The sequence below is a fragment of the Peromyscus californicus genome, unplaced genomic scaffold, assembly GCF_007827085.1.
Source record: "Peromyscus californicus insignis strain IS unplaced genomic scaffold, ASM782708v3 Scaffold_17__1_contigs__length_78620276, whole genome shotgun sequence".
In the NCBI taxonomy this organism is placed as follows: Eukaryota; Metazoa; Chordata; class Mammalia; order Rodentia; family Cricetidae; genus Peromyscus; species Peromyscus californicus.
The window spans coordinates 35,937,931-36,059,826 of NW_026294469.1; the positions used below are offsets into that span (position 1 = coordinate 35,937,931).

Sequence of the window (121,896 nt, forward strand, 5' to 3'; positions counted from 1 at the left end):
AGAGGCCTTTAGGCCATGGGGTCATTCGTTAGAAGGGGCTAAAGAAAGACCTCCTTCTGTCTTCCACTTCCTGGAGAGTGGTTTTGCTTGGTTATGTGTGGCACTTACGATGTACCACTACCTGTGATATGCCAGAACCAGCCCAAGGCAATAGGACAAACCAGTCATGGGCTGAGACTATGAGCCCGGCTGGACCTTTCTTTGTTTATAAGTTTATCTTGGGTGTCACAGTAACAGACTCTGACTACACAGAAAGTCACATGGTTTCCCTGTCAGCATTCCCTTCTGTGATCTGAGGTCTTCATGATGTCTACTAGTGATAACTGTGATGCAGGTAGACCATGTGACACTGTGATGCAGGTAGACCATGTGACACTGTGATGCAGGTAGACCATGTGACACTGTGATGCAGGTAGACCATGTGACACTGTGATGCAGGTAGACCATGTGACACTTTGTAGCATGTTTCTTTGCTTTTGGATTTGGGGCTGAGGTAAAGGTGTGTTTGTTTGAGATGAGAGACTAGTTGATATGAATTTTTTTTTTTTTTTAAAAATCTGTGTTCCTCGATTTGTTTCATGAAAGATTTATGAGGTAGGTGTGGCTTGTGTTAAGAAGTGGGATGGGGACCGATTGTAGGAAAAGCGGGCTTAGTAACTGTACGTAAAGCGGGCTTAGTAACTGTACGTGAAGCGTCAGCTAAGACAGCCCTTATCCTTACTGTCATAGCGTGAACAGTCCAGTACATGAGGGCGGGCTTGAACACTGTTATCATATCAGAAGATCAAAGAGCCCTTCCCAATGATCTGGGGCAGGGATGATACCAGCCTGGCACGGGGCTGGGGAGTTAAAGGCACAGCAAAGAACTTTAGAAATAGATGTTGGAGGCCAGGCTGATAAAACTTGGCAATTAATCCAATATAAACAGTGAGAAGAGGGAGGGAACAGGGCTAACTCCTTTGCTTTTGGATTTGGGGCTGAGGTAAAGGTGTGTTTGTTTGAGATGAGAGACTAATTGATATGAATTTTTTAAAAAAAATTTAAATACGAGGTTTGAGCATTTGGGTGGAAACAGAGATGCTTTTTTCCAAGGTGGGGAACACTTGATACAGCAGCAGACACCCTAGGGCAAGAGGTCAGGAGAGAGAATCCTCGCAGCTCAGGGTAAAGGGCCTGGGAGACAGTCAGGATGCTGAGGTGTAGGGTGCATGTGTGCGTGCGTGCGTGTGTGTGTGCATGCGTGTGTGCGTGCGTGTGTGTGTGTGTGTGTGTGTGTGTGTGTGTGTGTGTGTGTGTGTGTGTTTGGCTAGCAGGCCAAGTACAGATACCTGCAAAGAAACACCAGAGAGGAACAAAGGAATTAAGGGGAACTGGGTCCAGAGGTCAAACAGAAAAGAGCGGTCTGCTGTCGAGGAGGCTGCAGGGACACCAAGCAGTGTGAGGACTTGACTCAGAAGCACTCTGTCTCCTCGTGGTTTTTTCAAGACGTGAGCTCTCAGCTGTTCCTCTAGTCCATGTCTGCCTGCCTGCTGCCACACTCCCCGCCATGGTGGTCACGGACTCCACCCCTCTGGAACTGTGAGTTCCAAATTGAACCTTTTATTTTTTAAATTCGTCTTGGTCCTGGTGTTTTGTCAAAGCAATTAAAAAGTAATTAAGTGTTGTAATATGTGGTTGATTTTTGGAGAAAGTTCCATAGACTGTTGAGAACAACGTGTATTCTGTAGTGTTTGAGGGGGATGTCCTGCGGGCATTTGTTAGGTCCATTAGATTCAGGATATCCTTTAACTCCAGAGTTTCTCTGTTTGGTTTTGGCCCGCCTGTTGGTAAAAATAGGGTGTTGAAATCACCCCTATCATTGTATTGTGGTTAATCTGTGGCTTTCACGCTAAGTGTACTCAGAGTTCTTTGATTGAGAGGCCAAACTCTGGCTGAGTGTTTGAAAACAATGGATGGCATGGTTAAGAGGGCAGCTACTAAATGAAGATCTAGGAAGCCATTTTTCGGAACTGCTAACATAAAACAAAATCCTCAAACGTATTCCATTCCTATAAAAGCAGCTAACCCCGTATTCCTGAGCATTGGGGCATAATGAATGAGTCATCGAAAACAAAATATCGTCCTGTTTCTTGTTCCCCTGCCCGCCCCCATCCATTAAATTATTATGAAAATATGTCTGTGCAATACTTGTGGCTTTTCTCTTCCTCCCTTAGGATGTATTACTTAATTTCTCTGGTCAGTTAATACAAGTCTCTGTCAGTTCTATCCACAAAGAATTTATTTTGAACACTTTGGAGGACTGCTTGCTTTATCCTAGTTTGCCAAAGTAAACAAAATCTCTAGTTCTTCTAGAATGATTTAATCTACAAAAAAAAGCAGTCATAACCTCATGTGACAACAAATTTGCAGACAAAACTATTCTCTATATTAGTGGTTATTTTTTTTTTCATTTGGAAGAGGGTGGTATTTTTTAAAGTAATTAAATTTGTCCTTTGACAATTCCATCATGCTAATATAATGCATTCTAATTATTTTCATCAACCACCCTTTCTTAGGTCCCTCCTACCCCTGCCAACCTCCCTCTTCTTCCCCACAAACTCCTTTCCCACATTCACATTTTTGTTTGCTTTATTTTCTTTTGGGACCCATAGGCTTGGAACTATCCATTAGAGCCTGGTGCCCCCACCAAGGGTACACAGCTAAAGACAATGACTCCCTCTAGTAGAGCCTGCCAGTAGCCAACAGTTCAGGAAGGAGGGAGAGGGGCATAGAAGCCCTATCCCGTCCATGATGGTCGTTGATAGAGCTGGTCCCGTGTAGGTCCAGTGCAGGTGACTCTTGCTGGTGTGAGTTCATGATAATAATGACCATGCCATGCCCAGAGGAGAGCATGTCACAGCAACTTCCCCTTTTTTCCCCTGCTCTTCCATTTTTTCCAGCCCCTTCTTTCTGTGATGTTCCACAAGTTAAAAGGGCACTATAGACTTGTTACTCAACAGTCACTTCTCTCCCCAGTTTAGGCAGCCATAAGTCTCTGTACCCACTGCCATTTCCTGCAGAGATGCTTCTCTGAATCAGACCGAGAGTAGCAAGTTCCTGTGGATATCAGCATAGCTGTTTAGAAGACATTTTGATGCCGGGTCTATTTAACTAAGTAACAGTAGTAAGTTCCTCTCAGGGCCTGTGGTTTCCCTAAACACGTATTTTTGGCTGGATTGGCAGTATTCCCTAAACATGTATTGAGACGTGGGTTCTCTCTGAGGAATAGCAGGCTTCAAATGTGGAGCATAGCTGGTTACCCCCACAATAGGCATGCCACTCATGCACAAGTTGGCTCATCATGCCTGGTGGGTTGCTGTAGAAGTTCATATAGTTCACAGCTGTTTAGGAACGGTGTAGCGTTTTCCCCTTCAGCAGCCTGTGCAGCACCTACTGGCCAGCTGAAGTTTTCAGCTTAGTTCCAGCTTGACTTCTCTAAATCTTAAAAACAAGGTATGTGGTTTTTCACTCAGTTTTTTGTTTCTACTTAGCATGAAAAAGGCCGTTTAAGTGCTCTGCTGTATGACAGAGTTTCTTAAAGGAGCTGAAACTTTTTCTTTTTAAGATCTCTTGGGACCTAGATGGAAATTTGGGCCCCATGCTGGGTGCCAAAATGTAGTTAGTTGTTTTTTTTTTAATTACTCTTTTGGGGGCCCTTCACCCAGCTGCCAAATAAATACACAGAAACTTATGAATGTCTGGCCTTAGATTAACTTCTTTCTAGCCAGCTTTTCTTAACTTGAATTATCATGTTTCTCTTTAACTATGTTTTGCCTCTGGGATATATATCTATATATCTATATCTATATACAGATATAGATATATATCTTCTTACTCCATGGCTGGCTGTGTGGCTGAGTGGCTGACCCCGGCATCCTCCTCTCCTTCTCCTTTTCTTGCTCCTCCTTTCTCTCTCTTCCCTAGATTTCTCCTCCTTTTTATCCTCTGCATTCCAGCCCTGCCTATTTCTCTCTCCTGCCTAGCTTCTGGCCATTCAGCTCTTTTAGACCAATCAGGTGTTTTAGGCAGGCAAAGTAACACAGCTTTACAGAGTTAAACAAATGCAACATAAAAGAATGCAACACATCTTTGCATCATTAAACAAATATTCTGCAGCAAAAATGGATGTAATACATCTTAAACTAATATTCCACAACAATGTACTCTCTCTCTTTCCTGTTAAGTCTTTTCTCAAATGTCTGCTGGCTGGCTCTTGGTCTGAGCTTCCACCTGGTATCTTTCACTGCTGGGGGACATACAGAGATAAATTGTTCTTTTTGAAAACTGGGTCTTTATGACTCCATTGCTGGAGGTTTGTTCCCTGGAGCCATTTGGTTTCTTGAGAAATTTCCTTTCCTCGTGTTTCTATATGAGACAAACATGTCTAAAAGAATAGTCTAAACTTGCAGTTGTGTCCCGCCTGTGGCTCATGGGCTGAACACATCCCAGAATAGTTATGAATGCAGTCCAACACAAAATAATAAGCTTACTTAAAACATTATGAGATATTCCCCCCCCCAAAAAAAATATTTTGGTAACTCAATTGCATGAACTTTGACAACGTGGTGTTGCAACACCAAAGGGTTGAATATACTTAATTTGCAGGCTGAGATTGTTTGGTGGGGATGGGGGGATAGAAGTGGGGGAAAGAGGGTAGGCAGAGGACTGAGTAAAGTGGATAGATGTGTGGGGGGGGGCACTTTCTCTTTGAATACCTATGTGTTGACCTAACTGCTAACCAGTCCCACCTCACTGAGCCTTAGCCTTCAGCTTTGCTCCTATGATTTTATTCCAGAAAGAAGCAGCTTGTTTAGTGTCCGTACACTAAACACCTAGCTTCCTGCACAGAGAGGACAGAGCCAGCATCTGTTATTTGCTGTGCACCATTGTTAAGGCTTCTCTAGTGTTATCTTAATGATCCTATTTTCAAAGACCTTCGGGTTATGTTTTCTTTATGTCTCCACTTTGTAGATGATGTCTCAGAGGCCCTGAGAGGTGGGGTTATCTGCACACTTAGCTAGAAAACTCTTCCCTGAGGGTTGGAATTCCAGTTGCCTGATTTCAGATCCTCCTTCATTACCTTGCAATACAGCCTCTTTGCTAGCCAACTAAAACCTTGGATTCTTAGGAACAAATGTGCAATGGGGTGGAATGCAGTTACAAAAGAATTTGATGGGTGTGAAAAAAAATCTTAAGCCTACCAATAAGGGTAAACACTACATAGTAAAACACTCGGAATAAAAAGGAGTGGTTTCTCCTCTTTCAATTAGAGAAATTTGCTACTTTTAAACAGTAATTCCCAGCACTGTTATGAATACAGATTGGTAGCCCAGTAAATTAGCATGATCAGTGAGACATCCTGCTGGTGTGTCCTTGTGCTGGCTGCTGTCCACAAGCATCAGCTCTCACTGCCTGGTCCATACTAGGTGTTGGACATTTTTTAATTCTATCCCTATTGGTAGGGTGCTTGCCTACTGTGCTCAAGGCCCTCAGTTTGATTCCCAGTACCACAGTACACTTAAAAAATACATATTTTCTTCATATTAGAATTGTTTCTATTGTTGGTTGGACTTTTTTTCAATGGATAGCTAGAATGATAATTCAAAGGGAATTCCCAGTGTTCACAATTATTTATTTTAATGTATAATCTAGGTTCTCTAGAGCAGTGATTCTCAACCTTCCTAAAGTTGTGACCCTTTAATACAGTTCCTCATGTTGTAGTGACCTTCAACTATAAAATTATTTTGTTGCAGCATCATAACTGTAATTTTGCTACTGTTAAACATTGTTTTTGTTTTTGTTTTTTTTTTTTTTTTTTGGTTTTTCGAGACAGGGTTTCTCTGTGTAGCTTTGCGCCTTTTCCTGGAACTCACTTGGTAGCCCAGGCTGGCCTCGAACTCACAGAGATCCGCCTGGCTCTGCCTCCCGAGTGCTGGGATTAAAGGCGTGCGCCACCACCGCCCGGCCTGTTAAACATTGTAATGTAAATATCTGATATGCAACCCTGTGAAAGGTTAGTTTGACCTGTAAGATAAATCTTAAAAGGTCTTATTAAATAAAAAAAACTCAGAGACAGATATTGGGGTTAAAACCTGAGAGGTCAGAGGCATAGGAAAAGCCACAAGCCAACCTCACCTTACTGACCCTCATCTTCCAAAGTGACCTACTTCCTGTATACCCACACCTATATGCCTTTCTGTTCTGCTATTTCATTTGCTTCTTCTGTCCAGCTACATTACTTCCTCTTCCTGCCCAGCTCTGTCACTTCCTGTCTGTCTGTGCTGACCTCCAGACCTTTATGGTTAACTAGTGCTGGAATTTAAGGCATGTGCCACCACACCTGGCTCTGTTCCCAGTGTGGCCTTGAATTCACAGAGATCCAGGTAGATCTCTGCCTTCTGGATGATAGGATTAAAGGTGTGTGCTACCACTGCCTGACTCCTATGTTTAATATAGTGGCTAGCTTTTTCTTCTGATCCTTAGATAAATTTTATTGTGTTGCACAAATAAAATATCATCACATTGACCCCCAAAGGGTTGCAACACACAGGTTGAGAACCGCTTCTCTAGAGTAACAGAGTTTATAGAATGAATTGCTGTCTGTATATAGAAATGGGACTTATTAAAATGACTTACAAGCTATGGTCCAGCTAATCCAACAAGGGTTGCCTATGAATGGAAGGTCCAAGATCTAATAGTTGTTCAGTCCACAAGGCTGGAAGTCTCAGTTGATCTTCAGTATATTCCATAATCCCAAAGAAGTAGGCTCTAATGCCAGTGAAGGAATGGACTTTGCTAGTAAGGTGAAAGCAAGCAGGCAAACAGCAAAAGCTTTTTTTTTTTTCATATCCTTATATAGGCTTCCAGCAGAAAGTGTGGCCCAGATTAAAAGTGTGTCTCACCACCTCAAAAGGTCTGGATTGAAGGTGTGTCTTCCTACCTCAAAGATACAGATTAGAATTGGTTCTTTCCACTTCAAATTAAGCAAAAATCCCTCACAGGAGTACCCCTCCATTTTGGGTGTTTTAGTTAATTCTAGATATAGTTAAGTTAATAACCAAGAATAACCATTGCAGTTAATATTATAAATGTATTTTTTTGTTTGGATATATTTTTAAAGATTTATTTATTTTAAAGAGATTTTAAACTTAATTAAGTATAATTACATTATTTCCTCTGCCCTCATGAACTCTTCCCATGCCTCTCCCCCTATCTAACTCCCTTTAAAATTCATGGTCTCGCCGGGCGATGGTGGCGCACGCCTTTAATCCCAGCACTCGGGAGGCAGAGGCAGGTGGATCTCTGTGAGTTCGAGGCCAGCCTGGGCTACCAAGTGAGTCCCAGGAAAGGCGCAAAGCTACACAGAGAAACCCTGTCTCGAAAAACCAAAAAAAAAAAAAAAAAAATTCATGGTCTCTTATTTTTTGTTTTTTTGTTATATATTCAAATAAATATATAAATGCAACTACTGAATCTGTTTAGTGTTGCTCACGTGTATATGTGTTTAGGGCTAATCACTTGGGATTTGAGTAATCATTTAGCAGACTCTTCCTGGTATTCTCTCTCTCTCTCTCAGCAGTATTTAATAGCCTATAGCTCTTCATCTAAGGGCAGGCACACACACACACACACACACACACACACACACACACACACACACACACACACATCTGTGTAATTTCCCCATCCACATTGGGATGTCAACTGGTGCTATCATTGTTCAGGTCCTCTTTAAGCAGACATATTGTTGAGATTTCATGGGTATAGGTTCTCTGTTATATCTAGAAGACACAATCTTGCAACAGATTTCTTGGCCCTCTGGCACTGACAATCAAAATGTATTTATTTTTATTTTATGTGTATGAGTACTTTCTCTGCATGTATATAAATGCACTGCATGTGTACCTGGTGCCAATGGAGGCCAGAAGAGGGCACTGCTCTCACAGAGGACCTGGGTTTGGTTTCCAGCACCCACATGGCAGCTCACATGGTCTATAACTCCAGTTCCAGGAGGTCCAACAGCCTCTTCTGGCCTCAGAGGGCACCATGTACTAATTTGGTGCACAGACATACATGACAGCAAACACATGTATAGTAAAAAATGGAAAGACACCATGGTAGAGATAGACAGTATACACAAGGACTGCTTCTTACCCAAAGGTCCATATGACAGTGTCAGAGATAGGCTGTTCTTCTATTTCTAGTCAGGTTGGAGCCTCTTCATCTATCTTCCTTTATTTCAAATTTTCATAAAAAGTGGCTGGAGGTAGGGTCATTTGAAGCAGAGTTTTAAAAACCAAGGATAAATTCTAGCAGAGTTATGTTCTGTAGGGATGGACGACAGTTTGAGAGCGGCATATAGAAGAAAGATTTATTGTGGAGGCAGGGGAGGAGTTCTGTCTTCAGACAGACCTTAACTGGGAGAGGAGAGGTTCAAGGCCAAACTGTGAACATCCTTTTTACACCATCTTGCCTTCCCTTCCTGCCCTACTGGAAAATCGAACTGTTTGAAATCAGGTGCGTCTGTGCTGCCTGTCCACACGGTGAGCTCCCATAAGTGCTTTTAGGGCTGAGGCCATTCAAAGAGAATTTTAGAAAAGGCTCAGCAGTACCCTAGCAGAGAGTCTCATTAATTTATGAGGATGTAAATGGGGCTGTTGGCCCTGTTTGATGCTTGTTACCTTGAAGAGCCTTCATCTAACTTAGCGGAGCCAGAATATCAGGGTGTTTAATGCTGAGGCGGAAAGGTCAGAAGTTTCAAAGAAAATCAAGCCATGGGCAAGTGGTTTAATCGATAAGAGTTTATCCTGTTTAATATCTGAAGGCTTCCTTCAATTCTCAGAAAAGTCTATCTGTGACGTAGTATTGAGCTGTTTCAATATCATTTGCAAATACTGCTGCACAGCATGAAGTAACTGCCATGGCTGAGGGCAATATTGCTTTTCCAATAGAAATATTCAAATTCCCAGCTTCTAAATGAAGTCAGCCCATTGACTTTAGCATTTGAACAAACTCTGAAAGCCTCTTCAATGAAACCCCTGCCACAATATCTGCCTTTGAACTTATTGTCTGAACTATGTCAGGATCTACAAATCTTGCTGTTGCTCCCAACAATCTGTAGTTAGGCATGAAGGTCTTCTAATTTAGGAACCGTGAAAAGATGTGAATTTGACCTTCAGGTCACAGGGATACAAATAGGAAAGAAAGAAGTGAAAGTAACCTTATTTGAAGATGATATGATTCTATGAATAAAAGACTCTAAAGAGTCCATCAGGAACCTCACACAGCTGATAAACACATTCAGCGAAGTAGCAGGATACAAAAAAATACATGAAAAGCAGTGGCCTTCTAATATGTAAACAATCAACACACTAAGAAAAAAATCAAGGAGATAATAGCCTCCAAAAAACTTGGAATAAATCAGACCAAGGAAGTAAAAGACTTGTAAAGTAAAAATTTAAAGGCATTTTAAAAAGAAATTAAATAATATACCAGAAAATGGAAAGATGTTGCTGTGGAACAATCCTTTTCTACACTATGAATATGTATTACTCTTATTGGTTAGTGAAAAGCTGACAAGCTGGTAGCTTGTCAAGAATTTAGGTGGGAAAGCCAAACTGAGGATGATGGGAAGAAGGAGGGTGGAGTCAGGAAAGATGTCAGCCAGCCGCTGAGCAAGCAAGATGTGAAAAAATGAGGTAACAAGCCATGGGACACGTGGCAACGCATAAATAGAAATATGTGTTAATTTAAGTGTAAGAGCTAGCTAGTAACAAGCCTGAGCTATGAGGAAAGCATTTATAATTCATATTCAGCCTTTGAGTTTTTTATTTGGGACTGAGCGGTTGGGACAGGAAACATCCAACTACAAAATATCCCATGCTCATGGATTATATGATTACTATTGTGGAAGTGGCTGTCATACCAACAGCAACCTACAGATTCAGTGCAATCCCCATCAAAATTCCAACGCAATTCTTCAAAGATATTGAAAAAGTCTTAGATTTCACAAGGAAAATTCAGAAAACCCAGGATAGCCAAAACATACTGAACAATAAAAACAAAACACAAGAAAACTGCCATAGGATCACCACCCCACATTTGAAGTTCTTCTACAGCGCTATTTTAGTAAAAATAGCATGGTGCTGGCATAGAAAACAAAACAAAACCAGGCATGGTGATCAATGGGGTAGACTTGAAGAACCTGTACAGGAGTCCACTCACTAGCATTCGTGGTGTTGGAAGGTACTTTGCACATAGCTGGAGGAGAAATACAGACACTGATGCCATCCAGATACAGTTCTATAAGCTACACCAGCTGTCTGACTCCAAGATACCCTGACACAATAGTGGCACAAATGTTATGGAATTAATCAACCACCTTTTAAAAATTGTATTTAAGGCCAACTCCATGCAATGGGACCATGTCTGACATGGCTAAAGTGGCCAAGAACCTGAGACTGGATAGGTCATAGGCCCTAGGGAAAACCTACTACTGTTATTCTCCTGAAGGAACATAAATATAAAAGGATTCCTATTGACATATTGCTCAACCCACAGATCAGTGGATCACTCAACGATCATCAGAGAAGCTTCTTCTTGCAGTAGACAGTAATTCACACAGGGATTTACAACAGGACAATGTGAAGAGAGTGAGAGATGTTGGGAAACTGAGCCTTCATTGGGATGTCCCTAGACCACACCCCTCCCCCATGACTCAGAGATCTGTGTGGAAGAGGAGGTGGAAAAATTAAAAGGGCCAGAAGTGATGGATGACTAAAATACAGAATCTTCCAGACACAACAGGATCGATACACATAACACATATAAATTCAAAGAAATGGTGAAACCTTGCCCAGAACCTGTACAAGTTCAAACCAGACAAAATCCTAACAGAGAAGAGGAAGTAGCCACTAAGTCCCATGTCTAGCCAAGAAGCTGTTTCAATTGATACCTACTGGGAAAGGTAAAATCAGTTTTCTCCAATGAGTGTCATTGGGTGTATCAATCACATTCCATGGCAGGCCCCATTCAACACAAAATAGAATCCATGGCTGTTGTTTTTGTTGGTGGTGGTATGTATGTGTGTGTGTGTTTTGTTTTAGTATTTTTTGTCTTACTGGTTTTTGCTTTTTTAATATTGTTTTGTTTTGATTTTGACTTTTTGTTTTTGTTTTGAGAGAGAAAAAGAGAGGAAGATCATGAAGTTTGGTAGGGAGGGAGATGGGGAGGATCTTTGAGGAGCTGGGGGAAAGAAAAATATGATCAAAATATATTGCATGAAAAAAGATTTTTAAGTCTACTGACCTATAGCCACCTGGTTTTTGTTTTTTTTTTTTACAAAGAAACCAATAATACAAAACAAAATAATAAAATAATACAAAAAAGCATCTTCAACAAATGGTGCTGGTCAAACTGGAAAGCAACATGCAGGATACTAAAACCATGTACCTTTCCCTCATCCTGGACAAAACTCAAAAGCAACTCAATATAAGACTTCACACCCTGAATCTAATGGAGGACAAAGTATGGCAGTCTTTCACAGGGAAAGGACTTTTGAACATGACCCCAGTGGCACAGGCATTAAGACCAAAATTGTCAAATGCGATCACAGGAAACTAAAAGACTTCTGTGTAGCAAAAGACGCCATCAAAAGAGACAGCTTACAGAATGGGGAAAATGCTTATCAGCTATACATACAACACAAAGTAAGTAAACTGTACAAAGACCAAGAACAACAAACCCCCCAGAAAAACTAGGCATCAAGAAAACAAACAAATGAACTTTAAAATGGGATAAGAAACGAAACAGAGTTCTCAAAAAGATGAATGTAAATGGATAAGAAATGTTTTTTTAATGTCCAGCATTCTTAGTCAAGAGGGACATGCCATCCAAAACTACTTTGAGTTTTCATTTTACCCCAGTCAAAACAGCTAAGATCAAAACAATAGCTGATAACAAATTCTGGTGTGGATGTGGGGAGAGGGGAATACTCCTTCACTGCTGGTGGGAGTACAAAGCTACTATTGAAATCAATGTGAATGTTTTTTTTTTTTTTTTTGGTTTGAAATCAATGTGAATGTTTTAAAACAATCTAGAAACAAATCTTTAACATGGTCCAGCTACACCACTCCTGGGCAAACAACCAAAAGATTCTGTGGTACCACAGAGATACTTGCTTACCCATGTTCATTACTACTCTACTCACAATCGCCAGGAAATGAAAAAAGCCTAGATGTTCCTCAACTAATGAATGGATAATGAAAATGTAGTAACTTATATTCTTGAGTATTATTTAGTTGTTAATAAAAATGAAATTCACAGGTAAGTTGATAGAAAAATGTAGTTGGACTTTCTTTGGGCTGCCAGCTCCCAAATAATGACATGGAGACTTCTTATTGAGTATGAAAGCTTGGTCTTAAGTTAGACATATTTCCAACTAGCTCTTATAACTTAAATTAACCTGTTTATATTACTCTGTGTTCTGTCACATGGCTTGTTACCTTTCCTCCATACTGTATGTCCAACTTCCTCCACATCTGGCTGCCAAATCCCCTGCTTCTCAAATTCCTCCCAGAGGTCCTATCTCTGCCCAGAATTCCCACCCATCCTATTCTGCCTAGACATTGGCCATTCAGCTCCTTATTAAATCAATCAGAAGGTTCCTTAGGCAGGTGAGGAAGGACCACATCTTCAGACAGTGTGATCAAATATTCTACAACAGAAAGAATCATCCTGCGTGAGATAACCCAGATCCAGAAAGACAAATGTTGCATGTTTTATCTCATTTGAAAATGCTATCTTTGATCTTCAGATACATATGTTTCATTTGGGACACACATTGAGATCAGGAAACTAGTAAGGGTCCATGGAGAGGGGGCTTCAGAGGAAGGAAGATAAAATGTAGTGATATAAAGGGGGAAAGGGAAGAAAGAAACAGAAAGGGAGTTAAGTAGGGGGAAGGAATGAGAGGGTGGAATAGAGGAGGGAGTATAGTGAGGGATAACTTATACTAAAGACCTTTTGAAAAAACTCATCTGGAAATGTACTACTGAAGAGGCTTCCTAAGATATATATATCAACATATATAAAGAGTTTAAATGGAGTTACCCAATAATGCTGGGGGTGGGGGGTGGGGGTGGGGAAGGGGACGGGGGGGGGGGGGGGACGGACTCCCGTAGTAGAAAGCACAGACTAGCAAATAAAAAGCCCAGTGCTAGTCAAATCACAAGCTTTGAGCCACCATTGCCCTAGCATATCTTGCTAGCAGAACTCTATTGTAGATCAAAGGGTTTGTGGCTAGGTTGATGTATACGTTTCTCCATTGGTAGCATGAAGAGTACTTTCCTCTTCCAAAGACACTAGCACATAGGGGTAAAGGCTCTGTATAGTCACCAGCTCGACTTCTCCATGTTCAATGAGTTGTGGAGGGGTTGTCTTTAGCAATGGGGCCTTACCATCAGTTTGTGGAGAGCAACCTATTAGTCTTAGCAACCGTCTGGGTTGTTTGGGGATTCCCAATATCTGATTTGATTTAAGGTCCACTCTATGAGATGGAACTCACACCCAACAATGCTTGGATGGCCAAGAACCTGAGACTAGAAAGCTTACGAACATAGATTAAAACCAAATACAAAACAAACAAACAAAAGAGATAGCAATAAAATGACTTCTAATGACATTCTGCTATGTTCATAGATCAATGCCTTTCTCACCAGTATCAGAGAAGCTTCCTCCTGCAGCAGATGGGAACAAATACAGAGACCCAGAGTCAGACATAATGTAGAATGAGACCTTGGGACACTCATCCCTAAATGGAATGTCTCCATCACATCCTTCTTCTCAGGGCTCAAAACCCTTTGGAAGAGGAGAAAGAAAGAGAGTAAGAGTTGGAGGGGGTGGAGGACATCAGGGCGACAAGGCCCTCTAAATCAACATGATCGATGCACACATGAACTCACAGAGACAGAGGCAGCATGCACCAGACAGGGTCCTAGAGGTAAAAGAGATGTGGACATGTACTCCCATTGCTAACCCAGAAGCTATCTCCAATTGATAACAACTTGCAAATGAAAATTTAGTTTCGTCAGGGAGTCTCACAGGGGAAACACACTACTCTTAATGGAGGGCTCATGCCCAGTGGTAGATGGCCAACAGAGAACACACTCAATGGCGTCTTTGGAGGTGCCTTGTCTCATAATGTCATCTCAGGGCTTTCCCTTTGTTTTTTGTTTGTTTTGTTTTTTGTTTTTTAATTTATATTTTACCTTATTTTTTAATTTAATTTTATTTATATTTTTTCTCTAGTTTTACCCTACAAGTCCTTTGTGTATGTATTGTGGCTTCCAGTACAGTGTTTTTATGGAGTTCCTGAATGTAAACGTATGGGTCTCTGCATCTGTTTCTTGTGCCTTTTCTTGGGTTCTATTTCTTCATTTTGTTTGTTTTGTCTGATTCTGCTGTGTTAGTTTTTGTTTCATCTTACTATATTTTATTTTATTATTATCCTTAGAAATCCGTTTGTTTTCTAATGAGAGACAGAAAGGGGCTGGATCCAAATGAGACAAGAGGTGGAGAGGAGCTGGGAGAAGTAGGGAGAGGAGAAACTCTAATCAGGATAAACTATGTGAGAAAAAAATATCTATTTGAAAAACAGGAAAAAAATCAAAAAGGAAATAATGAAAACCCCAAATGAACAGTTGTAGCTAGAATTTTCCTGCCTTGCCCACAGTCAGGACAAATCTCTGTCACTCGCCAGTCCCACAGCTGCTCAGACCCAACCAAGTAAACACAGAGACTTATATTGCTTAAACTGTTTGGCCTAATGGCTCAGGCTTCTAGCTATCCAGTTCTTACATCTTAAATTAATCCATTTCTATAAATCTATACCTTGCCACATGGCTCGTGGCTTACCGGCGTCTTCACATGCTATTTGTCATGGCGGCGGCTGGCAGTGTCTCCCTTTCCCTTCCTGTTCCCTTAATTCTCCTCTCTGTTAGTCCCACCTATACTTCCTGTCTGGCCACTGGCCAATTAGTGTTTTATTTATTGACCAATCAGAGTAACAGATTTGGCATACATTTGACCATCCCACAGCAAACAGTACTACTGACTGAGTCAAGGGATGTAATCTCCCATACCAAAAGCACAGCAGAAAGGAAGGAACGTTCCCTGTGGGCATAAATACTCTATTCCACAACACCTACTGCCTTGTCACACTCCACATTTGCCATTCTATCAAAAACTATGAGATGGGGGCGGGGAAGACCATATTAAGAGACACGATCACAGACCCAGTCACGGCTGTGACACAAGCATCGCAATTCTGTCTTCAACTGTGGTTAATATGTTGAGGGAGTCAGTCAAGTCAGAGAACAGGCACGAAGAATCTTGCCCTGTTAGCAGAAATGGCAAATGCAGAAGAGAGCCAAGTAATGTTACTAAAGATGCTAAGAAAGCTAACACCATCAGAGATACGAGCTTCTGCAGTGGAAGTAGTGTGCCGGTAAAACAGAGGGAAAGCCAGTGAATCCAAACATATGTCAGTAGAAACTACTGGAAAACTCCAAAAGGAGTTTACTTCCTTTTCTCGAGGCCAGATTTACAGCGAATTTTGATGGCTTTCCCATTTTTTTCCCCCAGCTCTGCACCTATTCCCCCCACCACAGTCATTTCCTTTAATAAAATTCTTCTGTGTTTAATCTCATCATGGTGTTACTCCTGGGAGAATTCACCTTTCCACAGGGCTGTGACTTCTCTCAGGCAGACAAGTAGCACCTTTGTGAATCAGTTTGGCACTTTGGGGTACATTTCTGGTAGGCCAAGTCTAAAATTCCCTTTAAGGTTTTTTCAGCCATGAAACTGAAGTCTTATTCTCCCATGGCTCTTCCTCTGTGTCCTGAGGTTTATGACGCTTCACTCTGGCTGGCTGGAATTCACCTCTACCTCTCAGCTGTCTCTGGGTTCTGTTGCCAGCTTCCTAGCTGGGCCTGGCTGGATTTGTGGCATTTTATGCTATGTGTGAGAAGCTAAGTATGCAGTAATTGAATCAGTGGACCTATGCATGTTTCTCTGCGTATTCTGCTCTTCTCTGATAACTGTAAATTCTAGACACAGTCATCTTTTCACATTCTAGTCCAGAAGCCAAAGTGATCATAAATATTACTTCATTTACATTTGTCACTGTTATTAAGCAGCGCTGTTTACCGTGCGAGAAAAGCCACAAGGCACAACTGAAAGACCCCCGTTTGGAGTCTTCCCTCTGGAGAGACCCTCGCCCAGAGATCACACCGAGACCACAAGTCAGATGCAAACAGCAAGAGGCTTTATTCAGGAACACGGGTACCCGGGGCGATACAGTCCCTCCAGAGGCTGAAGAGACTGGCGCGCCGACGGGCTGGAGTGGAGGGTTTTTATAGGGTTGGGCAGCGGAAGGGCGGGTACAGAAGCAGGAAGCATAGTTTACAGGGTTCTGATTGGACGATTCATATGAGGCCAGGTTCAAACTCAGGACAGCTCGTGGTTTTTCCCCCGAGCTCGACACGCCTGCTGACTTGGCTCTTATCCAGGGTACAAGTTGTTTTTCTGACCTTTAGTACCCTGTTCTGGGGCCAGGTGGCCGACCGCAGATACCCTGTTTGTTCCTGTGCCCATGAACTTTCCCCGTACTTTTCAGGCCTTGCTCAAAAATGGCGTTAGGCTAAGCAAGTATGCTGAGGCCCTTTCACAACAAAACCCACTCTAAGACTTTATTAAGGGAAGAGAATAGAAGGGGGTGTGCTTAGGCCTAAGGAAAGATCATGCAGGAAGAGAAGGCAGAGGGATGAGTGGGACTCGCTTTTATAGATTCCCCCGCACATGCGCATATGGGCTTACGTAGCTGCGCCACTCATGTGCATGGATTGCGTGATCACACTGCGTGCAAATTACGTGATTACGCAGCACATGGATTACGTAGGATGTAAGGCCCTGGGATGACTAAGCATCTTGCTTGGCTATTGGACAGCGAATGTGCAGTCATGTAGTTGGGGGAGTGACTAGGAATTCGAACAGTCACAGTCCTGTATCAACTATTGTTTAATATCTGAAAACAATTATTGCTTACATTTTTTTTCTATCCATGTGGTTGATAACCGCAGGAGGGGAAGTTTGGTTCCAGTTGCTTTATCATATCTAGAAGCAGAATTCCAGGGCCGGCCGGTGGAATTCTTATATGTGGGCCAGTTTGTATCTCAGTGGGATGTCCTTCAGAACATCTTTTTTAAAATTTTCAAGTCCCCTCTGTCTTTGATAGCTGATATCATTTGGAGAACTAGGTTCATTTTGTTGGGGTGCCCCAAGTCTGATTGAGGCCACATGCTCTCTCTCCCTAACCTTTGTGCTGCGTGTGGGCTCACTTGGATGTCAAAACAGCACTGCGGCAGGAGTGTGGCTTAGTTGCCTCCTGTGGTGGATATGGTGTTTCTTCTACACATTTATGTGAGGTTGCACTTCCTGGAAGATGCTAACATGCTGATTTAATGTAATACTCACATGAGACACCTTGTTCTCTGATCTCATTGTTCTACATCAACACAGCTACTTATGCAGGCATGGAGCCTGGGTATTAATGTTCACACTCATACTCCAATTGTTCTACAACGTCAAAGCCCCGAGTCAGAGTGGTGGGGCAGACCCTTTATGTGGAGGGTGCCCAGAGCTCTGCTCATCCCCTCCACAGGCTGTTTTCCTACAAAAGAGGGCTGTTTCAGGAGGAACAGAGCTGTGTCCACTGGTAAAGAATGCTCAGGAGAATATGATGGTTTAAAGTTCTCATCTTTGTCTGTGTGGAGCATCCCCTGTCCCAGTATCCCAATCCTTCTGAAGCACCCTTTGCCTCAGCATTGAAGGCCTGCTTAGTCTCACATTTACTTTGTACTGCAACTCTAGGCCTAATCCATACTGTTCTGCCTTGGAACTTCAGTAAGGTGACCACACCAATTTCCTGACTGTTCACTTGTACTCCAAGTTGAGAGTTGAAATCCTTGAGTTTGGCTTTTTCTTTCTAGACTCTCTCCATACTAATCAAAAGTCATGATACTTTACAATCTTATAATCACCATATGCACCATGATAGCCAAATTCTACAACCACCCAAACTTCCAGTGTTTCCTTTATATCTGTTGTTCATCCTCTGCAACCATTTGGTGAGAATTTGAGCAAGCACCCACGGCCTCACAGAGGAGGGTGTTTATAAACTCTTAAAATGGTTGAGATATCTGAGTGACAATAAAGACATGACCACTCCGAGGTATGGTTGAGCAGAAAGTTTTATTGTGGATATGAGGGTGAGAACAGCCAGAGGCATCTGGAAGAGTCCAGACAGCATGATCAGCAGACTGAACTGGGCCATGAGAGGAGAGAGATGGGGAGAGCAAGAGAGGAAGAGAAGAGAGAGGGAGAGAAAAGAATACCAAGAGGACAAAGAAAAACAAGAGAGAACCAAGAACCAAGAGAGCACGCAGCCAAAATGGCTGGGTTTCATAGAAAAGAGAAGCTGGGGAAGGAAGGGAAGCTCAGGGGCTAGAGACGGTTAGGGTAGGGGCAGGGCAGGGATGAGAAGAACCAGGACTCTAACAGGTATCCCCAGAAAGCCTGGCCATTTAAATGATATGTCAAATAGGCACCTAGGTCAGCCATTTGTTCCGGGTTTCTTGGAGACCTAACGCTATCCACACCTATAGTCATATCTGAGAGTCTATTTCCTGGAACCATATCTGATGAAACTACTGTGTCAGGTCCCAGCAAAAAGGTGAATGACAGAGTCGTGGCTTAATTGAGGAAAATTTAATAAACGGACTAATCCTGAAAGTATGACCAGAATTAAGGGAACAGGAAGAAAACATTACACAAGAAGGGACTAGCAGCATTGAGAAATCATTGTCACACTCAGACCTTAAGGAGCAAGAAGAAACAGGATTGCCAGAGCCTGGAGGAGGCTGGATTGCTGAAGGCCGCTGCTCAGTGGGAGCTGTAGCCACAGGAGGGTGCTGCATTTATAGACTCACAGTGGGGGACTTCGAGGAGCCAGGAAGAGGGCTTCATTTGGCTTCTCCTGGCCTTTTGTGGTCTCACAATGGCACCTCCTACCAGCCAAATCCAACTGGAGGCCAAGTTCTTACAGCCTAGCTAGTGCCTTCATATTTCTCAGGTTCAGCCTCCCAGCTGGAGAGTAGGAGTGGGGTTCGGGGAGGTTTGGTGGGGAACACAAAGAAGAGAATGGATTAAGTGGTTAGGGTGGGAGCTAGAATAATCAGCCCAACTCCCCCAAAAAGGTGCTTGGAGCAGGCAGTAAAACCTACCTGAAGCCACTGTTTTTTGTTGTTTTTTTTTTTTAGCTTGTATCTATTTATGGCAGCTGGTGGGATGCCAGTGATTATGAGAATTAAAATACAAAAACACTAGAACAACCCTTTTTCATTATTCTTGATCTTGTGTTGATTCTCTTAAGTCACAGGAAAGCTCATTAGTGAAGGAATAATAAAACCACATCCACTTCTTGACCAGCCTTTCCATTCTCTACTTGGATGTGAGAATCTTCCACTTTTATTTTTTGCATTGTTGTCTTGATTTACAGAAATATTGAAATGTCCCTTGATGTAGACTAAAGACATCTGGACTGTGGGCAGACTGGGTGAGATGCCACCCACAGCACCTCCTTAAACTATTGGGAGCTGGGTTGAGTTGTAACCTCAGAGCAGGAGCTGAAAGTGCACCCGGCAATATGGTACATATCCTGTGTGACAAATGATAATGGCCGAGTCTCTCTCTCTCTCTCTCTCTCTCTCTCTCTCTCTCTCTCTCTCTCTCTCTAATTCCAAGACAAGAATGATGGTATCACTATTCCTTCAAGGATGGCAAAGAGTATAATTTCTTCCGATGCCCACCTTTTCCTTTCTTCATTCACTGACATACCTTCCACCCAACACTGGAGATATGTGGTCATGCAGCTTTCCCCAGGGTTTCCTTAGAGCTACAGTTCCTTACCATTGGAATAGGAGCAAGAAGGACTTGTGCAATAATGTCACTTCCCTAATGGTTCCCTAATGGAGAATATGCACCCCACACTTTCTTTTTCTTCCTTTTCTGGGACCAAGTAGCAGGTGTGACACTGGTGTGTGCAAGTTGAGCATGATAGCTTGATGATGGCTATGGAAGAGACTGCCTACTCATCTTAGATATACTACCCACCTCTGGATTATTGTTTAAAAAATGTTCTGTCTAGTTTGAGCCATTGTTTACTAGGGTTCTTTATGACTAAACTTTAACCAAAAGTCAAGATTCATTTGGCAGCAAGAGCAGATCAAGCAGTTTTGTCTGAGGTGTTGTTCTCCTGCTGCACTAATCTTCCATCTAAATAATCAGGTGGTCACACGAGATATTAATTGAAAATAAAATTTTACTTGATCTTATATAGTAACATGGACAGCTAAAAGAAATGAGTGCATATTTAATATGTGACTCATTAGTTAGTATTGTTACCTAAGATGTTTACTTTTTCATGTGTTTTCTTTTTCTGGTTTTAGAGGGTTTTTCATATTTGTGGTTATCATACCAGATTGTGTGCAAGATGTTGCAGAGAAGAAAACAATCATGATTGTGTTCTCTTTTGGGAAATAGTTTTATTTTAATTGTATTTGAGTTTCCAAAGCCAGAATGTATATTTTCCAGTTTAGTAAACAGTATTGATTTACACAGAGTCCATCTTCACTTTAAGTATATTAATTGAGTAATACTAATTAAAATACCATATCCATGTTATGTTGTGGGAGAAGTAAGCTCCTCGATCACTTGAATTCCATTGTTCTTTCTGTGAATAGTTATTCGACTTGTTTTGCTGCTGTAGTGTTGTTCTGTATGGTGCTGTGTCAACACTCAGGCCATGGTTTCTGTGCCAAACGTTCTGTGAAACACCTTTAAATACGGAAGAGAAGATGAACTGTATGCATGTTCTGTGAAACACCTTTAAATACGGAAGAGAAGATGAACTGTATGCATGTTCTGTGAAGCACCTTTAAATACGGAAGAGAAGATGAACTGTATGCATGTTCCGTGAAACCCAAGACCTTCAAGTACAACTTCCTTCAGTTAGTCACTGAAATATCAAATCAGCTTAGGAAAAAATAAAAATAATACTACCAGGAGCCAGGGAAGATGGGTCTGTGAGTAAATTCATTTTCTATAAAAGCCTGATGCTACCACAGGCCAGATGTGGTAGCACACATCTATAATCCCAACACTTATGGTGAGATGGGAAGAGTAGACAAGAGAATCACTCAAAAGCTAATGGGCCAGTTAGAGTAGAGTTTGAAACAAAGAGATTAAATAAGGGAGATCCTACCTCAAAACAAATTAAAGTCAAGAACCAACTTTCCAAATCTGATCTCCACATTCACATACATCTGCTGGAGGCCCTACTGGTCAGAGGTTGCAGTCTACCATGCCCTGACAGCTCACTCAGAGCTAGAGGCAATATGGAGGACTCCATCCCCCACAGTGAAGGTTTCCTGCTCTCTACCTAACCTTATTTGGAGAATGTCTCTAAGCCCGGATGCCTTACTTACCTCGTAGGGTCCTTGATATAGTTCCCTGCAGAAGTTTGCCCCTGCTGCCCGTATGGTAATCATACATTGTGGTAGGAGCCTTAGGATAGGACCATGTTGTCACATATGATAACTAGACATTGTACTAGGAGCTTTATGATAGGAGCGTGCTGCCTAATGCAAGTTAGGTGATGCCCCAGCTACTGTTCCTGTCCCATATATCTCCCTCACTCTGGAATCAAGTTGAGCTGTAACACTGAAGCAATCTCCTGGAAGGCTATTCCCATCACTCTCACAGGCCAGACTAAGCCCTGCTTGCTGCTTCTGCCCCTTCTGTCCGTGTGGCCCAGTGGCCAACAGATCGCAGAGAAGGCAGAAAGAGATGATCAAAATTTATAACATCAGAGATGAAAAGTGAGAAATCACAGGAGACATTTAGGAAAAAACTCAACTCCAAATGGATCAAGGACCTCAACCTAAAATCAGACACCCTGAATCTGATAGGTTTGAACTCACTAGCACAGGAAAGGACTTTCTGAACAGGATCCCTATAGTGCAGGCATTAAGAACAACAATTAGTAACAATTAATAAAATAATAAAATGGGACCTCATGAACTAAAAATCTTCCCCTTCCTTCTCTCCTTCCAGTCACACCCCCCCCCCATTCCTCCTCTGTTTCTGTTCAGAAAAGGGCAGCCCTCCCATGATTATCAACTAAACATGACATATCAAGTTGCAGTAAGACTAAGCACCTCCCTATGTGTTAAGGCTGAACAAGGCAACCCAGTCTGAGGAATAGGGTCCCAAAAGCTGGTAAAAGAGTCAGAGACGCCCCCGCTCCCACTGTTACGAGTCCCACAAGAAGACCAAGCTACACAACTGTAACATATGTGCAGAGGGCTTATGTCAGTCCCATGCAGGCTCCCTGGTTGTTGGTTCAGTCTCTGTGATTCCCTGTTATCCCAGGATGGTCGATTCTGTGGGTTTTCTTGGAGTATTCTTGATTCCTCTGGTTCCTATAAGCCTCCCTCTCCTCTTCTGCCTAATGTTTGGCTGTGGGTCTCTGCATCTGTTTCCTTCAGTTGCTGGATGAAGCCTCTCTGATAACAAATGGGCTAGGTACCAAGCTATGAGTATAGCAGAATATTGTGAGGCATCATTACATTGACTTTTTTCCCCCAGTCATATTTGGTTCTATCCTAGGTCTCTGGGCCATCTAGCCTCTGGTTCCTGGTACTCCAGATAGTGTCTGAGTGAGCTCTGTTTTGTGGCATGCCTCTTAGGTTACGTTGGCCACTCCCAGAATTTCTGTGTTACCTTTACCCCAGCACATCTTGTAGGCTAGACAAATTGTAGGTGGAAGGTTATGTAGCTGGGTGAAAAACATTTAAAAATGTTTTCTTTTAAAGGTTTCTTCTAGTCTTTTATTCCAATGTATTTCTTTCAGAAAGTTCATTATTTTTCCTTAGTATTTCAAATGTTATTTTCCAAAGCCCCAGATACAGTTACCCATAGACATTCCTGAGACTAAACAATGTGAGTCTAATGTAACCTGAAGCCTATGTGTCTGTATATCCTTGGGCCTTAGTAAGTAATGGTTCCTGAGATTAAAGTCCTTTTGTGGGAAAGTGAGACTCGATTATTCAAATCATTGCTAGGTGAACAATTTGGTGCCATTAAATATATCCATGATGCTGTGGATCCAAAATCTGCCCCTAAAACTTCTCATCATCTCTACGAAAACTTCTGTATATGTTAACAGTAGAGGTCCCTTTCTGCTCCTTCAAGTCCCTGGTAATTTCTATTCTACACTTTGCCTGTGTGAGACTGCCTTCTCAAATTTATGTAATTATAACTAGTACTTGTGTCTGGCCTTTTTTTTTTTTTTTACATCTGATTATTTTATTGTGGTATATAGAACAGGTCTTTTTCTTTGATCCCTATTCCCACCTCTCCAACCGACTCCTTTTTAACTCTTTCTTTCTTTATGACTTAGGGAGTTTAGTCTGGATCCCTGGCATGAGCAGGGGTGGAATTGTGAGGGCATGTATAATGTGCCAGAGGCTACATCACTGAAGAAAGACGTGTCCTTCTTCCTCAGCAGCCACTAACTGCCCACAGCTCCACAGAGATAGTGGGGCCTCATGAGTCTTTGTCCTGAGGTTTTGTGCAGGTAATCACAGCTACTTTGAATTCAGGAGGGCAATGGCCGCACCATGTCAAAAGACAGCATCTACAGAACCCTTCCCATTCTGCAGTTCTCGTATTCTTCCTGTCCCCTCTTCTGCAATATTCTCTGAGTTGCACGTGTGCGTGCGTGCGTGCGTGCGTGCATGTGTGCATTCGTGTGTGTGTGTGTGTGTGTGTGTGTGTGTGTGTTTGTAAGAGAGAGGAGGGAGGTGAGGGAGGGAGGGAGGGAGGGAGGGAGGGAGGGAGGGAAAGAGAGAGAGAGATCCTGTTTGGGGCTGAGCGCTCAGCAGTCACTGTCATCATTTTGATGCATCTCTGTATTAATCATGGCCCCCACTGCAAAAAGAATTTTCTTCAGCGAAGATTGAGAGCAGTGTGTATCTGGGTATAAACACAAATATTTAGAAATTATCTTGACAACATGTCCATTTAACAACAATAGTAAATTCCTCCCTAGGGCTTATGAATTCCCCACTCATGGACGTTTTGACTAGGCTTGCAGTCCAGGTTCCCTCCTGTGGAGCAAGCCTCAAATCCAACCATAAAGACGTTGGTTACCCACATAACAGCCATTCGAGTACTGCACCAGCGGCCACACCTTGCCTGGTAGATCTGTATTGTAGCATGCAAGGTCCACCACTGTGTAAGACCGCTGGTGATGTTTCTCCCCCAGTGGCCTTCATGGCACCTCCAGGCTCTATGAAAGATACCTGAGTCCCAGCTCGATTTCTCTATGTCCTGTAAAGTGTATGATATTTTCTGCAGCGGGATCTTACCATCGAGTTCTGACGGGCAATCAATCCTAGAGCAAAGGTAATAGCCTGTATTGTTTTGGGGGGAGTTTCTGGAATTCCCTTGCCCAATAATTCACAAGGAGGAACAGCAGATTCTTAATTTAAAGTATCTAATATCCCCAATAGAGTCTTTAAGGAACTCTCAAACTTCCCTCTGGAAACTTCACAAGCCAACCTCCATCATCTGCACCTCTTTCAGCATTAATTTTCCAAATTTCCACAGTCATCCCCCAAACGTGGGTAGGCAATATCCCACAGCAATACCCCACAAATCTGGTGCCAGTATCTGTCTTAGGGTTTCTATCACTCTGATAAACACCATGACAAAAAGCGACTTGGAGAGGGAAGGGTTTATTTCATCTTATAACCCTCTGGTCACTCTTTATCACCGAGGGAAGCCATGGCTGGAACTCCAGCGGGAACCTGATGGCAGGAATTGAAGCAGAAGCCATGGAGGGGTGCTGCTTATTGGTTTGCTCCCCATGGCTTGCTCAGCATGCTTTTTTATAGTACCCAGGCCCAGCTGCCCAAGGGTGACTCTATCCACAGTGAGCTGGATTCTCCCATATCATCATCAATCCAGAAGGTGCCCACAGGTCGATCTGGTGGGGAAGTCTCTTCAGTTGAGGTTCCTTTCGCCCACATGACTCTGGCTGTGTCAGGTTGACAGAAACGAACCAAGACAGATGGGTAACTAGCCATTTCTCTCTCCCATTCTTTAGGTTGTTTCTTTACTCAACAACATCCCCTGCCATAATAGAAGAGTGGCAATTTCCTGAAGTCCCATTTGTTGATTATTGGTCTTGTTTGCTGAGCAACCTGAGTCCTGTTTAGAGAGTCCTTGTTTATACCTGTGTGTTGAAATGTACTCTTTACTTTTTCCTAAAGTGGTTTCAAATCTTCAGGTCCTCTACTGAAGTTCTTAATCTACTTTGAGTAGATTTCAGACCAGTGTGTGAGAGAAGGGTGGAGTTTCATTGTTGTGCACGAAGATATCCATTTCCCCCAGAACAATTTGTTGAGGTGGCTATTTTTTTTCAATGTATATTCTTGGCATCTGTGTCAAAACCTCAGATGACTTTAGTTGTGTGGTCGCATGTCTCAGTCCTCTCTTCAACTCTCTCCATTTACGTGTCTGTTTTTGTTCCAGTACAATGCTGTTTTTATTGCTATGGTTTTTAGTAGAACTTGAAGTTGGGTATGGTGACATTCTTTTTGCTCATGATTGCTTTATCTACCCAGATTTTTTGTGTTTCTGGATTGATTTTCAGATTTTTCTATTTCTTTGAAGAGTTTTCTTTACAATTACATTGAATCTGTATCTTGAGTCCACTTACATGATTTGTAACATTTATTGATCTATACGTATCTGACTTTCCCCGAACCTCTGGAATAGAGCGAACTTGATCATGGTCAATGTTCTTTTTATGTGTTCTTGAGTTCAGATTGTGAATATTTCGTTGAGAACTTTTGCATCTACATTGGTCAGGGAGGTTGGACTGCAATTAACTTTCTCTTGTTGCTGTCCTTTCATCTGGTTTTGGTGCTGGGGTAACTAACTTCACAAAAGGATTCTGGGAATGTTCTTCCTTTTCTTAAGTGATAGGGTAGTTTGAGATAGTCTGCTGTTAGTTCTTCTTTGAGATTCTGGTCAAATCCCCCAGTGAATCCATATGGAACAGAACGTTTTCAGTTAGGAGATTTTAAAAGATTGCTTCAATTTCACTGATTTTTTATGAAATTTTGAATTATTTTACACCCATAAAGGTGCACTCTATGACATTAATAGAAGGGGCGGGCAGATTTAACTAGGACCAGAATCTTTTTAGTTTCTGAATTTAAGTTAATATAAGTTGAAAACATTGATATCAGTTAGAAACATCAAATAAATGTCCGTAATCACCTCAAAGAAAATATCTGTAAAATACACATATACTCACGAGAACTGACCATTGTGTCTATGTCTGTAATCCCAGGATTCTCTCTCTCTCTCTCTCTCTCTCTCTCTCTCTCTCTCTCTCTCTCTCTCTCTCTCTCTCTGTGTGTGTGTCTCTGTGTGTCTCTCTCTCTTATGTATGTATGTATGTATGTATGTATCTATCTATCTATCTATCCATCCATCCATCCATCCATCTACCATATCTATCTATCTATCTATCTATCTATCTATCTATCTATCTATCATCTATCTATCTATCTATCTATCTATCTATCTATCTATCTATCTATCTATCTATCCATCCATCCATCTATCTACCATATCTATCTATCTATCTATCTATCTATCTATCTATCTATCTATCTATCTATCATCTACCTATCTATTTAAACAACTTCTCAAACTTTACCCAGGCACTTGGCATTTTTGCCTTAGCTACCACATTAAGCAGAAGTGCCTCAAGATCAGTCACAAGTGAGAGCTCAGGGCACACCCGTGTGTCACAGCTCCACACATTTGAGTGTCCCAGGAACACACATTTCCCAGTGGTTTTCTACACACACAATTGGAGGAGGCTCCCTCCGCTGTTTTTGACTCCTCCCCTTACTCACCTTTTTTTCTTTTACCTTTCCTTGGGGAGTCTGGACTCCCGACAAAATATTCTGGGGGTGTAGCTCAGTGGTGTAGTCCTCGTGTTCAACCCAGGAGTCGGGGTGGGAGGGAGAAATGGGGAGGGTAATGCCGGTGTAATTAATCAATTTCCGTCTGGTGACTTAAACCCAGAAAGCCTGCTGTGACCTCAGATCCCAATCCCAGCAGCATAACTGTGACGGTATAGGGGATCTTTCTCCTCATCGTCACCCAGGGTCTTCTGAGACTCAAGCACGTGGTGGCAATTATTTTTAAACACGACTTTTCCTTTTTCTGAAGAAGCAAACCCAACCAAGGACAGGGAGCCTGGTCCACAGATGACAGGTCATCCCTCTGAGCTCTCCGTCAAACTGGCTTCCACCTCCCTGATTTAGAGGTGTTGATGTGATTGATTTCCGTCGGAGGTTCACCCTCGTCCACCTCGTCTAAAGGGATTTCATGACTGGAAGAATTAAGGGCAAGACAGGAATGCTAATTCCCTTTTACAGCTACCAGGCAAAAGATGCCCCAACGTCTCTGGATGGGTAAAGAAGACCTTAAAAACTGGATGCTCTGAAATGAATCTTCAGCCTTCCACAGATCTTAATCGTGTTATTGTTGTTTTTTTGTTTGTTTGTTTTTTTTCCAAAAAAACAAACCAGCTTTGTGCTCGCGTGCCTGCAGACCCAGGACAGGACACCGCGGTGAGGCGGAGAACCCGCCGAGGCACTCAGGCTAAATAGCGAACAGATGCCTGGCGTGCCAAAGAACTCACTAGTCTGGGCACTGCCAGTAAACAGCTCAGCCCCTTGGTTTCTGGGTGGAGAGACCGCTTTATCTTCTTTGCTTGAAATGATCGGTTTTTTTTTTTTTTTTTTTTTTTTTGGTTTTTCGAGACAGGGTTTCTCTGTGTAGCTTTGCGCCTTTCCTGGAACTCACTTGGTAGCCCAGGCTGGCCTCAAACTCACAGAGATCCGCCTGGCTCTGCCTCCCGAGTGAGTGCTGGGATTAAAGGCGTGCGCCACCACCGCCCGGCGAAATGAAAGGATTTTTATGAGCAGGAGTTCCTTTTCCCTTGTGCGGAAGCGGAGAGCCAAACCCTCCTCCAAAGTCGCGGACCTAAGCAGACGCTATCGTCCACTACTCTTGCTCCTTTCCACACGCTAGCTATCGCTCCCTGCTCCCTAGTTTTGTTTGTTTGATTTGCTTTGATTTTGGTCCCCCGATCCAGCAAAAACTTCCAAGCTTACGCTTGCTGTCTGAGCCGGGTGCGTGCTGAAGCTAGTAGCGACTTGGGGACATCAGCTTTGGTTCAGATGTTACTATGGCGTGGTCGCTCTTTGCAGTTTAGAGAATGTCATCAAAACCCCCTACAACCCCCTCACTCAGAACCTGACTTTTTCCTTCACCTGCTAGTCACAGCTCACACACACTCCAGCCCGGTCCCTAATCCAAAAAAAAAAAAAAAAAAAAAAAAAAACAGCGATGACGTCCAACCCGCAAGGACCAAAGGGGCGCGCGCCCTGGGGTGAGGGGTCCGCCCTTCCTCCTCGTCTCTGGTAGGGCGGGGGTAGGTAGGCAGGGATCTGGATCTGGTTAGGGGAGGGGAAAGCCATAGTCCCAGATGTCTTTTCCCCAGGTTCCTGGAGGAGGAGAGACAGTACAAGAGAGGAGGGACTGGGCAGGGGTCCCACCTCTACGCATCCCGTCCTGGGTTTGACCCGCTTCCACGGTCTCTAGTCTCCCATCTCGCCCACTCCAGACTCCTACCATGAGCTCCCCTTCCAGCTCTGGCATCTATGTGAGCCGCGGGGTGGCCCTCCTGCTGGCCGGGCTGACGGTCGCGCTCCTGATGGTGCTGGTGGCTCTGGCTGCCCTGTATGGCAACTGCGCGCGCGTCCAGCCTTCAGAGCAGCATAGCCCCGGGGTGAAGGGCACCGCGTTATCCCTTCCTGGCGGGCAGGAGCAGGGGCCACCAACCCGGACACCAGAGACTGCACCTGAACCAGCGTTGGCCACCACCTCGCAAGACTGGCGCCCCCCGTCGGGGCCCTGGGACCATCTGCGCCTACCGCCCTGGCTTGTCCCGCTTCACTATGATCTGGAGCTGTGGCCCCGGCTACGGCCGGATGACCTGTCCACGCCGAGTTTGACCTTCACGGGTCGCGTGAACATCACTGTACGCTGCACAGTGGCCACTTCGAGATTACTGCTGCACAGCTTCTTTCTGAATTACAAGCAAGTGGAAGTGTGGGGTCCCCTGGCCCTGGACACTAGGAACGCCACTGTAGGCCGTGTGCCAGTGGACAATGTGTGGTTCCGGTTGGACATGCACTACATGGTGCTGGATCTGGGCCAGGTCTTGCATCCAGGTAGCAGATATGAGCTGAACCTCGGCTTCTCTGGCCAAGTGCTTCAGGACACCTCAGAGGGGCTCTTCCTGAACTTCTACACCGACCAGGGTGAGCACAGGTAAGGGCTTGTAGCCCAGTCCCGCATGCATCCCCCCCCAGCAGTGTTCATCTGTGTGATGCATCTTCTGCCCCAAAGAAAGACATTTTCTCCTCTCCTAGAGCCAAAGGCGAAGGCTTCCTTCTTTCCCCTCCTCTGAAACTCTGCTAGGAGGAAAGATGTTGAGATCCAGGTTCCTCCTCTTGTTACTTTTCAGCCCTACTTCTGCCCATCCAACTTGTCTGCTTTGAGGTTGTTTTCACCTCCCGAGTTTATCGTTTTTTTTTTCTTGTTTCGCTGGGCGGTGGTGGCGCACGCCTTTAATCCCAGCACTCGGGAGGCAGAGGCAGGTGGATCTTTGTGAGTTCGAGGCCAGCCTGGTCTACAGAGCGAGATCCAGGAAAAGGCGCAAAGCTACACAGGGAAACCCTGTCTCAAAAAACCAAAAAAAAAAAAAGAGCCTTTCTCTACTCAGAAAATTCCAGCTCACTAAACACATTCTTCTCTTCTTCAGGATTAGTACTTTGACCAACAACAACTGCTAATACTTAAGAACTCCCTAGAAACACAGCTGTTTGAACCCACGCCCCACCGAAGGGATAGAACCTGCCAGTGCTTCTGGCCTTAGAGCTGGAGAAGCTAGAAGCATCCTTCTTTGGTCTAAGATTCTCTGCACACAGAGAGCTGGGAGCTAAGCTCTGCTCTGCTTACTCCATCTAACCAGGATAGCTGTGGCTCCACAAACAGACAGCAGGGATGTTTGTTCCCAAAGACTATTCTGTTTGTTTGCTTGTTGTTGTTTTACTAAGGTTTCGTAAAAAAAAAAAAAAAAAAAAACAAGACAAAAAAAAAAACCCTTCAGAATAGCAATTCATTTATCTGCCCCACTGCTACCAGGGCCCTCCTCTCCTTTTTTGCTGGCAATCTGTGGCATCTGGCACATTCTGCCGAGCTTCGGAGCCTGGCACTTCTGGAATTCCTCTGCTGGGATTTGTGAGCCACATAACTGTCCATATGTTCTTCTTATGCTCGTTTGCGACAATGTCTCTGACAGGGGGCGTTGTCTCCACTCCTCAAGAATCTTCTCTCACGGTGCTCTGAGGTCACACTCCTGAAACCCTGCCAATGTTGTGAACACTGGATGATAACTTCCTCCATCAACCCATTGGAGGATCACTTGCAACACAACTTGGTGCACTTTGCCCATTACTAGAGAAAATGTTCTTAGATGGTGGGGGCGGGAACTATGCCGGAAGTACCACACTTTTCCCCACAAAGTTTCAGAGGTCTTAAATAAGTTTAATGAGTTGCCTCAGTGGATATGCGGTTTTAACTTTGAAAGGGAGATGTGTTTGGTTTTCCATTTTCAGTGCATTAATTCTTGAAAAACAACTTCAAATTGTCTCTTAAGAACGATGTGCGAAGCCGGGTGGGTGGTGGTGGTGCACGCCTTTAATCCCAGCACTTGGGAGGCAGAGCCAGGCGAATCTCTGTGAGTTCGAGGCCAGCCTGGGCTACCAAGTGAGTCCCAGGAAAGGCGTAAAGCTACACAGAGAAACCCTGTCTCGAAAAACCAAAAAAAAAAAAAAAAAAAAAAGGATGATGTGCGAACCAAGCTCTACTGGACTGAAAATGGCTTGACACAACTGTGCCTTAGTCCTGCAGAGGAAAGAGATGAAACTTGGGGCACACCTGGCAGAGGTTTCTACTGTCCACAAATCTTGGCTTGTGTCCAGGGACCTTCTCTGTCCTGTGGGGCTATGTCCGGACATGCTAACCTGGAAGACAAGAGTCCCTGCCCATTTTCCTATTATACCAGTCAAGGGGAGTCAGGTTTTCAGAACATCAAAGCCCAGAAAGAGTTCTAGAATTGGGGTTTCTGAAGAGCTATCACCAACAAGTTGTTCTTCTTCTGCTTCTAGACAAAAAAGATGCTTAAAGTCAGGGTCACAAAGAACCTGGACACAGCGATGGTTGGTGGCACACAGTGAACTGTGGGAGCTGACCAGGCCCTGGGAAATGAGCTGTGTTGACTGAGCGGGTCACTGCACCTCCCTGAGTCTGTTCCTCGATTCCTGGAATAGACACAATTAACAATCAGCTTTAGAACATTGTGACAATGAGAGGTGACAGGTGAGACCTGTCAATGACTGGCATATAACATGAGCTGTGGTACCTGCTAGAAGTGGGTCAGCTCAATCCTTTTTAGGGGTAGGTGCCTTGTGATCCAGACATGGAAACTGCCAAGTTCTGCGACATAGGAGTCTAAGATGGCTGCCGGGTAGGAGAGCACAAGCGCTGGAGAGCGGGGAATTTTCAGGGAGTAGGGGTGGAGTTTTAGTTTCACCAGAGGGTATAGATACTTATATAAGTTATTAAGTTGAGGACATTCTGTCCTGTTCCGATTTTTTTTTTTTTTTTTTTTTTTCGAGACAGGGTTTCTCTGTGTAGCTTTGCGCCTTTCCTGGAACTCACTTTGTAGACCAGGCTGGCCTCGAACTCACAGAGATCCGCCTGGCTCTGCCTCCCGAGTGCTGGGATTAAAGGCGTGCGCCACCACCGCCCGGCCTGTTCCGATTTTTGTGTGATAATTTTTTGTATGAATGGTTGTTGAATTTTTGAAATGCTTTTTCTACTTAATTTTTTGTGATCATATGATTTTTCTTCTTTAGCCTTTATCATATTATATTGGTTGATTTTGAATAGTGACCCAGCCGTAATGTCTTACCTTTTGTGTTAAGAGGTTACTGAACAGTGAAGTTGGTGAGTGCCTTTACTGTAGGGAGGAAGGCTTGGAGCCTTGATTATTGTGAAGGAATGGCCCACACATCACACCGGTCCAGAAAATCCAGTCACATCAATCTGGTCAGTATGAGAACTCTTCTCTTGTGGAAAATTCTCCTCTTTCTTTTCCTTTTTCACCATGACATCTGGGAGCAGAAAGATGCAGCTTAGATTTCTTATCCTAGGACTGGTAAGTCCTTGAAAAGAAGTTTGGGTTTGGGGTTGACTTTTCCCCGGAACAAGATTGATTTACACAGTAACAACGAAGATCCTCTAATTGATGAGCTTGCACTTTTTTCCCTGTGTCTCGAGTGAAAATATAGATTCAATTGGTTTCAGACAGTTTGTTTTACAACTCTGAGTTCTGAAAAGTAAATTTTGGTGACAGCCTACCAGCATCTCACCACCCAGCACAAACGACTGAGTTACAGCATTCTGTTTCATCATAGCTTCTAAACAGTTATTGAGAACTCCATAAAACAATCGTGCTCCCAACTCTGCCTTGTACACGTGCTGCTGACCTTCGGAACCCATCACAGAGGACCTCTATTATGTCCCCATATGCAAGGACATTGGTTCAGTTAGCGATGGTTGCTTCATCATAAAAAGTCTGTTTTTTGTTTGTTTGTTTTTGTTTGGTATGTACTACACGAGTCAACCAAACATTCTAACCTACAGAATAGGTACAACTTGACTCTGGCCATTTAAAGAAGTAAAACCCTTTATGACGTAAGTTTCTGCAGGTTAAGTTAGTTCCTCTTGTAGAACAACACTGGGAATCTGTTTCTGCTCCTTGAAGATGACATTGCTCCACCCTCTAAACCCTTATTTGTATCACTAACCCCTCCTGTAGATCAGCAGAAGCCCCTGAAGTAACTTCAGTAGGGGGATACTGTGACAATATTTGTTACGACAGTCTTTGTAGCTACGTCTGCACTGACCGTTTGCAAGACCCGTGTAAGGCAAGGATGGATGCCAAAAGGTCGTGTCTAACTGTGAAATATACATATATTTCTAGTTTTGTTTTGAGACAGGCTCTTGCTGTCCAATCCAGGCTGGCCTTCAAATCACTACCCTCCCGCATCACCTTTCCAAGCGCTGGGATTATAGGCACGCACCGAGGAAAATAGTGTTTAAAACAATACCAACTGCTTGTGGTCACCTCCTTCTGTTGTAGCATAAACAACAGAAATGTCCGCTTCGCTTTTAATCCCATCACTCAGGAGGCAAAGGCAGGTGTATCTCTGTAAGCTAGAGGCTAGCCTGGTCTACAAAGCAAGTTCCAGGATAGCCAGAGTTGTTACACAGAGAAACTGTGTTTTGAGAAACAAACACACAAACAAACATGTCAGCACCTTCTTGAACTGCCCACAGCAGTGTCTGAAAGCCTGTCCAGGGCAGGGTACATTCTACACCAGCCTTCTCTAGTTCTTCCTACCCCAGCTTTACAATGCCTGATGTTTCCACAATGTATCTTTTACTGTCCTTTTACTTTTAACCTACATATCGTAATATTAAAAACAAGTTTCCATTTGTTCTCAAACACACTTATAGTTGCATTATTTCCAGTGTGTGGCTGTTATAAAGAAATCTTCCAGAAATATCCACATACAAATCTTTATGTAAGTTCACTTCTTCTGAGTAAATACTATATTAAGTGTAGAATGGCTGGATTACATGGTAGGCGGATGTTTGAAGAATCTAAGAAGTTATTATCCAAGGCATTTGAACACTTGCCATTTTCATTAATAGTATCCAAGAATTCTAGTGTTCCATATCTTTGTCAACACTTGGCATTGGCAGGCCTTTCTCTCTTAACCGTTCAAATAGGGGTGCTGGCTTTTTACTGTATTTATCTCACTCAGATAGACCCTGGAGTTACCTTATGGTCCCTTTGGACTTTTTGAGCCTTGTTTTTAAGCTGGCTGAGGTCAACTCTAAAGCTTTTTTTACACTAGGGCCTCTTTAGTTCACTGCCCAGACACTATCTTCCTAAGTGTTCCATTTATTTAAGCCTTCTTCAATTATCTTTCAGAGCTAGGTGTGATGGTACATCCTTTAATTCCAGCACTCGGGAGGCAGAGGCAGGCAGATCTCTGTGGTTTTGAGGCCAGCCAGGGCTACATAATAAGACCCTGTCCCAAAAAAATTAATTGCCTTTAGAAATGTTTTATTCATAAACATTCTTTACTATACTTAGTCCCAATTATTTCATATTTTTAGAATATGGAAACAGAATTATCAATTCTGGTGTCACTTAACTTGTTTTAAGTTCCCAGAGAACGAGAGTCATATCTGCAAATTAAGATGTCTGGCTTTTGCTAGTTCTTTTGTACTTTAAAGCTGTTTAAAGTTCTAAAAAATTACATTTATCTACTCCATGCATGCGTTTGTGTGTATGATGCTCAGGAGACAACTTTTGGGAGTTGGCTTTCTCCTTCCACGTATGGGTCCTGGGGACCAAACGAACATCATTTGGCTTGGCAGCCGGTGTCTTAACCTACAGAGCCACCTCCCTGGCCCCCACTTTTTAATTTAATTAGAACAAACACACAACCAGACTCTTGAATTCTTAGGAATAGTATTGATTCAGATCGTGGTATTCACCTGATAAAAGGTAAGAAGTAGCTGGGAGGAAATTAGAGAGAGGAAATGAGAAAGCTCCAGGGAAGGAAGTACAGAGGAGTCACAGAAAATTCCGATCTTTATTGAGAACAAATAAAGGAGACAGTAGCATGGTCAGAATCAGGCAGCGGGAACAGGGTTTCGAAGACTTCCTTGAAACTGCTTTTTTACACTAAGAAATCTGACACAGTATGACACACCCTCAAAATAGAAAACCGAGCAATGCTGGGAAAGAATTTGCATGTCCCAAAACAAGGTCAGCGGCCTGTAATGCCAGGCACATGGTGTTAATGTGGAGGGAAGAGGTAATTTCATTGCTCGGGTGTTGAACTCATATTTTGTGTGACAAATGGTTTCTCTGGGAGGTGATTTTGCTAGCCCTCCCATATCTTTTGAAAAGAAATGTGACTAGTATATCATGAACACATACCTCTATGCAGTAAAAACAGCTTTGATTTCTCCACTGTTCTTTACAGTCTAACGTGTGGAGTTATGTTTCTAACTTTTCCCCTCATGAAGCTCATATAGTTCTGTGTTTATTCTTTTTTTAAATTATTTATTCTTTTCTCATATATTTCATCCTGACTGCAGTCCCCCCCCCCCCCAACCTCCTTTCTCCTCTATATCCACTCTCACTCCATTTCCCTTCAGAAAAGAGCAGTTGTCCCAGGGATATCAACCAAATATGGCATGACAAGTTACAATAAATCTAGGCACAAACCCTCATATCAAGGCTGGATAAGGCAACCTCGTAGGAGGAAGAGGGTCCCAAGGGTAAGCAGAGTCATAGACACCCCCACTTTCACTATTAGGAGTCCCACAAGAACACCAAGCTACACAACCATAATGTATATGCAGAGGACCTAGCTCAGACCCATACAGGTTCCGTGATTGTCACTTCAGTCTCTGTGAGCCCCTGTGAGCCTGAGTTAGTCGATTCTCTGGGCCCTGTCCTTGTGGTATCCTCCACCCCTCTGGCTCCAAGTGGCAGATGATTGACAATCACTAAGTCATAAATATAGTGAGAGGCAAAACCAAGAAAACCTTACTACAATAATAAACATATTTGCTCTTGATGCTCCCCTCTGACCCTGCATCCTTCCTCCCAGCTCCAGGACCTGATTCGTGGTTGATGCCTGCAGTAGGGCAGGTGCAATTATCATCTCTTGATTTTACGCTTCCATTCCTCCTTGCCCATCTCAATAGCTGCTGGTCCAACATCACAGGGCTCTGGTGAGACAGGCACCGGAAGAAGAGGTCACATAGTATGTGCTGTGGATATCTCTCTGTATGCTGTGAATGTGTTGCTCTGATTGGTTAATATATATAAAGTGCTGATTGGCCAATATCCAGGCAGGAAGTATAGGCGGGACAAGCAGAGAAGAGAATTCTGGGAAGAGTGAGGAGTCGTTAGGCAGACTTTAAGTGTAAGAGCTAGTCAGTGGTTGGCCTGAGCTAATGGCTGAGCAGTTTTAATTAATATAAGCCTCTGTGTGTTTACTTGGGTCCAAGCAGCTGCAGGGCTGCAGGAGCTGGGCAGGACCAGGAAAACTTCAGCTACAAGTATGTACATCTTACTGGAACTAGTCTACTTGTTATTCACTCACTCTAGCCTAACAGATGGCTCATTTTCCTAGCACATGTGTCTCCTTTGACACTTCCTAGCTTTCTTGTCATTTGTCTTTCTCCTATCCATCCCTTGGCTCAGCCTAGGCTACCTGATTGCTCTGCTTGAGAGATCACTTCACTGGTTCCTCGATCCAGGAATTGAGTAATGTGTCTTTAAGCTGTTTCATCCTTTTCCAGGTGGCTCTACTGGGCAGGATCCAAGGAAGTACCTTTTATGGTTCACAGTGTCTTGGGCTCCAAAGTTCTACTAAGGGTACTCATCCTTCCCTTGCCTAGGATTGCCATGGATCTGGAGGCAGCTACATTCTTCTGGCTCTGCCTCCAAAGCAGGCAGCTGTGCAGTCGCCTCTTAGGTCCCCAGTGGGTAGGAGCAGAGCCCAGGCTCTGGGTCAGTTTCAGTTACATTCGGGGTAAATGAGCATCAGCCTTTTGTCTTTCAGCTTTAAGGAATATTCATGCTGCTTTCTGAGACTCTCTTCTCCCCTAGCCCAAGGGTAGAGCTAGGTGCCTCCTTCCAGCTCCCTAACAGCAAGTGAGGCTTGGTTAATAAAAAAACAAAACACCTACTGCCTGCTAAGACTTCTATTCTCTGTCTTGTCTTCACTCCCTGGCTCTCCTGAGCCCTCTTACATCTGAGCTGCCCAGAGAAGAGCCTTCTGAATCCCAAGGCCATTTGCTTTGAAGAACTTCCTAACCTAATTTGGCATCTTTCTTTGGAATTTTGCAACTGTTATATTTTGTTGCCTGGTAAAAGCTATAGTTTTCAGATCCTCTTACAACAAGTAATAAACAAACATGATTCATGGGACAATCCTTGAACCACAGTCCAGTGGTTGAACATCTGGCTCTACTAAACGTTTTGATTTCTGGGTGTGTGTTGTATGAAAATATTTAAGGAGTGGAGTATCATAACTCTTGAAGAATTTTACTTAATCTCTGACCAGCTCTGTTATTTAGCACTTATTAAAGGAGATGTAGACATATATGGAGTTTATAAAATAATTTGGAATGAAATGATTTAGAGTGCGTGTAATTGATACCTTTTCAATGGAAATAGACTTACTCCCCATTGCATGATGTAGGTCTTGGCCATGAAGATCCCTTCTAGTTCCAGAGAGTGGTGAGGCCATGATTCTAGAACAAGACAAGAGGATGGTGGGAAAGACATTCTACAGTACTGAACCACTAGGAGGCAAATTCCCTTATAGCAATTCCTTCACCAGCTGACCGCTCTGAACAGAGACATAACGGACACCATAATAGCATGTTCCAGTGAAACTTGAAGGAAAGAGAGAATGGTAGATCATCCTGTCTTCAGAAGGCTAGTCAGCTTCTCTCTCTACAGGCAGAGTGAGAAGGCAAAGACACTCACTGTGAGATTCCCAGATGTGGCATAGCAATATCATGTGGCTGCTGCCTGCCTCTGGCCTTTGCAGCCAAGCTAAAGAGCCAAAAGGGCTGAGGGTTGTAGTGACTTTTCCCCCCGGTAGGGAAATAGTTACAGAAAACACAGGACAAGACCTTTTCTTTCACTTCTCAGGAGACTTGAATCATCGACTTGGAAGCGTTTACTGTGTTTGGTTTGCTAAAGTGGTGATGTTCTTCCTGTTGCCCATCTTGCAGCCAACTTGAGATTCATAAATTTTGTGAAGTTATGTCAGAGGGAGGAGGTGCTGTCAAACTTCTCTTTCTGTGGTTTGTGTTCAGCATTTGGCTCCCTGGGTAACTGAAGATGTTCTCTGTAGTGAGATGCGCCTTTTCACTTTATAGCATGCTCTTTGGTACTACTATGTCACCATATGTTCAGAGTGTTCTGCAGTTTCAGGGGGTATGGACTTCCTAAGCAGCATGGATGAATCCTTGAGGGGTTGCCTCCTACCAACTCCAGGTGACTTGATCAGGGCCCCCTCATAGGCTTTGTCTACATTTTACTAGGTGTGTTTAGCCCTCTTTTTTACCCCCTCACTCAGAATCATGGCTTTAGAGATCTCAGTGGCCATTCAGACCGTGCTCCATCCACACATGCTACAGAAAAAGGTGTCTAAAGACATTAAACACCTTTCTTAAAGTTACATGACTTTAATTTTTTTTAAAAAAATTCTGCTCATCTTAGTGGAGAACTCAGGTGACTGAAAACGAACGTGCAATGTTGGTTTATTGTGTCTCCTCTCAGACACAGCGACCCCAGTCATAAGACAGGCCATTTTGACTGTAATGCACACTGCATATATATATATATATATATATATATATATATATATATATATACATACATACATACATACATATATGTATATGTATATCACTAATATATTGTATATATTAGTAAAGCTGCCTATACTTTATAGCAGCCCCCATGCTGAACAAATGCTTATTCAACTGCTGCGAAGACGTGTTCTATTGTAAATGACCATAAATAAAATGAAAAAAAAAAAAAACTAGCTGCTGGTAGTTTGTAATTGGGGAAAGATGATTTTGTATTCATTTGTGGTCAGGTATAATTTTGGCAACTTTGGAACTGAATTTACCACTAATGATGATCAACCCACCTGTTAACTCACCTATTAACGTGTTGCCTGTTGATGATGATCAACCCACCTGTCAACTTAGGACTCCTGGGTCTCTTCTAAGCTTCGTTAGGATTGCACGTGGCTGGTCAGGTTGGAAGCGGTAGGGCTCACAGGTGATTTGTCATTTAGGTGTTCACTAATAACACATGAAAGACTGTGTGTGTGCTCAAGTAGCAACACAGAGAAGAGTGTCACGTTTTCCACACGGAGAACGGAAGCTCAGACTGTGACTTTCCCAGAATGGCTCGGTTGGTAGCCGAATAACCAGGTCTTGTAGCCAAATTGGCTACTGTGGGACCACAGGCTTCCTTCCAGCCTGCACAAGCGAGGCGATAATAGAATGAGGGAAATGAGCAAAGCAGGCTGGTGGCAAATTACAGCTTTGTCACAGCAAAGTTTGGACACCTCCGACGGGCCGTCTGAGAGACGGCTCCTTCTTATTTTTCGTGAGAGGTTTCTGAATGTCTCAACTACTTGAGTGTCCCTCCTAGAGACGAGCGATTTTTTTTTTTTAAATGTAGGCAAAGAGGCCCTTTCGCAGTGTAAGGGATTTGCAGAGGTGAAAAACGGATGTGACAGGTCCTCTCAAGATGTTTGTGTTGGTTTTGACTTTATTTATCCATGAATTGGGCCTGAAGCAAGAGTCAACAGATGACGGCAGGTAAGCCCAGGACCTCAGTGGAAAGGGAAGTTCACACTCGCTATTGTCCTCTGCAGCCAGGTTCCCAGGTCACCTCCTCTTGGCAAATGGAATAACAAGATTAAGGAGAAAGCTGTTGGCTGAGAGTCATGCTCTTCAGGACACTCAGGCAGGATGTGCTGGGGCTGGGCGTGGGGACCCGATGTCATGGGGTTTGTTCCTAAGCTTTCGCTATAAATCTCCAGCACATCGTGGCAGTGTGTTAGTCTGTGTATTTTTCCACGGAAGCAGGAGAAGCCACAGCAGGGATGTGGTGAATCTATCCGTAACTGAAGGACATCATGTTCAGTTGGCATGTACCCATCTGGTTTACCCCCTAGAGGGGTCCAAAATAGAACTGTAAGTTTTCAATTAGAAAGAAGAGGGAACATTTGAGAAAGAGGGGGAAAAAAGAAAAAAAAAAAACATAGACATTCTTCAGACTGGCGCGCCCTTTGGTGTCGGTGAAAGCAGCAGACGATTCTCAAAGAAGCCATCCTCGTTTCCCAAAGACTGGCGTTCTGACATTCCGTGTTTATGTTTGTTCCTGTTTGGCTTATAAACGGTTTAAAGGTTTATGATGCAATGAGACAAAAATTATTTTGTGGTTGAAAGTTAAAGAGACCTTTTTCATTTTAGGTCTTACATGAACCCTAAGATGCTGTAGGAATTGCAGTGTGTGTGTGTGTGTGTGTGTGTGTGTGTGTGTGTGTTTTAGAGAGGGCAGTGAGAAAGACAATACAGGGCAAGCTCTTTCACATACCAGGTTTAGTTATACCCCACCCCTCTTCTTTCTCTCTCTCTCTCTCTCTCTCTCTCTCTCTCTCTCTCTCTCTCTCTCTCTCTCTCTCTCTTCCTCTTTCTCTCTGTATTTGTTTCCATTGATCTAAGAAAAAAAATTACCCCAAATGTATTTCAGAGCCCTGATTGCATCCCAAATGGAACCAACATTTGCCAGGAACGTTTTCCCCTGTTTTGATGAGCCAGCTCTGAAGGCAACTTTTAATATTACAGTTATTCACCATCCTGGGTATGTGGCTCTTTCCAATATGCCACAGCTAGGTAAGTAATGCTTTTTGCCATTGTATAAACATGAAAATGTTAGCTCTTATGTCCGCTTCTTTAGGCAGTGTGTTAGTAGCCTTCGTCTGTTGTAACTGTGGAGAGCAGTCACATGAGACTAGTATCGGCCCTCACACTTAGAGAAGATAAATCCCTGTTCTTTCTGTATGGGGATCTGAGGACACAATACTGGCTCTACACACTGACAGTCTGCCTGCTTGTTAGTGCTTCAGCTATGGACGGGCCCTTACTGATAACAGTCGGATGCAGCTGGTCTCAGCTGATACAGAGATATATGTGTTTTATTCACCTTGGGGGACTTTCTTATCTTGACAAGATTGGTTTCTAACTTTTAAAGGTCTAGAGATATCAAATAAAAACGTAGATTTTTTTGTTCCCTTGGTAACTCTAACATTCAATTAACACTGGACCTACAGCATTTCTATGACTTTAATAAATGAAAGCTGAGAATGGGTAGCCTCTTTATGGTAACCTGAGCCACCGTAAACTGCCTCAGTCCCCCTGTTCCTGTATCCTACCCCATGTCAGATGTCCAGCCCTCAGCAACATTTGAGTTTGCAGTTTCAGCTTCAGGCTCCGGACTGCGGCTGCTGCTGAAGAGTCCTCTGAAACCCACTAAAGGTGGACTTGCCGTTTCTGATTCACTTTGGACTCAGGCAGCTCTAGAGCAAATGCTGTGCTAAACTAGGAAATGGAAGTAGGTGGAAAGAGAGGGTATTAGTTGGGGAGAAAACTTACACTGCCCATGGGTTTGACATTCAGTTAATCTCCCATCACTCAGGATGCTGATTCAGGCCTAAGATTCCATTATTGGGTCCTTCAGATGTACTTTTTATTCATTTAAAAATCATCATAACAATTGTATAGATTTGTGGGATAAAGTGTGATGATTTTATACATAGATGTAGAAGGTAACGATAATAGCAAAGTAGTTATCATTATAATAGAAAATACTATAAAATAGTTCTGGGGACTTGAAACAACTTGGTCAGTAAATGCTTGCCACACCAGCAGTGGGATCTAAGTTGGATCTCTGGTGCCCATGTGAAAAGCCAGGCATGGTGGAGTACAGCTGTAATCTCAGGATTGGGGAGACAGAGGCAGGGGGTTCCCTGGGGTCTTGCTGGCCAGCCAGTCTAGCTGAACTGGGGAGCTCCAGGTTTAGAGTCCCTATCTCAAAAGACAAGATGGAGAACAACGGAGCAAGATGTTCAGTGCTGACCTCTGTCAACACGTACACACACACACATACACACACACACACACACGCTCAACATGTACACACATGAATACGTTTGAACAGCATACTAATTTTGTGTATTTTTGAGTTATAGTGTGATATTTCAGGGTAATTAACTTTTTTTTTTTTTAATCTCCTTATTGCTAACTTTGTGTTTGGATCCTGGATGACAATGGTTTGTAGCAATCTGATCTAGTGTTGATGCCTTAGATAGAGGAACCCACTCTCCTAGACCTTAGGGAGTACGTAGGAAGGAGTGACTGGTGGGCAACCGTCTTGACAAATTGTTTCGAGGTTGCACGTTATCTAGGTTTATAGTGATTTGGACTAAAATATTCCTTCAGGTCAGTCTGAAAGAATCGATGTGAATGGGAGCAGATGGACGGTCACCACCTTCCATACCACACCCCGCATGCCAACGTACCTGGTCGCACTTGCTATATGTGATTTCGACCATGTCAGCAGAACTGAGAGAGGCAAGGAGGTGAGTAGGGAAGAGCCTGCAGATAGGGAGCAATGTGCTGGCTGCATGTTGTTCACCTACTGTACCTGTATAACCCACTGTCGCTTCCTCTTCCCCCTGCCAAGTCCCACGGAAATGTAGCTTTGCAGAATGTGATGTAACCATCTGGATGTGGTAGCATGCACTTGTAATCCCAGCACCTAAGAGGTCACGGATCATGGGTTTGAGGCCATCCTGGGCTACATAGTGAGATCCTGTTTCTGCACATTAAGCCCAGCCCTCAAGGCAGGTTCTAGGCACCCACTTCCTGTTTCTGCTTTCCGAGAGGGCAAGAGACTACAGACCATGGCTGAACTAGCCCTGGGAGATACGTTGCTTACTGGATCAGATTCAAAGTGTTTAGCAACCAGGATGGTCCCAGTCCTGAACAATAAAAGCAGACACTAGCCAGCAGCACCTGTAAATCACTGAAGAGGCATGTGCAGGCTGACATTCCCATTAAGGGGCTAGGCCCTGTTGGTGTCCCACAGCTCTGGGTGTACAAGACTCTTGCAGAGTCATATAAAGGGAGATGAGCAGGCTTTGTCCTGAAATTCTTAGCTTTCATTTAGTGTATTCTCATAACAGCATAAGATTTTCAGAAAGTATCATGGTTGTTGTACAGTGTTTTCCACACTTGCTTATTCCCTACTATGGAATACAGAGTTGACTAAGGCCAGTGTCGAATGCCCAGTTCCTTCTGATTTTCTTGGCTTCATGGGGTGAGAAAGGTCAAGCTGTGCAGCTAAGCTGAGCATCCCTGGAGCTGACCTGAGATCTTCCAGGCTCCTTCTATTGACATATGGAGACAGGAAGACTGGTGGTGAGCCAAACTCATCACTACTCCAGTCCTCCCAGCCTAATGAGTCACTCTCACAGTGTTGGATGCAAGCAGCAGCTTATCATCTTCCTGAGCGGCTGGCTCCCAGCCCTGTTCCTCTTGCTGAATAATTACCAGGAGGTCCTCGACATTCACGGATATAACACTGGCCTAGTCAGAAATCGTGGCATAGATCAGTGAATCTGCATAGGCATGGTTTAGAAGCATGGTTTGAGCCTGGCAAGAAGTAGCAGACCTCTCATATCTCATAGCTAATGAGAGACCCAGGGGTGGTCCCTCACACCCACACCCAACAGCTTGCGGTCAGTCCTCTTCTCAATCAGCAATTCTTGCCAAAGGATAAAATCAGTTTCTTCCCCAAAGATCGCTCTACTACAAAGAATGCCAGCTGCCGTAGAAACAAAAAGGAACAAGAGAAAGTTAACGCTCTTGGCCAGAGAGGGAGACTTGGGTTGAGCTTATCAGCGGGATGCTTGCTGTGCTTGGCCATGGCTGAGCACTACAAAGTGAGTCAATTTACTGTGTGTTCAATGAGGTAAACCAAATGCAAGCCTGGAATAGTGTTCAGCTTATCTCAGAATTCCGCATTCAGTAAGAGAGGGTGGTTATGTAAAGCATGAGGATAAACAGAGAACACGCTGTAGGGGTGGAAATGGCTAACCTGGTAGACTTGGGCAGCATGGGTATTTGTAAAACAATACTCTCTGATGTCTAGATCTGCCATGTCCAGTGAGGGCTGTCAGAACTCACAGGTGGGGCGGGTGTGATTTTGAAGGAACTCCACAGCTACATCTACAATGGCCCTTACCGGCCTGGGTTTCTTGCTTCCTCCTAAGGGCTACACACCCTCCCGGTCCAATATGAAATTCCCATCATTTGTCTTGCGTTGGGTGTGCAGAATGGTCATTTGTGGGAGGGATTCATAAACTGAAAATGAATGAGCAAGTATTCCTTGATGATGCTGTTACTTTACAAAAGACTTCAGCTAAAACACAGGCTTTATCTGCTATCTCCATCTGCAGAATGGTTTTTCCGAGGCTAGTGGGCTTCCCAACTTTGGTCTCAGAAGTCATAAATTTAGTGGAAAAGCAGCCCCAAGGCCTGAAGGCATCTTTCTAGACTAGATGAGGCTTCTGTAGCACAGAGGAGGAAGACATCTGTGAGGGAGTCCAGGCTGGAGTCTCAAAACAGGTGGTTGCATTTGGTGAACAAGGAACATTCCCAAACTCTCACATAATTACAAAAACTCACATAATTCAAGACAAACTTTCCAGAGAAATAAAAGCATAGAGAGATGAATCTGTTCCTGGAAAGCATGTGCCTGTGTTATGCTGTTTTTCATTTTTCTTAGCCTTTTTGGATAAGGTTCTGCAGAGAGAATTTTTTTTCTTTTTTAAAGTTAACAGAACTCACGTAAGGACACATTTTGTAGTTCCTATACCTCTAACTTTAGTCCTAAAAACTTTCATTTTCATATGTCGTCATTGGCATCAGCACTGACAATTCCCAATTCTGTTAAAAATTACTTACAGAGAAAAGCGTTGTAGAGCGTAAGGTGATTCTGCATGACTATAGCCCTGCAGGTTGAGACAAAAGCCACACGGATTCATTCTCAGGTACCAAACAACAGCGTGTTTATATGAACAGAGTATTAAATGGCAGAGGTGCCTTTTACCAGCAAACACGGAAACATGATTACAAAAGAGTGGAGCCTATAACTTGCTAGCTTCAACGGGTTTAAAATCAGAAGACTTCTCAAGAGCTTTTTAAAATACGGGGACTTAGTCTGATTTTCAATTTTGAAAATGCAATAGGACTAATAATTCTTTCATTATTAAACCATTCTAATTTTGCAAGATTCAAATTTGGTTTTACAATATGTCATCACTCTTAACAGCACAATTCTGTTTTGGATCATTGGAATGATTTGAGAAGGGAAGGAAGGATTTGAGGTATTCTTTTGCATGGAATCTACAAGGATTATTCTGCAATTACAGAATTAACACATTTTTTAAAGATTTATTTTTATTATCTTTTATTATTTAAGTTCTTTTCATACAATATATTTTGACTATATTTTTTCTCCTCTCCCAACTCTTTCTAAATCCTCCCCACCTCCCTATCTACCCAAACTTCATGTTCCTTCTCTCTCTCTCAAACCAACCAACCAACCATGGAAACAAAACAAAACAAAACCCAAAGAGGCAAAAAACCCTACCAAACCACAAGAAAAGAAAAGCACACATAAAAACGTGGAATCCCATTTGTATTGGTCACCTATTCTTGAGCATGAGACCTGCCCTAGAGTGTGATTGATATTCCTACTCTCACTGTTGTGAAAACTGTCTTTCCCTCTCCCTGCAGGTATCAGTTGAAATTAGCTTCTTGTTTAGGGGTGGGACTTTGTGCTGGGAGTTTGTCTGGCTTGAACCTGTGCAGGTTTGTGTGACTGTCACAGTTTTCTGTGAGTGCATGGATGCCCCCTGCCCCCATTTCCACATAGAGCCCTAAGCCTTCCATAGAGGAGTGTGATGTAGACATCCCACTCAAGGTTGATTACTCTAAGTCTCTCACTATCTGCATGTTATCCAGTTGTCTGTCTCTGTGATAATTACCATCTACTGTAGAAAGAAGCTTCTCTCATAAGAGTTCAGTGATACATTGATCTATGGGCATAGCAATATGTGTTAGCAGTTGTTTTAGTACTATGGTCCTTCAGCAGAATAATAGTAGGAGGTTTTCCCATAGGGTCCATGACTGATCTAGTCCCAGGTTCCATCAACAATGACAGGTATGGGCTCCTGACATGGAGCAGACCTTAAAGCCAACCAAAAGGTGGTTGGTTACTTCCATAACATTTGTACCACTGTTGCGTTATTGTAGCTTACTGGGTTCATAACTGGGTGAGATTGATGACTACTTTTCTCCTCTGATAGTCTAGTCTGTACAGTAACTTCCAGAACTGTGAACATTAGTCAATAGGGGTGAAACTTCTAGTTGGGCATTAGCTCGAGTTCTTTATGTTCAATGACATAAGCATGCATTGTCCTGAGCAGTAAAGGCTTACTGTCAGGTTGTGGAGGGTAACCAATACAATTGGCAACAGCATGTAATGTTTGAGGGTGATCTATGGGACCCCCTTGACTAACAACTCAAAGAGGTGTAGCTGATTCCTGGAGGTCTTTCAAAAGGCCTTTACTGAGTTGTCTCTCCACATATCTCTCTTTTGCCCTGTTCTCCCGGTACCCTTTCCATTTACTCCCCCTATTCTAGTTTCTTCTTTATCTGTTTGTAACACTGTATTCTATTTCCCCTTCTTTGGAGGATCCCCTCCACTCCCTGGTCACTTACTAGCTACCTAATCTCTGTGAATATTCTGAATAAAACACACATCTGAATTTTAAAAGCTAACACCCACATGTAAGAAAAACTGGGCAACGTTTGTCTTTTGGGGTCTGAGTTACCTTACTTAGGGTGGTTGACTCTAGCTCTACCCATTTACCTGCATATTTCATTTTTCTTAACAGTTGAATAATATTTCATTGTGTAAATGTATTACATTTTCATTATCTATTCATCAGTTGATAGACATATATGCTAATTCCAGCTTCTGGCTTTATGAACATGTCTGAGCAAGGATCTCTGAAGTAAGATATAGAGTCCTTTTAGTGTAGTGTCAAGAATGGTATAGCTGGATCTTGTAGATCTATTTTTATCTTTTTGAGTAAACAATCTGCTGATTTCCATAGCAATTTACAAGTTTGCACTCCCGCCAGCAATGAAGAAATCTCCTTCCCCCACATCCTCATCATCATGTGCTGTCATTTGTCTTATTGATCTTGTTCATTCTGACTGGGGTAAGATGAAATATCAAAGTAGTTTTTATTTGAATTTTCCTGGGACTGAAGATATTAAACATTAAAAAATATTTCCCAGATGAAATGTGTTTCATCTTTTGAGAACTTTCTTATTCTACACCCCATTCTAAAATTGGGTTTTTTGTTTTCTTGATGCTCAGTTTTCTCAGTGCTTTGCATATTGTAGATACTAACTCCATGTTAGATGTATAATTGGAAAATATTTTGCCTACTATGTATGCTGATGCTTTGTTCAAAGGGAATGATTATGTCCTTTTCTAATCAGAAGCTCTTGAGCTTCATGAGGTCCTGTTTATCAAGTATTGGTCTCAATGTCTACGCTGTCAGTGTTCTGTTCAGAAGTCTCTTCCTGTGCCAATAAGTTCAAGCCTATTCTTTACTTTCTTTTCGATCAGAGTCATGGTGGCTGGTCTCATGTTGATCTCTTTGATCCATTTGGAATTGAGTTTTGTGCAGGGTTATGGATAGGGGTCTTATTTTCATTCTTCTACATGCAGCTTCCAGTTTGACCAGCAATTATAGATTTTTAAAGTAAAAGTTAATGTGACATGCCTCTGGGGGGATCACTGTAAGTGCTTTGCCTTCTGGGATTTTCACAGCATGTATATGATCTTAAATATTATAAGCATTGTCTTTTACTTTTCTTTTACTTCTTAGTCACTTAGTCACTTCTTAGTCACTTCTGTGAAAAAACACCATAAACAATAGAACAGCTGGAGGTTCACATCTTGATCCATACGCAGGAGGCAGAGAGAATACTGGGCATGTTGCAAGTCGGTTGACACATTGAAGTCCATCCCTCAGTGTCACACCTCAACAAGGCACACATCCTAATCCTTCCTAAACAGTTCTACCAACTGGGGACCAAATATTCAAACATAGGAGACTGTGGAGACCATTTTCAAACCACCACAGGCATATCGCTTCTTCTGAAGTTATAATACTTCAGTTCCAAAGTAGCAGGGTGTTGAAATGGGCAAGGTAACAGTTTTCAAAGACTAATACCTCTCTACCTAATTATTGTTTAATTGTTCTAATTTAGATACGTGTCTGGGCCCGGAAAGATGACATTGCAGAAGGAAATGTAGACTTTGCTGTGAACATCACAGGTCCCATCTTTTCATTTCTGGAGGATTTGTTTAATATCAGTTATCCACTTCCAAAAACAGGTGAAACATTTAAAAAATTTCAGTGCGCAACGTTTCTGTTCTGCAGGCCCTGATTCAAGATCACATGATACGTCAACGAACCTTCAAGGGTGTATTGCAACCATTTAGCTTTTATCTTGGAGTTAGCCTCATGACCATTCACCGTGGCATTTGATACCTTCCAAAACACACAGAGATCTGACTGTGCTTTCTCTGTCTGATGCTATGTGTCTAGTGGGTCAAGATCATTTTTATTTCAGCTCCCTTGTGAGTGTCTGGTGGCTCCTTCTCTAGATGGGGCTTTTAAAACTCTCTTACACTTACATATAGCACTGTGCAGTGCTGGGATCTGGCTTCTTTCAGCTAGTAAGCTTGCAAGATTTTAGATATTCTTTAGCTATGACTCATTGGCTTAGTGCTTGCTGTTATCTATAGATGTCATCATAAAAATTAGAATCATGTGTGATTATAATATGATCCTCGAGGATTTGTGTAAATATTTTATCTTTCATAGATCTGTATAGTATGCCTGTAAAGTTTTGCGAGCCGCTCAGCTTGGAAAGTTGCTCAATATGTTTTTTTTCCCCTCTCTTTAAATCATGTGTGTTGTGTAAATTTATTTTGTTCCTCCATGTTTCTGAAGTCTTGGGAACATGATGTTCTGCCTACACAGGCAGATGGAAGGAGAGAGTGGGGAGAAAATATTTGGGATGTGAGGCTCTGCAGAGACTCTGCTGCTCAAGCATTTTAGTTTAGGGGGAATAGAGGGTGAAGGGGTGAGGAGCAGCTTGAGCCTGGTCAGAAACCCCAGTTTGCATGTCACATAAAGAACTGGTGATAGCAGGCGTCTGTGCTTGCAAACCAAGTTCTTCCATGCTAGAGGAGGTCAAGGTAGCTAGTCCTTGCCAGCAAAACAATACAACAAAACAATGCTCAGTAAGTAAGACTCCAGAGAAACCCTTATTCTTGCATGGCATCCTGTCTGTTCAATGAGACACTTTATTTTTTTTCTCCCATCCCCCAAGCTGCTTACTGCCTTCCTACTCCTACTTGCTGCTAGTATACATCACCATCATTTCTAGCAGACCAGTCTTTATGTGATGTCATCCTTCAACTCATCCTTGTATGTGAAGCCAGAATCTTTGCAGAGAAATTGTAGGCAGACTTTTCTCCCCCCCCCAACCAGTTCCCAAATAACCACATGGAGAATTTAATTATAAATTCTCAGCCAATAGCTCAGGCTTATTACTATCTAACTCTTACATTTTAAATTGAGCCATATTTCTTATCTGTGCTCTTCCATATGGCTTGGTACCTTTTCTCAGTAAGGCAAGTTCATCTCCTCTTTCCTCTGCATCTCCTTAGGACTCCCAAGATTTCTCCACTTCTCTTTGTCTGCCAGTCCCACCTAACCTCTACCTGTCCAGCTATTAGCCAGTCAGCTTCTTTCTTAAATCAACCACAGTGACATATATTCACACAGTGTAAAGGAATATTCCACAAGAAATAACTGATCATGTTAAAGTCCTCTTTAAAATCTATCTGCAGCTTCCCATTATCACAAGGATGGAGTTTGAACCCCAACCATGTCTTTACAATGGTGGACCAACCTATTCCAGGAGTTGGGCAATACCCAACTACGATTGGTACCTTTGCACAGTTTCTACACTCTCCTGGGTCCTCAAGTCTCTTCATACCACATATAATTTGTGCATTCTGGAATGTCTTTTACTTAACTGGATAATTCATCTTTCCTACTTGTTAACTCAGACAAAAAAGGTCTTTGTTAGGAGGAGTGAGGAATAGTGAGATATGCACACAATAGAAGACTAGACAGCAATGGAAATGAAGCACCTTTTCTAAAGTTTAAAACACAAAAGTGATTCTAAATAATGAAGTAAAATAGAATATACAATCTATTTAAAGCAAAGGAAGAGTAAATATAAAATGTGACAGAAAACAGTGTATAAAGTTGAAAATTTTATCATCTGGCTTTGTACAGAAAAAGTTGGCCAACCCCAGTTAGTTCTCAAGGGTGAAGTGTTAGACCCATGATTGCTTCTATTGTTATTTTGAAATAATTAGTTAAATGTTTGTATAAAATAATGCAGAATCATATGGGAATCAAAGGTGATAATTTATTTTTAAAAAACTCAATGATTTTGCTTAATTAAATTATATTCATTTGAAATTTTAAAATGTGTAAAAAAATAGTCATTAGAAGGGGCCTAGCAAGGTGGCTCAGTGAGTAAAGGCACTTGCTGCCAAGCTTGACAACCCAGGTTCAGCCTCAGGGATCGACAGTGTGAAGGAGAGACATGACTCCCATATGTGTGCCATGACACTGCACACACATGCACACACACGCACACACACACACACCACACGTATTCACGTATACACACATACATTCACACACACACACACATATGCATGCAGTTACACAGACACCCACCCAGACACGCACACAGACACACGTGCATGCATGTAAAAAGATTCAATTTCAGGGAAATTTTAAAAGTAGTCAACCAGTATCTATAAGAAATGATTTCTTTTAGCTGTCAGGGCCAGACTCCAAGAGCTGATCACATTTTCACCCTTTGAGTAGAGGGTTTCCTGGCATAGCAACCAGGATTAGTTAGCAGAGGAAATCTAGGGTCAACGAAAGGAACTGAGTGGGCAGGGCAGCATGGTCTTTTACAAGGGAAGTGTATGGGTTTGAGATGGAACGAGGGTTGTGGGGGGGAGGAGTTTAGAGGGATGGGCAATGTCACTAAGTCTGATGCATGTTCTGAGGCACATTGACCTATGGGCCTGGGAGAGGACCAGGATTTAGCCCATCTTGTCTTCTTATTGTTGAGTTTGGAGATCTTTCTAGATTTGGAGTATGAGTCTCTTAACATAAGTATTTGCTCTTTATATGATTTTCATATAGCTGTGATAACTTATTTTCTGTTTTCTATCTTCAGTGTTAGGTTTTTTTTTTAAAAAAAAAAAAACAACCTTCTCTTTACTAAGGTTACAATTTCCTCTGGTCTTTTTTTTCTGTAACCTTATGACTTTATTTGGACATAATTTATAGCTAAACAACATTTTATTAGAAAAGATGATTTAATTTTTTTCCTTACTTAAACCCACTTAGATATAATTGCCTTGCCTAATTTTGACAATCGTGCAATGGAAAATTGGGGACTGTTGATATTTGACGAAGAATCCTTGTTGCTGGAACCAGGTGATGAACTGACCGAGAAAAGGGCTATGATCTTGGCCGTCATCTCCCACGAGGTTGGGCACCAGGTACATGGTGAAATGTTTTCTTATTTCACAGGGAGGTATTTTCTAGCTGTTTTCCTCAAAGCAGCAAAACCAAGAAATACCAGCCACATACCCAATTTGGGGCAGCAGGGAGGACTTCTTGAAATGTATAACTGTGAAGAAAACAAAGAAGGGCCTGTGTGCTGTCAGTCAAGCTGAGTCCGACCCATTGGGGTACTGTGAACCTGTTTAATTTTATTCTGGGAAGAGGTTCAGTGGAGGCAGCCAGTGTTATCGAGGGGCATATGAGGGCTCACGCTGCATCCACAAAGGGTGTAACCAGGGTGGACATCAACAGCTCTGTGTGCTTCATATTGGGATCTTAAAAGTCTAGGCACTTGACCTGATGGAGAGTCTCACACCTTCATTCTAGTCTCTATTCCATTAACACAAATGGGTCAAGCAAGAAACAACCGTGCGTATGACAGTGGCATTTTCTTACTTGTGTGACTCCACAAATTTTAGGAAAGACCGAATAACACCCTGGTTATACAGTTCACATACACCCATGAATTTTGATCAGTTGACCCAAGTGTTATTTCTTATTGTCACCTGAGTGACATTTTCAAAAAGAAACATAAGCTGCTAACAAATGCTGTAAGAATTTGGTTAGATACCAGGGTTTGGGGAGTTTCATTTTTCTTTCCAAAGACATCTATACTTTTTTCCTGTTCGGTTCAGCTTGAATAGAAAATAACAGCAGCTGTAACACATTACAGAGTATACACGTGCTTGAGTGACTCATGTGAGGTGTGGATGAAATCGCAATCTGAAACACAAATCACAATCTAAATAGTATCTACTTGCAGCAAAGTCCTAGTTACACTATAAGGTGTGAGAATAGCAGGGGTAAGTGAGAGCCTAGGACTTCAACTTCATTGAACTAAACACAACTCGTGGGCAAAGCCAACTGTTTATATTCAGTCAGCCAGCCTAGTGTTTACATATCGTTTTAAAGCAAAGACTGCTTCCAGTGACCAGAACTGACGCAGTCATTTCTGAGAGATGCATGGCTGATATCTCCTCGTGTGAAAACATCAAGGCATGTTTGGGAGTCCTGTTCTCAGACTTTGTTACTGATGACAAATGACATGTATGTCTTTTTGGCATCATACCTCCTTAGTGTGTATTCATAGTAAGGAGAGCTTAAATTTCAGAAATACCTTCTTCTCTCTCACACCTGCAAAAGTGGTTCGGGAACCTGGTGACCATGAGTTGGTGGAGCAATATTTGGCTCAACGAGGGCTTTGCATCTTATTTCGAACTTGGAATAATTAGCTACTTCTATCCTAAGCTTCCGAAGGTAAGTAATTTAAACATTTACCCCCATTATAAAAATAATGAGTATCACTGTTGAAAAGTCTGTAAAACACAGACAAATCCAGTAACTATTAAGTTACTAAAACTCTTATCAAAGGTGAGTTATGCTGCCTTTTATGTTTTCTGTTTTCTTACAAGCTTTTTACTTATTAATTTGTTTAAGTGACACTCATACTGAGGTTTCTTTTGGCTTAAAATTTTTGATATTTAGCCGGGTGGTAGTGGTGCACGCCTTTAATCCCAGCACTTGGGAGGCAGAGGCAGGCAGATCTCTCTGTGAGTTCGAGGCCAGCTTGGTCTACAGAGCTAGTCCCAGGACAGCCAGGGCTAGACAAAGAAACCCTGTCTTATAAAACGGAAGAAAAATTTTAATATTTATTTACTTATTATTGTGTGCAGCAGGCTGCTTGTGCCACAGCATACATGAGGAGGTCAGAAGACAATTAGTGTAAGTCCATTCTCTCTGTCCAACATGTGGGCAAGAGGGGTCAAACTCTGGCTGCTAGGCTTGGGGGCAAGTGTCCTTCCCCGCTGAACCATCCCATCAGCCTTCAGAGAGTTCTAGTGCTGGTGTGGTAGGGTGGCTCAGTGGGTAAAGCCACTTGTTGTGTAAGTCTGACGATCTAGTTTTGATTCTCGGAACCTATGTAAACGTGGAAGAAAAGACCCAATTCTGTGCACTCCCATATACATCGTGCACAAGAGAATAATTTTTAAAAGTTTCTAATGTGTCTTCGCTCCATATACCATCATGAACGCTTCTATATATCATTAAATCCACTTGGAAATTTTTTTTCTGTGATGTGAACCCACAGTGTCTGGGAAGTGCTGAGATGGAGCACTCACTTAACACCCCAGTCCCACACCACCCCCTCTGTTATCTCCAGATCACCTAGATCATCCTCCCTTCTATCGCCTGTCACTCTGCAGTGTCTCCCCCTTCCTTCCCTGCACTGAGCACAGGGCCTGTTGTCCTGGAAGGGAGTCTGGTCATCATTCTACAGATCAGGAGAATGAAGTGTTAAAAGCTTTAGTGATTTATCTGAGATCATTTCCTGTCTGGGACAGAGTTGACTTTGAAACATAGTTGTCTAATGCTAGTCTGATGGCCAAGATGATGATGATGGAGACTGCTAGATTTGCCATTCACCACCTCTTCAAGACCCAGGGTCTCGAGGACTCCCTATCTCCCGTCCTGGTATTTGTTACCCAGTGACTTCTCTGTCTTTCTTCTCCCGCCTTGTTCAGAAAAGTAGCAGGCTAGTTGATGAACCAGACAGCAACCTTCTTGTGTGTAAGCATGGTTCTGACCCTAACCCTGGGCCTCAGGCCTGTCAGTCAAGGACTCCACCACCATCCAGCAGGACCCCTGCATCCTCCTTCTGCCTTTCTTACCACCGTAAGCTGAGATGCACAGTTGAACAACTGAGCTAAGAGGAGTTTCCTGTAGTCATTGAACAGGGCTGCTGAGCATCTGTCACATACCATGCAACAACTGTCAGTAAATATACACTCATGTGCAGAGTATCACAGACTTCATTTGTTCAGTCCTAGGAACCATAAATGATGATGATAAATAGTCTAAAGTGGTGAACTCCTACGGAGCAGGCTTTATTTTCAGAGCATTTTGCTGGAAACTATAAATTAATTTAGTCTTTAAACCGACTAAGTGAGGACAATGTTGTTTCCCCCGTTTTGAGACAGTAAAATGAATGTAAGAGATAGAAATGGTGGCTTATATGAGTAAAAGAACTGTTAAGAAAGTAAGAAAAAAAATGATTGATGATCCACTGTCTTGACAACTGCCTGTTCATTTATTGTAACACCTTGCTTTTCATAAAAGTTTTATCTGTTATACGTAGAAAAGAAGAACTCCATCTGGGGCTTGACCAAACTAAGTTTGGCTTTGGTTCCTTCCGATTTATCTTTCTGTTCATTTGTAATATAACAGTTGTCTTAGGGGATGGTTATGAGGACCAAGTAACAAAAACTCAAAATGTTGGTAAGTAAAGTAGTGCCACTATGGGAATACATACATGAGAAGCATTGGGAAGGATTATACTAAAGCCAAAATTGTGGTAGTGATTATCTTAGGGCATGAATTATGGAGTTTCAAAATTTTTCCCTTGTGTCTATGGCATGTTGATCAAAATGAGACACTCTCAAGAACACTAACAAAACCTACACTTAATGAATAGGCTCAAACCTGTTCAGGGACTTCTAAATACTTGCTACATGGAGTATGATTACTGAACTAGCAATAGGAGAGCTTTAGAATTCTACATTCTGTAGTTACTACACAATTCCCAAATGATCCATTTTCCATTAAAATTTCAGACAGAGCCAGGCATGGTAACTTACATCTACCATCTCAGCTATTTAAGAAGCTGAGGCAGGAGGATTTAAAATTAAAAAACAACCTGGGTTATACAGCAAGGCATCATCTCAAACAATAAAGTTGTTGATACATTACTCTATGTTATAGGCCTCCCATTTCTAGAAGAGCAGATTTTGGCAACAACCTTGAGGTAGTTAATATTATTAAACTGACAAAGTCTTGAATCACCTAATAGCCAGTCTTCTGGGTAAACATATATAAGATTATATATAAGCATATATAAGCTACACAGAGAAACCCTGTCTCGAAAAACCAAAAAAAAAAAAAAAAAAAAAAAAAAAAAGAATAGCCTTTGGATGTGCCTACTATCTAGATTAGGATATTATATTATTATTATTATCTAGATTAGATTATCTAGAGTGGGTTAATTAAGGTGGAAAGACCCACCTTAATTATGTGCAATACCATGGACCAGGGGTCTGATTAAGTTATAAAGAGAAAGTGAACTGAACACTAAGACCCATTTCTCTCTGCTTCCTGACTGTTCATGAAATGTAACCAGCTGCCTTGAGCTCCTACTGTCATGACTTCTCAGCCACAATGAATTGCATTCTCTGTCAGGGACCAGTCCTGATCTTCGAAGGGTTCTTGAGTGGAGGAGTGAGGAATTGAGAAATAATAGGAAGAAATATAGATGTAGATGAAGAAAAAGATAGAGACACAGCAAAGCTTCAGGAGGGCCCTGGGTCAATACCCAGTGGCCCTGAGTTTATTCATGATGGGCTTTTTATACATCAGCAAGGGGAGAGGCAAAAGACCTCCCCCTTTCAAGGCTGAGGTATAAAATACCAACAAGTGTAGACCCTTCAAAATACCTGGTAACCACGCCTTTGGCCAAATCATACTATTATGCAGCCTTGTTGGGAAAGCAAGTTCAGACTTTCTGACCTTGAGTAAGGCCTCACTAGGGAGCCTCTTTGGGCCCCCACAACTTTCAAACCATAAACCAAAATGAACCCATTCTTCCTTAGTTTACTTTTGGCAGTATGGTATATTTTGTCATAGTAACAAGTCAAGTAACTAATATAAGCCTAATTGATGGTATTGCTAATCAAAATTTAAGTGAGGAATACAAAAGAGTTGATCAGAATGTTAACAAATGAAAGTAGATAAGAATAGGAATGTCTACCGGATACTGATGTGGTATGCAGCATGAGAAGTCAGTTCGGAATTTCAATTGGTAGGGATTTTAGGCTTTACCTGAGTATCAGGGGCTAACTCACTCACCAGGGTGCAGAATAACTCATCTGTGCAACATCTCTCCCAATCTCTGTTCTGTTTTTTTATTTTTAATCCCAAATTCCTCTTTGGCTGTAAATTAGTTTTCTTTCTAGTTTCACATCAGAGAGAAATTGTTCTTGCCATGTGCCCATGTGCCAGTGTCTTAAACAGTCCTGTGGCTCCCAATACAGTATAATGAACTGCTGTCTCAGAATACATGAACTACAAACACTTGTATCTAGTCTGTAGATTCCTTTCCAGTTGTAAGTTACTATGTCAGCATCATTGTCAATTTATATGTCCAGTGTTTTTGGTTTTTTTTTTTTTGCTTTGTGACTATGCATGGAAAAACAACAATCAGTTTTAATGAGCCATGGATTCAATTGACAATACAATCTAGTGGATTGAAACTACATAGAGACAGTGCTGGGAACCTATCTTGATGAGAAATACATGACTCTTAGGAATCACACTCTTTTGTAATTAGCTTCTTAAAAATCAAAATAAAAGATAGAAATAGGAAGGAAGATGGCCTATCATTTTGTTACTCAAGGAATTCTAATGTTTGGGGCATATTGTGATTCAGATATTTTTCAAATATTCTTTCCCCATTCAATATGGGTTTTGGAAGTTATGTTAGGAATGTTGGATTTTGTATTTCTGTAACTCTCAGAAGTTAATGTGGCTCAATCTTTTCCTTTATAGAATGAGATCTTTTTTTTTAACATTTTACATGGTGTCCTTAGAGAAGATCATGCCCTGGAGTCTAGAGCTGTGTCCACTGAGGTGGAAAATTTCACAGAAACAAGTGAAATAAATGAACTCTTTGACATATATACTTACAACAAGGTAAAAACACATTTACGTTTTTTTCTGTTCTCATGCAGAGTTGTGTGGAGTGGATTCTAAGGACTATAAAATGCTAAAACTTTGGGTTAAAGTAACTTTAATCTTATTGTCTAATCAATGTCAGAAAATACTTTAAAGTCAGGCTGCACTTAGCAAATATTATTAGTGAGGTCATATTAGATATTGGGCATATCTATTATTATAAACAGACTTATATACCTTGATGCTTTAAAAGCAAACTTTTCAGAGTCTCTCTCTCTCTCTCTCTCTCTCTCTCTCTCTCTCTCTCTCTCTCTCTCTCTGTGTGTGTGTGTGTGTGTGTGTGTGTATGTGTGTGTGGAGCAATCATAGCAATACTCCTGCTCTTTAGGGCTGCTAGGCCTCCTAGTAAAGGAGCAGAGGATGATAAAGATGGAATGGCCTTTTGGAATGGGTCTAAGATGATTACAGCAGTCTTAGCTGCACCAAGCCCCCTTTTTTTAAATCAACAAACTCTTGATACAATTGCATCAAATAAATCAGTAAACTCCTGATGCAACTCCATCAAATCTAAGGACTCCTCAGCATCATCATTAACATTAACAGGTTAACATCATAATTCTAGTATGAATATTACTATATGCAATTATAACTCTCACAAACTTACATCCAAAAGCAAATTCTCAAAAGAACTATTTACACTTTACAAATTTTAGCAAACATATAAGAGCAATCCCTTAATAGAACTTTACAAAACATAGGGTACATTAACACAGGCAAACATTAATCCATTCAAGGGACAAGAATTTTTTTTTAATTTTAAAGAGACTGAGGAATATTAACTCCCCCTTTTCTTTATAATTTTTAAGCTGCATCTTGAACCTGGATAGATTTCCTCATTTCTACATAAACAGTTTCATTTTTTACACAAAACAGTTCCATAAATAGTTCCATTCCTACACCAGTTTATGAGTCACCACAGTTAATAAAAAATATATATGCACACACAAAACAATTCATAAGTCATCCCAGTTGATAGAGCCTATGTGCATAAGTAAAGTCAAAATTGTACCATTGCAATTGAATCACTCCTGTCCGTACCATTTCTTAGGTCTGAAAAGTTAAAAAAGACAGTTCTGGTACCAGTCTTAAAAGTTCCTCTGAGTGCTCAAAATCAGGGCCTGGCTTGTCAGCTACCCTGAAGTCCCTGTATAGCAGTCCAAGTCATAATGACTCTGAAGCAAACAGCTCCAAATATGAGGAGTCCCATAACCAAAACTTTTTTGCAGTTTCCCTTGCATGGAACCCAGTTCAAGCAAGTGTCTCTGAAGCCTTCCTCTGAGCTACAGAGGCACTTTGTGTTAGCTTTTCCCTAGGCAAAAACTGCTCCAGGGCAAAAGCTGCTTGCTGAGCTGGTGCAGAGTCCTCTCTGAGAAAGCACTCCTTGCATCCAGCATGAACCACAAAGCTGTCTCTCAAAGGAGCCATGCAAACTGCCAGCAAACAGAAACTGCATAGCCCTATCTGCTGACTCTATTCAGCTTTTATAGTCCCTGTCTGTCTGTGCCTCCAGTAACTGGATCGTCCTCCCAGGACCCCTGTGTTCTGACGTCCCAAGGGTACTCTTATGCCTTGCACTGAATGGATGAATGGTGCATGCTGCTACATGCTCTCAAGCATCACCTCAGGTCCAGGAAGAAAACCAGCCATGGCAAGTTGTGGCTGCTGCACCCTGGCTCCCATTTCCAGATTTGCTGCATTGCTTACAAGGCCAAGTGCTGCCTCAGCCCCCCCCCCCCCACACACACACATTCTGCCACTGGGAGCTAGGGCTGCATCAGTCTCAGCAGTTCCCACAGAGCCCATTCTAACTGTTCAGCCTGGAGCTCTGTTCTGCCTCTGCCTCACCTCCACAGCTCCCTGGGCTCCAGCACATCTCAGCTGCTCCTCCAGCTGCTTCTGCTCATGTGGCTGATGTTGCTTTTTTGCCTGGGGCAGCAGTCTCTCTGCAGGGTTTCTGCTGCTCAGCACTGCTCTCTGTTAGCCTCTCCAGAGATGATTTGCTGGACTCTGGCTGCCAGGAACTCTGGCTCCAGGTGACAGACCTGCTCTGGCCGCTGGGGTCCAAAGTCTCTGCTACACTCCTAGCCTCCATGTGCCACCATTTGCTTCTCTCATTGTGTGGTGTCTCTGCTTGGCTTGTCAAGGTTGCACCTTGGTAACCTCAAGCCATGTCCTTCTGCTGGCTAATTGCATTCTCCTCACCTCGACTCAGCCATGGCAGAAGGCGTGCAGAACCCTGCTGTTTGTGCTGGCTCTCAGTGTCATTGGCAGCTTCTGGAACTTCTAAAGCCACTGGGACTGCTAAATTCACAGTGGCTGTTAGGTCCTGTCCATGCTTTGGTGAGGGCAAAAGCTGCTATGCTAAATTACTTTATATTAAACCTTCACCATATTCCTACACCTAAAGCCTATATTCTCCACCTTCACCAAGACTTTTTTACAACTTTAAACCTAACTTAGTAAATAGATAAAGACACAGAGAGATACTTGCTGCAGCGTAACTCTTAACTACTCTGCTTCATACTTACAATTTTACTCCCGAAGATTAGAATATCACCACCTCCTTTAATTAACTACTAGGCATGCCCCCTGCTCCGCAGAGTTCCTTCTTTCTATCCTCTGTACCTAAGTCCCATGTTCAGGGCGCCATCTGTGGGAGTCTGTGGGAGTCCAGCTCCAACCTGCTCCCACCTTTGAAGGGTTCTTAGGTGGAGGAGAGAGGAATGAGGAGATGTCAGAGAGAAAGAGAGACCTAGACGATGAGACGAAAGACAGAAACACAGGATAGCTTCGGGAAGGTCTGGATCAATACCCAACAGCCTTGAGGTTTATTCAAAAGGGCTTTTTATAATATGCCAAGGGGAGAGGCAAAAGACTTCCCCCTTGTACGATCAAAGTACACCATACAGCCAAGTGTAGACCCTCCCAAACACCAGGTAAGCATGCCCATGGTCAAATCATCCCATTATGCAGCCCTGCTGGGTAAGGCAAGCTCAGATTCTCTGACCCTGAGTAAGTTCTCATTAGGAAGCCTCTGTGGGCTCCCACAGGTCTCTCACTGGCCTGGGGCTTGCTGATTTGGTTAAGCAGGGTAGTCATCCAGCACCAGGGATTCCCCTGTTTTTGTCTCCCCAGTTCTAGGATTACAAGCACATAAGCTTGGCTTTTGTACATGCGTTCTAAGGGGAGAGCTTAGGTCCTCCTGCTTGCTTGCCCAGTGAGCGCTTCGCCGCCGGCTGAGCCATCTCCCCAGCTCCAAACTTCTGTTTTGTAGAATTTTATCCTTACATGCAAATATTGTAATTTAAACATTTTTGTGTACCCCGACTCTTTATATGTAGGACATTCGCTCACTCTTTACTCACTACTCAGTGACAATCTGCTATTTTACTGACATGTTTGAGGATAATTTGAACAGGGAATTCAATCAGAATTGCAATCAGAAGCATTAGCATGGAACAGTGTTCATAAAAAGGGAATGTGTCTGTGTGTAAATACTGACTTTTGTCCAGTTCATGAATGGCTTTGTATGTCCCCTTAGGGAGCATGTATGGCCCGGATGCTTGATGGTTTCCTGAACCAGCATGTGTTTATCAACGCACTTAAGGTGAGTTGATAAGAGTGTTATCCGACTAGCAGCAAACATAAATGGCTTTGGCATCCTATTGCCTTAACCCCCAATTCCTCTGTTTTCACAGTCATATTTGGAGACTTTTTCTTACTCAAATGCTGAGCAAGACGATCTGTGGAGACATTTTCAAATGGTAATTGTCCTTCTTTGAGACATTTTCTTGCTGAGTAACATGGTCTGATACAGTACAAGAGCAGGAGGCCATGAGTGAACAGGAACATGATTTTTCCCTATTTCTAAAACCCTCTTCCCTGTACTTCTATGCCCTAGAAAGTGACCTACTAGGTCCCTAAATATGTATGTGTTCAATGAATAAATGGATGAATGAATAAGTAATCATTCATATTGCCAGTCCTCTGTGTCTGTGGTTCCATATCTGTATATTCAGCCAATCCAAGATGAAAAATAGAAAAAGTTCTGTTTGTACTGAACATATACGGACTTTTCTGAGGCCATTAGTCCCCAAACAATACAATGTAATAACTATTATGTTCACATACCATTTGCACTGTGAAGGTATTACAAGTCACCTGTAGATGACTTGCAGTACCTACTTACATAGAAACACTGCTCTATTTTACATAAGGGCATCAGCATCCATGATTCTGTTCCCATGAGTGTCCTGGAAAAAAATCCCCTCCCAGATACCAGAGGGAAAGCCATGTATGGATAAACAGTTCTGAATATCAATCACTGAGGATTATTATATAATGAAGTAATAGGATAGGATGGTTGTTTCATTTCTTTGGGGGAGATTGCTGCTTCACAAGGTCTTGCTGACAAACCATGTCTGTCTTTTGTTATGATTTTTCAAAATCAGGCCATAGATGAGCAGAATATAACCCATTTGCCAACAACAGTGAAAAGCATAATGGACAGCTGGACATACCAAGGTGGTTTTCCAGTCGTCACATTAAACGTGTCTACAGGTGTCATGAAACAAGAGCCATTTTATCTCGAAAAGGCTGAAAATCGAACTCTTGCAAACCACAAGTAGGTTATTTTATTCCTCTATCATCACTAGGCTTGGGGTTGAGCAACGTTGGGATGGAAACCAACCAGCAGTGAGGAAGTGTAACACCTGCTGAGCACATGCCCTGCTGCTGGGTGACTCCCTGAAGGGATGGCACTGTGTACGAACTAGGGTAAGGCAGATCCCTAAATACCAAGCAAGGCCAGAAGCCTAAAACTAGGGATCAATGTGTGCCCTTACCTGGGACTTAGTCACGTGAGTGACCAGACCATTAGAATTCTACTTGCTCCTCATTGTCAGACTGATGTAATGAATTACTCGGGATTCGGGTGAGAGACAAGAAGATGTCACCAGTGGCACAACTTTTCAGAAAAAAAAGAGGGTCCTGTTGCAATCTTTCCCCTAGACATAGAACCAAGAGGTCGATGCCTCCTTGAGGACAGTGCTGTGCATATGTGTTTGCGTTATGAGATGCAAGTGTGTGTGTGTGTGTGTGTGTGTGTGTGTGTGTGTGTGTGTGTGTGTGTGTGCATTTAAAGCTTTATCTCCAACTTTAAAATGATAGCCTTTAGACCTGATTCAAACACTGGCTTCCACGAAAGTCAGACTGTGTGTAGGTCTTATTTAAGTCCTCTGAGCTCCAGTTGCATTGTCTGCAACATAAATAGAATGGGGAGGCATGTAAAAATGCAGCGGTGAGTGCTAGCATGCCGCTCACCACCTTCTTCCTTCCTGCCTTCTGTTTCTTCCCTGATTTGTTAAATTGCAACTGTTTAAAATAATTTTGACCCTCACATCTTGTTGTAGTAGATATCAGCGCGCACACACACGCACTAACAATAATAACAACAAATCAAACAGTCCTACTCTTTCTTCACAACCCCAGGGGAGAGAAACTGAAGGCCAGTAGACTGCTCTATAACGTTCTGAGTCTTTGGAGAAGTAGGTGGAGTCTTAGGTGTGCAGATAAACACAGACTCACAGCTAAAGGACTAAGATGCCAGGTGTGAGAGTTGAAAGAAGACTGGAAACAATTGCCTGAACTGTGTGTCTTTCTTAATGACTAATGCAGTCCTTGTGGTCAGCTGATTCATCCAGTTCACAGACACCAGCGGAGGAAAATGTAGACATTCAGTTAATACAAATGTCACGACTGATGCCTGTGGACATGTTTCAGGTGGAGAGAAAGTGCAAGGCTCAGAAGTGTTTTGAAATGTTGGCAAGCTTTTCCTTTTTAAGCTACCCTTCACCTCTCTGGGCATGGACAGATTTGGGTCTGCCTGAAGTATTTGAATAGCCCAGAGTGAGGCCAGGTGGCTATAATTTAGTAAAATCAGCCCTTCCACATTTCAGACAGAAGGCAGTCACAGCAACTGTCTGTGTTCTAAGAGGTAAGTCTGTAAGAGACAGCAAGAGGGAGAGGTGATAAACAGTCAAAGCAACATTGGCTGACAGAAACAGCAGCGAGTAACCCCAAGAGCAAAGCCCGAGTGCCTGCCGGGATTGACCATGGACTTGGAGGCCTGCTATTTTGGCGTCCCTTTAATTTGGACTGAGTGTATATTCTTGTGTGTGAAAATAGCTAATTCTTTTCTTTTTTCCCAAAAAGTAACACATGGATTGTCCCTATTTTTTGGATGAAAAATGGAACCACACAACCTTTAGTCTGGCTAGACAAGAGCAGCAGTAAGTAAATGTGTGTGTGTGTGTGTGTGTGTGTGTGTGTGTGTGTGTGTGTGTGTGTGTGGTGTGTATGTATTATATATACATATATATACATCTTCATATATACACACATATAAAAACAGAGATAGACATTTTGTTAAAATGTTGAGTTTTTGAAAACCTGATTGCTGAACGTAGAGCTTTAAAGACACACTTCAAATTAAAACTGATTATACATGAAAATGTAGCTATATGGCAGACCAATATATACTTAAGAGCTATCTTAACTTTTATTTTATTGGCTAATTGTTTAGAAGTATGGATGTATTATATATTTTTTTAATGTGCTGAAATTTTTTTAAGAACCTTTCTTTTTTTTGGTAGTGGTATTCCCTGAGATGCAACTTTCAGATTCTGACAGTGACTGGGTGATTTTAAACTTCAACGTGACTGGATATTACAGAGTTAATTATGATGAGTTAGGTTGGAAGAAATTAAATCAACAGCTTGAAAAGGATCCTAAGGTAGGGGCTGGTTTGGGTGTTTTAACTAAGCATCATCCACTGTCCATTTGGAGGATGTGCTTTCTGATGGAAAGTCCCTTCTCTACCATCAATGATGGAGACAGTTTTATTTTCATTTTTAGGAAGGGCTGATTTTGGGTGAATGTATATTTTTGAACATTCTTCTTGTTTTTCCAAAATAAGTTTACCTTTTGAAATGAGAATCAGAGTATATTTTCCTAAGTTGCTTCAATGCTTGATTCTATTTTTCACAATGAAAATATCATTTGTTGAATTCATCATGAGAGTTAGAGACCGTGTAGGTAAAGCTGTACGTAAGGTTTCTAAGCTTACAATTGGCACATAGTATATGCTAAAAATTACTGACCTATATTCTTAAAAATATTCTTCTCACTCAGAGGAGCGAGTTTAATTTCTGAAACATCAATAGTCCACTATCACTTTATTTTTAAAAGCTTATGAATCATGATTAAATCTATACATGGTAAATGGTTGGACAGGTCATACCAGTCAATCTTTAGTTGATTGACCTAAGCAAAGCTTAACCAATGAAGAACAGGGTTCAAAGCATGAGTAGGCAGGGATGCTGGCTTTGGAGTCTACATGACTTCATGTGGAACTTTGGACAGTCCACTTAGCTGAAGTAAAATCTGTCCTGAGTTTCTCTGTTGGGGACACAGCAGCCTCCACAGCAGAGGACAATGTACAGCACACTGGCCCAGAGTTTGGGCTATGGGTCAAGAGATGTCCGCTCACAGTTTTGTATTGCTTGCCTAAGGTGTGATATTGGGCTGGCATTTGACTAGTGTTTGATTTTCCTCATCTATATAGTGGTTTTAATAGACTAATCTTACTCTAAGATGTAAGGCTAACCTGAAAGTGTTCCCGTGGAGATGAGGAAAGATGGTGCATTATGTTTAATGGAGGCCAGACATAACTCAGGCACTCAGAATATGTTCAGTAACTTAAGAAAATGTTATTGATATTTGAAATAAAGCTATAAAAGCCACTTATAATATTTCTTCTTAAAACCTCTTTCAGATGAGCTAAATTCTTAGTGGCTTCTTATGGTACTATAAGCCATAAAGGTACGAAGTTCTGTCATTAGGGCAATCATTCCCTGACACCATTGTAGACTGATTTATTGAAGCACCTAACTAAACAACTTTGGCAACACAATTGGTGACCAAATAAGACAGACTTAGTGTGACTCAGTGTATCTAGAAAATGCAAACGTTGCAACTCCCACAATGAAATGAGACTATTAGCAAAGAGAGAATTAGGATTGGTGTACTCAAATGCTTGGGAGTGCTGGGAGGATAAGTTCCCTTGGACCAAATGAAAGTGCTGGGAGGTGTTGGAGGAATGACCAGAGACTTTGGGAGCCTCAGAGGACCTAAACTGAGGTTGCAGTATGCGAGCTATTGGTGTTGGGATGATCAGAGAGAAGTCTATAGACTTAGGGTGGTTACTGGTCTCTGCCTCTCTGTGAATATGGGGGCACTGGGTCATGTCAGTGAAGTCTTTAGAGTGCAGATACCATTTAAAATTATCTCTCAGTGCTACAAAAATAGGGCTAAGTAACATTTATTTACGATCTGCTGTGCCAAAACTTTCCTGAAAATAAGAAAGACATTGTAATAGCATTCAATATGTACACTCTCTTTTGGAGAAGTTTTTGAATGTCAGTTTGGGGGTTTGTTTTTTTAACACAGTATGTTTTAGGGGAGTATTTTGGTAACATTTCTGGCAGGTTTAATCATTATAATTGCTATCAGAAGGATTTCATCAAAACCACATACAGAATCAGCAAATTATGGGCCGGTCTTCATAGACACTATTTCTCTACCTATGAGACAATTTCTCAGGAAGGGATTTTTAGGCGCTGATGGTCTTGAATGTGCTGTTTGGAAAATATTTTCCTCCTTTCTTGACCATGTTTGGGTTTCTTCCTGCAGGCCATTCCTGTCATTCACAGGTTGCAGCTGGTGAGCGATGCCTTTGCCTTGTCTAAGTAAGTGTCTTTTCTGCTCTCACCGGTAAAGGGCGTAGCTTGAAAACTTCACAAAAATAATAGCCTTGTGACTACGGAATGGCTCTTTAGTATGCAGAGGCCTTAGCCAGTGAAGAACAGAGTCCAAAGCAGGACATGGTTGCTCCAACCTGTGACTCAGCTCCTGGGAGACTGATGCAGGAGGATTGCTGTGAGACAGCAAAACACAAATAAAAATAAAACCAAACACATAAACTTAAGATTAGGCCAAACTCCATGTTCTCAGTGGACTTTTATAGCATAAATTGTTGTTGGCTATAAATAGACTAACAACTGATATTTTGAAGTTACTCAAAGGTGATGGCTGATGTCTATAATGGTAGTGATATCTGGGATATATTGATATACTGCAGAATCATAAGTTTCATATGTATGTACTAGATTTGTTTAGGATAAGCCATGCCACTGTTTAACCAGAAATATATCCAAGATTTAAATTTTCAATCTATCTATCTACCTATATATATTTTAATTTATATATTCTTTAATACATGTATTTATCATATAATAAATTACCTAGCGTGTCCTCCTTTATGCCTGTCTTATGTGATGAGTATTTGCCATTTCTTTACTGATTATTCCCTCTGAGACCTGTTGCTCAATGCTTGGCCGAAACACCTCTCTAGAGTCACTCTGGCTTGGACACCGCTGGCCACATCCTCCAAGAATCATCCTTTTGGCCTCTTGACCCTTGGATGAGAACCCTTGACTTTCTGACTTCACTTCTTCCCATCACTGTGAGCATCCTTAAAGCACAATTATGTCGCCTTCCTACTTTCCGTGGGATGACTCGTTTGGTCTGATAACTTAAGTGGTTGTTTTATTAGGTACAAGGCTCAGTAAGATGCTCAGATGCTGGAACACAGGATGCTCGATGCTGGAACATAGGATGCTCGATTCTGTTCTAACGGGACGTCTCTCCCTCTTGCCTCCCTTGTCTTGTGTTCATCCTGCAGCCATTTCAATCCATTACCTTAACCACTGAAGGCTATTTTCGTCTCTAAGTTGTCTCTGCTATTTATTGTTCTCTCTCTCCCGTGTGTGTGTGCGTGTGTGCGTGTGCGTGTGCGTGTGTGTGTGTGTGTGACACGTGCCATTCTCTCCATTGCCTAAACTTAAAACCTCAGAGACACCCTGCTGTCGCCTTTCCCACGTCTCATGCTCAGTCACTCAGCATGTCATATCTATCCACTCCTGGTGACGCCTTCTGAGTTCTCACCTTACGACTTCTACCACTTACATATTCAGCCGTTTCTGTCATCTTCCTTCCGGTCTCTCTCCTTAGCTTTCAGCCTCTCGTTCCTTTGAGCTCCCTTGTGGCTTTTAGCACTGCCACAGTAGGAGTTCTAGGCATCAATTCTACCACATTACTTTGGTTACTTAAAAAACCTAGATTTCAGCCGGGCAGTGGTGGCACATGCCTTTAATCCCAGAACTGGGGAGGCAGAGGCAGGCAGATCTCTGTGAGTTCAAGGCCAGCCTGGTCTCCAAAGTGAGTTCCAGAAAAGAAGCAAAGCTACACAGAGAAACCCTGTCTCGAAAAAAAAAAAAACAAACAAACAAAACAAACAAAAAAACCCCCTAGATTTCCTTACCAAGAAATCTTACCTCTTTATCCTGATTTTCAATGGTCTCCTCAGGTTCGAACCACCTGATCTGTTACCTTTGTCTCTCATTAGACACAGAATGACCTGATCCACTTGCTTTACCTCTCACTAGACACAGAACGTCCTGCCTACTGTCTTTGCCAGCCCACCACGGTGCTCCCCACTGCTTCTCCTTCGTCCCAGGCTGCCCTCTCTGCCTTTTTCAATTACACGTGGCCTTCGCTGCTCTTCTCGAGTGTTTCTTTCTTGAGGCCTTCTCTGACTTCCCCTTCCCCCTGGGGTGTTTCCGTGTGTATGCTCTTGCTTTGGAACTTTATTCTCAGTACTCAGCACCTTTTCCGAGACCCCTCCTTGACTTCCTAGCTACCAGCTGAACTTCTCAGTGATGCTCTTAGCTGCAGGCAACTGCAGTGTCCTATGCTGGCTTCTCTGCCCACCAGCCGATGGCAGAGCATTCATCTGAGGAAGCTTGTGATTGATAACTATTGACTGGAATGTATATTGTCGTAAGAACACATAATGAATACTCAATATTCCATAACTCAACAGTTGGCCTGGGTTTTCTACAGCTTCTAATGTGGGTGTTTGGATGAACTGAGCGGATACAAAGGCCTGACACCATTTGTTGAGTTCTATGTTATGATATCATCATACCCATAAAAGAAAGTCTCATTGGACTTTCTCCGCCCTTCTACTTGGTTGGTTTACACATATTGTTGAAGTTAGGCATTGAAAAAATGGAGCAGATATGGGAAGAAAGATCTTTTAGCAGGTCAAGGTTTTTTGAGTGTGTGTTTTTTTAAACCAAACAGAAACAATTATATTGAAATTGAGACAGCACTTGATTTAACCAAGTACCTTGCTGAAGAAGATGAAATCCTAGTGTGGTTTGAAGTCTTGGTAAACTTGATAAACAGGAATGTTATTTCTGATGTGAACAACTATGCTATATACCCATTATTGAAGGTAATTTCATGCTTTGTTATGTGGCTTTTAAATCAACCCTCTTTGCCTCTGTGTTCTGGCCAGCATCTGTGGGTCAGGCCTTTCCAAAAGCAATGTTCTATTTATTCCAGATGTTTGGTGATTTATTTCTTTTTAGCTACAACTGATTATTCTTAGAAGAAAAATCTATTAGCCATAGACCTTGCCTTAGAGATGAGTGAGGAAGAAGCTTGGCAGGGTTTTTCATTTTTGATGAAGTGAGGGTGTATCCAGAAAGAGAGAGAGAGAGAGAGAGAGAGAGAGAGAGAGAGAGAGAGAGAGAGAGTAAAGGAAGAAAGAAAGGCCCAGAAGTGGTAGAAATTATATATCTTCTTCTTAGAGAAAAATAGTATATATTAGGAACAATTTCCCAAAGAAATTTATAGGCAAACAAATAGTTTCTTATCAAACCCTGTTCTCATAACCCTAACTTGTGTCTTAAGGATTCAGCAATTCCAACCTACAAAATATATTCCAGAAAAAAAAAATAAGAGTTTCAAAGTCTCTGTCGATATTAGGAAGAGAAAGATGGAAATCAGCACTATGAATAAAACAATGGCATGCTGCCGTCAAGAGGGGTTAGAAAAAATGGAAAAATCCCACCAGTAGCTCTTCAATAGGATATGGAAGAAAGACGTCAAGACTGAGATCAGAGTAGACACTTAGAAGCAACCCTCTGGACAGTCAAAGTCCACAAGTGAACCAGAGACTGGTGATTGCAAGTGAGTGTCTGGGTCATTCTGAGGGTGATGTTGTAAACACCTCAGGTTCCAGGTGCTCCTTTTTCTCATCTCCAAAGGAATATCAGGAGCTTAACTGAGTGTAGGCAGGGTGATGACAGGAGGGTTGCTGGCCTCTGATGACAGGTTTTGGCTAAATCAGTACAAACTGAGTGTTGCACTGCCTCCAAGAGTTTTGGTGGATTGATATAGCACCTAGTTGTTTCTCAGTGATGTTAATGACTGCCTGACTTTTGTAGCCTCGTGTTTACCAGCTGACAGCATTTGGGCTGATAGCAAATGACTCTCCCTGTGGTTTTCTGTGTGAAGCAACCGAACCCGCAGAAGTATAAAAATAAATCAGTGTATTTAGTAACAAAGATCATTTCTGAAAAAGCCTGTTGTTCTTTATTAATATATTTCAGATAAACAATAATACACTGGGAATTCAGTGTTGTGTGCCAGAAATAATGGTAACTTTTCTTTGTGATTTGTAGAAGTATTTACTAAAGAGACTTAACTCAATATGGAATACTTATTCAGCTATAATTCGAGAAAATGTGGCCACATTACAAGACAATTATTTAGCTCTGTAAGTATTTTTACATAGTTATAACTGAATAAAATGACTTATCTTAATAGGTGGGCTTCCAGATTTGCGAAAGAGAATCTTTTTTTAATAACTAAAACCGTAGTATCTATTACTGAGTCTGTATGCTATTTGAGAATTGTAACTCCAGACCTGGTGAACTATGTGTGTCCTCAGAGGAAGCAATAACTTGAGTTCTTAATTGACCTGCAATGTACATGTGTGTGCACATACAAGTTTAAACCCTGTATTTTCAAAAATTAAATTACTGATTAAAATTTTAAGTGTATCTGCTACAGGTGAAGGATTGTGCTAAGGATTTCTACTCTCCACCAGCAAACCACAGGCCATGGGAAAGCCACCAGGGGAAAATAGACTTGACGTTAGGATTTTTGCTCTGGACACTTCTCAGCTCCCCTGTCAGAGAAGACAGACAGGACTCAGTGCAGAAGACAGAGTTCCTTGCAGAGTAAAGTGGAGGAACCTTAAGGAATTAAAGTAGACAATGTCGAGAGTTGTGCCAACCTACATGATAGCACATGTTTTAAACTAAAACTTATCTGAGGGGCCATTTCCTTATGGCCAGCCTGTTTGGACTAACACTCAAGAGAAGAGCTAATGATTCGTCTATGTTCTTTATCAGAAAGCCTCCTGCTAGATAGGATTTTTTTTCCTGGCAATTCATAAAGTCACATCTCTACATGGTGCCAGATGTACCATGGTACCTACTCTTTTGACTAAAACTCATATAGCAGAGCAGATAAAAAAAGAACTAAAGAAAAATCTATAAAAATACACATTTTAGGAGGAAGAAACAACGTTCTTAATGGGTGGCCCTCCACAAAGCTCTGCTACCTCCATCTTCCTCCCCTTCATATACATATTTTAAATCTTACTGAGAGACACTTGTGATACTTCCCCTTCCTTTATCCATCACTGAAAAACTGATGTGTTACTAGGGACACAGGGGGTGAGGGCTTAGAACTGATTAGAGATGGGGTTCATCCTCAATGTCCTTCCAGCCCACTAGTTTATAACTAGTTACCTCTCATTTCTCTGTATTATTGTTAGCAAGAGTTGTACCATGACACAAACATGAACTAGGTGGACAGTAAGTACTGAAGGGTCACTTGTATATGATCATGCTTACCGACTGGAAATGACTGTCCTATGGGGAGCAAGTACATTTTCACGATGCTTTAGGAAGGAGCTGAAAGGCAACATGAGGCTGTGGTACCTCTGTTTCATTTGTGTGTGTGTGTGTTGGAATTCTAGACTTGGGGGTGGGTGGTAGCCAACAACTATAGCTACAGCTTCTAGAAACATCAAACCTAAACCAATCAGACCAAACAAGAAATAAAACTACACAAAAATATGATCATTTTTACTCGGGACTATCCTGCTGAGGGAGTAGAAATCAGTGCCATAGGCTACAACTAGAAGTCCATAGAATTGGATAGCTAAGTATGTAGATGGTGTGCGTGTGTGCGTGTGTGCGTGTGTGTGTGTGTGTGTGTGTGTGTGTGTGTGTGTGTGTGTGTGTGTGTGTCGGGGGCAAATTGTGTGAATAAACAGGAAGGCACAGATGCACCCAACCGTGCAACACATGTGTTAACCAGACACAGTCTAGGCTCTCGTAAAGCAGACTGGAGTAGCTTACATTTGGTAGCATCCTGGGCCAGTGTTTCTCCTCCAGCAACTTCTGGGAAAGGCTCATTTTTACAGAATCCCATCTTGTTGCAGCTAGCCCAAGTTTGGGCTGGGTGGGGAGAGGGAGTGAACATATAAACACATTTCTAAGAGTATCTGTCAGGGGACCTCTACCCATGCACATCCCAAACTGCTTATCACAACATCGGATCAGGCTGAGTTGAGATGGAGGGTGGGGCAAAACGGCACTGGTTTCTTTATTTTCGGTCTGGCCTCTTTTGCCCAGACCCCAAACTTAACAACTGTAGCAAGACACACAACAAAGCATGGCTTCCGTGTGTTCATTCTTGTTGGGGCCCTTCTTCGAACTCATTTTGAATAGTAATGCAGACCTGTGCTTAGCTGTAAGAATAAAACAAACTCCTCTCTTTCTCTTTGGACGTATACACAGTAATTGACAGGAGGAAGAACCAGATGCTTAGCGAGGAAAGCAAATTGTATTCGGGGAGAAAGGAACTTTTCTTGAGTAGAGAAAGCATTTTATTTTTTAGCATATTAGATCGGATACGCTACGGATATTTTTAATACACAAAGGGATTATTGAAGAAGAGGGGGAGAGTAAATTGACAACAGATGCGGAGTGTGTGCACACCCATGTGTCTTCAAGGGAGATAAATGACGGCAATCATTTAATTCTAATTTCGAAAAAATACTATTTGTTAGGAGCTTTTCTGGTGTCCCTGAAAAACAAAACTCTCTGAAAATATTTTTCTGAATCTTTAATAAACTCGTCATCAGAAAAGCTATTTTTTAAAAAGCAACTCGATGTTGCTAGAGGATATTTTAAAGTTCTCACTGTCATGTGAAACGCACATTCTTAGAAGCAGAAAAAAATGAAGGTGATAATTCAACTTTAACAGCTTCTCTTTGGCTTTTTCTTCAAGGCTGTCACTGGAAAAATTTGTTGAAGCTGCCTGTTGGTTGGGTCTTGAAGACTGTCTTCAGCTGTCCAAAGAGCTCTTCAGAAAATGGATGGCCGATCCAGAGGCTGTGTAAGAGATACAGTGTAGGCCCCTTCCTCAGCTCCTATATCAACGCCCTTGGTTTCTCTACCCTGCTGGTGTGCTTATGGTTGGGAGGGATCTTTTTTTGCTTTCACTTGGTTGAGTTTCTTAATTCCTTTTCAGTCACCCTTTCCTGAAAAACAGATTATCTTTTTTTGTTTATTTTTTTGTTTTGTTTTTTGAGACAGGGTTTGTCTGTGTAACAGCCCTAGCTGCGCTGGAACTTGCTCTGCAGATCAGGCTGGCCTCAAACTCATAGAGATCCACCTACCTCTGCTTCCCAAGATTAAGCTAGGTGGTGGTAGCACACTCGGGAGGCAGAGGTAGGCAGCTCTCTGAGTTCGAGGCCAGCCTGGTCTACAATGTGAGTTTCAGGACAGCAAGGACTAAACAGAGAAACCCTGTCTTGAAAAGCAAACAAACAAACAAAATGATTATCTAAATTAACAGATTAGGACTCATTCAGTAATGAGTTGAGATCCATGGTCTTTGGCTGCTGGTGTATTATTCTCCCACTAAGTGCTTACAGATGGGCAGGTTTGGGCTTGTTTTACATCTTAATAGGTTGCTCTTTGGGTCGTTTGGTAACGTTGTATCTGTGAACATATTGGAGTCCTGTCCCGCCACCCATCTGAGTTTGCAGTCTCACTAAGAACTGAGACTCTGGTGTTTGGGACTTCATTGCCTTTTGTTTATCACCTCAGATGGACTCTAAGGAAATGTGATAAAGAGACCCAAGACCAAACTAACTTATTGATGTATGTTGCGTTATTGTAATTTACTTCTTTGAAAACTCAACCGATATGCTAAATGAATGTTCTTTTCTTATCATAATGCTGATAGTAGTTCCCCCTTTAGCTCTTTAGATCTTCAATCTTTATGGCTCAGATATCAAATAACTTCACTAAATTCCTACTTCTGAATATATGACTAACTTGGATAACTGTGTTCCTGAGCTACTGTGGGGAATGCCTTCTCCTGTTCATGCCTTTCAGAATACCTTATCCAATTCAAAGAGTCGTTTTATGCAATGGCATTGCTTTGGGAAGTGATAAGGAGTGGGACTTTCTGTTAAGTTTCTACATCAATACAACCGAGGAAGAGGCAAGGATCCATCTTCTTCAGGCATTGAGCTGCAGTAAAGAACCATGGCTACTCAACAGGTGAGATGATCAACTTACCTCACACGCGCTTGCCGGAGAAACACAATCCACATCCCAAAACAGAGCAAAAAAGAAACAAACATATTTGTGCATTACTAACTTAGAACCATGAGCTTGTAAAAAAAAAAAACATGAAAATGAACTTTTTATTGGGGTTTAAAGCTTGCTTATATTTTACAACTGGACTCTTGTAGATTTATGGAGTATGCCATCACTGTGTCTCCGTCCCCTTTTAATGACACAAATATAATAGAAGTTGTGGCGGCATCTGAAGTTGGCCGGTATGTGGCAAAGGACTTTCTAATCAACAATTGGCTGGCTGTGAGTCAGAGGTAAGAAGGAACCCGAGACCTCAATTTCATTTACGTCATTAATTGTTATTTTTTCCTATTTGGATCAGAGAATATAATTTGGATAATTTTTTTTATTGCTTGATAATTTCAAACGTGTGTAAAGATGTGTTTTGATCAAATCCATTCCCTATCCCCTCGCCTTTGAGTCTTCCTCTGCCCACCTGATTATCCCACCCCCCTCACTTCACATGCTCTTTTTTAATCCACTGCCAGTGTGTACACGGATGTAGGCCTTTCTGTAAAGGGGAAACAATGCTCCTTCCAGACACCATAGGCTAGCAAATAAAAGTCCCAGGGCCAGGTATGGGTTATCTCTTTTAAAGTGTTGGTCAGTGGGGTCCCATGAACACCCCAAACATTACAGGCTATTCCCCTTGCTCATGGTACCCTCAGTCATTGACTATGGAGATGTTCACCTTCAGTCTGGCTGTGTCACTGAGGTTCTTTCACTCACTAAAAAAGTGATGGTTTTTCCTGTATCTTGTCTCACCATAAACTAGAAAACATAAAGGATCATTTACCCTCAATTTTGGCTTTCTGTATGAAAATGGATTTGCATATGTTATTATCTATCTCAGTTTCCCCATTATACCCATCAAAAAGTTTCTCTTAAGAAACACTAATTTGAGTAATTCATATTTTTGGTATGAGCATACACCATCCATTCATGTATTTCATGAAACCTACCACACAGCTTTAAGAAACAGTATTACATTAACCTGAATGCTGTGGTTGGATGTTCCTTATCTGGATTCTGTATTATTAAGTTTTCACATTTTTTAGCCTTTAGGATTAGATCTGCTTGCTTCCTAGGTCTTCGTCTGTTCAGTAAAATATATATTAGCATGTAATAATCAGAAAATATGTCCTTGATGGCTGCTTCTTCTAGAACATTATATGCCATATATTTTTAGAAGATAAAAATGAATAATCCCTGCATGTGCTTAGACACTATAGATTTAGCAGATAAAACATGGATAAGGTCCAAGCACCTGAAAAGTTAGAAGACAGCTTTTGCAAAAAGTTTATTCCTTCAGAATAAATACATATTCAGGCTACACATTTTTTGTTTGTTTTTGAAACAGGGTCTTATGTAAGACCAGGCCCTTGAATTCACTATGTAGCTGAAAACTTTCAAGTCTCCAACCTCACATGTAACTTCCAAAATACTAGAATTGCAGCCATGTGCCCATGTGCCCACCATGCCCAGGTGGCTAGAATATAAATGCCAAAGGCCATAGATGTGTGACTACCTCATAGAACAAAGTAATGGATGTTTTGTAAATACTTATTGAGCACCTTTAGAACATGAAAAGGGATAAGGTTTTCTGCATTAGAAAATTTAAAGCTATTAGATAAAAACTCATTTATACTGCACTATTTCTCTAGCTCATCATAGAAACATACATATTATACTTACATTGTGAATATATTTTTCCTGTCTTTTGTTTAAGGTTATCTAACTCTTGCTTTATTCTGTGAGCAGACATTATGAATTTTCTACTTACATTTTCTGAGATTCCTCAGATTGGGGAATGAGTTATATTTTCTACTTTTAATCATTAAAGATAATCCCCTTTTTCCTTAGCAACACCCTACTGGGAATGTAGAAGTTGGGATTTCATATACACATCTCCTTTTTGTATATAGTTTCAGAGATCAAGCCTCATGAGCCTGTCTATTATTCCTTGGTCTCTGTCCCTTGAGCTTGTAAGAAAAGCTTGCTGTCCTCAGCCCCCCAACCCCCAGGTCTCACCAATCTGACTCTTCCTTGTCTGTGAACCCATTGTCAGCCTTGCTCAGCTTGCTTAAGTCACTTAGCGCAGCTCATCGTTAGCTTTCCTTCCACAACTTCCTTCTAACTCCTCTAGTGGCCGTTAAAGATGGCACCAGTGGACATGCTAAAGTGGATAAAGAAAAGCCCGTGAGGCCTCAACGCTACACAAAGATAGGCAACTGAGAAAAACTGGGAGCCGGAGAGGTGGTCCTCCCAGGGAAGAACACACCAGTTGGTTGTCCAGTGCCAAATGGTCAGCCCTGAAAACATGCCTACAAGTAACATTATCTGGACTGAACTGTTTTTATGTAGGAATATATATATATATGAGATGAATCTTCATCTAGGGGCTGTGCCCTTAGACTAACAAGCTTGACAGAGTCTATGTGATCCTGAACAAAGCATGCAATGGATTATAGTGAGTTCTTAAATTATTAATTTAGCTGAGTTTATTCTAGTCTATTGCATAGAGTCCAATAAGGAGGATCAAAAGGAACAAACAACACAATGAGTCCAGCTAGAGAAGTCAATACACTGGTCAACTATGGTGACCAATTGCCTTTGGATTGTAAACTCTATTCCTGAGTCTGGGCCTGTTTGATAGTGTTGGAGACCCCAAGTGCACCCTCTCTTTCAAAAGTTTTCAAGGTGGAACTTATCCCATGTTTTTAGGGTTATAGTTATGGGGTTACAATGGCCAGGTGCTTTGCATGTTTTATTGGCCTCTAGGCAATGGAGAGGTAAGGGTCTCTCTCTTCTCCCCATCTCGGAGCCCATGTTTTGCAACTCTAGTGATGAATATATACATGAATTCCTAATAGGAACACACACACACACACACACACACACACACACACACACACACACACACACACGCCTGAATTTAGCTAAGTGGTAGAACACTTGCCCAGCACACATGAGCCTCTGGGTTCAGTCACCACAACCACCCAAATCAATAAATAATTAAATAAACAATAAGTACAAACAAAACCACCAAGGACAAGTCATGGTTTGCCTGAGGATGCACGTTGTCATCACCATATGTGTCATGGTCTGCATTCCTTCTGAGGAAGGCAAAGGGTCACAGATTCCTCCCAGCCTCCGTGTGAAACCATGTCTGATTCCTGTGCGCTTACACCACTTACAGATGTTAAGGACACGGATTCACTGTCACGGCTCATTGAGGTTCTGCCTCTCACCCCTGGTATCATCCACATGGACAAATGAGCTTGGGGAAGTGACTCTCAGATTTGGCTGCACTTCTGAGCCACGCGGAGTGGCTAACACTCACGCGAGCTCCCAAACCCACCTGCCCCTTGAAAACTGGGATAGGATAGAAAGACTCTACCTTCTACTGGTTTCCCAAATGACTCAAGCAAAGTTTAACATGGGCCCAGTCGATACTATCTCAAAAACTGTATAGAGCTGAATTGAGTGGGGTGTCTCAGCACTTGGGAGGTTGAGGCAGGAGGATTGACTTCAGAGCAAAGCTGAGCTTCATAATGAATTCCAAGTCAGTCTGGGCTACAATGTAAGCCCCTAACAAACAAACAAGCAAACAAATAAGGCTGCCTTGCTCAATCTCATAGCCACTAGCAGACATATAGATATTTAAATTTACATTAATTAACATTTTAAAAAATTACAGTTCAGTGTCAGTTCTATTATCCCTGTTTGAAGTGTCCAGTGTGACTAGAGGTGACCATATTGGACAGCCCAGACAAAGAACATCTCCATCATGGTAGAGAAGTCAGTGGGCGACACTGATGAGTCTAAACCAACTCCTTGACTAGTTTGTTTCACGAAAAGCTCAGGTGCAAATTAAAACTTCAAATGGCATTAAACGACTCACTAAGTCCAGACATAAATATATGGTGTCACCTGGGTCATGAGAGAGCTCTCGACCTGCTGTGATGTAGCCCTTACATTGGCGCTTCTTTATCCATCGAAGTCGCTAGACTGGAAAATAAACCAGGAGAGCTTGTTTCTAGCTGAACAGATTTCTCACTTCAAAATTAAAGGATGGTTGGCTCAGTCATTCTGACACACGTGTCATAGTAATGTTAAGTGTAGGAGAAACTGGGTGCAGGGTAAACGCGTACAATGATGTTTTTCTGATGTTGTGCAATTTATTTCTGCACTGAATCTGTGTCCTACCTCAAGGTCACAGATTAATAATGGGAAAGGCTGCTTTTAGTTGACGTGGATTCACATTTAATTTTTATTCCTCACAAGAATTTTTCTTGCCTTTAGAGAGCAGGAAAATGTTGGCAATTTCCTACTAAGGCTTAAATTCTGCTCTCCAAAGAATTGATTATCTCACAATTGATTTAATTGACCTATATAAGCACATTAAATACAACCATATAAGGAATCCCTAAAAAAAAAAAACCAAACTTCTAAATGGGTCTTATTATCTTCATAAAGTTTGTAGGCTTATTAGTGCATGAACTTTTTTTTTTTTTTTTTAAAGATTTATTTATTTAGTATACAGAAGAGGGTGTCATATCTCATTATAGATGGTTGTGAGCCACCATGTGGTTTCTGGGAATTGAACTCAGAACCTCTGGAAGAACAGTCAGTGCTCTTAACCTCTGAGCCATCTCTCCAGGCCTAGTGCATGAACTTTTAACTGTGGCTTCATTACTTTTATATTTTATTCCAGAGAACACCAGATTCATAGAAGATGCTAAATTTATGGTAAATGGAATTTAGTTCACTCCTTTTACACATTCTACTACAGAGAGTATTTTGTATATTCAATTAAATTTGCTTTACATATTGGATACATTTATTTTATGGTTTAATTTATATTAGAAGGCTTGTTCAATTTTGCTAATAGTGTTGTCTGAATAAACAGTAACATTTGTGAGTTGTTGAGTGCAGAAGTTCAAATTAAAAAACATATATACTTAAATGACATAGGAATGTTTACTTAGCTCTTCACACATCAGAATATCTATGGCTTGTTGAAGTTATAGTATGCATTGAGAATAAATGTATCACCAATCTTCATGACACATCAGAATATCTATGGCTTATTGAAGTTATAGTATGCACTGAGAATGAATGTATCACCAACCTTCATGACAAAGCAGATTCAAAAGGCACAGTTTTGAAAGTTTTTATAATCCATTACTTTATTTTTATAAACTTATCATTTATTTTAGCATCATAAAGTTTCCAAGAAAGAAACCCAGAGTTTTCTACCATTTTAGCTACCTAGTATCTTAGAGGCACAGCCCTTCTGAGCCTCATCATAAATATACCAATGCCAGTAAAGTATACATTCACTAGTAGACCAGTTGTCCCAGGGGAAAGAGAGCTCTGAGAGACAATGGTTTCCAGCTCTGTCATCTCAAACTGTGAATGAAACATCACGGGTCTATTGTCCGTCTACTAATTGACATTTAGGGTTTGGGTTTGTCCTCTATGAAATGGCAGCTATTGTGTCTGATAAAGCCTAAGGTTTCCCTACTAATCTAAAAGTGCAGTTGGTTTGAATGTGTTAAGGACAGACTCAGAGTTACCAATAACACATCAGTGTTGTGTTAAGGAAAGAAATGAAAGCCCTTCCTCTTGGTGTCATTTAACCAAGAGCGAGCCTGCATTTGATTCCTCTACTTCCCTATTTGTATCTTTTATCCTCTTAAAATGTGCCTGCCCGAATGCTGTCTTGTGAATCTGTCCATGTGTCTGCTTCTGCCCCAGTGTGTCTGTCTGTCTGAGTGTGTCTGCGTCTATCCCTAACAAAGGGCTTTTGTCTACATTTATTGAGCAGTACAGAAGGCATCACATGGAGGAAAGGAATGAGGGATACTTAACAGAAATCTTCAGGAGAGTTTTACAAGGGATTAAGTCACTGGCCCCAACAGACTCAGATAACAAACAGTATTACAAACATCATCGTTTATCAAGCAATAGCTGTATGTTGCTTTCAACATGTATGGTGGATATTCGTTTTATAAAACCACCTTCAGCCTATATTTTCTGTTTTAGCAAATGATTATCAAAACATATACAAACATGCATACATTACTCTTGAGTCAGGGCATGGAAGGGTCCGGGATATGTTCCTTCATTGTCTCAAGCACTCATGAACACATGTTAACTCGGTGTTCCGAATTTTTTTTTTTTTCAAGGATAACTAGCTGGGCATGGTAGCGCACACCTTTTAATCCCAGCACTTGGGAGGCAGAGGCAGGCATATATCTGTGCATTTGAAGCCAGTCTGCCCTACACAGCAATTTCTAGCACAGTCAGGGCTACATAGTGAGACCCTGACTCAAAAAGAGTAAATAAGTAAAGAAGATTGACATGCTTTGACTTTTGTCTTCACAACAATTAGAATATGTTGGAAACTGGTAAGGACAGACCATTTATAGTGTATATGTTTTGATCAGCAATATTGCAAGAGAATATTCTCTCAAGCATGAACAATAAACCATGTGTTTTTCAAAAAGAGTTCCTGAAGTTGGGCACTAAGGAGTGCGATGAGCTAGGTATTCCAGTGCCTGCTCCTGGGTATCTCCCCAAATCCTCAGAGATGCTCGGGTCATGCTTCCATGTTAGTTTCATTTTACAGTTGACCTCAAGGTAAACTCTAAAACTCACTCCTGCCTCATGATGTCGGCTTTCTCCTATGTCTGGTAGAGAAGCCACATCTTTAGCTCAGGAGACAGACTTCCAGTTTGGAACTTGTTTTTTTGTTGTTGTTTGTATGTTTTTGTTTTGTTTGGAAACTTGTTTCCCGTGTTATCTCACAAGTTTTCCCTCTACTTGGCTAATTGAAACGGAGAGCCAAGAGCTGTTCTCCCAGCCCACGGTCCAGCTTTGCTCAACTGAGCTGCACACAGGGTCCTGTTCACTCAGGTAGCTTCAGCTTTCCTTGGGACTTGAAGAGGTGAAGGCTGGTTTCCCCTCACTCGGATTTCTATAGATAACTAACCCTTACAATTTGAAAAGTCACAATTACAGTTTTTGAAGTAAATCAGTTACGCATATTAACTACCAAAGCAACTTGACCATTTCTTGTTCGGTCGACTATAATAATCCTATTTCAAATTCATTTTCCTTTTTAATGAGTCCAAAATTCCTTTTTTTTTTCATGCTACAGCAGTACTTTGCGGCGGTATGTATCTGTTCTTTCTTTACAACACTTGACAATTTTTGTTTCCTAAATGGAGTTAGAGCAATATGGTACTGGGACATCTTGAGACTCAGAAGACAGAAATGAACACTCAAAAAAAAAAAAAACACCCACAATATAACTTTAAATACAGTGCAGGGCATTTTAGTTCGTGGTTTTGAAATTTATTGCATATTACCTATCATTTCTGAAGGGACATCATTTACTTATTTATTTACACCCTTATAAAGTTTCTTGCTTTGAGACACTGGATATGAATTCTAACTGTCTGTAGAATAGATGTATATAATTGTTGCTTTAAATAAATGTAATAATATTTAAATAAAACTGAAAACTTTGTTGCACAAAACTATATATATATATATATATATATATATTCCTTTAGTGTTACTAGTTCTCTGCATAACAGATTTCCTACTTAAGGCTGAACAAGTTCATGCATGGTTTCCCTTGGATTTGTGAGGGTGGTCTCAATGGGGCTGCCTACGTCGTATTGATCTGCTGCTGAAGCGGGCAGCATTATTGCCAGGTACTGCTGTCCTCTGACCAGCACCTTGCTGCTTTGCAGGTATGGACCCGAGTCACTAGATGGTTTAGTGTGGGTCCTAGGGAGGACTGTAAGCACAGATCTTCAGGTTATGGAGGTAAGTCCTGAAAGTATTGTGGAGTACAATGATATTTGGGAAGTGCTTTTGATGTAACTTGACTCGCTGAAATGAAAAATCATACACTTACTTGAATCATCTCACTCCACGCTTTGTTAGTGTGATTGGTATTGTATTAGCCTGGTTTCTCTAAAGGAAAAGAACTGATAGAATTTTACATTCTCTCTCTCTCTCTCTCTCTCTCTCTCTCTCTCTCTCTCTCTCTCTCTCTTCTCTCTCTCTCTCTCTCTCTCTCTCTCTCTCTCTCTCTTTCTCTCTCTGTCTCTGTCTGTCTGTCTGTCTGTCTGTCTGTCTCTCTCTCTCTCTCTCTCTCACACACACACACACACACACACACACACACACACACACACACACACACACAAAGGGAACTTATCAGAGTGGCTTACAAGCTATAGTCCAAGTAGTCCATCTATGGCTGTGTGGCTGTCTCCTGATGGAACGGCCAAGGATCCCATAGTTGTTCGGTCCACAAGACTGGATGTCTCAGCAGTCCCAATCTAGTGCTGGAGTCCCAAGAAAGCCCTAGACAGCTGCCAGTTTCAGTCGGTGTTGGAATCCTGAAGAAGCAGGTTCTAACACCGGGGAAGGAGTGCCTCAGGAACAGGATGATGGCCTTGCCGACAAGAGTGAGGGCAAGTAAGCAAAAAGCAAAGTCTCCCTTCTTCTGTGTCCTTTTCTGTGGCCTGCCACCAAGAGGTGTGGCCCATGTTTAGGGTGGATCTTTCCACCTCAAATAATTCAGCCATGAAAAATCCTTCATGAGGAGTGCCCAGCTGCTTGGGTTTTAGTTAATTCCTGATGTAGTTGGCTTGACAACCAAGATTAGCCATTACGAGTTCAGGTTTTGTCAACTGGACACACAATATCTCCTTTGTCATGCTTAATTTCTATCATTCTTTCTTTTTTAATGTTCTTTTTTTTTGAGACAGGGTTTCTCCATGTAGTTTTTGTTCCTGTCCTGGAACTCTCTCTGTAGACCAGGCTGGCCTTGAACTCACAGAGATCCGCCTGGCTCTACCTCCCGAGTGCTGGGATTAAAGGTGTGCGCCACCACCGCCTGGCTTGTCATGCTTAATTTCTAAGTAAAAGCAATAGCCAAGTCATAATTGTGCCTAATATAACTATCCCATGTACAGCCACGTGTATTATATATTTGAGAATAGGTGGCAATGTCACTTGGCGGACATTCTTTTAATGTCTTATAACTTAAATATGATAACCACTGATATTACCTCAATTGATATTACATTACATGATAAAAATATAGAGGAAAGAAAAACATTATATATATATATGTACACACACACACACACACACACACACACACACACACACACACAACACATTCTTGCCAAAATAGGATAAAAACACTCAAGTCAATTATAATTTGTTGTTTCTGCAACTGGTCACATGGTCTTAGCTGGTATTTATAACTACCTCCCTCTACCACCCATTCTGTATTTCCTCCACCCTCAGCAGGTCTTGGCTCTCTTCCTGGAGGAGTGACCCATACTTTCATTCCTGAAGGGTCTGTGCCCTTTGTCATCCTGCCTGGATTGCTTTACTATAGTTTTCCTTTGACTTTAGTCATAAGATGATAACATCAAGAGATGCCCTAAAGTAGCAGTCCTCAATCTGTGGGTTGAGACGTTTTGGGGGCCACATGTCAGATAACCTTCATATCGGGTATTTATATTACGATTCATAACAGTAGCAAAAGACAGTTATAAAGTAGCAATGAAATAATTTTATTATTGGGGATCCCCACATATCTTAGGGTTTCTATTGCTGGGATGAAAACACCGTGGCCAAAAGACAAGTTGGGGAGGAGAGGGTTTATTGGGCTTACACTTTCAGCATTGCCATCACTGAAGAAAGTCAGAACAGGAACTGAAACAGGGCAGGATCCCGGAGGCAGGAGCTGATATAGAGGCCATGGAGGTGACTTCCTTACTGTCTTGCTCCTTGTGACTTGCTCTGCCCACCTTCTTGTAGAACCCAGGACCAGTAGCCCAGGGGTGGTACCATCCACCACGGGCTGGGCCCTCTCCCATTGATCACTAAATGAGAAAATGCCTTGCAGTTGGATCTCAAGGAGACATTTCCTCGGCTGAGACTCTTTCCTCTGATGACCATAGCTTGTGTCAAGTTGACACACGAAACCACCCAGGACACCACAACATAGGTGTATTAAAGGGTCACAGCATTAGGAAGGTTGAGAACCCCTGCCCTAAAAGGATCTCTCACACTCCGGACATAATCTTCCTCGCCTCCACCATGCAGAATCCAATTTCCACTTAGTAGTCTGGGTCAATTACGCCTAACACCATCATTCTTTTCTTAGTCTGATGGCTTTAGGGCACCAGAAGCCCAAAGTGGTGAAGTCTAAGCTTCCAGTTCAATGGAATGTTTCTTGTATCTCCAGGCAGGAGTGAGGGCTCTTCCATCTGGAACCAACCAAAACTTCTAGGCCAGCAGAATGTCAGGAAAAATTCCCCTAGTGGGCCAGGAGGGTGATAGTGAACAAAACTAGTCCCTTTACTACTCCTTGGTTTCTGGACCCATGAATATTGGCGATGGGAGAAATCAGAACATGCATTGGATGTGGATTCAAAGCATATACCACCTTCTGCAGAATCTTACCCCAGCCCTCCCGGATACTGCCACCTAATTTGTGCTGTAACTGTGTCTTCAAAAGGCCGTTCCATCATTCTATTAGACCAGCTCCTTCAGGACGATGGGAGACGTGAGAGGACGGGTGAATTCTGTGAATGCAGACCCACTGCCACCCTCCTCTGACTGTGAAATGAGTTCCTTGGTCAGAAGTCACGTTATGTGGAATACCGCGATGGTGTGGATAAGGCATTCTGTAAAGTCCGTGGATAATTGTTTTGGCAGAAGCAGTATGTGCAGTAAAGGCATCTATTTCCAGAATGCCAAAGCTCTTTGGTGGTGAAGTGTACCTTCCCATGGACTACACTTTCTGTCTTCCTCTCTAGCAGCTTGCTCAGCCTGAAGTCTGGTTATAGGTATAGAGGCAACTATTGGAGGGCCCCAAGAGACGTCAGAATTATCTTGTCTGGCATCTCCTTCAGGGAAGATTACTCCTGGTTGGGCATACAATAAGGATTAATTTCCTCAGGCAAAGGCAGAGAGGTCAATATTACAGGACAAGGGAGTGGAGATGCATCCTCTGCTAAGGGTGGAGAGATTACTTCCTTGGGTGAGACAAACCCTTCAGAATCTGAGGTTCAAAGTCCTCCCCTCAGTAGATTCTTCTCCCATGTCTCCATCCCACACCACAGGATCCCACCCCTTACCAATCAACACCCTGACTTTAACTGCTGATACCTTCCAAGGTTGAGACTTGAATTTTTGTTGTGATTCAGCCAATCTTAGAAGGAGGGTTTTGGTTGATTTTCTGCAACTTGAGTTCTATGGCTGCTGGAGAGAAAATTCTCTTCCAGGGCACACTTAGAAACGTTTAGACTGGTTCTGTGCATCTGGAGTGAGTCAATTGTATCACTCAGTTCATCCTTTTCTTGCCACTGTATCCAGAATTGCTGTAAGTTGGTTAATTTGACCACAGAGTTCATTCTTTTCCTTTATCATGGTATCCTGAGACACAAGAAGTTGGTTAATTTTTATCATAAAACTCATTCTTTCCTCTGTCCATTTATCCAGAGATGCTAGGAGCAACAAGCCAGTATTATTATTTTCCTTATTTTTTCCACAAATTGTCAAAAGTTATATGTACAGTCACTAAATTCCCTTTTTCCTAACAATGGTCTTTCAGTGCTCTCCATATTACTAAGGGAGTCTGCAGTTGGAAGATTTCCTGTGTCCCTCCTGGCTAGCTGGCTGGTAGTCTAAACAAATCTCTCCCACTAGTGTCCCCCAAGCAAACAGAATTCCCAGAATTCTCCTCTTTGCTTGCCCCCGCCTATACCTCCTGCCTGGCTACTGGCCAATCAACGTTTTATTTATCAACTAGTCAGAGCAACACATATTCACAGCATACAGAACGACATCCCACAGCAGGAGTTTTCAATAACTATAGATGTTGGTGAATTCTGAGGTCTGTTCCAGAAACTTAACAAATTCACCCTTACAATTCTGTCTCTCTAGAGCCACTTCCTTAGTTAATTCTATCTTAGTTACTTTTCTGTTGCCGCGATAAGACATCATGACCAAGGCAACCTATAGAAGACTTTATTGGGAGCTTGCTTACAGAGAGTTAGAGTCCATGACCATCATGGCAGGGAGCATGACAGCGGGTAGGCAGGCATGGCAGTGGAGCAGTAGCTGAGAGTTTACATCTTGATTCATGAGCACAAGGCAGAGAGAGAGCCAACAGGAAATGGCATGAGCTTTTGAAATCTCAAATCCCATCCCCAGTGACACACCTTCTCCAACAAGGCCATACTACCTAATCCTTTCCAAACAGTTCCATCAACTGGGGACCAAGCATTCAAACTTATGAGTCTATGAGGGCTGTTCTCACCTGAACCACCACATTCCACTTCCTGGTTCCTATAGGCTTGTGGTCATATCATAATATAAAATACATTTAGTTCAACTTCAGAAGTCCCCATTGATGTTCAGTCTCAACACTGTTTAAAAGTCCAAAGTTTAAAGTCTCTTCTGAGACTGAAGGCACTCTCTTAATTGTAATGTTCTGTAAAATCAAGAAGCAAATTACATGATTCTGACACATAATGGCACAGAATATACTGTACCATTACAGAAGGGAGGAGTTAGGACATAGTGAAGAGAGTGGACCAAAGAAAAACAGTAACGTAACAGGACAGACTCCAAATCCTGTAGCTCTATAGTGTCCAGTGCCAAATAGGTTAGATGGCTTTGCCCTTCAAGCTTTGCTGCCTACAACATACTTCTTTCTTGGGCTAGTTCCACTCCATGTCTGAAGGTCTCTTTGGCTTTGGCACCTTTAGGGGTCTTGAAGGCAATCTAGGCTTTACTTCCACAGCTTCACACAATGGCCTCCCAGTGTCTTTTGCCTTCTCAGAGCCTTCATGCGGGGACTGCCCAGCCACACATTGCTTGACCTCAGTGGCCTTCCTTAACCACGTAGGAAGATTCCATAAACCCATGCACGTGTATCCTTCATGACTCTAAACCCAGATCCACGTGGATAACATTGCCAAGTTCAGCAGCTGGCCCCTTGAATCACATCTACAAGCATGCTACCATGCTCCAATTAGACTCAGATTCTTGTGCTTACATGGCAAGCATTTTGCCAACTGAGCTATTTTTCTAGCCCATCAGTACTGGTGTTTGCATATTAATTTTCTGAAACTTTACTGAATTGTTTATTCATTCAGATAAATAAAAGATGTTGCTATCTATGAACAGTGCCAATTTGACTAAAACATGCAGAAATGAAGGGCAACATCTGTAAAGACAGATGTAAGATGCATGGAGATTGACCTCTGGAAGCTGCCAAGTTCCTTTGAAATACAAAAGGGTTTCTCTGTCTCTGGTCACAAATCTTGTGCAATATCCAATATGTATTCCATAACTATTTGTTGAGAGCTATGATATACTTTGGAAATAAAGAAATTAATAAGATCAAGTTCTTATTTCGTGGACATTGCAGCTGACATTTCATCCTTCTGGGTCAGTTTGGTGTTAATCACACTGTCTCAGTCACAGCCTCCTCAGGGACACATGATGGAGGTCTACCCATTGCTACTCCTTGAAGTGTCATTGCCTCTTTGCAAAGGCGTTTTGGTTTTTTCCATGAACTGGTTTCTTTTGTGTCAGTGAAAGTTTGGTGTTGCTGATCAATTATCTCCATCCTTCTAGTTGCAGTGGTTCCTGGGAAATGTGTTGGAGGAGCACCAGAGGATTGCGGCTCATGCCAAATTACAGGCAATGAAGACAGAGAATCTGAAAAACAAGAAGAGGATTGCCAGGATGACTGAGTGGCTTCGGAAAAACACATAATTTGTGGCCACTTGTAGCATGCTTCCTGCGTTTTATAATCGTGTTTGCTCACAGTTCTGTCTTCCATATTTAGTGACTCTGGAAAGCTGCATGGCTTCTTTTATTTTGGTTATGTTTTTTTCTACTTAGTCATGGCCTTCCTGTTTTCACACCTTACCCCAAGGATCAGTGATTGCTGAGGATTTTGTCAACACTGCCATGTATCTGGGCAAACCTTCACTTCCCATTGAGCAATAAAGTCACCAAATTTAAGTGCCTTGCAAAAAAACAAAACAAAAAAAACACCAAAACCAGATTGACCTGAAAAAGTCTCACTTATTTTGATGTGAAGGCTAGTGGAGCATTAAATCAGTGGCATTAATGTAGTGCAGATTCTATTCAGATGGAAATCCAGACTTGGAATAACTCTATGCTTTACTTAGTTTAAAAATGAAGGAATGATGGGAACACAACATTGCAGTGTAAAGAAAGAGGAGCCAGAAATAAATGAGATCACTAGGAGAACGCGCAACCAAAGAAAGCAGAGTCTAGTCAAGGCTGAAAAGGAGACATGAACAATTTCAGGAGTCATATCAAATGCCCCAAAGCAAAGCAAAAAAAAAGAAAAAAGAAAAGTCTTCTCCCCAAAGTCAAGCCGGAGCACAGTGATCGCCATTTCGTACTCAGGAGAACAAATTCAGTTGGCCAAGTGGAGCAATAGACTTTCAAGAGTCGCTGACTAACACATGGAAAGAGCTTAGTTTTGTTATACACAGGATGAAAATCAGGACAGTGAAGCACACTGCTCCTGCTTCAGATGCTGGGTATCTCATCCAGTCCTTTTTCCTTTACACCTCGTTGGTGTTTTTTTAGAATGAGGGTCAAAATCGCTTATCTCCTAACTACCTCACAGTAGTATTGTAAAGATTAATGAATATGCTATCAATGCAAAGACTTTAGAACTTCCAGACAAGACTAGAAGCTTAGAAGATTGTTTCGTGTGACTTTATTAATGAGCAGTCATGGGAAAGACTATATATTTCAGAGACAGAAAGAAAGGAGAGCATCAGGAATCATGAAGATGGCAGGACTGGAAACCAGCACAAAGAAACAGACCAAGAAGGGAAAGAAGAAATAGGCCATGGTGTGACACTCCATCCATGGTCTGTCACCGAGCACACACATATTCAAAATTAACACTACCTAAATAGAAACATAAGTCATTATACATTCAAATGTTTATTTGAAATTCGTAGCATCTCACATTACTAAAATTTAAAATATCTCTAAGTTTTCTAGAGAAGGCTTTGCATCTATACACATGGTGAATGGAACATAAAGTCACCATGCTCATGTCCCAACTTCCTCTACTTCATAGCAATGCCCACGTAGCACACTGCTAACTCATACAACCAATGAGGAACAGTCATAAACCCAGAAGATTTCATTATACCACGCCTTGCATATGGCTGTGTGTTTGTGACTAGTGCAACGTAATGGATGCAAATAAAGACTTCTGTGTTGGATATTCATCTCTAGTTTCCAGTTTGTTTTTAATTTTTAATTGTGTGTGTGTGTGTGTGTGTGTGTGTGTGTGTGTGTGTGTGTGTGTGTGTGCGTGCCATGAGTGCAGTGCCCACGCAGACCAGGAGAGGCATCAGGTCTCCTGGATGTGGAGTTACAGGGGTTTGTGAGCTGCCTGGTATGTGTGTGCTGAGAATTGAATTGGATCCTTTACTCTCTTAACCGCTGAGCCATCTCTCCAACCCCATAACCTGATTTCTGTGATTTTGAAATTCTAAATGAAGTCTAAAGACACAGACTGAAAAATACAGAGAGATATTTGTGTTGTGTTATAAGTGGATACCCTGGGATCTGGATTTTCAAAATAACAAATTGTAAGTTTTTAAATTAGATTTCCCTACACAAGCTTATTTTTAAAAAACGTTTCCTTTTGTAAAAAAGCATACTTTGTGGGAAAGGCTATTTCTGTAAGTGTATTCGTGTATAATACACACAACACAGTTCTCTCTCTCTCTCTCTCTCTCTCTCTCTCTCTCTCTCATGTGTGTGTGTGTGTGTGTGTGTGTGTGTGTGTGTGTGTGTGTGTGTGTATGTGTAACCTTCCTGCCTTGGGCTGAACTACACTCTAATTCATTTGATTTCCATGGAAAAGCACTAACAGAGATGAAGGGCTCCTCTCATTCTTTCCTTGCACTCTCACATAAACGAGCAGATGAGATACAGCTATCAGGTCTACTGAGCCTGAAGAAAGTGGCCATTCTGATGAGATGATGGCTCCTGGACCTGAAAAGCCACAAGTACATGCCAGAGGAGTGAAGCGAAGCCTCTAACCATGGGATGTGTAGGATATCTGGGGTGTCCACTCTGTGTAGTGATCACACTATCATTCGGAAATGGTTCCTTAATTTTAGCATATCTCACTTGAGATAAACATAGCTGTTGATGCCACTGCTCCTCAGGAGCAGGAATAATCCTGTTGATAAATCTCCAGCTTCATTTAGAAGATCATCAGAGGAATGCTCTATAATAGAGAACAGACAGCTCTGCTCTCTTCAAAAGGTGATATTCTCCTTCATCCCTACCAGCTAAACCCTAGACTTTGGAGAAAATATGTTCATTTTAGAAAGTAACTGATGGAGAAGTCATGACCTAACTAATTACAACTGGCATAATGCAGCTGGCAAGTGATGTAATAGGCAGGAAAGACTACACATTCTGTTTCCTGTAGGATACACTGAGCATGCGCTGTACAGGATTCCCGCTTCAGCACATCACTGCTAGCCAGTATCCATCCCTGTCGATCAGAAAAACAAATCGGACTAATAGTCTGTTCATTTGCTTTAACAAAGAGATTTAAAATTCTAGAGCTTGTTAGACAAATGCTGAGGACATGGAAAGAACAAGAAAGAAAGGAAAAAAAAACCTGGACACAGCTCAAGGGTGGATTCTTATTCCAAGTCTCAGAATCTCTCCATCTCTCCACTGATGCCTCAATTCTCATACTGGGGACTTGACAGAGCTGTGAATTTAACTTGCATTGTAATGCTACATGCTACAGAATCCCATAGAGCAGCTACAAAAATGCAGGACATATTTTGTGGGGCTCATGGGGAGCAGAGGCAGCCGCCTTTCTTGGGGTCTGTGGGCTAACTGGCTGGCTTCACACATAGGCAACATACTCTATCCTCAAGTGGCTGTCTGCTTCCATGTTGTTGATGGCCTTCATGTTGAGGTAGTTGGGGAACTTGATGTCCATCTGGCAGCTTGATGGTCAGGTCATAATGGCTGAAAGTGATGCATCCGTCCATGACATTCCCCGGCCGGAAGGGAAAGCCAGATTCCTCAGTCCTCCGGGCTCTACTACGCTTGCTGTTGCCCACAATGGCACTGGTGTCCCCTAGGGCATTGAAAAGGCTTGATGTGTAAGCTCAGGTTGTTGCTGTCTTTGCCAAGGTTCAGCACAAAGCTCTTGGCTTTGGAGGTCACCTTGCCCCAAACTCTGAGGCACTCCCTAGGTTTGGGATTCAGGTTGCTGGTGACCAGACTACAAGTCGTGACTAAGAAAAGCTTCTGGATCCACTGTACCGGCAGTCTAAATACTTTGCCTGATAACTCAGGGATTCTTTATGACTAAACACCTTAGAAGTCATCTGGTTCTCTGATCATGTCTTAGTCTATTTCATGTTGCTACAACATGTCCAAAACTCAGTATTTTTTATAAAGAAGTGAGGTTTATTTAGCTCCAATTTTTTAAGACACAAAATTCATCATTGGGAGAGTTGAGGTCAGGGTGTTCCTGCCCTAAATTTCTCTATATTATATAAAACTGTGATCCCTCCCCCCCACCTACACACACACCAGGCTGTCTCTTACTCTGGGAGATTCTATTTTACAAGCAACACCTGTAGATAATTTAAATAATAAAGAAAGAGGTGCATAGGTCATATGAGAATACTATGCCATTCTACACAATGGACTTAAGCATGTGAAGAATTTGGTGTTTGTGGGGGCCTGGAACCAACTCCCCACAAATACTACAGATGGTTGTAGATCACTGTCACTCACTGCATCAGCAAACATCATGTTGAGTGGTTGAAAATGACGATGTTAACTGAGGAATCTGGGGTCCCGTCGTGTGTTCTCAGTTTCATTGAAAAAGACTCAGAAGGGATCTTGAATATCATTTTTATTAGATTTTGAGAGAAAAATATCAGGGTAAGCAAGCTGTAAATCTCAGCAGCTGACGAGAGAGAGAGAGAGAGAGAGAGAGAGAGAGAGAGAGAGAGAGAGAGAGAGAGAGAAGAGACATGTTTCTTGAGGTAGGGTCCATAAAAGCTTTAGGCAGGTTCAGTGATGGAGGGAGAAAGGGATGGCGCTGTCTTTAGAGAAAGAACAAGGACATTCAGATGTCAGGGCAAGCATACTTAGGATTTGGGCAGGTATCGAAGAAAGAGGTAAAGAGGTGGGGATGAAAAGCTGTGCTTTTTCAGTCAGAACTCAGGAAAGTGGGCAGGCTTGGCAGTAAAGATCTGCGAGCAACTAAGTGAGGGAGGGGCTCCTGGGATGGAGAAGTATATGGTCTCACTTAAGAGTAAGGGACAATTATTCTTCCCATCTCCTTAGCTTGTCTTCAGGCAAATCCATTTTCTCGAGGACAGGTCTCCTGTCCAGGTGACTGACAGGCCAGGTTGGACGAACTCTTAAGAGAAAGTAGAAGTATATGTGCTGTTTCAGGGAGTTCATCTCCAGGGTCATCCCAGGTCAGAGGAAGAACTCAGATCCCACTCTGTTGACCAGGAGGATGGAGCTTTCCCTTAATGGACTCAACAAAGCCCTGACACTTTACACTTTCCTATGGTATTGTAAATCTGAAGAAAGGGCAATTACGATGCTGCTCTTAAAATTGATGTGCTACCAGGTTAGTGGTGGTGGAGTTCAAAGCTGATTGTCAAGGTCCATCCTCACGGCCTCCAAGTCTTTTGTTCTTATCTAAACACCTAATAGTGACACTAGGTGGCAGAGCTATGCTCCACACGAAAGCCCCGGTCCAGCCTAAGTACAGTCTTTTCTTGAGACTCTTATATCAGCAAGGGTCCAATGAGGAACTCAGAAGCCCGCTGCTCTTTGACTGAGAGAGCTCAGTGTAAGGAACTAGTAATGGAGAGCTGAAATGGCAAAGACCAACAGTGAGATGACACCAAGCTAAGTAAGAGCCACAAGCAGCAGCTTGCTGTCCCAGTGAGGGTGTCACAGGAGGAGAGCAGGGCTACCTCGGCTACCCAAGGTTCATAGGGGCTGTGGACCAAACCTGGAGGAGTGGGTGGACTCCACTGCCCTGGTGAGTTAGAAAATCAAAGACAAAAAGGGGGCCCTGGAGCTGCATTCAGACATCTGAGAAGGGTGTGGTCAGAAGGTGCTGGTGGTGTCCCAGCTGTGGATACACGTAGTCTGAAACTCTGAGGGGAAATCCAGTGAAATGAAATCTAACAGTCAAAGCAAGGGGGTGGAAAATCACCCACTGCTGGGCTAAGCAGAAAGAAGCTAGAAGCAAACAGGAGAGAGCCAGCAAGCCCTCTCTCTCTCCTCTAGCCCTCCAACCTTTCCATGTCCCTTGGTGCCCCCTGCTGGCAGACTTGAAAAGCTAAACTACAATTTGTTTGCTTGTTTTAGATTTTTTTCATATATATATATATATATATATATATATATATATATATATATATATATATATAGTGCCGAATGCTGTTTATTGAAGGAGGGAAGAGGTCTTACAGCACAATGGGAGAACCCCAGAGGGCAGAAGTTCACTATGATGTTTTACAACCTTGCATCTAAGCTGTTAATGCCCATTATGCAGGATACACAGACAAGGAACTTCCCTTAAGCATTCAGGAGGGTGGAACCCGGCAGGGAATTAGCATCAGGAGGATATCAAGATCAAGGTCAGCAAGCAAGGCAACAGTTACCCAAAACAAGGGCCAGGACCCTACAGGTCCCCCTTTTACTAAAAAATGAGCTTCTGACTTAGGTTGCGTGGGACGTCAGCAGGTCACCTTACCCGTCATGGAGACGCCTGCCCAGGTCACACAGGCGCTCTGTCTTAGGTTGGTGAGCGCATCCCAGGTATTACCCGTCTCTGAATACTCGTCATCATACAGGCTCAATCGTGTGGGAGCTGCAGAGTTAACTGCTGCCAAAGATCTAAACAATCCAATTAAAAAATGGGCTAAAGAGCTAAACAGAGAATTCACAAAACAAGAATCACAAATGGCTGAACGACATTTAAAGAAATGCTCAACATCCTTAATCATCAGAGAAATGCAAATCAAAACGACTCTGAGATACCACCTTACACCTGTCAGAATGGCTATAATCAAAAACACTAATGACAGTCAATGTTGGAGAGGATGTGGCACAAAGGAAACACTCCTCCACTGTTGGTGGGGATGCAAGCTTGTACAATCACTGTGGAAATCAGTATGGCAGTTTCTCAGAAAATTAGGAATCGAACTACCTCAAGACCCAGCCATACCACTCTTGGGCATATACCCAAGGAATGCTGATTCATACCACAAAGATGCTCAGCTATGTTCATAGCAGCACTATTCGTAATAGCCAGAACCTGGAAACAACCTAGATGCCCGTCAACTGAAGAATGGATTAAGAAAATGTGGTACACATAAACTACAGTTTGTAAGCCTGAGACTATGAAGTTGAATGTGGACCTGAGAGCTAGTGGTTAGGTCACCAAACCAGGGAAGTACAAATGTCCTGACTTTATCACAAGTGATCTCCCAGGCTGAGGTCACAGGCTAGCAGAGGCAGGACACATGAGTGATCTCCCAGGCTGAGGTCACAGGCTAGCAGAGGTAGGACACACAGGTGATCTCCCAGGCTGAGGTCACAGGCTAGCAGAGGCGGGACACACGAGTGATCTCCCAGGCTGAAGTCACAGGGCTAGCAGAGGTGGGACACATGAGTGATCTCCCAGGCTGAGGTCATAGGCTAGCAGAGGTGGGACACACAGGTGATCTCCCAGGCTGAGGTCACAGGCTAGCAGAGGCGGGACACACAGGTGATCTCCCAGGCTGAAGTCACAGGGCTAGCAGAAGTGGGACACACAAGTGATCTCCTAGGCTGAGGTCACAGGCTAGCAGAGGCGGGGCACACAAGTGATCTCCCAGGCTGAGGTCACAGGGCTAGCAGAGGTAGGACACACAAGTGATCTCCCAGGCTGAGGTCACAGGCTAGCAGAGGCGGGACACACGAGTGATCTCCCAGGCTGAAGTCACAGGGCTAGCAGAGGTGGGACACACAAGTGATCTCCCAGGCTGAGGTCACAGGCTAGCAGAGGTGGGACACACAAGTGATCTCCCAGGCTGAGGTCACAGGCTAGCAGAGGTGGGACACACAGCTGAGAAGCTTCGTCTGAAAAATTTTAACGCACACACATCTTTCTCTTGGCCAGAAATGAGCAGCATCAGGCTGCAAACCTTGCAAATAGCAGGCAGGACTTTGTGTAGATGTGATCTGAGAAAGGAAAACTTTCTAAGAATATTTTAGAATAGTTAAATTTGGATTTGTATTGAAAAAATTATATGTTTTAAATTTATTTTGGTAAGAGTGCTCTGTCTGCATGGATGCCTGCTTGCCAGAAGGGGGCATCAGATCCCATTATAGATGATTTGTGAGCCACCATGTGGTTGCTGGAAATTGAACTCAGGACCTCTGGAAAAGCAGCCATGCTCTTAATTGCTGAGCCATCTCTCCAGGCCCCCTATGTTATATTTATATGTACAAGTGTTTTACCTGTATGTATGCAATACCCGAGGTCATCAGAGGATATCAGATCCCCTATAATTGGAGTGACAGATGGTTATGAACCACCGAGTAGTGTTGAGACCTGAACTCAAGTCCTTTGCAAAAGCAACAAGTGCTCTTAACCACGGACTCATCTCTCCAGATCCTAAAAAGAAATTTTATGTAATTTGTATTTAAATAGGATGTTGTATACATATTATTTAGGTCGATTTTTGTGGGATTTCTGATGTTATGCCATCAAATCACTATTTGTAATGGATTATAGTTGCATTTAAAAACCGAGTTCCAGGAAAGAACCAAAGCTACACAGAGAAACCCTGTCTCAAAAAACAAACTCTCTCTCTCTCTCTCTCTCTCTCTCTCTCTCTCTCTCTCTCTCTCTCTCTTTATATATATATATATATATATATATATATATATATATATATATATATATATGGTCTGTGAAGAAACAGTCTAAGGATGTTTTGCTGTATACATAAACCTCATATATAAATTTAACCGAGGAATGTGTTTGTGTTACTCAAGAAAGCTTGAATGCTGAGTTTTTTAAAAATAGTTTCTGTAATCCATATACAACCATAATAGGGATTTAAATAGTGCCAATATTACAGCTCAAAAAAGTTAGTATACATAAATGCTAATTTATTGTCTGCTGTCAAATTTTTGAAAAGCATTCTTGTTGGATTTATGGGTGGATTTCCAGCAGACTTGCTGATGATTTTCTTTAAAAGCATCTAATGATTTGGTTCTGCTTTTTATATGTTTTTATATCTTTAATATGAAGCTTCTCCAAGAATCCCTTTCTCAGTAGTACAATGAAAACATTGCTCTGCATTAGTGGTTTTCTTTGGGACCTCTTAGAAGAATTTGATGGTTCAGAAACGGCTGAGGTTTTTTTTTTTGTGTGGGGTTTCCTCTTTCTCCTCATCTTTGTCAGCACTTATTTATTCATACTTAAGTTATCATATAAAATAATGGGTTTAATTATGAGATTTTTGGACAGAAGCTCAGCATTTTCTTTGTCTTAAGCTTCTGATAATAAACTACTCTGTTCTAATGTCACCCTTTATGGTCTGTGAATCAGTCTTTGACTAATGAGACAAGATCCCAGAGGCCACTGACTCAGGACAAGTCTTGTGTGTCTTCCCGAGTTAAAGCCTGTCTGAAGCGAGAGATAAAGCCTTCACCAAATTGACAGTCCACTTTTTTATATATCAATTATCCTCTTTCCCCTCCCCTTATGATCTTCCCTCCCCTCTCATGATATCCTTTCCAGTTTCAACACACAGACACACACAGACACACACAGACACACACAGACACACACACACACACACAAAATTCAGGCTCTCTGTATGAGAGAAATCCAGATTCTATATCTGATTTTGAGTCTGACTTACTTCACCTAACATAATGATTTTCATTTCTGTATATTTCCTAGAAAATATCATGATTGCATCTGTCCTTATGGTTGAGAAAGGTCCCATCGTGTATATGTACCAGCTTTTCTTTATCCATTCAGATGCTGATGGACATCTCAGCTGGTTCTGTTTCCTGGGTGTTGTGGACAGTGTAGTATAAACATGGATGTGTAAGAATTTCTGCAGTATGTTGACTTCATCTTTTGGGGATCTATCAAACTGTGGTATAACTGAGACATATGGTCGTTCCATATTGACTTTGAGTGTGGCTGCATCCGTTTACATTCCCACTAGCAGTATAAATGTTCCTCTTTCCCTGCATCCTAGTCACCATTTGTCATTTAGTCTTATGATGGTAAGTCATCCTGACTGGGATGGGATCTCATCTTGAAATGTTTAATTTGCATTTCCTGTTTGCTCCTGCTATCCTGATATGCAGACACCTTACTCTGAAGCCTCCTCTGGCCTTACCCCAGCTGCTCCATACTCACTTTGGAAGGGCTCCTCTTTGGCTGTAGAACAATAGGGAAATACATCTTACTGTCAGTGATGATAAGTTCATAACAGTGGACACTTTGATTGAGGCCTGGTCACACAGAAACATGTGGAATTCTTGAAATGGTGAGGGTTCTGTTTTACTTTGAAGATATTTTAGTTTCAGTGCACAAGGGTCCCAATTCCACCTCTACCACTGAAAAAAACCTCTATTCTGGATTATGGTTTTTGCACCATCTGTTGGACATATTTATTCTATGCATACAAGAGAGATATGGTGAGAGGGAAGAGTAGGGCTGGCAGAGGCAAGGCCTAGCAATGATTATTTTTGTAATTTCTTACTAGGGAGAAGAGGACAAGAACCAAGGAACTAAGCATCTATCTTAAGAGAGCAGAGCATCAAAAATATAGCAGAATATAAAAATGTTCTGAATGTTTATAGAAGATGTGGAACATAGAAATATAAAAAAGATGAAGGCCAAAAAGCTCTTTCTTTTTAGAATGGGAAATGTCTGAGAGAAGGTAAATGGTATGAGGGGTGGAAAAGAGTTAGATACTGAGGACATAAATGACAGCACAATGATATTATGGGCAAATAAGTGACAATAAGTTAGAGAATTGGAAGGTGTGATTAAATTCCTAGAAAAAAAGTTACCAAACTGGGACACAAAGAAAACATTTATAACCTTCTACATTCTTATATCTTCTTTCTTATCAATAAAGTGTAGCACTTTTACCTATAAGCATATACAAACTCCCAGTACCATTTTAGTTATTGTCTTAGTCGTGTTCTGTTGCTGGGAAGTGACACCACGACCATGACAACTCTTATAAAAGAAAGCATTGAAATGGGGTTTGTTTACAGTTTAGAGGTTTAGTCCATTCTCAACCTCATGGGGGGCATGTTGCATGCAGGCAGACAGGGTGCTGAAAAAGTAGTTGAGAGTTCTACATCTGGATCAGCAGGCAGCAGGAAGAGAGAGTGACTCTGGGCTTTGCTTGGGCATTTAAAAAAAAAAACCCAAAGCCCACCCTCAGTGACACACTTCATCCAACAAGGCCATACCTCCTAATCCCTCCCAAGTAGTGGCACTTGTTGATGACTAATTATTCAGACATCTGAGCCTATGGGGCCATTCTTATTCCAACCATCACAGCCGTTTATAAGGTCACATATTTTCTTGACAAAGTCATTGTCTTTTACTTTCTTGACTTAGTAATTCTACAATTTATCATCAACACAGAACTTCATGTTGTAGTTAAAGTTTTGCAAAGATCTTCATCTTTACAATAAATTTGCTAAGGAGGAATTGCTGGTTCAAAAAAGATGTCTGCTTTAAAGCTTTTGTTAGGGGGCTGGAGAGATGGCTCAGCAGTTAAAAGCATTTGTTACTCTTGCAGAGGGCCTGAGTTCAATCCTCAGCACACACATAATGGTTCACAGCCATCCATAACTCTGATTCCAGGGAACCAGATGCCCTCTTCTGGCTTCTGCAGGCACCAGACATTCGCATAGTGCATAGATATCCATGCAGGCAAAACAATTATACACAAATTAATATATATATGTATATGTACATACATATATATATATACACACATAGATATAGATATGAAAGCAAGGCTTTTAAAAAATGTACCAGGTAGCTATAGTTTTCACTGAACAACCAACAAAAGGTATTTGTTAAAGAGAGAATAAAAGGAACAAATTGGGGTTATAGCAAATACAACTGTGTTCTAGAAATGGGAAATATTTCATGTAATAATAAGGATGCCATGATATTGGTAAATCAATTAGTAACACTAGCATAATAATTACATTTCTAGTAGAGTATTTGCTGTAATAGTAAATAAAATAGTAGTACAGTAAAAATTTCCATTTTCAAAAACTGTTAGCTTGTCTGTCATATTCACTTACAGTAGTCTGTTCAGGTTGGAAACTATTAAAACCATGTGAGGATTTCCCAGGAGGGATCTGCTGGAGGTCCTGAACTTACACACTTCTGCTTGTTCCCTCTTGGTTGTCTTATTCCGTCTGCCTGGTGGCTGGCCTCCCTCTTCCCATCATTGGGAATGCCACATCCTGGAGTCTACATCCTTACACAAAGGCTACCCCAGTTCACTTTGAGTTTCAGCCCATGTTGAGCCCTCTGCAACACATAGACTTCTCCTTACACTTGGTTATGGTTGGAGCAAGCCCTTCACCCAGTAGTCAACGCCTTTTCTACTTCATCAATCCCTGGAGTTAGCCTGTTAGATTTAGAAGAGCTTTCAGATGTACTTTGGGGAGCTTTTGTTTGTTTGTTTGTTTGTTTCTCTTCTCCTGCGAGCAACTCACAGTCCCTTTACTCTTGCTTCTGGCCCAACAGTGCTTCGAACATTTGTGATGGGTGCCCGGTGCTCATTTGATACCATAACTCCTGGAAGCAGACCTGGGAGCTCTGAGAGCAAAGGAATCATGGCTTGTCTTTTACCTCTTGCCAAGCGAAGGCTTCGAAGAGCAGCAATTACTAATATTCTTGATGGTCTCCAACAATCTGACAACTACTGGTCTTGGCTCAGCCCCATGCACTTACAGACCTTCATAGTGGTTGCCACCAGAAAGTGCATCTTTTCTATTTTACAGTTTCACAGTACCTTAATCAAACAACAGCTGCGGCAAGCCTGAAGCAATGGAACCCAGGCAATAATGATGATTCTCATGGGGATCTTTCCAAGAGAAGTTTGGCTTATTCAGTAGCTGCTGAGGGAGACGTTAGAACACTTAGGAAGATAAAAGTAGAGTGTGTTGCTGTGGTCCCTTGGATGGTCAATGTTGTAGAATATCATTTTAAGATGTGCTACATTTGTTTATGCTGTGGAACATTTGTTTAACGATGCAAAGATATGTTGTATTCTTTTATGTTGCATTTGTTCAACTCCGTGAAGCTGTGTTACTGTGCCTGTCTGAAACACCTGATGTCCTAATAAAGTGCTGAATGACCAATAGTGAAGCAGGAGAAAGGAGAGGTGGAGAGAAAAAACAGAAGGAGAAATCTAGGAGGAAAAGAAGAGTAAGAGAACAAGGAGAGGAGGACGCTAGGGGCCAGTCACCTGGCCACACAGTCAGCCATGGAGTAAGAGTGAAAGTAAGGTTACAGAAGTAAGAAAAGGAAAAAGCCCAGAGGCAAAAGGTAGATGGGATCACTTAAAGTTAAGAAAAGCTGGCAAGAAACAATATTACTAATAATATTTAAGAATATTTAAATATTAATTAATATTAATTAATAATAATTAAGAATAAGCCTCCGTGTGTGATTTATTTGGGAGCTGGGTGGCGGGCCCCCCAAAAGAGCAAAGAGCAAAAGAGAGAAAACAAACAGTGACAGTTCATGGCTTTCAAAGTGAGTGGATTTTTAATTACAATCACAACAAATATCCTATGGAGTATATGGGAATACTCTTATATTCCCTTTGTCTCACATGAGGATAATATACACAATATTGTGACTTACAATTATTTAACTTAGGATTCTTTGACTTATTTTTTAAAGGTTTTAAATGCTATTTCTAATGTTTTTATTTGTTTGTGTTTAGATTTTTTTTTTTTTTTCTATTTCAAAATGCTTTGTTTTCACTTAGTCCCGAGACTTGGGAGGGGCTCCAGAGCGGTTAACAAAGCTGCCTAGAGGTTCAGGTGAAGGTCCTGAGGCTGGTTGGTGCAGAGCAGAGGAGGCCCTTGGAAGGTGACGCCTCCTGGTCATGCTTGAGAGTGAACCTCTCGAAGAGGTACTCGTCCAGAGATGGCGGGGGCACACCGGTCTGTGCTGGCTGCGGCCCAGCCACCCTGAGGAGGTTGGTCAGGTGGTTGCCCATCTTCTTGTTTTTTTTTTGTTTTTTTTTTTTTTTTTTTTTTGGTTTTTCGAGACAGGGTTTCTCTGTGTAGCTTTGCGCCTTTCCTGGAACTCGCTTTGGAGACCAGGCTGGCCTCGAACTCACAGAGATCCGCCTGGCTCTGCCTCCCGAGTGCTGGGATTAAAGGCGTGCGCCACCACCGCCCGGCATGCCCATCTTCTTGAAGAGCTTCACCTCCTCATCCAGGAAGTGGTTTTCCAGGAAGTCACAGAGGTGAGGATCTGTGCGAGCAGAAGCCAGGGCATGAAGATCCAAGAGGGCCTAGTTCAGGCTCTTCTCCAGGACCAAGGCAGCTTCCATGGCCTCCTGGGATTTACCCCACTCATCTTGAGACGGCTTCTGCACATCCTGGAATAGTGCGCGGCCTCCGCGTTCGTTCTGCATCTTGAGCAGCCACTCGGTGCCCTTGCGCTTCTCCTCCGCCAATTCGCGGAAGAAGTGGCCGACACCCTCCAGAGCCATGTCATCCGGGTCAAAATAGTAGCCCAAAGAGAGGTAGCTGTTGGAGGCCCGGAGGTGCAAGTTGACCAGGCGGTTCGCTGCAGCCTCCACTTCGGTGGAATAATTCTGACGGACCTGGGAGCTCATGGCTGATACGCAGTATGGAGCAAACCACGAAGAGACGGTGCTGGCTGGTCCTGGGAGCCGAAGGCTGCGAGGAGATGGTCCCAGAGGCTGCGACTGGAGACACTGGGAAGCCGCTGGACGCTAACAAAGGGAGGCCCTGGGTGTGCTCCGTCCAAACACTGTTGAAGCAAGACACAGACATGGGATCTCCGGGCGCTCGTGTTTAGATTTTTTTAAGACAGGGTCTCTATGTAGTCCTGGCTGTCCTGGAGCTTGCCGTGTAAACCAGACTGGCCTCACACTCACAGGGATCCTCCTGCACCACCATGCTCAGCTATTTCTAATGTTTTTATAGACACATCCAGTAGGGAACAACTTTAAAAATTGTATTTTGATATTTTCCAAAATTAATGACACTTAGTATGACATTTCCTCCTGACAGTGAGTAGCAGCAGGCAGCTACAATTCCTAGCCAGCCACATGGTCACAAATAAGGAAAACTTGACAGTCTACAATATCCTCTTAGACATGACATTCAGTGGTTTACATGTGTCTTGTCTTGTTTCTTTTCTTTCTTTTTTGGTGATACTCCTAGTGGCTAAACATAAGGACCTGTGCATGCTAGGCAAGTATTCTACCACTGAGCTACACCTGTGGCCTAACATGCATTCTGGACTTAAAATATCTTAAACTTCACTTGCATTGATTGGGGAGTTTATTATAAGTTGAGGATTATTAGTAGAGTTAATATACCTCATATGTTACTTTTTAAATTTACTATATGCACATATATATATATATATATATATGCACATATATTTCTGGGTAGGTGTGTAGGTATGTGGTGTATGTGTTTGGGTGGGTGTGTGCATTTGAGTCCTTATTATATAGCATGTGTTTTACCAGCTGAGTTACGTCACCCAATGTCACTTCATGATATCTTCTGTATTCCTTTTTCATATGATTCTATGTTTATCATACATACATATATGTGTGTACCATAGTTTATTAACCATCCTCCTATGTGTGTATTCCAGTGTTTTGCAACTTTAGGCAACAGGTTTGAGTTTTTAAAGTACAGTACATGTTACAAATTAATATACATAGTTATAACTTGATCTAATAAATTAATATAATTCATAAACATTAAGGTTTTTGCTGTCTGGGAATTAATAAGGAAACTGAAGAGAGTTTTAAAAGGTGAATCATTCATTTGAAAAGGCAATCAATTTTGTATTACATTCTACTGACTAGCGTAGCCAAGGAAACCTGAAAAGAAATAAATCTACTTGTTAAAGTTATATGGAAGGACAATGAATTCTAGACTCACAAAGTTAATGATGTGCTGAAAAAAAAATACCATTCCATCTCTTAAAACTAGATTGAAATCTTTATGAGAAATGCTAGGAAGGTTTTTGGAAGTTATTAAGTGATTTCAATGTGAAATGTCCTCCACGGGCAAATGCATTTGAACACTAGTTGCTGGTGCTGTTTGGGAAGGTTGTGGAGATTTCCGGGAGGAAGTCGGTCACTGGGGTTGATCCTTGAGGTTCTGTGGCCTTCCCTCACATCCTACTTACTTTCTTGTTCCAGCCAGTATATTGCAATATGGCCAGCAACCTCCCAATCCTATGGCCGTGTTTTCTCTGCCATGATGGAATCGATCTCCTCAAATGATAATGCAAAATAAATTCTTCATTCAGTTGCTTTTGCCAGGGGCCCTAGTTAGCCTTAACTGTCACTATCCCATAGCCCCCAATCACCTGAAAAAGGGTTCAGTTGAGTAATTGTTTTTATTGGGTTGGGCTGTGAACATGTCTGTGAGTGATTGTCTTGATTGTTGTAATTGATGGAGGAGGGCACAGCCCACTGTGTGTAGTGCCATTATTTTCTGGACAGCTGGTCCTGAGCTATATAAGAATGATAGCGAAGCTTGGGCCTGTGAGTGAGTCACGGAGTAAGCCAGCAAACAGAGTTCCCCACGGTTTCCACTTCAAGTTCCTGCTCTGACTTCCCTCAATGAGGAACTGTGGCCTGGAAGTGCAATCCAAGTAAATCTTTTCTTCCTCCAAGTTGCTTATGGTCAGTGTGTTTTATTATAGCAATAGAAAAGTAACTAGAACACCAGGAATTTTGTCATAGCAACAAGATACACAACTAGTCAAGAAATATTGTCAGTTTAAAATTTGTGTTAGAGTATGCTTTAAAAAAATTAGAAATAATATAGTATAATTATTTTGTATGCCCTAATGACTTTCTGTGCATCATCAGTTTGGGGGGATCTTAACCTTTTAATAAAACTCTGTGTTTAGCAGTTTTCTTGGTTGGCTAGCATTCTTTCCCTCTAGTAGATTTCCCTCTGCCTAGTTTGAAGTACTTACTGCTTTTGAACTTGGCCAACCACATTTGATTTTCCTTGGTGTTTTTGTTGCATCTTGTATGGTCAGAGCAGCAAAGTGCACCTTCTGCTGACTGCATAAGAAGAAAGCCAATGAGATAAAAAACACTGAAGACAGCTTATGTTGGAGGAAATGTGGAGCAAGGGGAACACTCCTACACTGTTGGTGGGAGTGCAAACTTATACAGCCACTTTGGAAATCAGTATGGTGGTTTCTCAGAAAATAGGGAATCAATCTACCTCAAGACCCAATGATACCACTCTTGGGCATGTACCCAAGGAATGCTTAATCATAGCACAAGGACATATGCTCAACTATGTTCATAGCAGCGTTATTCGTAATAGCTAGAACCTGGAAACAACTTAGATACCTCTCAACTGAAGAATGGATTAAGAAAATGTGTTATATATACACAATGGAATACTTCTCAGCAGTAAAAAAAAAACAATGACATCATGAAATTTGCAGGCAAATGGATGGAACTAGAAAATATCATCCTGAGTGAGGTAACCCAGACTGAGAAGGACAAACATGGTATGTACTCACTCATAAGTGGATATACTAGATGTAAATCAAAGGATAACCAGACTACAACCCACAGCTCCAGAGAAGCTAGCTAACAAGGAAGATCCTGTTATGGATCACCCTGGGAAGCAAAAAAAAGATGAGATTTCCATGAGTAAACTGAGGATGAGGGAGGCTAATGGAGGGTAGGAGGTGGGGGTGAAAACATAAGGGAATGAGATGGTTGAGCTGGAACAGAGACAGAGTGAGAAAACATTGAAAGAGATATCTTGACAGAGGAGGACTTCATGGGGATAGGGAGAAACCTGGTGCTAGGAAAGTTCCAAGGAATCCACAGGGATGACCCCACCTTAAACTACTAGCAATAGTGGAGAGGGTGCCTGAACTGGCCTACTCCAGTAATCAGATTGGTGAATACCCTAACTGTCATCATAGAGCCTTCATCCAGTAACGGATGGAAGCAGATGCAGAGATCCACAGCCAAGCACCAGGCCAAGCTCCAGGAGTCCAGTTGAAGAGAAAGAAGAAGGATTCTATGAGCAAGGGGCATCAAGATCATGATGGGGAAATCTACAGAGACAACCGAACCAAGCTAGTGGGAACTTATGAACTTTAGACCAACAGCTGTGAAGCCTCCATGGCCTCTGCATATGGGAGACAGTTGTGTAGCTTGGTCTGTTTGAGGACCCCCTGGCAGTGGGGTCAGGATCTAGTCCTGGTGCACCAGCAGGCTTTTTAGAGCCCACTACCTATGGTGAGACACCTTGCACAGCCTTCATGCAGCGGGGAGGAGCTTGGACCTGCCTCAACTGAATGTACCAGTCTTTGCTGACTCCCTATGGGAGGCCTTACCTTTTCAGAGGAGAGGATGGGTGGGTTGTCAGGGAAGGCTGGAAAGGGGAGTGGGGGGAGGGATGAGAGGGGGATCTGTGGTTGGCATATAAAATGAATAAAAAAAATTCTTAATTGAAAGAAAAAGAAGAAAGCCACACTTGGCCAAAGTTTGTTTTTTTGCAGAGTGTAACTGATTCTGGGACAATCTGGCAAGGCTTTCACCTGCTCTGAGGTTCATCAGTCCATAACTTGCCAAGTAGAACACACATTTGATTATGCACACATTCCTTGGGAGTACAGCACCGTCTGTCTTAATATTAAGCACAAGTCAACTAGAGCTCATTCTGGGACCAGCTGAAGGTTCTGCTCCGTTGTCGGACGACTCCAAGCTCATGTAGCCAATAATTTCTTTCTTTCCTTGCAGTAAAAGTAGCTAGGAATGAGGTAGTGTTTTTTACCCTATAATTCATAAATGAACAGGGCTAGGTTTAAGCTGCCAGGGAAGTGATTTTAATGACTCACAATACAATACTGGAGGCCTGGTGGCAGAAGATGATCTTTAGAGGGTGGTAATTTAGGGATTAACGCATTTCTTAGACACAGTTATAAACATGGGTTCGTTTTCTCTAGAGACACTTTTTTTTTTTCCTTCATGATTTTTCGTTAGAAATATGTCCATACTAAAGTACTTATACTGGAGTATAAAACAGACAAAAAGGAATTAGACGTGACTGTGAAACCCTTGAAGCTGTGGTGCAAAATGGGGGCTAGAGAGCCGAGACTTGGGTTCTGAGCGGTTGCTTATTTTGAATGGAAGATGGGAGAGATGTGTTATGACTTTCTGACCTCAGAGGGCTTTAGAACGGACTCGCAGTGTGAGAGTTGACACATCTCTGTCCCCGTGTTCCACCTTCCACCCCCCCACCCCCCCCCCCCCCCACCCCCACCCCCGTCCCCAGCCACGATTACACAAGCATTAAATTGTAGAGACACTTGGGAGACTTCATGATCTTTCCCCTGAGAGTTCTATGGTTTCCTAGCAAAACAAAGGAAGCAAGACAAAACAGTTTCTCTTTCTTTCCTGTGTTCCTTCCTTCTCTTTAGCCTCCTGAAAGGTATGTGTGCTTCCGTTTACCAACTACTACTTTGGCTTGGTTAGGTAACCGCCGTGAAGAGGCAGGGAGCAATAAACCTGGCAGGTCTTTTGAACAGGACTTCACTAACAATGCAGATCAGGCAGAGAGAGAGGGCACACGCCGGGCACAGAGTGCTCACTCTGAGTTCACACTGCCCAGTTTATGTGTTGAGAGTGGAAGACAATCCGAGTTCCTTTACTGCAGTGGAGGACCAAATGAAGTGAAATCTAATAAATATTACAGGGCTGTTGGGAGCTGGGAGGAAGGCCCTCCAGGCTTGAGCACTGAGATGAGTGGTTCTGTGGGTTATTAAATGGGGATGATGCTGTAAACGGTCCTGTCCTCTGGTCTCCTCAGAGTCTTCCTCTCCTATCTGTGGGGCATGGCAAACGCATCTCTGTCTTTCATAATCCTTAACACTGCATTGAATTTTGCACTGGGTGCAGAATCCAAGAGGTCCACTTCGTGAATAGGGAGGGTCCTTGCAGCTGGTAACCTGTCACTCACTGATCTGGACCAACATTTTGGTGGTGATGGTGGGGGGCAGTTTTGAACAGATGCAAGATTGCAAACACACTAAGCATGTGGAAACATTCTACTCTTTGATTGCCAGAGTCTCTGCTAAGTACACTTTCAAATAATTTTAAATAACTAGGTGTGTTTTTATATGGAGCCAAAGAACTCCCCTGCCTCTCTCTCTTCTTTCCCCTCCCTCCCTTCCCCCCAACCCTCTGTGTATGTGTGTTTGGTACAGACAATAGCTCCAAAAGTATCTCTAGTTATCTGTAGGTACAGCTATTTCTAAAGAACTAGAATTGTTTATTTAACCACAGGCTCAAAAGGTTACATTTACCTTTGTTTTCTTTTTTCTTTTCTTTTTCTTTTGAGAGCATTTCACACTGTAACCCAGGCCTGTCAGGAGCTAACTGTATTGTGCAGCTCTGGCTGGCTTTAAACTCAAGACAGGCTTCCTACTTTAGCCTCCTAAATCCTAGGATTACGGAGATAAGACGCCAAACGCAGCTCAATACTTTTAATTCTTATGAACACATGACAATAGATGCGTTTTGCTATTTTTTTTTTAAGGGGATTAATAAGCAGTTTTGTGGCTTTGAAAAGAGCTCACTCAGTTGGGAGGCATCAGCAAGGGAGTCAGTTAATTGACCACAGGCACCGCCTTCTCCAAAAATGCCCTTCGTGGAATCAGACACCCGTCAATTACGGCAGTGGCGTAGTATTTTTAGCAAGGACAGAAACCGAGGCTAATGGCAGAATGAGATGAAGAAATAGTTCCCCCCCTTTTTTTTGTATGCATGTGTGCACAGTTCTTACCTCTAAAGAGCTTGCAGGGAACTCTTACAGATAGTGTCTCTGAGTACACGGCTTTATCTGATACTGAGTTTTGAAAGCAGAGGGCTAACGTTTGAGCCAAACATTTTTCCTGCTTTGGTGACTTGCAGATAGATGCCTTTGCGACAGAGCTAAACAATACTCCTTCGTTCCTATACAAGACACAATCAGCTTTCCTAAAATTAACTCCAGGGGATTTGACGTTAACCTCTCCCCGCCACGAGGCTCACGTGTTTGAACGTGTAGACCCCAGCTGATGGGGCTGTTGGAAGGGTTGCGGAATCTTTAGTTGATGGGGCCTCACTGGAGGAAGTGAGTCAGTGGGGGCGGGCCTTGAGGTTTTATAGCCTAGCCCCACTTCCTGTTTACTTCCTGTGCTTCCTGATCGTAGATACACGTGAGCAGCTGTCCCCCATTCCTAAGGACTTACTTCCCGGCCACAGTGGGCCGTATCCCTCTGAACTGTAAGCAAAAATAAACCCTCCCTCCTTTAAGTTGCTCTTCTCAGGGGGTTTCATCCCAGGCACAACTAAAGTAATACGCCAGGGGACCCTAAAGATGAGTGTGATTAAAGTGTGGGTTATTTTGTCTGCAGCTTTCTTGGTGGCCTGTGCCTCAGAGGGAACATGAAGACAGAGACTTGGGTTAGTCCCTTTCCCTGGTAAGAGAGTCCCCGAAGCTTCCGCAGTGTGTTCAGCTTGTCAGGGTTTAAAAGCAAACGCTGCTTATCCACCATGGATAATTTAGCCACCATGAATCAGGAATAAAAGCCACTGCTTCATCTGACGCTCCACCTAAGAAGGGATGATCTAGTTCAGTGCTAGAGAAAAATACAACTATACAGTAGCAGTCTAATGTAGCTTTAAAAAAAAAAAAGTTAATTTAAATGAGTAAATTCAATTGTAATGGACTGAATTATCAGTAAGTGAGTTGAAGACCAAATTCCACTGTGACTTTATTTGGAGATAATTACTTTAGCAAGTACAGTTAAATGAAGGAATGCCAAATCTGAGAGGCTACATAGTCTAATAAGAAAAGGGAGACTTCAGGGCACTGGTGGTACAGGTGGTGGTACAGGTCTTTAATCCCAGCACTCGGGAGGCAGAGGCAGGCAGATGTATCTCTGTGAATTCAAGGCCATCCTAGGTAAGCCAGAGCTATATAGTGAGACCCTGTCTTGAAAATAAAAACAAACAAAACTGAACTGACTTCGAAGGAGAATGAGTGTTCAGGCAAGCATGCATCTAGAGCAACCCAGGCTTCCTGTTTAAGTTGAATAAAGGAGTTTGCATCAGAATGTAAAGCAAGGAACTATTACCTGCAGGAAGACAGTATTCTCTGCAGTAATCTCTCTGCTGACCTGCCCAATGAGCTTAGTGAATTAGGTCATTTACAATGTGACGAGCCTGTTCTCTTTCCTATACTGACCAATCTTGGGCTGGCTCTGCTTCAGCAGTCTATGTTAGGAGTCTAGAAGCCTCTTTGCCTGGACTTGGCCTGTGTTTGAGATCTTGCATAATTCATCTGAAATGGTGCTAGAACAAAATACAATGTTGGTCAAACTGAGTTTGTGTTCTTTTAGTCAAATATAATAACTCAGGGTTTTCTATGTGTCCTGCCCCATGCTTAGGAATGTGCTTCTTCCCTAGCTGGAACAATCCTGAGCTGGGAGCCTTCATTTCCAACACCATGATGGTGGGGATGGTGACAGCAGGTTCTTGGAAGAGGCTCCTAATATTTTGTGTGTGTATGTCAGAAATTGCATCGGCAGACAGAACTTCGGTTAGAAGTTAGTGGACATAATTATGTACAATTTAATTATTTATATTCAAAGACCTTCTGTACTGTCTGGTTAGAAACTTCTACCTTAGGAACGTCATCCAAGGGAAAAAGAGTTAGTTCTAACTATTTTAGTACTTTCCTGGGACAAATGTTTTGGGCTGGTAATAATGGCCAATTACAATTTAGTGCCTGGTGGAATTGTATTATAATTCCATTTTTATTTATCTGGCACACGTAATGATTAGTTTTAATTTAATCAGTTTAACTTGACACACTCTGGAATCACCCAGGGAGAGAATCTCAGTGAGAAGCTGTTTAGATCAGGTTGGCCTGTGAGCATGCTTTGTGGAGGATTACCTTGATTGTGTTAGTTGAAGTGAGAGGGCTGCCCATTATGGGTGACACCATTCCCTAGGGAAGGGATTCTGAACTGTAAAAGGGGAGAGAAAAATGAGGGCAGACTTGCACACTTCATTCCTGTTTCATTGTCTTTTATTATGGATACAGTGTCTCAAGCTCCTGTAACTGATTTCCCAGCATTAATAGACAGTATCTAACCTGGACCTGTGTGCTAAAAATAAACCCCTTCTCCCCTAAGTTGCTTTTGTCAGAGTATTTTATCACAGCAACAAAATGAAAATAAGACCTCAAAAGAGCAACCTTGCCCCCTAGAGTATTCATGGGAACCCAAATTTCATGAGTGACTTCAGCAAAAGTGCTTTGAGTGAAGGAGTTTCATAAGAAATCAATTAGCTCTGTGCACTTTAAATTCCATAGTATTTCAGGAAAAGCTCTTGCCTATGGAAACATCTTTTAAAAATCTTTCCTTTGAGGAAGAATATTTATTATGTAAAGAAAATAGAGGGTTTGGGGTTTCTTTTGGACATCCTTTATAAGTAGCTCCTAATCAATATTATGGAATATTAATTTAAGATGTGTTATATTTGTTTATGCCATGGAACATTTGTTTAATCATGCAAGATGTGTTGCATTCTTTTATGTTGCATTTGTTTAACTCTTTGAAGCTTTGTTACTTTGCCCATCTAAAACATCTGATTGGTCTATAAAGAGCTGAATGGCCAATAGCTAGGCAAGAGAGGCAGAATAGGCAGGACTGGCAGACAGAGAGAATAAATAGGAGGAGAAATCTGGAAAGAAAGGAGCAAGGAGCAAGAAAAGAGGGGGCCGGCCACCCAGCCACATAGTCAGACATGGAATAAGAAGGAAAGAAAAGATATATAGGAATAGAGAAATGTGTAAAAGCCCAGAGGCAAAAGGTAGATGGAATAAGTTAAGAAAAGCTGGCTAGAAATTAGCCAAGCTAAGGCCAGGCATTTATATATAAGTAAGAATAAGAGTCCATATATGATTTGGGAGCTGGGTGGCAGGACCCCCCCAAGAGTAAGAGCAAAGAGTGAAAACAACCACCCACAAATGGAGGCCCAGAGAGAAAGGAATCGTAGTGAATCAGGATGGCATGTTGGATTGGAGAGGACCCAGGGCTCAAAGTGAAAGGCTTCAGTTAAGGGAGAGATGGGAGAACAGTCAGCTGAGGCAGTGAAGGTGAGTGTTGGCTCAGGTGCTGGGTGCTGAGCCTAGGCATCTTGTTAGAGACAGCAATGAGGGACCTTCACTGATATGCCAGGGACATAGGATAGAAGCAGAGAGGAATCACTAAGATCTTTCAGCAGAAATAAGATAAACACTTCTTATTTAGGGACATAAACATACTTAGAGTGTGTCCTATGAACAGGAGTGAAAAGAGAGTATGGGTATCAGTTCTAAGGTGAGATGACCAGATTGGGTAGGGAAACATATCTCATTTTCTTCTGATATTTTCCATAATGCCCTAAAATGGGATTGTAATAGAGAGTTTATAATTATACAGTTAGGAGGACTCTTTCTTATAACTCTGGGTGATCTTGGACTCAGCAGGGACTCTATGATTTTAAAATAGCTTCACATGATTTTTGTCTTCACACATGTTGGAAAATAATCTGCCATTCTGTTTGAACAAATCTGAATTTGCATGTGAGTGTCAAAGAAATAAATTGCTTTGCAGTAAGTGCAATCCTCTGCTCTTAAGTTTCCTCCTCATTAAAAATAATCTTATTTTAATAGTAAAATGAATGGACTTTACTGTTGGATTTCTCTAGATATTTATATAATGGATCAATCTATTAACCCTTTTCCTTTTCCTTTTTCTTTTCTGCTCTCTCTCCTCTGACTCCCTTCCCTTATCCTTCTCTCATCTACTTTCATGTCATGTCTTCTTTTCTATTCTTCTTGCTTTTCTTCCTTCTCTTTACTTACCTATTGATATTTGTCTTTCTATGTTCTGCAATTTCACCCATTTCCCCCTGTAAATGACACATTTTTATTCTTCTTTGTGGATGGATAATACTCCATCGTGTGTATATATACCACATTACCCATTCATTTGTTGACAAACATGGAGGCCATTTTTAAACATACAAGGAAGACTGTTCAAGTCTACTGAAAAAAAAAAACACCAAAATTCAGTTTGAACTCAACTCCCTTGAAGCAGAAGGTGAAAGGGTTCTTAGTGAGTGGGATATACTACTAGAAAAGTACTGGGAAACTTGGGGTACACAGGAATGCTGGAAAGTAGGATGTGTTAAGGACCATGAGTAAGTTCTGAGTTTGCAGATGTTTTTCTCAGTGACAGGGACACTTGCATTTGATAGTTATCCTTGTTCAAAGCTAGACTCCTGTTGGCTCATGTAGAATGGAAGAAAAGATGCTGCTTCCTGATGACTACATTTCAGATGAATGGTTTCCAGGTCTTTGAGAAGGACAGTTCTGTTCTGAAATGACTGATGCCAAAGGGCGAAGGACATGTTTCTAATTGCCAGGTTTTCATTTTTTAAGCAAGTGCTCTATGGAAGGAAATTCCAGAAAGAAACCTGTCTAAAAGTTAGTCAAACTGCCATCTTGGTAAAGGGTAATGTATTGCCACCATGTCTACTACCACTGGTCACATTGTAGTCCCTGTTGTGTTTTAGATGGATTATCCAATAAAGAATGCAAAGGACGAATATATATTGGAAAGAAAATTCAGCATCATTTCCTTAACTAAGACCCACTGACAGGTCTTCTGTAGCCAACAAAGAGCTAATACCAAATGGCCCAAACCAACCGAACAGAGTTAACTCGGGGTTCCTTTGGAAGAAATAACCTGTGATCAGCCTGGTGACTGTTGAGAGATGAGGAAAGCAACCGAGATTGTGAAAGTATCTTCTGTAGTGTAGCCTTTTCTTCTGGAATGCCACAGACCAGCCCTGCACCGTGAACATATGATCAACATTGTTTGTGATCAGTCTCCCACATAGGTGCAAAGAGATGATGCACACATAGCAACATCCTGATGCGTTGCTGAAGTGGTTTTAATTAAATCACAGCCATTTTAGAAACCGATTGTTATAAAAAAAATCGATGACTAGCATTTAGCTGAAGTTGCATTAGAAATACATCAGAAAGCTTGAGTGGGGGCATGGTCGGGATTTTTCTGTTGTGTGATAAAATAATCTGACAAAAGTAGTTTAGGGGAGAAAAGCTTTACTTTAGCTTACGGGTCCAGGTTACATAGAGTCTGTTCATCACTGTAGGGAGGTCACAGTGGCAGGAGCTTGAGGGTCACATTATATACATAGTCAAGGATGAGACAGCAGTGACTGTATGCATGCTTGCCCTCATTTTTCTTTCTTTCCTCTTTCACGGCTCAGGATCTATTGCCTAGGGAGTAGTGCCACCCATAATGGATGGCTTCTCGCTTCAAATTAACAAAATCAAGATAATCCCCATAGACATGCCCTTAAGCCAATTGGATCTAGCAGAAGCCATGAGAATGGATATAAGCTTTACAGTTACTAGGGATGTATGTATGGTCTTTGCATATCTTACTTCCCACCCCCACCCCAAGAGAATAAGCATGAAGGGAAAAGAATGAATAATTTATTCTTCCTAAACAAGAGGGTTGGTCTTCAGTGTTGTCTGCTCCAGAGCCATCCATGATACTGAGGATGGTAAAAAGTATGAGCGATTTCTCATCGGGGCACTTGGAAAGACATCATTAGAATGTTTGTGGGGAGTAAGATGCAGGCGGTTAAGAGGGACTTTCCCCTGTAGTCTGGCTTTGAATGTAAAGACAGCTTGGAAGGAGATCAAAAGAAAATCCTAAAATGAAACACGGACATGTATGATACTGATGTTTCATTTCTTTCCCATTGCCTTTTTAGTGGCCCAAATGAGCGAACCGTCCGATAAGAACAGCTCCACTCAAGAAGAATCCACAAATCCAATGTTTCCAGAGAAAAGCAGTCAGATTGGACAAAAGCAACTGGTATAGCACGCAGGTTTCATGATTCCGGGTTATTGGTTGAGCCTCTAGCATGGGGCGTCTGAGATGGCTGTGGACGTGACGGCAGGTCAGACATCAGCACCTCATGAGAAAACTTTGCTCTTCAGCATTTGGCATTGTCTGGCGAATTTCCTCTTTGCTTTGTGTTCCTTACTTTTAGCCTAGTGATCCATGTAATGAAGTCTTGTCCTCACAATGGAATATTTGAAAAGAATCTAGTCAGTAAAGCGAGATATCCACGGGAGTTTGCTTGAAGGTTATTAGGGAATTTATTAGGGTATAAATTGAGGAAATACACTCATGAATACAGAACCAAGTAAACAGCTGAAGTCGTCCTCTGTTCTGACCGGGAGCGAATCCACCTGGCAGTCGGCTCATGCCAGGAAGCAGGAACCAGGGAGAAGGGTCTCATGACCCCTCTCCCTTTCCTCCTAAGGGGTCACGTAGGACAGTAGGACAGCAAGAAGCACCGCCTCCTTCGGGCCCTATAACCCAAGGTCATGGGCAGAGCAAATACCACTATAAGTCAGGTCTTTTATTTAGTTAACACATTTGCATTTTGTTCTTAACCCTGTCATAGTTCTAAATGCATTATGTATATCACCTCACCCAAGTCTTGTCACGAGATAGTAATAGCCTTATTTTACAATAGCACCTCACCCAAGTCTTGTCACGAGATAGTAATAACCTTATTTTACAATAGCACCTCACCCAAGTCTTGTCACAAGATAGTAATGACCTTATTTTACAAAAACGAGCCGCTAAGGCTTAGAGAAGCAAGAACTTGTTCAATGTACACAGTTTACGATTGGCAGAGACAAGACTTGAACAGCAGCTGGCTCATCTGCTGTTTGTTCCTGGCTTCTTGCTATATAACTTCTTGCAGGACTAGAGAGTGCTGGGTTTACGGCTTTCATAGCTATACCCAAGTGTAGAGCTGTTTCATAGGGTATGTCTATAAAACAAACCAGTGTACCCCCATCAAGATGACACTTTAAGGAAATGTTTCTAATATCCGAGGTAGATACCTAGAGTACTATTAAGCTAGCTAAGCTGCGAAAGTCCTATCTGTTACATTGAAAGTGTCCTGTTGGTTTTTTAGGAATTACATTTCCAGTGGACTTTGGCCAGTGTGCTTTTGGGTTACCCAGGTTATTTTCTTCTGAACTTCTTCAGAAGAATGTTTCTTTTCCTGTGACATGTGTTACATACTTAGAACATGTCCTCACACTGGCTAGGGCACACACACACTTGTAACCTCGGCCCTTGAGAGGCTGAAGCAGGAGGATTGCCACAAGTTCAAGGCCAGCCCGGGTTCCATAGTGAGTTCTAGGCTGGCCTACTGTCGAGTGGGACTGGTATCAAAGAAACAAGCAATGATAGCAATAACTAAGAGTCACCTTTTTATTTTTGTGAATATGTGAGTGTTTGTGTGTGTGTGTGTGTGTGTGTGTGTGTGTGTGTGTGTGTGTGTGTGTGTGTGTATACCTGGTGCCTGCAAAGGCCAGAGGAGGCTCTTGGGACCCTTGGAACTGGAGTTACAGATGACTGTGAGCCGCCATGTGGGTGCTGGGAGTCGAACTCCATCGTCTGCAAGAGCTCTTAACCACTGTGCCATCTTTCCAGTCTCACGTCATCATGTCTTGGTTGAAGGGTCTTGTTTCTTGTCTTCACAATCAGGCCCCGTTTTATTTCTGAATACAAAAGTTTCCCCAACAAAGACTTTTGGGAGTTTTCCCTAACATCCAGAAAGTAGTCCTAGCAAGATTTTTCTTGCTCAAATCTGGCTTTAATTGAGAGTGAACCCTCAGTGGCACTGTCTATGTGCAAGCCTGAGGGCATGTGCAGCCCAGGACAGGCAATGGTTTTGAGACCCATTCCAGAGGCTGGAGTTGGCCAAGGAGGAGGATGTGTGCCTCGGCTTCTCACGGCTTTGACATTGTATATGAGCTGCTTCTGTGGTGGCTGAGGGAGGATCACGACTGCTGTGTCCTTATGCCCAGGAAAAAGCCAGTTCTGGTGTTTGTCCCCATCAGGTTTGAAAGGCTGGCAGGTGTTTTACAGGTATAAACAAGTCTACTGTTCTCTCTTGATTTCTTCCACATTTTCATTATCTGCACTTTATACCCTGTATTTAGAAAGAATGGCCTAATTTGAGAATGTATCGCCTCTAGAAACTTAATCAGATTAAACTGTTGATTTTTCCTTATGAATCAAACACATTTCCACGCTCTTTTGATAAGAGCTATAGGCAGCCTATTTTGAAAGAATGAAAAATGAATGAAACTACTTAAATATTTTCTTCATTTCACAGCAACAGATAGAACGGCAGTTGAAATGCTTGGCATTTCAAAACCCTGGACCACAGGTGGCGGATTTTAACCCTGAAACAAGGCAGCAGAAAAAAAAAGCACGGATGTCGAAAATGAATGAATATTTTTCTGGGAAGCACAAGTAAGGTTATGACCTATTTGATTTATGGGGTTAAAAATCGCATGTGTTCTCCTTGATTTTAAAGCAAAGTAATTGAAAGTTACATCTTGTGATTTCAAAAATCTCTTCTGTAGTACACTTAAGATCCCATATGTCTGGATGTTAGCATCTTTAAGAAATAGGCAATGTTGTTGAGAGCAAGATGGCTTGTACCTAGAGTGCCAGCACTTGGATGCAGAGGCAGGAAGATTCCAAGTTCAAAGTCAGCTTGTTGCTTTGGGAAACTGTGTATATGTGTTTGGGTTGGGGGGTGGGTGGTAATCTAAGTCTCACATTAAAGATCACCTTTTTTTTTTTTTTAAGGGCCTTGTACTAAAAAAATACCTTTAGTAGGAAAGTTGACTAAATATAACAATGAAGTATCATTAAAAGAAAAAATAATGTAACCATAGGGATAGATTCAAAATATATATATATTCAAAAATAAATATAAGGACTATTAATACATTGGAATATACCTGAAGTTGTAACTCTTCAGTGATGGAACACTTGCCTAGCATGCGCAAGGCCCTAGCTTCCAACTCCAGCATGACAAGGGAAAAAAATATGTTCCCCTGCAGGGAACTGGAGGGATGGCTCAGCAGTGAGGAACACTTCCTGTTCTTCCAGAGCACCTGAGCTGGTACTTAGCACCCACCTTGGGCAGCTCACAGCTGCCTGCAAATCCAGCTCTAGGGACTCTGACCCCATTTTCTGGTTTTGCAGGGAGGGGATCTCTACACAGATGGCACTCACACATCCACATAAATTTTTAAATGGTTTATATGAAACAGAAGGAGCGAAAACTGAGCATACACGTTTGAAAATTTGATGTGTAGGAAGGATGGTGTTTATTATTTTTTCATTTTTCCCTCTTATTGAAAATAGATTCTCTTCTCATATAATATATCCTGATTATAGTTTCCTCTCATTTTTATGTATAAAATATGGTATGATTTATGCTGATCTTATAAAATTGCTTTTAAAATAAAATTTCAGTGAATTCTCATTAAGGAAAAGTGACATTACAACAAAATTATTTTATAATTTCTCTCTCACACACAAATGATTTATATGTATTATTTTTAATTAAGTGTGTGAGTGCAGGTGCCCACAGAGCCCAGAGGTATCAGATACCCCGACACTATATACTTACCGGTAGTAGTGAACTACCCTAGGTGCATGCTGGGAATTGAACTCCAGTCCCGTGGAAGAACAGTATATGCTCTTTTTTTTGTTGTTGTTTTTTTGTTTTTTTTCGAGACAGGGTTTCTCTGTGTAGCTTTGCGCCTTTTCCTGGAACTCACTTGGTAGCCCAGGCTGGCCTCGAACTCACAGAGATCCGCCTGGCTCTGCCTCCCGAGTGCTGGGATTAAAGGCATGCGCCACCACCGCCCGGCTATATGCTCTTAATTAACCACTGAGCTATCTCTCCAGCCCCATATATGAATAATTTTAAAAATCATGTATACATATTAAACCATAAACAAAATGTTGATAAATTAAAATATATTTTAAAAATATCTTAATTAGAAGGCATTCCAGCTAATGTGTGATCACGAGGCAGTTCCTCACCCTTTCTTACTTTTCTAGGAAAGGGGGAAAGGAAGAAACTGAATTACTTCAACTGAACAGGAGGAGAGGAGGTATTAGGCTTGGGGACAAAGGATGCAGAGGTACCCACTATTGTAGGCGAAGTTTTCCTGTCTTGAAGTCATTCTCAAATAAACACACCGGGGCTTACATTAATTACAAATGCTTGGCCAGTATCTCAGGCTTATTACTAACTAGCTTTTACAATTTAAGTTAACCCATATTCCTTATTTATGCTCTACCATGTGCCAGTACCTTTATTAACATGGCACGTTCATCTCCTGCTCCGTCAAGTGTCTGGCTGATGACTCCTCTGACTCTATTCTTCCTCTTACCGGAGTCTTCTGTATCTGGCTGTCCCATCTATACTTCTTGCCTGGCTTCCAGCCTGTCAGCTTCTTATTAACCAATGAGAGTAGTACATAGTCACAGTGTACAGAAGGATTATTCCACAGCCCACTGTGATCGCATGAGTGAAATGCCAGTCATTGGAGCTCATAGTGGTAAGATATATAAGCTACTCCCAAGGTTTTCAAGCAGATCTGTTTTGAAGGTTATATTGAAAGTGGTTTGGTTTTGAGTGGGTGGTAAAGTTCCTATAAAAGTCTTTCACTGCAGGCATGCTGCAGAGGTGGACAGAGAAAGTGTGGGGACCTAAGGTCTGAAGTGCTGCCCTCTGGCACTGAGCATTTTGCCTTCCCCAGGGCCTTACAATGCAGACTGGTGCCACCTCAGTTATTTACATTTTCTGTCCACAGTAGGGGGGGGGGGGAATAGTCATAAAGAAACAGAAGAAAAGACATGTGGAACCTTTGCCAATAGTTTCTTTTTTTTTCCCCTTTAATGATTATGGTGTAGTAACTGATAGTCCTCATCTTGAGTCATTAATAAATGTAGTAGTTTTTGCTAGAGTACTTTTCAGAGAGAAAAAGATTATAAAATTAGTAGAAAAGTGTAGAGGGCATGAAGTCCTTGCGCTCACAGATAAGCACTAGGGAAAGCAGGATTGTTAAACGTGCAGGGTTGTCTCTTTGATGGAAGGCATGTATACCTGTTTTCCACTCAGAAGGCTGAGAGTGGGTGTGGTTAATAGCCTGGAGACCTCTGCACTCTCTGTATGGCCAGGCCACACTTGGCCCCTGCAGACCCTTATAAACAGGACTGTGAGGTGGTTTATAGCCTAGTGATCTTTGCACTATCTCAATGACAGAGAACACACCAGATCCTCCCTAGGCCCTTAATATAACACATGTAGTCTATCTATAGAACCCATCTTCATGGAAGAAGTGACATGTACTTTGAAAAGAGTTCCAATGTAGTTAATTATGCCTTAAACTGTATTGTGCACATGGGATTATGTTACACCAGGAAACTTTTTTCCAAATTGTCCTGTCCTTAAATATGCCTAAAATAAACTGCCTGGTGTCAGACTTTGAAAGTTTGAACCAACACCGGCTACAGATTATTGAATCAGACTTTCTTCTTGCCTCACACAGATCAGCACTATACTGGCCATGGTGTCTACAGAGGCCCCCACAGAAAAATGCCATCAATATGTTATTTTAAAGGAAATATAAAACTTTTGTAGCAGGAAGCTTTGGTTAGCTATTCCAGTGTTCTTAGATGGATGATTATATGCCCCTGAAATGCTGGACAACTGTAACACAAATTCCTAAATGGTCTTAGTAAAAAACCCAGAGCCAGATATTGGGGTAAATGCTTAAAGATCAGAGAGACAAAGCAATAAGCCACCTTTTACCTCTAGGACTCCTCAGCCTGAAAAGGCCTCAACTGATAGGCCTCTAGCCAAATGAGCTTCCTCATCCAGAAAAGGCTTCTAGTTCCTGTCTCCTCACACCTTACATATCTTTCTCTACCCAGCCATCACTTCCTGGGATTAAAAGCCTGTGCGCTTCCCAGTACTGGGATTAAAGGTGTGTGCCACCACTGCCTGGCTCTGTTTACTCTCCTAGACCGAATCAATCTCGTGTAGTCCAGGGTGGCTTTGAACTCACAGAGATCCAGACAGATCTCTGCCTCCCAAGTGCTAGGATTAAAGGTGTGTGCCACCACTGCCTGGCTGCTATGTTCAATCTAGTGGCTTGTTCTGTCTTCTGGTCTTCAGGCAGATTTTATTAGGGAACACAGTATATTACCACAGACAATGAAGTTGCTCTCAGCAACAAGCCTGGCTGCACATACTGGCTGGCTGTGCCAAGTCATCACTGCCATTCAGTATGGGGGGTGGGGGGGCTGTTTCTGGTAACCTCCAGGATGCTGTTCCCTGAGAGTCAAAGGGCCATGCACGTGATGGAGCTGTGCAGGAGTCTCTTCACCACAGTGGGGACAGCAGGGCTATCGCATGTCATTTTTTCTCTTTGCAGAGTTATGAGGAAGTACGACAAAAGCGGCAGGCTACTCTGTAACGACATGGACCTGTGTGACTGCCTGGAGAAGAACTGCCTGGGCTGCTTCTACCCTTGTCCCAAGTGCAACTCCAACAAGTGCGGGCCTGAGTGCCGATGCAACCGGCGCTGGGTTTATGACGCCATTGTCACCGAGTCTGGAGAGGTCATCAGCACCTTGCCGTTTAGTGTTCCTGACTAGGAGATATTACACACAGACACTTTCTAGACACACACTCTCTAGACTCTCACTTTCTTCTCTCTCTCTGTATGTGTGTGTGTATGTGTGTGTTTTGAGACAGGGTCTTATTCTGTCCCTCACGCTGGCTTTGAACTTATACCAGTCTTTCTGTCTTAGCTTCTCAAGTTCTGGTAGTTTAGGTATAATACATCATACCTGGCTCCCATTTCTTGATTTTTATTGTATATATACATACATACATACATACATGTATAGTCAGGTCATTTGTGTATATATGTACATATACATACACACACACATACATACCTACATACATACATACACT

At 42.1% G+C, this 121,896-nt stretch overlaps 2 protein-coding genes and 2 pseudogenes across 2 annotated transcripts; 2 read left to right on the forward strand and 2 right to left on the reverse strand.

The window, feature by feature from the left end:
* Nucleotides 1-28,945: 28,945 nt before the first annotated feature.
* Lvrn (laeverin) lies at nucleotides 28,946-89,743 on the forward strand. Its single transcript, XM_052741451.1, has 20 exons — nucleotides 28,946-29,646; nucleotides 40,832-40,974; nucleotides 42,580-42,719; nucleotides 48,499-48,625; nucleotides 51,747-51,901; nucleotides 53,109-53,222; nucleotides 57,564-57,707; nucleotides 61,291-61,356; nucleotides 61,448-61,513; nucleotides 62,201-62,373; nucleotides 63,963-64,039; nucleotides 64,403-64,542; nucleotides 66,501-66,556; nucleotides 69,015-69,168; nucleotides 70,403-70,497; nucleotides 73,089-73,196; nucleotides 74,204-74,371; nucleotides 74,566-74,703; nucleotides 82,219-82,294; nucleotides 88,148-89,743. Exons 1-20 carry the CDS (start codon nucleotides 28,946-28,948, stop codon nucleotides 88,286-88,288), a joined length of 2,982 nt encoding a protein of 993 aa, XP_052597411.1. The 3' UTR covers nucleotides 88,289-89,743.
* Nucleotides 89,744-91,451: 1,708 nt separating this feature from the next.
* Nucleotides 91,452-92,374, reverse strand: LOC128113085 (galectin-1-like; annotated as a pseudogene).
* A 9,329-nt stretch (nucleotides 92,375-101,703) lies between these two features.
* LOC128113086 (ferritin light chain 1-like) lies at nucleotides 101,704-102,513 on the reverse strand (annotated as a pseudogene).
* Nucleotides 102,514-114,785: 12,272 nt separating this feature from the next.
* On the forward strand, nucleotides 114,786-121,571 carry Arl14epl (ADP ribosylation factor like GTPase 14 effector protein like). Its single transcript, XM_052741453.1, has 3 exons — nucleotides 114,786-114,881; nucleotides 117,214-117,353; nucleotides 121,349-121,571. Exons 1-3 carry the CDS (start codon nucleotides 114,786-114,788, stop codon nucleotides 121,569-121,571), a joined length of 459 nt encoding a protein of 152 aa, XP_052597413.1.
* Nucleotides 121,572-121,896: the final 325 nt, after the last annotated feature.

What these genes read in the sequence shown, in the direction of transcription:
- Lvrn (XM_052741451.1), top strand. Translation starts at nt 28,946, where the DNA reads ATGAGCTCCCCTTCCAGCTCTGGCATCTATGTGAGCCGCGGGGTGGCC. An exon ending in ACCGACCAGGGTGAGCACAG is followed by an intron (nt 29,647 to 40,831) that starts GTAAGGGCTTGT and finishes AATGTATTTCAG; the next exon opens with AGCCCTGATTGCATCCCAAA. An exon ending in ACATATATACTTACAACAAG is followed by an intron (nt 57,708 to 61,290) that starts GTAAAAACACAT and finishes ATGTCCCCTTAG; the next exon opens with GGAGCATGTATGGCCCGGAT.
- Arl14epl (XM_052741453.1), top strand. Translation starts at nt 114,786, where the DNA reads ATGAGCGAACCGTCCGATAAGAACAGCTCCACTCAAGAAGAATCCACA. An exon ending in AGATTGGACAAAAGCAACTG is followed by an intron (nt 114,882 to 117,213) that starts GTATAGCACGCA and finishes TTCATTTCACAG; the next exon opens with CAACAGATAGAACGGCAGTT. An exon ending in TATTTTTCTGGGAAGCACAA is followed by an intron (nt 117,354 to 121,348) that starts GTAAGGTTATGA and finishes TTCTCTTTGCAG; the next exon opens with AGTTATGAGGAAGTACGACA.